We start from the raw sequence: 144,179 nt of genomic DNA on the forward strand, positions 1-144,179 counted from the left end.
GGAGGTTTATAGCACTCTCAAGTTGAAAACCCAAATGGTAGGGTCAGCAATATGACCAAATGTCATATACTTCAGTGCTGAGGATGAGTATGATATTAGTGTCTCTCCAGATTTAAAAACTCCTTGTGATGAGTTTTATAAAAGTTTTTAAAAGGAAGCTATCAGTTCAATAAATTTGAAGCTATCAGCTTCAAATTTGAAGCTATTGCTTCAAATTAAGACATTTCTTTGAAATAAACAATAGAAAAACATGGACATGCTGCAGCAAGACCAATGAAGAGCCATCAGTATGGTTGGGAGCTGGTACAAAGACAGGATGAGAAACCTGAATTTGTTCTACCTGCAGGAAGAAGGCTCAGTGGAGAATCGTACTGCTGTCTTCAGCTACCTGACAGAAGAGTACTGAGAAGATGGAGTCACTCTCTTCTCAGAGGTGCACAGTGATGCAAGCAGAGGCAACAGACACAAGCTGAAATGTGCAAATTTTCTATTAAAGATTAGAAAAATCTCTTTCACTGCAAGGGCGGTCAAGCAGTGGACCAGGGCGCCCTGAGAAGTTATGGATCCTCTGTATTTGGAGCTATTCAAAATTTAAGTGTATATGGCTCTAAGTCATTTGATCTAATTAGACCTGATGTCCACAAACTAATCTATTTTGAGCCTGCTGACACTGTGTATACAGACTTCTGTAGTAGCTAAATCCCTGCCTTTGAAGTAAAAAGAGTATTGTTTCGTGTTTAAACCAGTCCCCTACTGGCTTCACCAAGCTCCCTCTATAACTAATATCAAGAATTTTTTTCTAAAGCCATTCTGTATTCAGCTTATCCAATATCTCCACAATTTGCAAAAGTTGAGTCACACTGCAACCCCAGCCTTCCTGTCTCCTGTATGAAGTGTATCAGCCTTTATAGTTTCTCCTCATAAGGAAACTGCTCCATCCTCTTAATCATCTTGTCTGTCTTTGTACCTTCTCCACACTGTCCTTCATATGCAGAGACCAAAATGGCATTCAGAATCCCCTGACTTATTCTGGATATCCTTTCTGATGATTTCCAACCTTCTGTCAGCCATGTTTGTTGCTTCACATCAATAAGAAATTCTATTTGGTTTAGTGATTAAATTAAAAATTATTAATCCCAGCATGCCATGCATTAGTTTTTCTGAGCTACACTGCAAGCTAATTCATTTACCCCAGCCTCAGTCATAAAATCATAGGATGGTTTGGATTGGAAAGGACCTTAAAGATCTCCTAGTTCCAACATTTCTGCCATGGGCAGGGACACCTTCCACGAGACCAGGTTACTCAGAGCTCCATCCAGCCTGGCCTTGAACACCTCCAGGGATGGGGCATCCACAGCTTCTCTGGGCAACCTGTTCCACTGCCACCCTACCCTTGCAGTAAAGAATTTCTTCCTAATACCTAATGTAAGACTACCTTCTTTCAATTTTGGTACCCTTACATAGTGTCACGTTTTGATAAGTTTACAGGTTTCTCATAACAATGAGCATGTCTTCTATTTTATTGTGATGTGCCCATAATACTCCTGAGCATCCTGAAGGCCTGATAGGCAGGAATGAGAATAGTAGGTATAGTGTTAAATGTGAATTACTGCACTTTGGGGCTAATAACAACAAATTTTGCTACCAGCTGATTTACCAAAACCCAGAGATTTAAAAAAAAAAAAAAAAAAAAAAAAGTTTTTTTAACTGATTATATGGTTGATCCCAAGCAAAGATATCAACACTGGAGGTGATTTTAGCATGACAAATCATGCAATTTAGGATTAACTGGGTAATGAAAAAAAGAGGATTGTCATTACTGCCATTGGCAGTACTGTCAACAGTAAATTCTAATTTGGAATGCTGTTCATCAGCCTGGTGACCAGTTTCCACCAAAAAAAAAAAGGGGGGGAAATGCTGGAATGATCTCAAAGAACTATTAGGGGGGGTGGGGGCGTGGGCAGTGGGGCTGGAGGGAGGAGGTAGAGTCAAAGAGCTCAGGTTATTAACCCAGCAAAAGAAAGTCTCAGATGAGATACAATTTCTCTCTAGGAATATAAAAGGAGCAACATCAGGGCTGGAAAGAGCTATATAAATCAAAGCAAAACACCAACACAAATGGCCATGAATAAATTTACATGAGAAATTGAAGACCAGAACCAGAAGAATGAGGGCAGTGGGTTGCTACAGGAGGACTTAATGTTCAGTCAGTTATTAAAAATTGCTCAGTCTCTCCTAGATCGTGCAGACTTACTTGAATGGTTCCCAAGAGCAACCACCTTTTCCAGCCTAGCACCTTGTCCTTTTATCATAACAACCAAAACTTTACACTGTTTAGCAGCCAAACAAGTTTCTGCTGGAGGAACTGGTCTCCAAAAGAGGTCTCAGCAAATAATAAACCTCTAAAATCCCAGAAACTAGATAGTGAGTAGAAAAACTCTCCCATTAAAGATTACACAAAGACACAAAAGATTCAAAACAAGATGGATTTTTTTAGCTCTAGGGCTATAGAGCTATTCAACCTGCAAAGTTGCTGTTGTCTGTATCTCCCCCGAACTTGTTCCTCTCTTTCTGTCTGAGAAAGCAATGCTATGGAATGCTATTCAGCAACAGATCCGTTTGGTCTCAGCTGGAGAACTTTGTTTAACTGCTTTTTAATAGCTCTTGAGAGGGTTTAGAGAAAAGGCATGTGCACACACATGCAGAAACACAGTGTCAGGAAGTATCCTCTTGTGAAAGGATAGGAGCAGCGAGCCTGCCCACCCTGCGGGGAGCCTCTGACATCTGCTCACAGGTGCTGACAACCAGGATGCCATGAAGAGAGAAGCTCTCACGTGGTGATACAACTCAGGTTCTTCCTTCCGAGGAAATGAGACGGTGAACTGTAGACTATGCCTTCTCAAGAAGCTGAGAGGCCATTTACACAGGAAACATCAAAGATCTGGTTCTGGCAGCTCACAAACTAAAATAAAAGGTGAAGTTCTGCCTTCCTGTTATTTATTTTCATATTGCCTGCAAAGTTCATTTTTCATTCAAAAATTTCACAGGTCAAATATAGAGAGGAGCACAAAATGTGAACTATCCCTTCACTTGGGCCAAAGTTCTTATTCTGGAAACCAAGGAGGGTCTTCAAATGTAACGTTTGTTCTTACAGCTCCTGATGATGTTAGAAGAAGTAACACTCTGGCATTTATGGGAGAAACCAGCAATTTATTTGATTCATTTTGCTCTCCTTCTTGTTAACAATCGTTGCAGCAAAATAATTTCCTCTGCAAAAATGGCCTCGTAATTTTTTCGGCACTTGGCCTGGGTTATTAGTACAAACAACAGTCCTACAGAAAAGTGGGGAAGCAAATATTAGCCTAGCATACCAGCTAAAGTCTATGAAGTATGAACATAAATAGATCAATCCAGATTCAATAGTAGTATCCTCAAATTTTTGTTTATTCAGTATTGCTCCATTCATCCACTTCAACAAAAGATTCCAGACAGTATGACAAATCATGATTATAGACAGGCTAAGTGCTTCAACTGCCTCCTTCCCCACGGTCTGAGCAGGAAATGATGATCACTCTCCTATGAGATTTCACAACAATCTTTCTTATTGAGAAATAAAATGGGTTTTTGGAGAACGTGCAAATGTTCCTGTGAATCAGATAATTCTGCCCCTTGGCAACTTTTCAAAAAAAGAGTCAAAGAGAAAGTCAAAGAGTTATGAACTGGATGAGGGCAAGCCTTCCCAGGGAAAGAAGAGAAAAGCTCGAGGATGCATGTATGTGCCCTACAGGGAAGCTTTCAGATCAAGATCCTTTCTGACTCATTTCTGGTGTCAGCTCAGTGTAAGTTAATGATCACTTTGATTTTTCAAAAGAAGCCAAAATTTCTCTCAAATGATTACTAAAGCTGCACAGAGCATATTATTAACCACATAAAAACCTGATTCTGTCACTAGTAGCAACCAGGCTTGCTGCTCTACCTGCAACTCATAAAAGCTGTGGGGGCTTCTTGCAAATTTAAAACCCTGCTACAGGCATCTCAGAGGACCTGTGTGCCTCAGTAGCATGCCCAGTCTCCAGGAAGACAAGCTCAGGTGTGGGGGTCTCTGGTCACACCTTCTCACTGCTGCAAAACTGTGACTGACACCAATGATACACCAGAAACTCAATGAAAAGCAAAATGTCAGCTTTCAATTTCAAAGTTATCCTTCACCCTGTTGCCTTCAAAAGAGTTCCCAGGAGCTGGATGTATTTCCCTGCATGCTTTCCGCTGTAATTTCAACCATCAGCCTTCTTTTGCTACCCCGCATGCCTGCCCTGTACTTCACTCAGGTGATGCAAAGCCGGGAGCTGTCCATGAGGTCTTGAGTTCAATTTGTGCCAGCACAGACAACTTGTAACTAGTGAGAACAACATTCACAGGTGTGCCTCTCCTCTGGAAAATCATCCAGGCACAAAGCCAACGCTCAGAAGGTCCAACACTCTGAGGCTTAGCCAGGGGCCTTGAAGGAACCAAAAGGCCCCCACAAGCTGCTGACAAAGCTGGACACAGCTGGACAAGGCTCTCCTGCTGCATCCCTGGCCAGCTGGGGCTGCAGCTTTGCACCTAACAGCTTAATGAACCTTCTCACAAAGGTGGTGACTGATTGCGTACAGAGCAGAAGACAAAAAGGAGCATCAGGTGACTCCTTGACTGAAGGGCAAGTGGTGGAAGTTTCCCAGCCTTGCACAGGACATGGCTCACCAAGGACCAAGCTGCTTACTGGAACTCTTCAATGCCTCGAGAGCTCTACGTACAGCTAAGACTTAAACCTCTCTTTCCTATCCAAGCCCCTTGCTCCATTACAGCCCAACTCACAAGCCCTTCATTGAACCTTCTCATTGAAGTTGCTTTCCATCCACAAACACAGATATCTGTAAGTGATCATATAGCTGCAGTTTCAAAATAAAATTTTTAAAGTGTTCCCCCAACAAACCAAGTGAGGTGATGAAACAGGCAGTTTAATTTAGTTTAATTTAGTTTAATTCAAAACCTGACTAAAAATATCCTACTTCAGACAGCCCAAGGTTGACAGAAAAGAAAATCCTGTTTAGTTCTGTTTGCATTTTCTCTAGAAGTGTAGAACCAGTGCAACAAGTGTAACTTACTATAATTTAATTATTCAGGTAAGTGTCCTGTCTATTTTTATTTGCTGTTACCCTGAAATAAGATATTGAACTTTTAGAAGGAAAAATAAGAACTTGTGAAAAGAGATGCTAAAAGCCCCACCCAATTGATTAAACCAGTATCAGCTCTTCTAAAATATAAGGAATAATACTTCACTTTAAAGAAAATATTATAAAAATACAGTTATTTTTAGCATATAATTCAATTTCCTGTTAAGTATGCACTCCTATTACTATGAAATAAAAGGTTAAATTAACAATAAATGGTAAAATGTCATTATTTAATTATATTTAACATTTGTAATACAGTTCATTCTGTTTTGGTTTTCTAATAATTTCTTAGACCTCTTTGCATATAAAACCAAAATAAATTTAATTGAAGTTCACCTGTAGCACAATCAGTCTTCAGCAAATTTTTGCAAACTCTGCCAAGTATGTTTGCACCAGGAATGTATCCTCCTGCTGCCATACTGGAGATAAGAAGGGACTTTCTAACTTCCAAAACAAGACCAAACACTCAACTGAATCCCTCAGACATGCTAGTTTTCCAACCATGCTTCTAATTTACTAAATTACCAGCATTTTTTTCACCATCACTTGCCATTTTTCTCCTCTTTTTCCATGAAGCATGCTTTATGTACAAATGCCTATGGCCAAAATTTGTCACAAGCTTTTTGTGGTAACTCACCATTCAATTAACAAATTATGTTTTAAGCTTGAGCACACACAAACCCAAACTGTTTTAATTTTAAAAGTGTATCCATAGAAATCTTCTAGCACATTGTAAACTGTCACGGGAAATATCTCCGTGTTTTCTATATTTTCATTTTCCTGGTAGAATATAAAATTGCAGTTGTGCGGTTCATACCTAACAGTAATTTATATGAGATAAAGAACATTTCAAGTTTCTTTCAAATGAATAATATAGAATTAACCACCTTGTGGGTACATGCTTCATTATTTTCTCATCTTCAAGGATGACAACATTAAATCTCCCTTGTAATTTTTAAACTCTTTGACAGACAGGATGCAGTGTCTACACACAACCTCAAGAAGAAATAATAACATAGCTATTACATTTATTTATGTATTATTATGTAATTGTATAGTTCCTTAGTTGAAAACAAATAACTTTTCCATTTTTCATTGAGTTGTATACACTCTCCTTCAGCATTATCTGTTACAAATGATACAATATCATGATGATGCATTACCAAAGTTCAAAGCTGGAGTCTCTTAGAGCTGGAGACACTTGTAATGGGGTGTTATTAATGTCTTGAAAATTATCATGCATATGGTGGGTGATTCTGCTTCAAACTGCGTAGCTAAAAACAATTATGGGAAATATTTTAATATTTCCATTATTTGAATCCAAAATAAACACATGCCCATTTCAAAGGTCTTCATTTTCTCAAATGAAAAAAGGATATAATATATTGTTAACAGATGCAATATCTTCTGCCATTTTATCAAAGAGAACCTTAGAAAACAACACTAATTTGTCATTGTTCTTACTCAAGCCTTGGAGGTGCATCAATTCTATTGTGCATTTTTTGTTCACTCTTAAAGAGTTTTATTTTTATAGATGTTAGAACAAATTTCTCTGTTTTATTTGAAGCCATGCTGAAACTTTTCAGACCTGCTTTTGCTTTGCATCTGGCAATCCATTATGATTAACTGCAAAATTTCTGCATAAACTACAGCAAGTTTGGAGAGGCACATTCCATTATTGTTTTCACTGAACCAACCATCCCATTTCTCCTCTCCACCTGGTGTTAAGGGTTGAACATTCAGTATCACAGAAATAAGGTGACTTCCCAAAGTGCTCCCTAGCTGGCAGCTGTGAGCCAGGATGACAAACTCCAGGGGAAGAACATGACCTCGAGGTGGCCAGGCCCAGTCAAAACAGCCCCTGGCACTACATTTCCAAGCCTTGTGGCAAGCACTAGATGAACCTCTGCAGAGAACATCCCTATTCACAAAGCCATTAGCACACCTTTCCAGGGGTATTCTTGAGTACCAGGGTCTGATCTAAGCTTAAAACTGCAGAGAGGACAGGGTTAATGCAATTTTTTAAAGGACAAGAATGATCAATGATTTAGCTTTTTTCTGTGTGAACTTTATTGCAACCTTGGCTAGAGACACCAGGAAAATATTTTATGAAATTATTTTTAGGGTATGGCATTTTCTTCTTAGCTTTGAGTTTAGGTTTTGCCAAAAGATTTAGTTTCCTTGGTCTGCCTTGATCTCTGAAAGAAAGTCTAAGCAACAGTTGCCCGGCTTAATGCTAGTTCTCAAATCAACTTTTACCTTACTCATATAACAAACCAGAGACTGTTATACTGAAGAAGCTGTAGAAAAAGTGTAGCATGAATTCTTCATCCAATATCACCATCTCTAGGAGAATTTGAAATGAAAACTGGTAGACCATTTAAAATATTTTCAATGTAATTAAGAAAAAAAATCTCCATTTCCAATTCTTTTTTATTTCAATTACTTTTGATTGGATTTCAAGGGTTTATTTTTACGTGTGTGTGTGTGTGTGTACGTGAAATTTCAGCATGTACTGGGATGAGTTTATTGCAGTTCATGTTATTGTACAGACTGCCTCCACAGTGAAATATTGGATTAATTTTTTAGGAAATTCAAAGCAGCAACAAAGGCTTATTTTGCTTATTTCACTGCTGTCAGTCTGAGGTGGTTTGGAGTTTTTTATAGGCTTGTAAAGGTGGTCATGCTTATTAAAGTAAAAGGACCAAATTCCTGCTTTTTGTCAGTTTTGTGCAAAAAACTGGGAACTGTTCATAACCGTTTCTCTGTGGAAAATTAAGCCATCTCATGTGCAAAGAAGGGAGCCTGTTGCAGGGAGCTCCAGGTGAGCTGCCCTGTGCACAGCTCACTGCTATGCAGAGACACCAGCTCACATCCATCAGCCCTCAGCCAGCAGACACTGCGCCTGCACGGCTCTCAGAGCCAGCACCAACCTCCCCACCCCTTGCTGCACCTCCAGCTCCAAGGGCAGCACACAGCCCTGCTGTCTCTTGTGCCCACAGCATATTTATGCCTATGATATAGGGTAAGATATATACTAAGAAGGTATTGACAGCTCTAAGCTAAGTCTCAACTTTTTTTTATCTCAGTGCTTAACTTCCTGATCACTTTGTGTTTGAGCTTGTGCCTGTCAAGCTGGCTTACTTGTCTTTTTCTGTATCAAAATGAAAGCATGGCCAGTTTAAAAGGGCTGACAACAAAATCCTCTAGTCTAAATGAAAGAAAGCAAAACAAAACAAAAACCCTACCTCAGCATAATCATCTCTCTACAGCATGAGAAAGAAAAAAGTGGCAGCAATCTGCAGATTTTTTAATTCTTTTTATTGATTCTCATTGATGTCCTTGCTGAAATGTGAACAAAAGATTAAGTCATTTACTGAAGTCTACTCAAGACTTTTCTGATAGCTTAACCAATAATAGCTGTATAAAAAACTCAGCTGGGTGGAGGCAGAGATCCTAAAGGGTATCTTTATAATAAGGGAAGAGTTCACAGAGCTGTCACAGAGCAGTAGTCTCACCCTTGAACGCACCAGCAGCATTTCTGCACAGAGGTTGAAGGGCAGAGTACCAGCATGGGCATCGACTCTGCTGGCTCTGCCCAGCTATGGTGTATTTGGTTTGCACAGGGACCTACAGAGGCAGCTTCTGTGAGAAGCTGCTAAAAGCTTCCTCTTTGTCCGTCAGAGCCAATCCCTGGTAGCTCCAAAGATGAATGTGCCACTGGCCAAGGCTGGGCCAATTAGAAATGGTGGTAACACCTCTGCAATAACATGTTTAAGAAGAAAAAAATCCCAAGTTATTGCGCAGTTGTAATTGAGGCCAGAGAAGAGCAGGGTGAGAACGTGTAAGAGGAACAACTCTGCAGACACCAAGGTCAGTGAAGACGAAGTGGGAGGAGATGCTTGAGGCACTGGAGATGGGATTCCCCTGCAGCCCATGGGGAAGACCATGGTGAAGCTGTGCCCTGCAGCCCATGGAGGTCCATGGGGGTGCAGACATCCACCTGCAATCCATGGAGAAGACCCACACCAGAGAGGGTGGAAGCCTGGAGGAGGCTGTGACCCTGTGGGAGCGTGAAGAGAAAAGCCTACACTGGAGCAGCCTGCCCTTGAAGGACTGCACCCCGTGGGAGAGTGACCCACACTGCAGCAGTTTGAGGGGGACTGCTGCCCATGGGATGGACTCACATTGCAGCACCTTGCAGAGACCTGTTGTTGGAGCCACATCAGAGAAGTTCATGGAGAACTGTCTCCATGGGAGGGACCCCACAGCAGAGCACGGAAACAGCTCCTTTAGCTGAGTAGCATGAGAAACCACAGGTGATGAACTGACCATAAACCCCATTCCCTGTCTCCCTGCACTGCTGTGAGGAGGAGACAGAGCTGGTAAAGAGGGAGGAGATGAGGAGAAGGTGTTTTCAAGGTCTTATTTTACTTCCCATTATGCTTCTCTGATTTTTTTAGTAATAAATTCAGTTAATATCTCTAATTCAAGCCTGTTTTGCCTATGTAGATATTTGGTGAGGGATCTCTTCCAGTCCTTATCTCAGCTCATGAATCCTTCATTATATTTTCTCTCCCCTGTCCAGCTGTGGAGGGGAGGGATAGAGAGGCTTTGGTGGGTGCCTGGAGTCTGGCCAGCATCAACCCACTACATAAGGGAAAGGCAGATATGGAAATTTATTAGGTTTAGTAGTAAGTTATGATTTGACTCGCACAAGGAACTTATTTGTTGAATTATCTTTAAATCATCACATTTCAGAGTAGAACCACACTTTAAATATGGGAAATGTTATTTGCTGTATATGTATTATGTTATTAAGCATAATTAAAGTTGAAAGCCATGAACCACACTCAAAGCTACTGTAAGGCTATAGAGCATTTCTGTGGCCAACAAAATAAAGTACCATATGCTGGAGAAGTCAGCGGGCAAGAAGTAATACACTTAGTAGCCTAAACTACAGTATGCTGTAGGCCAGTATCTGTGCAAGTATTTCAGAAATGAGTAATGAATTCTGAGAAACAAGTATGTGACTGCTAACATCATCATTTCTAGATATGCAAACTGCCAAAAACTAAACCTCAACTTTGGAGAACAAACCCTCTCTTTTTATGGCTGCAAAATTCTACAGCACCCTGTTTGAGGTATCTCAAAGATATCGTATCTAGCTAAAGTATTTCACCTCTTGACTTTTCTAGAAGCCTTGCTGTGATTTTTTCAGCCACTAAGTCACACAGAATATTCTATGTTTCCTTTGTACTCTCAGAAGTAGACAACAAAAGCTTTTTTTCCTTTATGCTATGTTTTATTCATAACCATTGAAAAGAAAAATTGAAACTCTGGTGTGAGTCACTTTTTAGATTTTTCTATTAGAAAATTGAATCAGAACTGTAAATGGTTTCAGACACAGATATCCAGGACCAGCACTGGAAACAGAGCAAAAACTAATGCAGACCTGGAAAAGGCAGTTCCAGTGCAACATTTTAAAATGCAACTGAAAAGAGAAAAAAAATGCTGTTTTGCACCAGGATTGCCACCAGAATCATTCATTAGTGAAAGAACTAAGGGCTGTCTCTGAGACAAAAAATAACAGCTGCAGGCTTCACTGGACTCCAGAAGAGAAGAGTTTTACCACACGCATCCTCCTGCCACAGCCCTGGACTCTGAGCACCCTTGAAGGAACCAACTCTCCCCAGAAAGGTCACCAGTGGCAAGAGTGGAGCAAACACAATCCACGGTGGTTCTCCCTCAACCAGAGTCATCCACTAATGCCCTGGGAGGTTTCCCAGCTGAAAGAGAGTTTCTCCATCTCTACTGGAACAATCCCCTTTCTTGACCTGCACAGCACTGAAATGAGGACAGCCAGAACCTGATTCTGTTACACTGCTATTTCTGATATCTGATACTTGGTAAAAATGCCCTCTAGCCTAGAGGACATACAACCCATGTTCCCAGCCAACAACACTGAGTTTGCATTAGCAGAATGTACTGTACTGTGGCTGCCTTCAGTCTTCTACATTCATAGTTAGTCATGAGGAGTAAATCACACTTTAGAGAAGCCTGACAATTTCATCAGCTTATATATCTGGAGCCAGGTTGTCCCGCAGGTACGGGGAGTGCAAAACTTCAGCTCATTCTAAGCAAAGAGCCAAAGAGATAAAGAGTCAAAACAGGCTCTCTAAAGAAGTTGCTATCTGACCTGTTCCCATTCTTCTAGCTCTGCACAAATTCAACTAATGAAATTTTGAAAAGGAACTGTGTATTTTTTCTGGGAAAAAAAAAAAAAAAAAAAAAAAAGGAAGAGGAAGGGATCCTGGGGGCTACAAAATTAGAACAGCTTCTGTGCAGATAGATCACTGAGATGTTTAGTCAATTCATCACCATTTAGATTACACTACGTTGGTATAATCTTTTGTGAACATACCAGGGCAGTGATAAGGAGGGCTATAGAAAAACGTATGCTATGTAGACCTATGTAAATAAAAGTGAAATGCATTTAAAATCAATCTTTTACTTACAATATTTCTTTCTTTCTTTTGAATGTATGAAGCAATACTTGTGAATTTACCAGTGATGGGTTTTTTTCCAAAAGAAAGGTCACTCCCCCACTGTTCTCTACCATGTGTGGACAGAGGAAAGAATTCATTCACATTCCTTTAAATACCACAAAACAAAATAGATAAAAAAACCCCGATGAGCTCATATTTATATAAATGCTATTACATTTGTGTCATGCACTTTTTATACCCGATGATCTGTAGCCTTAGAATGTTAATAAAAACCATAATGTTTGCATCCATAGTTCATAGCTTAAAAAACTCACAAGTGATAACAGGGATCCAATGCATTTTATGCACACTATTTATCCACTGAAAAAGTGGGGGTGGGAAGAAAGTGAGGAAAGCACCAGGGGCCTGACCCTACAAAGACAGTCAGAAGTTTTCCTATTGACTGCAAGATGCTGGATGGTGCCTTTGGTTTTGCTGGCAGAACTGTATGTGACTTTTTGTTTCTCTTGTGGCTAAAACACAGTCATTTGCTGCCCTCTAGAAGCAGACTGACACCTACACTTTAGTTTACTTCAATACAGGCTTTGCTGTAATTTTAAATATGCACCTAACAACAATGACGAGCAATGTCAAAGGACTAGAGGGATGTGAGGAACTAGGAGGTACTGAGAATTTTGAAGTGTTCTCAAATTCAGTTATTTGATAACATCACTGGTTATTCCATGTTTGAAACATGGAACAGTGTCACGTATTGCTCCTGGGATTATCAAACTTTCAAGAAGAAATTAATTCAGATTATTGCTTTATTCTGCTTAATAAAACTGAAATTTAACAGAATAGAATCATGAGTGCTTTATTTAAAGCCCAACCCTCACCACACTGACACAGGACACTGAGACAAATGAGAGATTCATCAGGTTAGGATGAGCACTACAAAATAATTCTGTGAGTTTCAATTGATAGTTAAATCTTTCATTGCCTCCAAAAGTAGTAGCAAGCTCACCTACTAAAATTATTATTTATTAAGTGTATAGAAATTTTTTCAATTTTATTTTGGTTTTATTAGTAGGGGGAAAAAAAGGCTAAAATACACTGGAAAGTGCTTGATTTCCACAAACTCCCCAGTGAATGAAAATTAGGAATGAAATTTATTTTAAATTGAAAAAAAAAAAAGAGAGATAACCCCCAAACCTTCTAACTTCAGCTCCAAGAGGTTAAAGAACCTAAGCATGAAAGCAAATAATGAATAGCACTCAAATGTCAAACTACCATTAAATTACAATTGTGTAATGCAATTAGATTACAAGTTACAAATATACAGTTTTCTTAGATTTTTATTTATTAATTTATTTATTACTTCACATCCATCACAAGTGGATTTTATGTGTGAAAAATGTAAAAGTAGAAATACTGTTCTAGTACCAGTTCACAAACAGCCAAATGCCATTAATTTATACCTCACACCATGCTTATTGCTATACTGTATTCTCTGAAGTGACAAAGGACTTGCAGACCAAGTCTTGAATAGCTGAAAACTTCTTGATTCTCCTTACACCTGACTATCAGAAAAACTGCCCACATAAGGATATATGCACTAATTAACCAAAAATCAATTTATAATCAGCAGCCATTTAAAAAAAAAAACTGTCTCGGAATCACCAAACTGTTTACATTGGAAAAGACTTTTCCAACCTGTCAAGTCCGACCATTTATCCTGTGTTTGCTTCTCTTCTCTTCTCAGTACTTTGACAATAAATACAAGCAGGACAGGCTTGCAACTTTAAATCTGAAGTTAGGTACTCGTAAGATTCAAACTGAATGAGACTGTTGTGCTATATGCCATTTCAGAGACAGACAAAGACCTTCAAATTAAGATTTTGGCAGGTGAAATATATTTCTGGTGTCTCACTGAAATGCAAAAATTTAGGTAAAGTGAATCTGTAGTTGCTTATATCTGCTGATAAACATTCTTTAGTAATGCCAATGTTTCACGCTTTCCAGAATGAGTCTGAATATTTTTCCTTTGAAGTGTAAATCCAAGATTGAAGAAGTCTTTCTAAGTACACTCTCCCCTTAACCAGATCTATGCTATTTTTGCTTCTAAATGACTTGTCTAAAATCAAACATTGTTTTAAACAGGTAAGGTAAGCAGCAAGGTCAAGACCAAGGATCCAAGAGCTTAAGCATGTTTCCTGTGAATAAAAAATACTTGAACAGTCTTCCAAAGAAGGGCAGTGAGATAAGAGTTTAATCACTTTGATTATTTGACTCAACTGCAAAGACAATAAATGTGCATACTCCCACACTAAAATACAAACAGAAAGTGGGTCATGCATATCAGGCCCTGACCAGTGTAAGGTTAAGTATTTTAAACACTCTTAAGGAGTGAATGTCAAGCCAGGTACTCCCTAAATTTTCTCAGATTGCTGGCTGTGGAGTTTTCAGCTAAATAAAGTATGGTGTGGATGCCACCAAGTGGTAGCTGTTATCACATAGCAGTGTCTTCAGCATGGCTTCACTCTAGGCTAACATTTCTGTTGCAGAAAATATTTCTGGTACAGGCGTTTGCCAGGAATAGAACATTGCTACTGCAAAAAGAGGAAATGTATTCTCTTAGAAAAAAATTTGATTCTTACTGCTAATGACAGAACGGTCACGGACTTAAATGAAACCAATACCAACTTCCTTTTGAAATCTTATAAAATACTTATAATCTTCTGAGAGCAAATTCAAGGTTGATCAAAAGACCAGATCTGCAGTTCAGCCCTGCAGAGAGATCCCAGGTGTACCTGGAAGAGACCCTATGTGCAACTGATTTTTTGGGTATATGGTTCTTTGTTACTGTTAAATGTCATAGCACCATGAGACAAATCCTAGCATTGCTTAATTGTCTTATCACTACCCTATTTTTGTCAGTTGCAAATTGTTCTCTCTCAGACAAAGTATAAGCACAGTGCTGGGAATCATTTCCCCCAGGGAATGATCACAAAAGCCAGTTAGCTGGAACTGCTCTGGGTTTGCCATGCCCATTTGCTCTGCAATTAACTCCCTGCGTTCTCCACCATCCTTCAACATTATTGCAGCATGGTTTGCAAATATCTCATAAACCACATCTCAGGACATATACAGCCTCAGTTCCATGCCATAAGAGCACTCATGAGGGCTATTTCATGCCTTTGCATTACTCCAGCCACAGTGGCTCGCAAGTGGCCCACAGGATCCATCCAGACACACAGCACAAGGGTGGGCAGTCTCTACCACTACTGAGCCAGGAATTACAGCAAGGGTGTAAGACAATCCCTGCCACTTGTTGGGATTTCTGGGAAGAAGTTTCTTATGTGAGAAGCAATTTAGAAACACGCCCTGTCTATGATCTCATTCTTGGAGAGCATTATAGACATCCTGCAGGAATTCTGCCATGACTACCAGCATAAGTCTGCACAGAAGACATGAAGCACCTTCCATCAAAGGCATTGCACCGGGTACATGTTGGAGATTCCTGGTTCAAATACACGAGCTCCATCCATATCATCACCAATCTCACTCACTTCAGTTGTGAAGGACCTAGGAGAAATTCCCTGACTGCTGAATGGGGCAATCAAAGAACTCTGTACTCTGTGCTTTACTTTTCAGGCAGCCAAGTAACTTGCCACCAGTTTTGTAGTTTAATAAATACCAAATTGAAAGTGAGTAACTCTGACTTGCTTGTTCCTGTTGACTCATACTCATTTCAACAATAAAGCATGTCTGGAAAAAAAAAAAGTTTTACTAATTAAAATTATGTACTATGTTAATAATAACAGTGTCTGTTTAATTAATGTGTTTATTAACACAGTTATCTGAAAGCAAAAGGCAGATTAGATTGCTTCTGGCACTAGCCTGAGGGAAATGGCAAAGCAGCCTGGCTCCACTGCGCACCTTCATCAATCAGAACCCTGGCAAGCTGAGCAGGCTGTGACAGTGCCCCTGCCACTGGAGAAAGGAGAGACACTACTGCAGAAAGAATAACAGACCTGCTATCCAAAACTGCTTTTCCTCACCATCTATACACTAAGTTCAAATAAATTGCTTTTTATTAAAGATTTCCATGGAGATGTGTAGTAATAGTGTCTTTCCAAAAGTCTCCTCTGTCCTTTCCAAGAACAGTAGATTGGCAGAGGCCCTTTGTCCTCAGCAATGTTCACAATGTGCCCACACAGCTCAGGAACCATGAGCAGTCTTCAGGTGAAGCATTCTGACAGCCTAATCTTGGATTTCTACAGTGCAACTAATGAAAATCAGAGCACCATTTACTGATACTAATGAATAAGAACATTCAGAATGATGTAGACAGTAAATCCAAGAAACAGATGTTTTCCAATTCCTTCCCTGGAATATGAATCAGCACTCACCAAACATTAGAGATCATGGTCTGAATCACAACAAATATGATTACCTGAAGTAGAGTATCAAACATCACAAACCAGTGTCAACAAAGAACATTTTCATCTGTCCATACTTGAGCAGTAAGCCTTAATGATAAATCAGAAACAACGTGGATTAGTCAGGCTGGGGAAGCAAGCCAAGGACTCAGGATCCTACTACATAAATAAGAGTTTGGGAGAAACAAGTCTGAAATTTTACATGGTAGAAAAAAGTGGCACTAACACTGAACAAAACCTTACTGCCTGACAAATCACTGAAAGCGAGACACAAAAAAAAAACTTGTAGAGCAGCATGTTCCAGACATATTTTGCATTTCACCTTTGAACTTAGTTTGCATAAAGAGAAGCACAGGAGCAGAAATACTTACACAGAAGTAAACAAGGAACTCAAGTAAACAAAGGACTCCTCTTTGTTTATAAAAAAACAACACCTTCAAAACATGCGTGCCTGTGCTGAACAAAGACCCTGCTAGCCCAGCATCCTGCCTCTGACAGTGGCTAAAGCTCAATTGCAGAAGTAAGAAAACAGCAGGCAAATGCACAAACCATCAAGAGGTTGCTATGCTTTCACCAACACTGACAAAATGGATGACAGAAGGTTATACCGGCCTGCGGGTATTAGCCTGAGGAAACAATGTTTTACTGCTATTCTAATTATGTTGACAACTTTTTCTCTAACAAATTAACTGATTTTTAATTAAGATCTCTGAAACTTGGTATTGGAAGCTTGTACATCAGAGAAGGATATTTCCCAAAAGCTGCCTCTTGTTCCTGAGAAAACACAGAGCTAGGAATAAGAGGTGCTCTAGTTCCTGCATTAAGTAAGGGAGCTGCAGGCCCAAAGAAGTGAAATAGCACAAAGAGGAAAATGGTTACAGAAGGAGAAAACACTTAAATTATTAAATCTATATAATGCCAAATCCACTAGGAGCTAAAAATAATGTTGTTTGATATTCAAGGTCTATAGTGATTCATTACATTTTCATTACATATAATAAGAATTGATAGCATAGGTGAACAGGAAATGGAATGTAAAAAGTTTAATGATTGCAAAAAAATATTTTAAAGTTATGAACGCACTGTGAGAAAAGAAGCAGTAACATGAATATATAGGCAGCTCATCAATACATACAGACTTAATCAACCACAGTGCACAGATGAGCCTCTGGACCTGTATGGATCACTCTGGAATTACTATACCGTATAAATTAACATCAGTAAGCCAAAACAAAAGTTGACTGAACATTCTGTTGGTATTTCACATATATCTAGAACACACTCATTGATTAAATTCCAAACCAGAAATACGGCTTTCATTGATTAAATTCCAAACCAGCAAAATGGCTTTACCTTACTAATGGCTAAAGCATTCCCTAAATATGGTGGAAGAAATTCTATCCCAATTAATGTTTCTGAAGTTTCCACAGAGTTCTGCATGCACTGTTTTTTTTACGCAGTAATGACAGGCAATTCTTCACTGCTGCTGAACTGCTGGAGTTACATAGTGTTGTTCAATAAACCAGTACAGAGAATTTACTCAAGCTGATTTAAGTCAGGAGGAGTCTGTTGCTTATCCTCTGGAGGAATATTGGAAAACACTGTCAACTGGATATTTCAGAGCTTTCTTATCTGCAGAATTTGTCATTTATAAGATGTCATCATCTTTAGTATGTTATTCTCGAAACTTACTTAGAGGTAATGAGCAGGAAATTTGGCATTACTTTCAACATAATTCTCCATAATTATTTCTAAATCATCGTACAAAAATATTTTTCCACTCCATGATTTATGCAGCTTGTGCTCTTGTACACTCTGATGACTCAAAATTTCAACAGGCCCTCATGAAATTATTTTCAACTTTCTATGTGCAGCTGGGGCTGGTGGGCCATATATTCCAGGACTATCTACAGCATCATATTAAGAACTATTAAGTCAAACCATGTGTGAAATCAGCATATATAAATTAAGTTTTTTAATGTCTATGCCAAGTACTATGATTCAGGACTGAAGCAGAATTTGCTTGCAATACTGAAGATGAGCTGTGATTCCTCTTTCATGTCTTACTCCAATGACAAGTACTTCTTGAACTTTAATCAAAAGTAACTTTTCCTTATTTTCACTCTTTTAGCCTCTCATTAAGTGGCAGTTTCTGTTTCTCATTGACCCATAATTTGAAGCAAATAGAGTCGTACTTCTTTTTACTGCTTGTATAGTACCTCATATAGCACCATTCTGCTGTTTATTAAGATTTTCTGGGTATTCTGGAACTTGCTTTGCTTGACCGTTCCTGGCTGATGAAGTCCAAACATGTCCTAAGTAGTAGAATGGATGTTTTCAACTTTCAGTGCTCTTCAGAGTGGGAGGTCCTTGTGAAAAGACAAGACTACCTCAGGAGACCAGGAGATTGTCCAAAGAACATCTCAAGTGCAATGAGTTCTAATTAAGCACTTGAGAGCAGGATGCTTTCTGAGCACAAAAATAGTGAGGGAAAAAATAAATTAAGAGGATAAGCCTTGCTCTGGTATGTCAATTTTCTGCATATAGGATAAAGTACTTAGATGTAAATGGAGTTATGTGAAGGAAGGAATAAAATGGAATAGTATGTCTCACAAAGTGTGCCATATAAACAACATGCAGACAGCAGAAACTACATAACTGAAGGAGAATTTGGGGAAAAGTCTTCCTCAAAAAATCCCTCCAGAGATGGACTGTACTGCACCTTAATAACAAGCAGTGTGGCACAGTCAAGAGAGAGGTGATAGAGCTGTAATTCAGTGGTAGCTGTGTGTAATGAATAAGATCCAAGAGTGATAAACTCTGATCCTGCTGCAGTGTGGGGAACTACAGGATTGCACAGTAATAATAATGATATCATTATTTGGTAGGTCATTTAGCTGATTTATTAGATTATTAATAGTGGGTAGATTCAACAGTAAACACTGAAGCCTCTCCTCTCAGGCCTGCAGTTGAGAAATTCAGACTTCCAGGTAACAGCTATCCTCTCACCCTTATATCCTCTGAAAGACGTTTCCCATTTAGACATATTAGCCTACCAAGTCTTTAAAGGCTGCAAACATTTGGAGTGAGTTTTACCACTGGTTTCACAAACTTGCCTTAAGAAAAATTGGCAACATTTTGTTTAGCTTAAGTCGGTCAAAACCACTAATTAAATCCTCATTATTTGAGGAATATTTTGCTTTATGTGAATTAAAGTTTTCATTGAAGTGATCTGAATTATCTACTTTCAAGAGAAAAACCAAGATGAAAAGTTAAAAACCAAAGGTTAACTAAATCAGTTTCTACCCACATGCTCATGCAAGCCGATAAAGTTTTTTTTCATATATATGTGGTAGTAGCACTCACCTTCTCCCTGGCTGACACATGGGGACAACCAACCTTTCAGGACCCAAGGTGGGATTGGGAAGAGGCAGAACCCCTTGGTCCACAGACAGGGTCCCCAGCCAACATGGCAGAGACACTTCTGCACCATGACCTCCATCCAAGGAGACTTCCCTGGTCTGAGTGGCCTTCACCACTCTCTCCCACAGCAGTGACTATTTTTGGACTGGATATCCCTGAGTGATCCTTTGACCCTTAGATCTTCTGGGTACCCTTGACTGAGAGGCCTCTTTGTGTCTGTATTTCTGTGTGTGCACATGTACAATTTTGTGTAGTAACATAATGCCAACACCAAACCTGTAACCTGCTAAATGCCTGGAAGCATCACCATTACCCGCCTTGTTCATTACTTTTGGCCATTGATTTTACTTGGAAATTAAAGTTTGTTATCTGCATGAAGTTGTTGCCATGTACCTCTGTGCCAGCATGCTGCCTGTTGTCCGAGTCCTTTGCTCTCATGGACCACTGTAATAATATCAGAGGGGTTTGTGTTGGACAAAGCACAACTGCCACTCTCCTCCTTTAAGAGTCTTTTCTGCATTAATCTCATACAGCATGTGCAGGAACTCTGAGAGGATCATGGCCACACAATCCTGAAGCCACATTCCCAATACGTTACCACTACAGAGAGGGGGTTAGGGGTTTTTTATGTTTTTTGTTTCATTTGGTTTTGTTTTGTTGTTCTTTTTTTAAGATCTCTTCTAGTGCTCCATGGGATTTTTCCCATGGCTGCCCAACCTCAAGAGCTTTCCCTTAGGTGAAGACAAGTTGGCCTTTTTGAATTTTTTTTTTTTTTCGGTAATGGGAGAGGCTTGAGCTTTCTGGCTTTCTGCTCCTGTACTAGCCCAGTCCTTGATACAGCACTTGTCCTTGAACAGACCCTGCCCCTGCCTTTGTGTGGGCTCATGTGTGGGGAGCAGGAGTCACTGCTTGTGTCCCCCAGGGATCAGTGCTGGTCCCAGTCCTAGTCAGCATCTTTAATGATGACCTGGATGAGGGAATCAAATGCACCCTTAATAAATTTGCAGATGACAGCAAGTTGGGCAGGAGTGTTGAAAGGATCTGCAGAGGGACCTGGACAGACGGGATCAATGGGCCAAAACTGCCTGTATGAGGTTCAAAAAGGTAAAATGCCAGGTCCTGTACTTGGGTCACAACAACGCCCTGCAATGCTCCAGGCTGGGGGAAGAGGGGCTGAAAAGCTGCCCATGGGAATGGACCTGGGTTGCTGGTTGCCAGTGGCTGAACATGAACCAGTGTTTGCCCAGGTGGCCAAGAAAGCCAATGGCATCCTGGCCTGTGTCAGCAATAGTGTGGCCAGCAGGAGCAGGGCAGGGATTGTCCCCCGGGACTCGGCAATGGTGAGGCCACATCTCAAGTACTGCATCCAGTTCTGGGCCCCTCAGTACAAGAAAGACATTGAGGGGCTGGAGTGTGTCCAGAGAAAGACAGCAGAGCTGGAGAAGGGTCTGGAGTACAAGTCCTGTGAGGAGAGGCTGAGGGAGCTGGAGGCGTTTATCCTGGAGAAAAGGAGCTCACGGGGACCTTATCGCTCTGGACAGCTCCCTGAAAGGAGCCAGGCAAAGGTCGGCCTCTTCTACCGGGTAACAAGTGATAGGACAAGAAGACATAGTCTTAAGCTGCTCCAGAGGAGGTTTATGTTGGACATAAGGAGGAATTTCTTCACAGAAGGGGTGATTAGGCCCTGGAACAGGCTGCCCAGGGAGGTGGTGGAGTCACCGTCCCTGGAGGTGTTTAAGGAAAGACCGGGCGCGGCACGCAGTGCCATGTTCCGGCTCACACGGTGGTGTTCCGTCACAGGTTGGACTGGCTGATCTCAGCGCTCCTTTCCAACCGCACTGATTCTGCTTTTCGGGGACTGTGCGCTCGCCCCACAGTTCCTCCCGGCCGCGGCCCGTCCCGCAGGCCGAGGGGCGGTGCCGGGCCGGGTGTCCATGGAAACGGAGCGCACGCGGAGCGCCGCCCTCCTTCCCTGCTTCCCGCCGGCCGCCGCCGCAATCGCCACCATGATGCTGCTGGGCCGCGGGCTGGACGCCAGGTACGGGGCCGCGGAGGGCCGGGGAGCCCCGGGCTGCTGCGGGGGAGGAGGCCCCGCTGCCCGCAGCGTGCCCGGGGGGAGCGCGGGGGTCGGGGAGCGATGCGGGCCCGGTCCTTGTCAGCGCATCTGCCTCCCTGGGAGATGGGGCCGCCTCTGCCTTCCTCCGGTAAAGGCCGCAAAACTTTTCCAGGCCTAGTGTGCTATGCAGAGATGGAGTAAAAATGTGCTGCCGATGTTTATTTGGACCTCTCGCGAATAATTTTGTGGAGAGTTCTAAGCGGTCGCGATAATTAGGGGGGAATAAAAACTTTTGCACCCCCACATACGAACACGTAGTGTTTTGCTTCCCAACATGAAATACTAGATGCATGAATGTAGTGTAAGATCGGAATTGTAAAGTGGGTGGTTACGTCTTCCTCCTGGAGGGAAACACTTTCTGATATGAAGATCTTCCAAGAAAATAGGAAATACATACCTTTTACTGAAGGTCTTGTCAGGTAATATAATTTTGAAAAAGAGCTTTATTATTACTTAATGAAATTCTTACTTGCCTACTCACCCACCAGGTGAAACCGTCCCTATTCAAGTGGTTCTGTGCTCCAGCATGTCCTGGAGGACTGAATAACTTCCTTGGGTTTTTTTAACCTTAACGGAATCTGTTTTGCACAGTCTTCCAGAAAGCTTGCCGTGAAGCAACCCAACTGGGTTTTTGCCTAAGGCAGAACTTTGGCGTGAAATGCTTTTCCTGAAGTAAAGGTGTTTCTCATTTGAATTGATTGTATTGTTGTTTAGTCTCAAAGTACCACATTTCTTCCAGTTTTTCTGATCATCATATATCCTGATACAAAGTTAGCATTTAAATATTGGTCAGCAGTATTGGGATATCTTACGGATATGAAGGAAGTTTTTGTTTCTGTCCCTTGCCAAGATAATGGTAGGAGTGAATTTTCTTGCAGAGAATTCTGTCACTTGGCATCAGTAACTTTGTGTTGGATTGTAGAGACTTCTGAGGACCCAGTATCTGGCAGGCACTGTTAGCTGAATTGTCTTACAGCTGATTCACTCAGATCAACAATGGGCATGAGTTCACATGACCATCAAATAATATAGCAATATGAAGGCAAAATACAAAGTGAAATCTGTGAGTTACTGGAATGACTTATCTAATTCATTAATAATGAAACATACAGGCATTGGATCAAATAATTTGATTTGATTTATGTAGTTTTAAAGAAAGCAATTTATTAGTGTGATGGATGTCTTTTCAGTGGTATTACAGTTTTCAACTCTTATATCCATTCACCTTTCTTCTTTAATTCTTGGTGGTATTTATCTTCTGTAGTGCAGTTTAGTAATTGCAATTTAAAGAACATTTAACACCTTTAGCAGTTTGTCCTCTACTGCCTGATTTCTCCAGACATTGCCTTGCCTGCTTAGATTGCAGGCTGTAGGAGGAAGGTGGTCTTGCAGAAGTCTTGTTTGAGACTGTAGGTGTTACCACTGTGTTAGTAACTAATGCCATTAGTAATAGTGAGCTTTTGCTTAAGTGCAGGAGGAAAACTTCCTGTGATTTGGGTTTTCTATTGGATCTTTAAGTGTAAATCTGCTTTTTTGTTTGTTTGTTATTCATTCATAAATAAGCAGATATTACATCAGTTACAACATTCTCTTTTTCAGAATAAATTTTTGCTTTGCACTGAGATATCTAAATTATTAATAGTATAATTATATAGTTTTTCTTCTGTATGTGTTGTAAACATTTCTGCCTTTCTTATTTTTCACTTATTTTTCTTTGGTATCCAGGGATAATCAGACTAGACAAATGCAAGATGCTGTTTCAAATGTGGAAAAACATTTCGGTGAATTGTGCCAAATATTTGCTGGATATGTACGTAAAACTGCCAGACTACGAGACAAAGCAGATCTTCTAGTAAATGAAATATATGCATATGCAGCTACAGAGACACCAAACTTAAAAGTTGGACTGAAAAACTTTGCAGATGAATTCTCCAGACTTCAAGATTATCGCCAGGCAGAGGTACAAAATTAAAGCTGTACATGTTGTGTTTGCCATCTGAACTTTTCAGTTACTTATCTGTGATTAAAAGGGAAATCATATATTCTGCAATCAGAAGAGAAACAGGAGAAAACACGTCTATATATTAATGTCTGGGTAGGCTGCCAAAGCATTCATCATTTACACTCCTAATCACTTCAGGGAAAACTGCCTAAAATCAGGCATCAAGTCAGTTAACAGTTTCCCTGTATGCTGACAGAGTGGGCAAGAGAAAATTAGCTTGTAAGGATTATCAATTTCTGGTCTTTAGCTGCAATGCTAGATATATAAATAGTGAGGTGTGAGGTACCACAACACGTGGTAGGGTAAGTAAGTAACATGGCCAGGTTATTTGGTTCTTCTGTAATAAGTGTTGTTGAGAGCCTTACTGGCTTATTCCTTTCTATTCTATTGGCAGTTCAAGTGAAATTGTTTGACAGTGCAGTAGTAGATGGTATTCAGGAGAAATGTTTGCTCAGCTGGCATAGATTTTGGCTGACTGGTGACTGTCAGTATAGGGGGAACTGTCCCTTCCCAGTAGAGGTATTCACCTTGTCCTAATGTGGATGTAGCAGCGATGGGCCACAGGACTCACTCATGGTCCATAAGTCATTGGCAGATTATGCTGGAGCCACTCAGACAGTTTTGTCAGATTTGAGAAGCAGGTCTTATCCTATTGCCTGTCTGACCATATGTAGCTGTTTTTCTGACTAGGAGAACTGAAACAAAAATTCAGAACCACTCATCTGTGAGAGCATTTGTGCATTTTAGATACCCTGTTATTGGTATTTTTAGTGCACTCAGTGATGCTGTTTCCATTATTTTTAAGAAGAGTTCCATTTTGCACAGTGTATTTGATAGCAAAGATTGCTTAGTCTATAACCTTATCAGTGGGTGTAGAGCAAATACACTGATCTTTATATAGAAAGCTACAGAACTCCAAGATGCAATGCTGCATGTATTTAGTACTCACTTTGATGTATTCATAATTTTCCATGTTTCATTTATCCTGATCTAATTCAGAAAAAAGGAATTCCACTGGAAATCAGCTTGAGCTCTTCAGAAAGCAAATTCTTTCTTGGTTAGTGTACTTGACTGTGGTTTTTCCAAAATTTTTAAAAACGCTTATCCTAATTTTTTTTCACCATATATGGATTTAATTTGTAATAAGATGAGTCACTATTAAAGTAATTGTTTCCCATTTCTGCACACCATGGATATGGAAGGTTTTAGCAACCTTGTGATTTCTTTTTGTAGGTTGACAGGCTGGAAGCCAAGGTTGTCGAACCTCTGAAATGTTATGGGACCATAGTGAAACTTAAAAGGGTAGGTTAAACATGTGTTTTCTCACAAGGTACATTTCCGTGTCCTGGCCACTCAGTTGAAAACTTTTTGTTTATGGGGGAAATGGTTCTGATTTCATATTTCAGTAATCAGTTTAACTTAATTATATAGTTAGACATCTGAACTGAAGCTATATATATGTTGGAGGAAAGAGCTTTGATGTGAAGACTAGGATATTCAGGCTCTGAGCACAAACAAATGCTCAGAAAAGGCATTAGTATGACATTTCCTGGATAGTGTAAATAGTGTAAATTCAGGACTTTTTATTTATAAATAATGTCATTTATTATTGTGTGATTTTGATGATGATGGTGATGATATTATTATTACTGCTTTGGCTCTTAGTCATCAAGCCTTTAACAGCTTTTCTAACTCAGAATTATGTTCTACATTAAAGTTTATAACTTGGAAAACACATTTGAACCTCATAAGTAGGTAGTGCCTAAATCCCTCTCCATTAAATCATCATGATGACCTGAAGATACACAAAAATCTGAGGTCTCTTCATTCACTATTTTTCGAAACAATGTTTATAGGGGTTTGAAATATTCCCTTGAAATACCTGTAAGTTTCTTTCCTCCAGGAAAGATAAACTTGAGCAAGGAGGTTTTAATAAGCAGATACTAAAAGTAGATCCTATTAATACCTGTATCTTATACAAAGAATACTTTAATCCTGCAAACTCAAATCTGTAATTGATATGTGTGTACCATAATCTAGTAGTAGTAGTAGTAGTAGTAGTATCTGATGGTATTTTACAAAAATACCAAAACAAAAATCTTGCAGTGTGTTCATCATGATTAATTGGAAGAGACTGGCACTGCATCTCAAGCAAGCAGTTTTCCTATGGGTTTTTTTGTGGTTTTTTTTCCATATGGTGAAGAACCAAGTACTGTTTGAGACTTACTGCACAGTTACCTCACTTGGTGGTTAGAAAAACGATTGTGAAGGAAATGCATTCTACACTTGAGTAGGACTACCCCCGGTAGTCCTTAGCAGAGCTGTAGACTGTAGTGCCTAAAACCTGGTATCGTAATGGTCACCAGTTTGTGAGATCTAGAACTGGGTACTTTGTAGGGTGTAAATGCTGGGGATGGAAGACAAGTTTCATGTGTTTGTGGCAGTGGGGTTGCTGAGGAAACACAAAACATTTCAGCAATGCCTGGGGCTTCCAAAGCATTGAAGAGACTGTCTTGAGCTGCACTGCCACTGATAGCCAGTAATACTAAGGACAGAAGCAACTGAATCCAAGTCATTGCTTGCAACAGTGAATTGAATTTCCTGTGGTCTTTGCCTTTCAGAATGTCAGAAAGTGTTGCATAATGTTTATTTTAGCTACAGTGAGGAGTACAAGAGCATTTTTAAAACGTAGATGAGGTCAATTATTTTACCAGTTTACCTTTGAACTAAGATAGGGTTCACTAAAAATGTAGGGCATTAAATGGTTATTTTTTTCCCATTGCACATTGACCATAAACCTTGGTTAAAACTTCAACTACCTGGTCTTCAGTTATCATCTGTAATCACTGGGACATATTTAGTGACAAAGGAAATTTTGTCACTCATGTAAATCTAGCACAAGCTGCTAGCTCCAGGACTGCTTTAGCTGTAACTACATCAGCTGACTAAGTAAAATCAGGCAGAGTATGTCATTATAGCTTCTTTCTCTAAAGGGGATGTTCTCACTGCTGCTTACTTACTGGATCTGTCCCAGGAAGTACACAGCAGTATTTCTGTGCTTTATCTAAAAACAGCTTGCTTTTTCTGTGGTATAAGACATCAATGTCCTGTGCTACTAAATGCTTTAAAGAGGCCTAGGTCAATAAGAGTAGTGTTGTCCTTTATATGTTAATGCAGTAAAATTGTTTCATTCACTTGTTCTGGTTTACATTGCTGAATAGCTTCAGTGGAAGCTAAAACAATATTCTTGTCCTGTAACACACCTTAAATATAGGATATGAGGATTTCTTTCTGTTTCATTGTTCTGTATATCAATCTTCACTTTTCTGCTTTTTGGCAACTCTGTTCCTGGTTCCTTTCCTTCATGTAAAACAGGACATCATAAAACCAAAGTGATCCACGTGCAGAAGAAAGGATTGATTTGCTTTAATAACTTCAGTGACTAAAGCAGGTAACAGTACAGTGATGAGGCTCTGCCAGCTCATTGTCTGGTGGATGAACTATAGCTGTACTTTTGTATGCTTTGAAAATAGATGGGTGACGAGAGTTCTTACGTGTGACTTGAATTCATAGTTAAAACCTAGAGGAACTGTGAATAATTTGATATTCTTTGTACCTTTTATCTCATTGCCTAATCCATTCCACTTTTCCTAGAGTGTAACTAAAGCATATTTTTCAAAAACACGTCAAAGCTTGGTCTAAAGACACTGGAGGTGAATGTAGGACTGTTGGTGGTAGTTAGTGGTTAGTTGATGTTTGTGGTGTTTTGTTTTAAATGAAAGATTTCACCTAATCTTCGGTTCTTGTTACATGCTCCACTGAGATGAAAGAGCTCTGTAATGCTCTGGGTTTTTTTCTGGATGAAGGTATTTAGATGCTAGTAAAACAAATTTTTCTTTTTTTTTTTCCTGTTAGGTAATGTACACCTTGATTCGTTCACCATAAATTACATTTTCCCCAGCTTTTTAATATTTTTATTGGTTTTTTTCTGCACCCTTTTCTTGGACAAAATATGTATGTGCCCTACTTTTGTACATCCAAAACTTGTACAGAGCTTCACCACTACGGCCATGGTAGCACTAATTCTTTGTCACACTTCGGCTAGAAGAGAAGTATGTTTTGTTGTGTCTGTTGCTACAGAAAACAGAGGTAGAGAACAGGTCAGTTCCTGTAGGTATTTCCAAAGTCACTACATGCTAGACAGAAAATACTGAATTTAATAATGGTAACTCTAGAACTTTGCATCCTCAAGTACAGTTCGTGTGAAAGTCAGCACCCTTTCAAGCCACAGTGTTAAATCTGATTGGCTGTTTTAAATGGGCCTAGAAGGTCAGTGCTATTAATGCATCAGTCATTAAGTAGCACTAAACATGCAGCTGTGACCATTAGATGGAAAACTTTGTTGTTTCAAAACAACAAAAAATATGTTATTTTCTCTTTCTCTACCTTTAAAATTTAAAACTGGAAAAAACAATTTAAAATTTTCTTTTATTGCTTTTCTTATAGCCACATGGTTCTCATAAAAGCAAAAGGCCTTTTCAGTAGTCTTTGACCTTAGAGGTTGTGTAAATTCTGAAAGAACAGCAGTAAAACCAGCATTGATGGGCTGAAGATGAAGTAGTTTTTATTATCAGAAGCCAACTCTGTGTCCCTGGAGATGAAGCAAAATGACAGTTACATACAAGGACATACAGACAGTAAGGATAGAAACAAGGAAGAAACTGGATGTTTTGACCCTGTCCTCATGTGCAGCCTTGTTATTGAAGGAACACACAGCACTGTGAAACTTGGCAATCTTATGCTTGTCACTGAGTAGTAATCTGGTCACAGGACCACAAAACTTACTGAAAGACATATTCTTAGTTGCATGCCTTCTGTCACAGCGACATACAAGCCTTAAAATTGTGAAATCCAAGGAAGGAGCACAGACAATTTCCCAGTATAATAGTTTCTAATAGCTCTAACTGCTTTCTGGAGTAGTAAATAAAAGTGGAAGTGATATTTTAGAATAAAAGGTCATTTGAAATGCATGCCCAATCCTACCTCAGATTTTGTTAAACTTTAGACTATATTTCTACTTGTTCTAAACTACTGCTCCTTTAAACTGGAACCATCAAAATTAATGACCTTTTCCATACCAGCATCAGTGGAATGATAAATACTTGACTGATAATCCTACATTCCGTTAATGTCAAACAGTTTGCAAAACAGTTTTATAACATGAACAAAAATTTGAGAAAACTGGTAGATGAACATTCTTAAATTGTCACAGGTCTTCCTAGAAGTACATACTACTTCTCTTTTGGAAATGGAGCAGAAGCAGTTGTCAACAGTTTCTGCCCTTTCTAGATCAGTTAAGTTTTATCTTCAGCTCCATCATTACTTGGATGTATTTTGTTTGAAATGGTTTTAAACACTTTACTAAATGCATATATATATATAAATATGCACTTTAACCCTTTCAATTCCTATGGTACCTTGTGGCACAGAATTGTTTAGGTTGAAAAAGACTTCTGTGATCATTGAGTCCAACCATTAGCCCAGCACCACCATGTTCACCAGTAAACTGTCCCTGAGTGCCCTATCTACACCTTTTTTGAACACTTCCAGAGTGGTGATTCCATCATTTCCCTGGGCAGCCTATTCCAATGCCTGACCACCCTTCCTGTGGAAAAAAATTACTTAATGTTTCATTTAAACCTCCCCTGGTGCAGTTTATTATGTCCTCATCCTGTCACTGCTTGCGTGGGAGAAGAAACTGACCTGCATCTGGCTACAGCCTTCTTTCAGGGAGCTGTAGAGAGCGATAAGGTTTCCCCTGAGCCTTCTCCAGGCTACACACTCCCAGCTCCCTCAGCCTCTCCTCATCAGACTTCAACTCCAGCCCCTTCAGCAGCTCCACTGTCAGCAGTGACAGCAGTTGGCAGTGGACAGGTGACAACAGCTATATTTCCTTCATAACTTCTTGGTACTGACTGCTGCCTGCCTTTTTTTTTTTTTCTTTAATGATGCCACTTAATATTTGATTTTTATTTCTAAGTACCACATTTATTTTATTGCTAAGACAGGAATGAGTCTGCCTTCTTAGCGCTCTGGGGATCTCAGCTTGTGACCATCTGCTATACTTTTCATGTAAAGCTGTGAATATCTTTTTCTTTCCTTCCCCACATTTTCAATCATAACATGTGCTATAGGGAGTTGCACAAGGTGCTAAACTCTCTCAGTCCCCACTGACTTCTCTTTCATAGGATCAATTAACAGATCACTAAAATCTGTTTTTATTTGAAGCAGAAGTTTTGTCCATGTTTTCTAGGCAATGCATGTATGAAGGAGAGCATATTTTGTATTATCCTAGATGTATTTCAAACATGTCTAAAACATTTTATTTCCAGGATGATCTTAGAGCAACTTTAACAGCAAAGAACCGAGAAGCCAAGCAATTATCTCAACTGGAAAAGACACGTCAGCGGAATCCATCAGATCTACACGTTATCGTATCCTGCATTTCTAGTCACTAGGAAAAAGATTTTTAGAATTTTCTTGGGAATTAAATTGTTATGTTTAGGAAGTAGTAATAACAATAACGCTCCTTAGAGGAGCTGTTTCCAGTGCTGAATCTTTTCTTAAACTTCATTGCAGTTGCTACAGAGCAGTAGTTAATCACTTTTGAATTGAAAAGAAACTATGAGTTACTTGATATGTTTATGCAAGAGAGGTAGGCATAGATTACATCCAGGAATTTGGAAGTTTTTAAAAGTAAGTGTAATCAGACAATTTATTTTTTATTTCTGTGGATTTATTGTTTTTCTCCCTGCCATTTTTGTTATATTATGCTTCCTGGTACCTAGATGGGATATAAGTTTCCTCCAGCTGTATGAAAGGATAAGTTGCTATTTTGCTAGTAGAATACTCAACTAGACTGCTCTTCTTTTCCAAAGACCAGTCACCCTCCCCAGTGTAATATTCTGTATCACAGTGGGAAAATTAAGCCTCCATCAAACTGAATTAGAATTTCCATTAAAATCTCATTGACGTTTCAAATTTTGAAGCAATCAGAATCTAGGGAATGCCAGAATAAATGGGATCAAGGCAATTCTACTTCAGTCCCTTTATGGGTTATGTATTATGATACAGGATCTAGGTTCATGATGTGCTGTTTACTTTTTATTACATTTTAGTGTTGGACTTGGGAGTTAAGCAGTCCTATTCATTGTTGGATTTTACCAACTCTGTTTCAGAATCTTCAGGATCTTTGTAGTGATTGGGGCATGAGACTGTAGAAAGAGTGAAAATGACTGTGTTGGTCAAACTGAACACAGGAGAATTACATTTTATTTTTGTCTTTGCCAGAGAATTTCCATTTAATATTAATCAAATCAGTTAAGTCATGACTAATTAGAATTCCTTGTGTAATAAAGACAGATGTTTGTCAGCCACAGGGTTAGAACTTGAGCTGTGTTGCAAAGTTCTTTTGTTGGAATTAAGGGAGTAAATTATAACAATAAGCTGTTTTTTCCCAAAGGGAGACTGGTCCCATTTTTCTCCCTTGAGCTAATTCCCATTTCAATTCATGGGTATGTCACTGGCACCTAGTTCATTTCTTTTTGTTTCTTTTCTAAGCTTCTCCCAAATATTCTTCTGTGGCTTAGTTTCTTGTAACACCTGTTTTCTACACTTAAAGCTTTGCCTCAGAGTTATAAAATCTCAGTACAGTCTGATTCTGCACATGGCAAAAGCACCAAATGCTGCCTATTAGCATTTTAAAGTGATTGACACTTAAAAAGGTCAGATTGACACTTAAAACACTTAAAAAGGCATTAGGAGCAGGAATGTGTTCATTTGCTTTTCAGGATGTGTGTAGTTCAGCTTTCAGGTCTGAGAGAGGCTTTGCCACATTAGAGCAAAGCAGCTGGGCTCCTGCAGGGGTTCTCTTATTCTTGAGCAACTGTGATGTTGCAGCAGTGAACAACTTTGGCCACAGACAGTAAAGAATCTGTACTCACTCGCATCTTACAAATGATGTGTTAGCACAGCTTTGAAAGGAAAACATTACCAGATTTTTAGAAATACACTTCTGTAAATAAAAATAGATTTTTTTTTCCCCTAAAGAAGTCTGCTAAACTGTAGGCTGCCTGCTTTTTATTATTTTAAAAATAAATAACCAAGCCCTCAGTCCAAAACAGACAGCTGTACTGAAATGTTTTGGCCTGGATACTTGAATTCTAGCAAAGCTCTACCAAACTTTACATCTTACAGCCAGAGGCTTCAGACAACATAACAGCACTAAATACATAGATGTTTTGAAATAACTAAGGTAAATAGTTCACAGTATATTAAAAGTAGAATATTGATTGTTACATGTCCATGAATATTGATTGTTACATTGCCATTTTTTTCCTTTACTAATATTTCCAGTCACAGGTGAGTGTTCAAAAAATACCAAACTGCTGTTGTCCAAACTATGCAGGCTCTGCAACTTGAGACACTTCACTCTAAAACAACCAGAATTCCTCTCCCAAAGCATATGTGACAAATTATGTCCAATCTAAGATGTATTGAGGAGGTGTATTTGATTATCACAGAAATAACATACTGTATTTGTATGCATAAGGGCTGCATATGCATAATAGCTGCCATCACTTGCAGAGTGACTGATGGAAGTAATTGAAAATACACAAAATGTCTTTTCTTCCCTCCTGTGGTTTGGGCAAAATTAAGAGAGATGAACATGTGACCTTATGTACTACTAAAGATCATTATTAATTTTGTTTGCCCCATAATGGCAGGATTGTGTCTATGATGTTAGGCTGGTTTTGAAAGGAGATTGTTTCAAATTGCTAATCCTGTAAAATAAGTTTAGCAGATTACAATCAAAGAAGTGAACAGAGCATGCCTTATTCCTTAGGTTTCTATATAGGTAACACTAAAAGCTGTATCACAGGAACTGGACCTGTGGTGTCTTTTTCCATTAAAAAAAATCCTCTTAAGTTGCAGTTTTGTAGAAATGGGAAGAACCTTACAACTTGATCATAGGATACAGTACTTGATCCATGTACTATTTTCAAATCTAATGACAAAACAGATTTGTGATGATACTTACTGACTGAACCTGTAAGTATCACTAGTGTGTGATGTTTGACCAATAATGTGTGGAAAATAACAGAAGTTTAGACCCAAATCTTGTAGATTTCAAGTGCAAGCTCTTACAACTGTACATTGTTAAACTGTAATAGTATACAGTTCTCAGACTTGACTTAATCAGAATAGTTTCAGTATCTTTCCTTAAATGGTAGTGATCTTTCTATAAAGTTTATAATTATATCTAATTAAAATAGCTATCTAAAATGCTTTTTGTAGTAACAAATATGTGTATTTATGTGTTAGGAATTGGCTGATGTGTCCCCTTCCCAGTGCCCTGCTGAAAATGTTTTTAATAAGATATTTTAATAATGCAAAAGTATTAAAAACATAAAATACCTGAAATGCATTTGAATCTAAAAATTACAATAACTCTAGCCTGCAAGATTGAGATATTTACAGGATAAGTACATGAGTTCCAGCTGCTGCTATAATTGCTTATTTAAATAATTTGTAAAAATTTACTAAGATAAGGTTCAGCACACTGCACTGGAAAAGAAACTTCCTGGACCAGCAGGTTGATCTGCAGTAGAAAATAAGGCGTGACCTTTCCTGCTCACCCACCACTATGGCCTGTGCTGGGTTAAGTACCTAAACCCAGTCACTGGGTTGTCAGTGGGATGTCAGGACTGGCTCAGTAAAACTATCTCATGATTATTACAGAAAATGAATCAAGGCAGAGGCACTTTCCTGACTGGCTGCAGCTGGTCATTCTCATGTTTCACATCAAAGTCACAACAGTGTAGAAGGCATCTTTATATGTTCATTAAGCTACAGATTTAAAATATTGTAACACACATATGTATTGTTTTGCAAACTCAGACTTAAATAATGGCAATTACAGCAAATAACTTTGTATCAAATGCAAGACTAATTTCACCTTTGTGTTACTTTACCAGGCTGAAAATGAACTGCATAGAGCAACACTGGATGCCACTCGAACAACTCGGCACTTAGAGGAAACCATTGATAATTTTGAGAAACAGAAGATAAGGGACATCAAAGTATGTGTGCACACATTTCATCTTACATAATAAAATTAATACTAAAATTAGTCAGGAGCAAGATCAGCAACATTCTAGTATTCACTGAAATGCAAATCTCATGGTATTCATTAATATTTCACAGATTTGTAAATCACAGATATAGAATCTACAGATAACTTATCCTCAACCTGCTATAAAAGACAGTCTTCAAAATAACAAAACTTCTGACTGGCAATGTCTTAGGAATACATACTGGAGATTATCAAATGGCTTTTCAGGAAGACATGTTATTCCTAATAAATTTTCTCTTTACTTTTGAAGTATTTATTTAGAATTTATTATTAAATAATAAATGCATAAGTGATAGCCCAGCCAGAATTTATGCTTAATGTCTAAAATTAATTTAGATTCATCCAATCTGACTATTTAAAAGTACTAAGTATCATGCAGTTATTTATATCATATAAATACCAAATACAGAGGACAGTAATTTTTTGAAGTGAAAATATACTGCATTAAGAAAACCTTTCTTTTCATTTGCTTTCAGAATATATTTTCTGAATTTATAACTATTGAAATGTTGTTCCATGGGAAAGCTTTAGAGATATATACAGCTGCCTATCAGAATATCCAAAATATTGATGAAAATGAAGATTTGGAGGTAAGAGTGATTGAAATTTGCTTTTCTGTTTACTTCCTGTATAAAAACAGTTTTCACAATCAGGCTACACATGTCCCACACAGAAAAATGCAACAAATATTTCAGGTTCCCAGAAGAAACTCATGTATACCAAGCTTTTTTTTTTTTTTGCACTTCTTCAGCAAGAGCATGCAGGTTTGTAATCTCAGAGAACACAGAGAGCAACTGCAGTGGCAATCTAATCTTTCCCACAAAACACAGAAAGGAGACTCACAAAATTACCTGCCACTCCAAGCTCAGCTAAACATAAAACAGTTTTTAAAGAACACTTCTGCAGTGTCTTGCTCTGAAGATGCACTTAGAAAAAATCTTATACTGCTGTGATAAGATCATGTAAAGACTAACTACTACATTAAAGATCTCCCTCTAACCTGAATTTTGTTTGTTTGTTTTCATCTTTTAATCATTTTTATTGACTGTTACAGAATTAAGAGTCATTTGTTATTTACTACATTGGGGTTTTTGCCTTGTGGCAGTAACCAGCTTCAAGTCACCCTTTCTTTTCTTTCTGAATTATAGTCTCTCTTTCCCAAGATGGGCTTTTCAGACCTTTATTCATTCTTGCAGTTCTTCTGGATGTTGGGTCTTTAAACTTAATATCGTGGAAGTGTGTGTTGTGTATGTATGTTTGGTTTGTCAAAAAAGTTGGATCGTTTTCAGTCTTCTTTTGTAAATCCTACCAGTCATAATTTTATTCTGTCTATGACATGGCTCAGAACCAAGTTAGTGCAAGACTTAAAACCATGAGTCTTCAGTGAGTCATATTTGAGACTGCTTGGTAATTTTACTTCATTTAAACTATGCTATGGCAATTTTGTACTATTTTAGTTTCACAATTATAATGGCACATGGCACCAATTCAGAAATCTCCTTAAAGTCAGTACTTTGTCTTTCACAACCAAATTTTTAATCTCATTTTAAATTTTCTGTTAATTGGACAATTATTTACTTTTCTTAAAAATACTGAGCATAATATACCATCTTCTTGACTTAAAGTCTTGCACAAATAGCTGTATTGGTTATTGAAATAACTTGAAAATATAATGGATGTCATGGTCTCCCGTGTATTCTAAGAGGTTTCCCAAATTTTTCTTGAGTTGTACATCTTCTGTACAGTTCAAGTAACATTTTTCTGATGCAGTTGTATTTGACAGCAGGGATTTGCTTGTGAAGGGGTTGAGTTCATCTCTGCAAGAAATGGTGAGCCTGAAGGAGTTGCTGGGGTTCACACTTCTAGCTTAGCCTGAAACTCAGCTACATATCTTGGTGGGAAGCCATTGCAGCTTTCCCTGTGTAAATGCCCCCAAAGCTCTGAAGAATGTTTACCTTGACCACATAAGTATGTTGCCGTGCCTCAGGTTAAGCAAGGACATTATTTCAGCTAAAAGTGATCAGTCCAAACTACAGTCAATGCACATCTCTAGATCAAGTTTCATTCTCCAGTGCTGCGTTTCTGCAAGCTTCAGTCTTGGTGATTCTTAGCTTGCAAGCATCTAAGTCACAGCTTTCTCCATTTGATTAGGTTTTTCGGAGCTCACTTTATCCACCAGACTATCAGTCTCGCTTAGACATAGTTCGTGCAAATTCCAAGTCCCCCTTGCAAAGAACTGGCTCCTCAAAATCTTCACTGAGAACAGCACAGGTAAGAAAAAATTACATACTAAAGCACTATATTAAAACTCTACTTAGCTAATGCACATGGATTCACTGTCTTTAAGTTCAGGACCATCAGAAATGTAAAGAAACTTTCAATGGCATCAGTATCATAATAGGCTCTTGATAATGCAGCTTTATCATTGAAGGAAAAAAGCCCTCAGCTTTTAAAGCTGTGTTGCTTTTGACAAATGCCATTTCCAGCAAGACTTTGTCTTCCATCAACAAACTGGCATCTTGCACAGAAGAGATCTAGGAGCTTATTTGAAAGAGTAATGACATTCTTAGAATACTTCATATTCTTAGTATTTGGATTCTAGAGTGTGACCTCTCTACCAGATCCTAATCCAGACTAGTGATACCTTCTAGCAGCAGAGCAAACTCATGACCTACAGACTTCTCCATTTATACTCTGAAAATTCACAGCAGGTGAGGAAAAGGATGATAAAAATGAGTGAAACAGTTGAAGACACTGCCATTCTTTTTGGACCAGCTACCTTGCAAACATCTTTGCCACTTGTTTACAGCAGTAAACTTGCAGACATTGCAAAATGGCTAAATTATTTTTAATTCATTGCAACTGTAGTCCTGTAACTACAATGATTCTTACCAGTGTTTCAGTTAAAGACAAAGCCACATTTAAAATGCATGTATCTTACCTTTCTTCTTTGAATAGAATCATGCATTGATATTGTAGTAAGGAATACTTTTCTTGACTTTGTACACACTTTACACCTTCTCTGCTCTCAACACAGAACAGCATCAATTATTACAGTTGAGCTGTTCTGTTGAAAGTGTGAATTGTGTCATCTGATGAGATACAACCTAGTGATTCAGTGCATGAAGTACTGCCTTGACTGAGTAACTTTACAGTCCTCTCTATCACTCAAGCAAATTTCATATTCAAGATTCAGAAGCTTGAATTCACTTCAAGCTGTGAATTCACTTGTGAATTCACAAGCATATTCACTTCAGAAAATGTAAGAGAGAAAAAACACAAAACAAGAAAATTGAGAGTATGTACATTGTGATTTCTCCCAGAGGTGGAGTGGAACTCCATTTTGACTAACTTGCAGGTTAACCTTTCTCATTTCCTAGACTGCTCTTAATTATAACTTTGGGTGTTAAGTGTTCTCATAACCTCTAACTTACCTGAAAAGAACAGGAAATCATCTAGACCTAGAGGAAAACTGCAATGCAATTCAAAATAAGGTCATCTTACTTGGCTGTGCAGTGTGTCTGCAGAGGAGGATCATATGGCAGAAAAAAGGGGTGGAACACCCTACTAATGCAGTCACCATAGGGCAGTGAAGAAAGGGCAGCCCTTTCTGATTCTGTAAATAGCATGGTGCTGAGTTACACTAAGGCCTCTAATCTTTGGAACCACCAAACATCTCTTGAGAAAAAAAAAAAAATGCTGTATTCAGAAAAACCTTCAGGTGACTTGTTTTCTTTTCTGTGGATCTTTCACTCTGAAATTTTTGACACATTTCCTGCTGCACAGTAATCCTTTACTGTCTGTGATGTAGTACTTTGCTATTTCCAGTGTAAAGCAGTATAAATGATGTGGGAAGCAGTTCACAGAATCACACAATCCAAGTCTGTGGGGCAGGGGAGGACACACACACAAACACTAGCCTGTACATGGGGGACAGCGTGGGAAGTCACTGCATACCAGATGAAATAAAGTGTGCCAGTAACACAATTCAGGTCTTTTCAGAGGATTTAACACATACCATCCTTGAATTTATTTCTGCCTCTGTGGACTAACTTTCTGTATTATTTGTATGTTAAAAATCTAAAGTACTCCTTGAGCTTGATTAATTTTCTCACAAAGAACTATGTCCTTCGTTTTACAACACTTCACTTGGCAATTTATCCTCAACATTTTGGTTTACCAATTCAGGTTGGTATAGCTTATATTTTGGAACTATAGCAAAACAGAATGACCTTTTCCAGATATTTTAAATCAAATTCAACTACAAAGTTTTACCTACATCCATTAAATATAACAAACTTCTGTACTGACACTCTGTAGGACAGCAAAGTATCATTTTAACCATTATTGAAAATGACTGCATCCAATGCTCCAGCACTAAGACGTGGAGAGAATTGCCATGTATCTGAAGTAGCATCTGCAGTGAAAGATGGAGCTGAACTTAAACAAGGACTGTCATCACCTGCATGCAACTCATTAATTTTTATGTTAAATGATTTATGGTCAAAAAATTATCATGTTTTTCTTTTTTTGCATTAAGTTATGACAAATTAAATTTTTATACTGGTATGTTTTAGTTCTGTGGCACAATAACTTGGGTTTAAATTGCATAATTTATTTTCTCACCTTCCTTCCTTGATCCAGTTAGGTTCTTAGGGATAGCCATCTTACCACCACCAGTGATAATATTTAATACACTATTTAGTTAATTGCTGCATGGTCAGAGACATTTGAATAGTGAGCAGAAAAAAAGCCATAAAGCCAAAACAATTCTTATTTCAGGAAAGGGAGAGGGGAGCTTTTCTTCAGAAATATGATGCAAGTTCTGCTGAAGAATTTCAGATACTCTGAACTAGGAAAAAAACTTAGAAAATTAGTCTGTCCCAGTGAAATTCATTTCTCCTCAACAGGCTCAATCTGCAGCATTCCTTAAACTCCAATTATAAATCACTGCCATTGTCTTTTTTTTTCTTTCACTGAATGAGAGTCTGCTGTTTTAGACATTTCAACTGAAGTTAACCCAGCTTCACCCAATGATTAACTCCATTTCCTGTTGTGTTCAGAAATTTGTAAGCAACTGTTTGCTTTGAGCTAAATTGTGTACTTGGTGACCGTGAACAAGACTTAAGGATTTTTCTTCTTTCAGAAGTTCAATGACTACAGTTTGCTTTATGCACACACATAATCTTACATTTCATACATGGCTGTATGAATCATAACATGTCAGAAGTCCATTTAATAATGAGCATTTAAGGACCTTTAAAATAGAAGGCTGCTTAAAAGAAAAGGCAAGCTCTGTCTTCAGTACAGAAGTTTTTATTATATCACTGTATTTGAGAAGACACAGAAAATATAACAAAAATTAGAGCTGCAGATGCCCTTAGAGAACTACTGAACTTGAAATTTTTCAAAAGCATTCCAGATTACTTGGATAAGTGTCTTCAATGTTCTCTTTCTTACAGGGAAAGGAAAAAAAAACATGTATCCTTCTTTAAATTGTAAATGTTGCATTGTCTGTGAAGAATCTATCTTAAACAGGAATTAGATTGAGCCCTCATTAAAAAAAAAACTACGGGCTGCAGAATCTGTCAAATGAGATGAAAGCCTGGCAGCTGGCACTTGTTTTTAATGTTTGATGAACTAAAAAAGGAGTCACTCTAAAGGCAAGCTCTGATGGGCAGGGAAAGAACTTTGTCTATGATTCAAGACTCTTAAGTTTGTCTAATTAATTCTAGGGGGGAAAAAAAAGGTAAAAAGCTTAGAGCAGCATTGTTTTGAGCTTTCAGCTGACAAGGTCTGATGTCTTCAAGGTAAGATTAGGCCCTAATACTCCTCTTCAGCCTGCTGCTTCAGCAGCCAACCCAGGAAAAAACTGAATTGCATCTTGTTGATTTTTAGCATGAATTTGGTAAAAAATACCATTTTACCTATCCTATAATAATTCTGAGGGACTACATGCATTTTTTTTTTTTTGCTTTTAAAAATCATTAGAATATTTTTATTCTGTGTCATGTATCTTTCCATTTGTGTGCATGTTATGAAGAGTTAATAAATAAACAACTTACTCCTTACCCCCAAATGAAGACCCTGCATTTCGGCTGAAAATTTCAATGGAGAATTATTTTTTGTTTGCAGGAAACAAAACAATTGATACCCTTTGGTTGGATTTTTGTTTTATCAGATTTCCCGCAGAATGCTAAGAAAAGATGAAGAAGAGGATGAGGAGGAAGATGAAGATGATGAAGAGGATGATGAGGAGGATGAATTTGATGCTACTAAGGAAGTGAGATAACAAAGCTGTTCTAAGAGGGGATTTTTATTAAGGGGGAAAAACCCCCTTTACCTAAAGGCTTTTGTACGTTGGATCTAAAATTTCACTGGGGCGTATATTTAGAATTCTAGCAGGAGCAAGAATCAGCACTGATTTTAGAGTGCCAGACAATAAATAACCACTTTCAAAGAATGGTAAAAAATCCACTGAAAGTGGGCAATTTCAGTAGCTAGAAAATGAAATCTTTAAATAGATGCCTGTATTATATTTGCATAGATGTTATATTGTAATCACATTTGCTTAAACTTACATGATGAACAGTGTCCAAAAACTGCACTAAGCTTTCGAGCAGTTATGAACATTGTTTTCTCATTACATTGCCAATATATTACCTCTCTGGCTATACACCTCTTGAATTTTTTAAGTACTCTAGCTGTAACTATAAGTGGGTTTATACATCCTAAAGTAACTGTGGTAATTAAGAAACTGTTTGCAGCAACAACCTGTTAAGATTTCATTTTGCTATCCACTCTGGGTGGCAGAAGGCATGGTGAGGTGTACTTTTTTTTTTTTTTGTTTCATTTTTCTCAGGCTTTCACCAGGTTCAGATGACTTTTGATTCCTTTACACATAGAGAATGAACAGTCACAAATAAGGACCTGGCCCAGTATCTTATTTTCAATGCTGCTTTGCTTTTAAATAAAAGTGCCTTCATGATAAAACTAGTGGATATTTTATGTAGATGATGTTTATTATATTAGTTGACATGCTATACATGGCTCAAATTTCACATGTTTAGCTACATTATTCAGTTAGTGGTTCCATCAAACATACAAGAAATCACACATTTTGAGTGTAACTTCTTATCCTGTTTGGAGATAGAGGTTATATGTATTCATTTTTTAACAGTGCATGTTTGTCTGCCAGAAAGTTGCTACCACACTGTTCACCTCCAGCTTTAGTATCTGCTAAAGAACAAATGCAGAAGAATTTAAACTTGTGACTGGGAAAGCAACTTTAAGTTATAATAAAATCTTCCTTTCAGTTGCAGAAAAAAAACCAGGAAGTGCATTTATAATATTGATACTACATTTGTCCACTGATGCAAAGTATGCAATGCATACCTGTTTTAACATGTGAAAAAAACAGGTTTTGTCAGAAGTCAGTGAGATGAAAATAAATTACAAGTTCACAATATAGGGTTATTTTAAACCCAAAAAATAATTTTACACCAGCATTACATACCACTGACATTGAATTACTCCTGGCAAGGAGTAAATACCAATGAGCAAAACTTAAAATTATCTATGTAATTAATTCCCATCTATTTCAGCAACTAAGGCACTTCAATAAATAGTAATATCACATCAGAATTCTGGTGATCACCACTTTACTATTTCATACACAATGAAGCAGTCCATCTCCAAAACAGATGGCTAACTTCATAACAATTTCAGGTTTTCCTATAATATACACAGATACAAACAGCAAATATTTGTGTACTATGCCTTGAGAAAGCAATTTTGAAAAAAAGGCAGTTTTGTTTAGATTAATTGCCCTCTAAAAGATTATGCAGTTCACAAGCATAAAATTCATTCTCCCTGCATCACAGAAGAAGTCAACTCCAGGAATCACAGAAAAACTTCCAGAAAAGTACAGTGTTGAGCAACTTCGTCCTGCATGTGTGATGTCTTAACTTTGCATGACGCACAGAAATTGTGACCTCAAAACTACAGATGAAAGGTCCCTGACTAAAATACTTCACCAGAAGCCGAAGCCAGAATAACAATTTAGGATGTTAGTAAAGAATTAAATATCACATAAAGATGCTTTTTCAGATTTTAGGCAAAGAATTTTCTCATGGTACAAGTGCATACTGTAAGACTGACTTGCAGTTACTCCATTCACTCATTTGTATTTTTTATTACTGGCACCTAGATGATGCTAACTTGGATCCATTCTTGCCTAGACTGTTTTACCTCTCTGTTGAACACACTGGCACATTCCTTAGGGATTAAGGGTCTCAGACTGTCCTGTTAGACCTTCCCTAAATGCCTCAAGCTGCTTTCGTAGGTGATCACTATTTCTAGTTTTTGACAACAGAAACTGTTCTCTTTTACACCAGAAATTTTGGACAATGGTAGCAAAAGCAACTTCAGAGAAGACATAATGAAGGAAATTGCCCATGTTTTCTATAAGCATCACCAACTGTATCATTTCATTTGTTACTCCTTATGATATGGATGGTACTTAAAAAGGAAGCACAGGACTTCAAGCCATGTAATTATAGGCAGTCTCTGGTTTGTCCTTTGTACTGGAAATATAGTGCCTCCAAACACTAAACATCTGATGTTATAAAACCCAGTTATCAGGAAATGCTGTCCTCACACCACACACCTGTACCATCTATTGAGGCAGAATCAGAACATAATGCCCAGTCTGGAGAGGCAGGGGGAACAGAGGCTGACAGACACACAGACCCAAAACACCAACCAGATAACAGCTGTAAACTAAGCACCAGCTGTCCTGTGAACCTTTTTATTTAAGTGATGTACTGGCTTCCCTTCCCAGGTTTCCTACGCTTCGGTGCATCTGTACATACTTTGAGATGCAGACTGTGAAAAAGTAATTTTTTTTTGGTCTTTCAATCAGACCTAAGTAGTCAGATTAACCTAAAGTAGTCATAAACTCTAATCTTGCTTTAAATTAAATTAAATACCCATCAGCTGCAGGGCAAACAAAAGACTATGTTGTAATGCCTTAATTATGACCTCTGCCATAATAAGCTTTATAATACTTTTTTATATGTTCATGCAGTCGAGGGGGTGGGGGGGAGTTTACCATCTGAAAAACTAATGGTATCTTATCAGCAATTACTCTTAACCTGTTCTGAAAACAGATTTTTTTTTTAAAAAAGATATTCTGATACTTTACTGGTAAAGCAACCTACTAAACTCTCTTACCTTTCCAACCTCCAAGTTTGAAATCTACTGGGTAATAACAAGAAGCACTTTAAAATCAACAAGTCATCTAAAAGTGATTAACTGGAGAAGTTAATGGTATTCACATTTTCAACACAGCTTAGTAGCAAAGATGCTGGCTTACAGGAACAGTCACACTGAAGTTTTCAACATGATGGTCAGGAAAGTTTGAGAATTCTCATGTCTTTATTTTTCCTGCAACATCTTCTGGCTCCTTGATCTCTTTTAAAGTAGCTATTAAATAAAGCACAAAATTGTTGGGTTTTAATTCCTTCTAGTTCAGAGGAGGATTCAGCACTCTGTGATTCTGAAGCTAATTCCTACCAGAAAGCAAAAACCAGAATGCGTTCAGATTTGAAAACTTGGCCATTACGTTTCTTTGCTCAGAGGAATCTGTTACATATACAAACCTTGCATTATCATTCAAAAAGCTGTCTTTTTGGCAGTTAAAATACAGAATAATGTGCAGAAGAATAAAGCTACACTAACCTTTTAAATATTACAGAACAAAAAATTTCATTTGTTTTCTTGTACCAAACAGTTGGCATGGAAGTTCTCCAACCACAAGGATGACTTCACATAAAGTAATAAAGATTTGACCACCAGTGAGGGGGGACCATTCTGCAGAAAGGCTGCCTGGACAGCTCTGTCCTTAAAGCTATTATAGAGGCAATAGACAAGGCCCTGAGTAGCCCATTTGAGCCAAAACCTGCTTTGAGGAGGGAACTGGAATAGAGACTTCCCTTCTCCATGAATTTAGGAATTCTGGTTATTGAACAAGCAAAGGTTAGAAGTTTTCACTGCCAGGCTGCAACTTTCTTGTCTCAGTTTGAGGGGACTGAGACTTAATCCTTTAGTACTACAGATACTGTATTGCACAGTTGTAATGTCAATAAAAGTCCTTGCCCACACAGTAAGTTTCCTACTAAGCCTTAATTTTGAAGACACAGCTTTTCCAAGCTTTTATTTCTTCCTAAAATTTAAACATGCTGGTAATAAACCAATGAAAACAACAAGTTATAAATGCTGACATAAGCATTTATTTTATTACGTAAGAAAACAACAGTTGTCAGCTTGGTTGCCAGTGACAGATGTCAGTTAAAACTAATCACAGATTGACCTGGAATACATCCAGGCATCATCAGCCAGTTAGTATTCATATTACACAGCATGTGAAGATAAAACAAAACCACTGAAGTCAGAATTCTTGATCTAATTCCAACATTGATTTTCTGCCTCAAGGTACTAGGTGAGAAAAAAGCCTAACTGATGAAAACAGCCCCTGCAATCTCTGTCAACTACCCATCCTTTGCTGTGTTGACAAACTACCAGTTCACTCTTTCCAGATGAAGCAGCCAGCATCATTCTCACCAAGACCCAGATCTACAGAGCATAATAACTGAGATCATTAACTATACAAGTTTTAAAGATAAGACACACATTTAAATGGCATTTTCCTTTTTATTTTAAAAAAGTTGCAAAGCCAGCTAATGAGAACAGCAAGCTCTTAAAACAGGAATGCCTGCAAACATATGAAACCGAATAAAACCTGAAAAGTTTACACAAAAGGAAACCAAAAAAAAAATCAGTAATTTCAAAATTTTATTAAGCTAACCTCAGTAAGAAGTGTCATTTACTAATGCAGGTAGCACTGAAAATCTTCTATTTGAACCGTTTGTGTGGTCAGCTAGTCAACCGTTTGTGCTGGTCAGCCAGCACTTATGTTTTTATTTGATGCAAAGACATAAGACTGGAATTAATCTTAAAAAAAAACCCAAAGCATTACAACTCCATCCTTTTATACCTTATGTATGACAGTCAATGTCCTACAGGTATTTCAACCAAGAGCTAAACAACTGAACTGGGTATTATTTACAACCGTTGATGGAAACTTTGTTTTGCATCTTCCAGTAATTAAAAGTTAAAATAACTGTCAATACTGGCAAACCTAGAATGTGTTATTAGAGCATCTTTTCCTCCTTTACAGCAAACTTAACTTAACTTTCCGTGGACCAATGGGCCTATCATTCAGTTCGTTAATAGCAGCCATAGCTTCCTCATAGTTTGTCATAGCAACAATGGCATCACCAGAAGGTAATCCTTGTTCATTGTACTGCACAGAAACTGACTCCGGTATCACTCTATAGCCATAGAAAAAGTCCAGAATCTCATTAGGAGTAGCTTTAAAAGGTAAATTTTTCAACAGAATAGGAACAACACGTTCAGAACCACCACTGAAATTTGGATCTGGCATAAATCTTCCTTCAGGAAAATTTCCCATTTTATTATTCCCAAACTCCATTCTGCCAAAAGGTTCACTGTCACCACCAAAATCCATGAGGGGTGGTGGACCCCTAAAATCCTTAGGAGGGCACATGAAGTCCTCAGGGGGATGTCTAAATTCAGAATGATGCCTGAAGTTCCCAGGGGGACCAAAAGAATGCATGGGTGGCCCTTGCGGTGGCCCAGATGGTGAACCAACTGGACGGGAGAGGTCACCTCTGTCATACGGATGTGAATGACCATGCATTTCATTTGGTGCAGATAATGATGCAGCAACACCGAACTTCTGCATCTGATCTTGAGATATAAGTCTTATTAAGACTTCTGTTCCCAAAAATGTTTGACGGTTTAAATTTTCTGCTTTCATAGCTTGTTCTTCGGATTTAAACTTCACTAGTGCTTCTCCCAGTCCAACTCCTTTTTCATCATAGAGCAAGTAAATATCATCTTCATCAATATCAAATCTTGAAAAGAACTTCTGCACTTCAATTTTTGACACATCAAATGGAAAATTCCTTACATAAACACAATTCTTAGGGCTGGAATGACCTTCCCGGTAACTTTTTTCTGATATGGCCTGTCCAAAATGATCTCTGTCCGGTGATCTTTTCCTCTCACAAGAGTCAATTATTTTCAACATTGACTTTCTTGAAATTGGAAAAATGTACACAGGACGATTGAGAAGAACCTTTCTATGACATTCCAAAGCAGCCTGATATTCTCTCTCGCTCCTTAACACCACAAAGGCATCTCTAGTCCTTTTCTGATGCTTATCTGTTAGAATCTTAATCTGTTTGCTGTGTATATCCAGTTCAGGAAAAAAATCTCTCAAATCTCTCTTTTCCACATTAAAAGATAGATTTCTTAAGTGTATGTAATATTCCTGGCCAGGAGATGAACGAGAATGTGTTCTTTGTCTCCTTGGTGACCTTGAACGAGAATGCTTCCTTGAATGCATGTAGCCTGAACTTCTTGGAGAATGGTCTTCACACAAAAAGTGATCCATTTCATCTGGCACGTCTATCCGCCCACCGCATTCAATCCACCGTTCCTCTGTAGTGGGACTGATTTCTATAAACCTCTGACCCATGTACTGTCTATGACGTTTAAGTCCTTCTAAGGCATCACCAGGTGTAGCACATTTTACCAAGCAATCACCATTGTTTAAACCATTGCGGTGCTTTATCAGAATCACTCCATCCACACGTATCCCCGAAAGGAAAGCACGTACTTCAACTTCTGTTGCAGAGTAAGGTATACCACGTAGAAATAAGTAACGATCATCCGGGTTAAACAGGTGGGAATCCTTTCTTAACTGATAGTTTGACTTAGGTATACCCATATCACCGTATCTTGTGCCATTGGTGTGGAAACCAGCCTCCAGGCGATTTGGTGGTCCGTAACTAGGTTTTCTTATTCCTTTTGGAGAAGCTGTAACTAAATGTGGTATATCTCCAACACCTGATGTACTAGAACCATTAGTACCTGTTCTTCTAGAGCCAGACATAGTTTCTCGTCCCCCGCGGTCAAATCGTTTCCGGCTCATTTCTATGGTACTCTGCATCTCTGCCTTGCTGCTGAGAAAGAGCTCTATGCGCGAGTCCTTGATAAACCCTCCCGAACAGCTCATGGCACGCCGTGCATCTTCATCTGTTGCAAATATAATAAAAGCCTCCCCAATCTCTCCTCCAATAATATGCACACCTCCATCGGGAATATTCAATCCCAAGAAGAAACGACGAATATCTGGAGGACCCGCAACAACAGGAAGCCCCTGTAAACGGATGACTACAGCCATGCTGAGCTCAACCCACAGCAAAAATCACCTGCAGACAAAAAGGTACACATGATAGCACGTCTTTAGTACTCAGCTATTACAGTATCTTATCACTTAAGAAGCTAGAGCCTTTTTAATGAATGCCCTTGTCTCATCAAGAGAGAAGGTATCAAAAAACCCACAAGTTCACGAGAACAAGATTAAAACAATTCACTGAATGTTGATTAGTCAGAACAATTAGCTACTCCACCGGCACTCGTGCACAAATCTATCAATATTCCCTACCCTAAGGGCAACAAAATCCACCTAAGTCACTCCTCACCATCCACAATACCTAAAGAGCACCTCAAGTCTTTCACGGCATAGTTACTATGTAACTCTGCCCACTCCTAAGGAACAAAAAAAATCCAGTTTACTTTTGAACAGGACACTAATTGATAAAAGGAGAAAGGAAAAAGAATAACTATGTCACTGGAAAATGAAGTAACTCACAAACAGTGATGACTTTACTGCTTTGACAAGTTGCTCTACCCAGTGATCAGTTCTCTTCAATAATGTGTGTTTTCTCAGCATTCAAAAATGTTGTCTCTTTGGTGTAGTCAGAGTATTAACTGCAGTGGCCACAAGCATATCCTAGTTGCCAGCCACAAGTCTGTGAGGAAAAAAGGCTGTGTATGATCTTGTCACAATACTCAGTGAGAAGTGTTAAGCTTTTGACAGCTTACCTGTTTCTGCTTTGGAGACCTGATAAATTCTGTAAAATCAACTTAACTGTGGAAAGAAAACGAAACATAATTAATGGCTGATACCTGTACTTTGCTTTACACACTGTGCTACACTGCTGCAGCCTGTCCATAGCAGTGGCTAATACTAAAGCCAAGCATGTTATGAACCCATGTGAAGAACTCCTTCCGTGTTCCAAGATGCCATGCACCGCATCTTTCTCTTTCCATTTTAGAAGCAAAAGAAATTCAAAATTTAAGTTGACTTCTGGAAATGATGAAAATACGATGAGATTACTTGGTCATCGATTGTGCCACACGGAACTGATGCAATGAAACAGACTGACAGTGCATCGAGGGAACAGTTCTCAGCTGAGTTCTTGAAAGGTGCTTAGGTCCATCTGAGGATTACACGATGTCCATTCTTCTGAAATCCACCTGGTTTCAAACTTTCCAAGAGTATGCTACTCACCAGTCCAGCACTGCACTTAACATACACAGTGAAGCCCATCATGAAAGAGCAAAAATATCCAACAGAGAGAAACCTCAGAAAGTACCTGAATTTACAAAGCCAACTTCAGCATTTTCCCTAAATCCTTACTCTACTGCCTTTCAAACATAAGAACAAGAAAACCTTGAATACACTGACTTATCATACCCTGATTTTCAACATTTTCTAACATCACACAATAAATAGAACAATATTCTCAGAACAAACACAAGCCTCTGTAGCAAATGACAGCATTCCTTTAAAACACAACAGCCCAATGCTCCGAGCATCTGCAAACACTCCTTCAACAACCTTTGCTCTGTAAAGCACTAGATCCTGATGATGAGTTACCTACCAATAACCATTACTGTCACTCCACCTGAACAAGAGCAAAGCCCAAATTCTGTCACCAATGGACTCCATGTCACTTCTGCACCAGTACTCCATAAGCACAACAGAAAACAACTGCCCATTTAGAAACTTCCCTAAAGACCATCTGTTCTCTGTACTTTTGTGGTGAGTCGACCCCAGCCAGCAGCCAGGCACCCACGCAGCTGATTGTTCACTCCTCGTCCCCATCGGTGGGATGGGAAAGAACAAAGTCGAGAAAACTTGTGGGTCAAGATAAAGACAGTTTCATCAGTGGAAAGAAAAACACAAAACAAAGGAAATCACTCACCACGTCCCACAGGCTGACTGATGTCCAGCCTTCCTCCAAATAACAACTGCCTTGGGAGCCAAGAAAAAATCCTCCCAAAGAAACCAAAACCATTAAAATACTTCTTCCTCTACCTCAGTTTTTGTTGCCCAGCATGATGTTACATGTCAGAGAATATCCCTTTGGTGAGTTTGGGTCAGCTGTCCCAGGCATGTTCCCTCCCAGCTTCTCACCTACTCTGAGCACACTCACTGTAGGAACAGAGTAGGGGAAATTGATAAAGCCTTGATACTGCGCGAGTGCTGTTCGGCCACAGCCAAAACACCGATGTGTTGTCAGCATTCTTTTAGCCACAAATCCAAACTGAGCCGCATGGGCTGCTGTGAAGAACGTTAACTCCATCCCAGCCAGACCCAGAACACTTTACAACGTGTCTTCTCAACAGATGCAACGACAGTGCCAAAAAGCATGGAGAATTCAAGGGCAGAATTTTCATACAGCACCTTCACGTCTTGAAAAAGCAAATCCGCTGCCCTGCTACTTCACGATGTATTTAATCTGTAGTACTTCTGGATTCACAACTCCGCTTTCTTATCCCAATTTTTAAACATCATTCACAACAGCTCTCCTCCATAATTCTTTGGTGATAAACAGCAAGTTCTCCAGGATGCACCAGGGATACAATACACAACCTTCAGTGGTGAAAACCAGACCAGTGGTTCCAGAACATAACAGGATCTCTAAGAAGTCCATAAACAAATGCAAGTTCAAATAACAGCTCTTACTGTATAGTAAACCATCACACATGGGTAGAAAGCACAGACAAGCCATCCAAATTGAAAGTGCATAACCAAAAAGAGTTGACTTGTCATGAAAAGTAAGAGCAATTCATTAACTGAACAAGGACTTCAGAGAGCAAGGATTTGGAGAATAAACAACTTCATGCCACAGCTTAAAAGCACAGAAGTGTACAATTTTATGTTTATATATGAGCAAAATTGGCTAGAAAACAGTACAATACCTATTCTTCCAGTCTCAGGAAATTCCAAACATTAAAGCCATTAAAATAATCCACAACTTGTAAACGCGGTAGGAAACTAAGTCTGCACTAGACTAGGATTTTTGTCATAACACTGAAAGATTACACAGACTGCAAGCTAGAAAGAACACCCACAGAAACACCCCGTCTACGAAAATGAACCAGTATAGAATAAAAATCAGCCTTAACAGAGGAAGCAGGCTGCTGCGAACAGCACTTTGCACAGTGCTGAAGGAAAACATGAGTGAGCTCTGGAGCTGGACCCGCTACACGGTCGAATGTAGCACGGCACCGCTTCCGAGCACGTCGCCCCGCCGGCCCCAGCGCTGCTGGAGAGCCCCGCCGCGGGCGGCAGGGCAGGGGACGGGGCGAGGGGAGGCTGCCCCGCGCCATGCGCCGCGGCCCGCCAGAGCCGCCGCTGCTGCGCCCCCACGAAGAAGCCCGTCTGCTTCCCGACACCGGGACAGGGCTGAGGGAAGCACCGGGAGCGGGGAAGCGGGGTGGGAAGCCCAGGGACGCGAGAAGGCCGGGGCACACGGAGCGGCCGCGCAGCGGTTCCGCGAGGGTCGGGTAACCGAGAACCGGCAGACTCCGCGCCGCCCTCGGCCACGCGCCGCACCCCGGAGAGGCGAGCCGGGTCCCTCACGCCATCCATCCACGCACCCACCGGACACGCCGCTCGGACGAGCGCCGCAGCTCCCGGCACGGCTCCGCCAAGATGGCGCCGCCTCCACTGCCCCCCCCAACGCTGAGGGGAAGCTGCGCTGCGCGAGCGCGGACCTGCGCGCGCACCCTCCCGGCGGGTCGACTCCGCCCCCCACCCTCCGCTGCAGCGAGCGTGCGCAGACCGCGAGCCCCATCGGCGCGCGCGTGAAAGCCTCGCTGCAGGCAGTGCGCATGCGCTTTCTGCCCTGGAGGCGCGTGTGCGGTCTCCGTCAGAGTAGACCTGAGGGAGCTGTGCCGTGACAGATCGGTGTGACTGTGGCTCTGTACTGATGGATCTGTGCAGTGACAGGTCGCTGTGACTGGCTGTGTACTGATGGGCCTGTCCCGTGGCACAGCTGTGTACCGGGATCGCTCGCTCGGCGGCCGGGCGCCGCTGCCGCGCCGTGCGCCGTGCTCAGGCTCGCTGCCGTCGGTGCCAAGCCTCAGGCGCCGCTCCGCGCTGCGCGTCCCATAACCCTGGCACGGTTTGTAACGCGGCTCAGGCTGCCTCCAGCCTGCGGTGTGACGGGAAGGGAAGGCAGGGATGGAGCGATGGAGAAGAAGGAAGCGTTCAAGATGAAGTAAAGGGAAGGGCAGAGGGGAAGTACTTTGGTTGTGCAAGCGAGATATATTTATCCTAATGTTTATCCTACCTGCCTTGTGCAGTACTTCTCCATTTTAGGCAGGAAAAAAACCCCTGCACTATTACGGTAAATTCACCTAGCAATGTTGCCGACTTTAGGAGCTCTCTCAACACAGATAGAGTCTTGTTTAGAAAAAAGGCACTGTTTATTCTGTGCGGGGTGCAAGGTGGAGGTTTCCACAAACCAAGCACACCGGTAAAAAGTTGCATCTTTACACGGTCGAATTTACATGAACGTGAGCCTGGAGACAGGTAATTCGACTTGAAAACATAAAGGAAACCTTTTAACAGTTGTTGAGCCAACCAAATAAATCCAATAAGAAATAAAACATGCTAATGTCGAAAATCATAATAGTTAGGCAATTAGCATGCAGGAGAGGGACAATGAGAAATAACTAAAGTCCAGGACACAGTGTCTTGCAAAGTTTTGGTAACATCTGAGGGAGTGAGACAAAAGGCAGCAGGCAGAAACATGCACAGAAGGTTCCACCTGAGCATGAAGAACTTTCCTGTGCAGGTGCACTGGAGCAGGCTGCTCAGAGAGGCTGTGGAGTCTCCCTCACTGGAGATATTCAAGAACTCTGGTGGCAGTGCTGTGCCATGTGCTCTGGGATGGCGCTGCTTGAGCAGGGAGGTTGCACCAGGTGGCCCTCTGTGGTCCTTTCCAGCCGGACTCATTCCGTGCTTCTGTGGGATGTGAACAAGAGTTGTGACAAAGGTGTAAAAGGTACGGGGAGTAACACTGGCTGAGCATCCATTGCTCTAGGCATTTTGTGTTTTCACCTAGTTACCACTTCAATTACAAGCACGTGTTCCATTGGGATGATACACTGTGCACTAATTCTAGAGACGAGGCACCGGAGAGTGCAAACCAGGCCTCGCTGTCCCCTCGTTTCTCGCTCCTGGTCTCGCACAAGACGAACAAAACTCTCATTAGACCAAGCACATGAACTCGGGCTTCCGCGCCCTCCCTCGCCGCGCCCCGCGGACGCTTCGCGTGTTGCGGCGGCGGGCCCCCGGCGCTCGCCGTACGCGCTGCTCTGGCCAATCGGCGCGCGCGGGCGGGCGCGCGGTGGCCATGGCGACGCGGAGCCCCGGGGCCATGGCCGCCGCCGCGCTGCTCATGGCGGTGTCGGCGGCGCTGCCCGTCGCCCGCGGCTTCTCCCTCCCGCTCCAGCGCCCCGCCGACTGCGGCGCCGACCACTACTTCGACAGCTCCCGCCTGGCCTGCGCGCCCTGCGGGGCCCACCAGCGGCAGAGCGCCGGCGGTGAGCGATGGGGAGGCGGGGCTCGGGCGGCTCCGCGCTGAATCCGCCGCCAGCAGCGGGAGCTGCGCAGTCGGGGCTCGGGCTGTGGCGGTAAAACAGCCGCAGCCTGAAACAGGTCTGGGAAAGCCGCGAAAAGGCCAGGATCCCTGAGAGGCCCCAGCACAGCTGTGATGTATCTGAGATACAGCTCAGAGAAATGACGTTCAGCCTTTTTCTAATAACCTTTTTTACCTCAAGCATTATATTGTATTTGCATTGTTCATCTGTAAAATTCTACAGGACCCTGAATTTATGTTCTCGAACACTTCTGTAACTAGAAACTCCTAGTCAGACCTGAATGTGTGAGATACCAAGTGTCAGATCCTCAGGCTGTGCCTGTGCTAGTCCAGGTCCCACACAGGAACTTGCAGCAGATACAGCACAGCCTGACAGTGCTAAATGGAAAATACAGACCGTTGGCTGCTTTCTTTAGGGCATAAAGAGTTATTAAAGGATTCATCTTTCATAAAATACACAGTCCAACAAGAGTGGGAGTTCTCTGGTGTGTGTGATTTGAGACTAAGACCCAAGAACATCTCTCTCCAGAGCTGGTACTGCAGTGGGAAGCAGAGATGTGCAGGGCTCCGTCCACAGTTGCTGAGTGAAAGCTGCTCACCTTCACCACCACCGTGCTGCCCTAAAGACTAATCCCACAGTTCACTTACTGCAAAAAAATACACTATTTGTTTTCAGATCTCCTGATAATGTGGGTGTCTAGATCCACAGCTCCTTTTTAGGCTGAATCTTCCTCTAAATGAAGGGCTTCAAGGAGAGGAAAATTCCAAGGGGAGGTCAAGGGTTTATTTTTTCCTGCAGATCTGACTGGAGCAGTGTAGGTAGGTGCTGCTCAGTGCTGTTTGCATCTTGGCTGAATTCCACTTGTGATTGCCTATACATTCCACGGCTAGCTCATCAGCCTGGATTTTGCTTTCAGGTGGCGTGCCTAAAAATCCAGGTATTGTCACTGTGAGTGTCACAACTCAAACTTTTAATTGATCTAATCATGTGGGCTTTTTCTTCTTTAGAATTAAGTAGAAATGTTTGATCACTTTGACAAACGTTTCTGTACAGTTGGTCTCGTTAGAATGTACTTTAAAGTTATAAAACTTTCTACAGAATTTGACATTATTTTTGCCTGCATAGGTAAATAAGCTTAAACGATAAAAACAGTTTATCAGTAGATGTAATCAATTTCAGTTTGTGGTATGTGTTTAAAAGTAGAGAGAGAAATTCATGACACTGAGACAGGAAAAGTTTCTAAAAAAAATAGTTGTTGAGCACTAGCAGGTGGGCGTTATACTATGCCATAAAAATAGTGTTTAATTTCGTACGAAATGTTAAGTGTATTGTGTTCACTCACTGAAAACCATTCAATATAAACCTTGATCCCCATGCACAATTTTTAAAGCCTTGAGTTTAAAACAACTTTTCATACAACAGTTATATTTTGAAAAACCTTTTCATAGGAACACATTTTGGTTTTAGGACTGACTGACTTCAAATTGAAAAAATAAAAACTGTATACAAACATTTAATACTGGTGTTGTAGAGAGGAAAGGCTGTGGCAAGATTTAGATGGAGAGATTATATCTATTACAGACCAACAGGTAAAATTTGGTTTAATTGAAAACCCCACAAAATACAAGCTCTGTGTCTCTGTTCCACCCTGGTAGGTCAGCCTTGTAACATTGTCCTAAAACATCTGTGTGCAAACTGTAGCATGGGCATTCTTTAAAAAGATTATTTTCATTCACCTCTCACTCAAGTGTTTTATGTGTCTATCTAATAATCCATCTTGATCTCTTGAGAACAATAGTAATTGTTCTTAGTATTCTGTTACAATCAGTCAGTTCTATATGGATTAAAAATGCATTTGGTTTTTTTTCTTCAGGCAGTTCCTGTGAATGTGAGCCAGGATACAGGATGGTTTCTAGTAATGGTGGGTTCTCTGTTACTTGTGAAAAATGCCCAGAAAATATGGTAAGTACTTAATGTTTCATGTTTGCCACAATAATAGAATACTAATCATAACAATTATGGGTTTTCCAATTTTAAATTTTATCCTGACTGCAAGTTACTTTTCATTAATTTAAAATATTTTTGTGTAATAGTCTTTGATTGGTAATTTTAAGACCCTGCTTACATGCAGTATTTTTTTACAATTTAGAGTTGTCTATTTCTATTATTTTGCTTTTTTCTTTACAAATTTGACCCCACAGACAAAATAAGAATTTTTTAAGTGTTTAAGTTCCTTCCACTACTTATCTTCTCTGCTTTGACCTTGTCCAGAGAGCACAACTGTACAATGCTGAAGATGCTTTTCAGCTCAAAGATATCTTAATTTATATATTAATTATTTATGGAAATACTATTATTGTAATATTCAGGCTGTGTCTTCAAAATCCACAATATTTCATCTTCTTGCTTCAAAATGAGCTGCTCCTACTACGTTACTTTAATTATATTTATAGTTTGATCAGTTCTTCTGACCTTCCTTGACAAACTAAATTACAATTTTGTGTCACAATCTCACCAGGCTAAACCAGCAAAGCTGTAGCAAGCAAAAAAATGTATTTTTCCATCAAATCAACTCTTGAGAGTGAAGCCTTCCTGAATACTTCTTTCTCTTCAATAGCTATAGAAAAACTCTCAAGAGAGCAGCTTACTTGCCTGAGTTAAGTGTTCAGTGGCTAATGGGCTTAGTAGGTAATTTTCCTTTTCTTTCCATCTTCTTGCTCTGTTAGACAAAGACTTTGGCACATACCCTTTCATGTTGTGATCTTTTGCTGGTTTTTCCTCTTTCCTGCAATGGTGGCATTTGCCTTTGATCTACTGCCAAGGCTTTTGCAAAGGTAAAATGATCATAGTGGAGAAGGGAGTAACATCAGTAGTACTTGAGGATGAGAGTTCATCCTTCAACTTCCTCCGTGGTTTTTATCTGTAATGCATTTACTTCATAGTGAAAAATAAGATGTGAACTGTCTGGGTAGGTACAAAATTCCAAACAATTATAAAAGCTGCTTCACTTTAGAACTCTTCCATTTCCATTACTTCTGTGTATTTATATGCATTTGCAATATTCAGTTTATATGCAAAATGTCTGTTTATGCATTATTATGTTTATTCAATGTACCTCTTTTTAAACATTTTACTTTCCATTTTTCCTGAAGGATGTAAGCTGACAGGTTTGGAAGGGCTTAACTTTTTTTGTGTGTCTGCTAGAAATTGCTTTTGCCAGATTGTTTAGCCTTTTTTTATCTTTAAAAGCTTCATGAATGTTATTGATGTTTTATCTGAACACATTTTCTAGTAACTCAAAGCTGGATAAGGCATTCTTCACAGATACTGGGTGATCTCTATACTTTTGAAAATTCTAATAATTTTATATTTTATTTTAGAGTGGAGTTACTCAAGATGGATGGAATTGTATTACTTGCCCCAAAGGCCTGACTTCAAAAGGAAATTGCAAATGCCCCAGTAATGAAATATTAGGTAAAAAACGTATGCCAATTATGAGATTATAACACTTGGTTTAGCTATTTGAGTTTACTAAGATATGCTCTTCTGTTCAGTAAGAAAGAAAATTTTACATGTTTTCTTATCTAATGTAAAAATTCAACATTGATCTTGATCTTAATTGTCATGAAAGACAACAGATAAATCTGTACCATTGCTCATTGCAATAAAAACTATTATGCAAACATTCTATAAATGAATACTGGTGTATCACTTCCTTCAAGCTCTTTGGCAATGGATGGAGTAATTAAAGTTGGAATAAAAACAATATCAATATAGACTATAAAAACATTACAATGTTTTGAAGTATAAAGAGCAGTAAAGGAATTACACCTGCATGAGTAGGTGGAAGAGAACAGGCTGAGCAAATCAAGCAATTGGCTGTGCATTAGTGTCAGTGGATTTCATGCCTCCCTGAGACACTTGTACCTGTGGCTTTCTGAGATGTGCTTCCCTATACCTGTGCTTCTTACCTGATGCTCTCTAGTAGTTGCAGATGACTTTCAGTAGATAGAAAAATAATGTTAAATTTAGTGTTTAAGGTAAATGGATTTTTGCTTATTTTGTGTGGTAGAAACATAAGAGCAAAGTACAGTTTTCATCAGTGGTGTAAAACATAAAAGCTCTTGGAACCTCTAGGTTTCCTTATTTTCAGAGATGTGGAATGCCTGTAATTCTCTGAATAAGTATTACAAATGTCCACTTTGGTTGTATTTCTAACAGAGTATATTGGAGAATCACTGTTTTCCAGCTCAATAATTTTAAATTTTCCTAGGAATCTGGAAAACACTGGATACCACTCTTCTACTTTAAACTTTATCAGAGTTAAAAAATACATTCCAGGCCTTTATGGTAAAATATTGAGAGCAAAGCTGATTCTGTAATTTGACATGCAGGAAGAACATTAGTACTGTATGTTTTTTATTCTCTTTGGATTTTTTTAATAATTAGGTTTGAAATCTCTTGCCAGGTTATATAGTTGGTGGAAGATGCAGTTTTGAAACTTGGAAATTGTGACATTTCCGTGAATCATTTCAGATGAAATGTAATTTTTTCCCCCAGTAATTTGCAAACTTGTTGTTTTGAATTTTTGCTTTGCAGTGAGGCCTTTGTTTGTTTTCAGAATAAATAAAAGAGGAACAGCCAAATTAGACAGGAAATGTTGCATTTCACATTTAAAACTAAACTGCATGTGCACAGCTATAAGCAGTGCACACATACATACATGCATGAATGTGCATTTATAGTGGATGTTATTTGCATGTTGTGGTCTTGATTTTTTCAAAATAAACTCTTTGAATTTATTTTAGATCTGCACAGATGCTGCATTTTTTCTCATTTATCTTGAACTGTGTGACACTGCATCAGGCAGTTTTATCAGAGTTGCTTTTCTTTTCTGCTTAGTGGAAAGAAGCATCGATGGTGTTTTGCTTGATGAAGCATTGTGCATACATTGTAATGGAAGTGAGCAGTCCTTCTCTGCCTCAGATGCATCAGGAAGCAGGTGGGTGCTCTTTGCCTTTTTTGATGATAAATTTGGACATGTCACGCTGGTTGAAATGGAATATTCCTGAGGCACAGACTGTGTCTTTGGGATCACAGTTTTGAAGGCAGGGAATTGGAAACCCTGTATCAAACCCACCGTGTTTTGAGCTCACTGAAGTCCTTATATGGCCAGCAGCTTGGTTTTTTTGTCTTGCTTTAGTGTGACTAAAAAGAAGGCTTTGGCTTGGAAGCAGAAGAGAATTCTTACTCTGATAAACTATTATTTGATTTATTTTCTACTTCACTGATAGTAGAAACAAATCAGTAATCACTTTTGAATTTCAGTTCAAACTAGTGAAGTTGCTGATGCTGTTCCTGGGCATGCTATGTAATCAGCTTTCTCTGAGGACTAAATATCATACTTGATTACATTTTAAGTGCATTCTTGATGTTTGTGATCCACAGGTGTGCAAGATGTGAAAAGACATTCATCCAAGTAAGCAAGTCTTGTGACTGCAACAGCCCAAACATTCTAGTAAGTAGAAGAATGGTTATTGTATTGAAGTTCAGAAAAAGAAAAGTTATTTTGACAAGTGTATCAATATCTTATTAATATTTTTTTATTCTTTTATTTCTTTCAGACTGGGGGGTTGTGTTTCTTGGCTCGTGAAGGCTTACCCCCAAAGGGAGTTGCAGCTGTTCGTTTTGCACAGCTAGTAAGTGTATTTATTCTAAAACACTTTTAAGCTTTCTCATTACTTACTTTCAGTAAATATTTCAAATTCCCTTTTGTTTTGTCTGATCCCAGTGATGGCAAGGTCATTTGCATCACGATAGAGTGCAGGTATGGACACTAAGCAAGCATTGTTATAATGGAGTAAGCTTTTAAAAATTCTTGCCATTTTGGAAACTGAAAAAGGGAAGTAATTTACATTACTTTAGTATCAAAACTAGTAGCACGTGGCCTTTTGTATTAATTGTGTGCATTTACAGCTTACTCTTGTATCACAAAAACATGCTGAAGAGACCATGAGTGCCTCTGGACTTTTTTACTATATAAAATTTGTATTTGTGTAAAACATGTGAAAAAAAATACAAGGTTTGGGTTTACTGCTTGATCTTAGAGCTTACAGAACAAAATGGGCACCTATAAAGTTTGAGATTGTCTACGAAATTGCTGAACTCCTTGAATTGGCTAATGAATGAGAATATGGTCTACTGACAAGCTTGAAGCTTTTCATTGTTTTAGCTAATGAACTTTCGTTAACTGTGAAATCTGATCAAAGTTAGGACCATTTTCCAGGTAGTTCTGAATTCACGATATGCTGTGTGGCTAAGAAATGCATTTTGCTCCTAAATGAGTTGATGTTAAAAGCTACCACTTGAAAGAAAGTGAAAAGCAGTCTTCAGTTTTTCGGATATCAAACATTCATTTGCTTCCTGAAAATGCCATCTTCTAAGTAATATTTTATTGAAAATGTCTTTTCAGTTGTTTACAGTATGTATAAAGGCTATGTATAGTCCCAATGTAGTAGTTATAAAAAGGAGATTATAAAAAGGAGGAACTAATTAATTTGGCAAATTTGGTCCTGAGTTAGATTTTTCATCAAGTCAACATCTTACCCTTGAATTTGTTAGTACTTCCCTTGTGTGATAAAGAAAACTTCTGCATCACAGAATCCATATTCAAAGCTTAAATATTTCAGCTCTTTTCCTGTAATATTTTGTCCAATTTAGTGAAGTGAAAGAAATTATTGCATTATGGTTGTGTTTTGAACTGATATTGTTAGACTGAGATATTTACAAATGACAGAACAGTCTTAGAAAAAAATAAGTAGCATCTTGTAGCTGACATAGTTTTCCAGACTGTTACGTTATGTAGGAGTTGTTGTGAACAAAGACAGTGAACAAGTTCCTTATTTACAGGGTATAACACTGGCATCAGCATGGTTTCTGAAAAACCTTCAGTCCTCAGCCTTTGCCTGTTGGGTGAGTTTCATTAATGTTTACAGTTTGCATTTTTATACAGGATGGTACTCTGTAAAAGTATGTCACTTTTATATTTGGAACTTACCTTGCTTATTTTTAAATAATTTTATTTTGAGATGAGAATAGAAAAGAAATAACTATATATACAGAATGCATAGAAATATTGAGGGCTAATCAATATTAATGCAAGTCTATAGTGTTGGAATTTTCACAAGGTGAATGGTGTTAAAGAAAAAATCCTTAAATATTCGGTCTTATGTGACCTGCTATCCATATTTTTGGATATAAATGAGCATATCCAGTATTTACTGGCACCTGCTCTTTACCTCTTAGTTGATTTTCAGTTATTCATAACCATGGAACCACACTTTTTAGCTTTACTTTGCTTTCTGTATGCAAGTGTTATTTACCATTTTGTTGCTCTGGGCGACAGTAACCATGAGTGAAAGAGTGGCTACGGCAACAGTCACAGACACTTGTGAAGGGCATGTGCCTCTGCCTCCCTTTTACCAATTCTGTTATCACACATTCTCATTTTCCTTCTGTATTGCTCTCCTGAAGATCAGATTTTAACTTCTCAGGTTCTACTATCTGTCACAACCCAAAGGATTACCTGGTCAAGAAATCTCTAAAGATCACAGTAAGGATTTGCAGGATTCCATAGTGCACGAGCACATGGAGTCTTATTTCCTACTTTTTTTTTTTTATTAGAGATTACTGCAAGTTACTACTGGTAAAGTGAGCAGAGTTATGATTAGTGAAGCAAGTGTATATATGTACTGCAGTGGTAGCAGCAGTCAATTGTAGCAGCAGGCATGCATTTCAGTATTACAGGCTGCTACAAAATGATCACTAGGAAAGCAGCAAAGGTGCTTATGATGAATTAGCCATATGTGTGTATTATTCCAAATAGTACCAATATAGTACTCAAGAAACCACTCTGAGGAGTGGGGCCTCAAAACTGATGACAGATGAAGTTTCACTTCAAAGATGATCATCAACATTGCAGAATTTGGAGGCAGTCAGGCATCCCTAGCCACAGTCTGGTAACTTGCCTAGGAGAGCTCATAGAAAAGTTGGTGTAGGGGACTCCCTCTGTGTGTAGGGATTGAGAGAGAGATGAGAGGCAGGGACAGATTCACTCTCCATTTTGGGTAAAAAGTAGCTTTTATATCAGAGACGCATGAGGTGGTGTAGGGCAGCACCACCTGGAGCAGCCAATAGATGACATTTTATATCTCAGGCTAGTCTTTGTTTTTTCCAGACTGTTCTTCTACTTTATCATGTACAACCATCAATAGCAGTTGCCTATTCCTACTCTTTTGGCATGTTTTCCCTCTTCTAAACCCTAACCCTCGTCTAGACTCTTTTTCATCTTTCCAGATGATAGGTTGCTGTTACAATTCCTTGGATTTGTGCTTATTGATGGTATCTCAGGAGGTCTCTGAAGGTACCCAGCTGTACTTCTCAAGGATGTTTCAGACTCCCAGGCCATGTTCCCAGGCTGGCAGGTGTTCTCTCAGTATTTCAGTAGACTTTTGTTCAGAATTTTCCCAGATCACCTTTGCAGCTGCTCCTGTCACCATCTCATACACACAGCTCTGAGATGTATTCTTCCACTGGTCCCATTCTTTATCACTGGCATCAGTTTATCCTGTTTGTCTGCCTCACCCTGCTCAGCCATTCAGAGGTGCTGCCTGCATGAGATGAGCAGCTGCTGGTCTGACCCACACAAATGGGGGTAAGGAGGTGTCAAGGTAATACCAGTGCAGTGACCCCTGCCCACAGATGCCAGGTGTCACCTCTGCTTACCACTTGGCACTGGTGTGTTTACCAAAATAAACAAGGTACATGAAACTGAAGATGTATGTAAAATACTTACACTACATGCATCTATAGTTGTCAGTCTGAGGTTTTTGAAGGAGTAATCTTTGCCATACAGTCTAGTAGTATTAAACATTTTGATTCTTACTTTGTTTTCCAAGTGCAGATTTTGACATTTCTTTCACTTTTTTACCATCTAGCAGATGCAACTAAAATAAGCTGAAAAAGTGAGAGTGTTGATTTCATGCTGCCATCTGCAGATCTATAAAAATATGGTGCCTGAATACATGGAAGAAAATAGTAGGTGTTGACAAAATGAAATTACTTTCAAGTGAACACAAAGGCTTAGGAGTGGCTTCTTAAAAATAACTTTAATTTTATAACTGCCTCACAAAAGGGAGGAGTAATTAAATACTTTTTTTCTGTGTTCTTGTGTTTCTCCACTGCAGTTGTACTCTAATCTAACAGCATGCCAAGCTCTTGGAAATATGTGTGTGATGAATATGAACTCATTGAGTTCTTCAAGTACTGATGCCTGTGGTTTGTTTCAGTATATTTTTGTCAGTACAGCAAGGGTAGGCGTCATTCATTCAGTACCCTACTGGTAAGTTGCCTTTTCCATAACTTTTGGTCTCTAATAGCTTTGTATGGAAATTATTATTCTACATGTTATTTGATGAAAAATATTATGTTTCTTTAGAGAAAACGTTGTAATTCTTTTCAGGAGGCATAATCTTCCATGGCTGTATTATGGTGACCAACCAGGATTAGCATCCCAAGTGCTTGAGAAAAATCATTTTCCTACAACTTTCACTTTTAAGGGAACAGATAAGGTAGGTGTTGGGTGGTAGACATAGGGAAGCATCTATTAGGAAGAGGACATAATCACATAAAATGTTTAGATTTATTATAGATGTGACTGTACTAAAGGTAAATTTTAGGCAGTTAGTGTAACAAAACTCAGTGTGAGACCTTAGGGAAGAGGAAGGTGATATTTACCTAAAATAATGCCTGGTCTCTTCCTTTGCTTACACTCCTCTTACCCACATTCTCATAAGGCCAAGATGTGCTTGACTGTGTGGTCTGACCAGGCCACAAGGAACAAAGGATGCCAGCTTTTAAGTGTTCATTGTGTCCCCAAGGGTCTGGATTGGCAGTGGTAAAATTGGACAAACCTTTTAGACACCTTAGGAGTTCATAGTTGTTTTGACAGTCTTTTGCTTCAGAGTCTTGTGTACTTCCATCTTCATAAATCTGAGGCAGAGTTGATCTTTGCCTTTTTTTAAAATATGTACACCCTTTTGTCAGATTTCATGGTGAGCTCATGTGAAAAAGAGAGGTAAATGTCATGTGCTGTATCTTTACTGCCACCCTCCTGATGTGCCAGAGTGCTGGGTCTTTTGCTGACAAGTTGTCTGTGCCAGGTTTTATCACAACCCATTTATCTGCTCTGTAGCTGAGAACAGTGTTCTCCATCACTGTTATGCGGTGTTTAACACTTTCTGATGCTTACACACACATTCCTCCCCCTACTCAGTTTATTTGTAATATTTCTGTTACAAATCTCTACAAGCTGATTTTATCAGAGGTGGATTCCATGTATTATTCCAGCCTTTTCCTCTTACTGCAGTGAATTATGAAAAAAAAAAGAGGTGAGCAAAATAATGTTAACAAAGCCAGATATCCATCCCTGGAAGGGATGAGCTGCTTAAGTAGTTTGTTAATTGGCACATTTTTATGAAGAAATCAGATAGTAAATCAAACAGTGAAGTGATTTATTTTTCCAAATTAGTTGTAAAATAAAATAACTGAAATAGGTTATTTGAGTTCAGCTAATCACAGAAAATAGTACTAGTGATAACCTGTTTGTCAGTTATATGGCCAGATTTATCTAGAGTTTTCTTATTGACTCAAAAATAAAATTATTATGCCTTTTTCAGCCATATTCTACAAGGCTATGTTTTAAAATAAACAGTTGCAATGTAGCAGTTGTTTTGATAACTAAAATACTTGTTGTTCCTCCTAACACAGAAGGGTCCTGGAAGCCCTCTAGATTCCGGCATTGTATACATTAGAAATCTGCTTAGATTCCTGATTAGGTTAGGGCATATCTACATATGTAGAAGTTCCTTTGGAATTTTTTCCATGTCACCACTGAAGCTGTAGAAGAAAGGTATGTTTTTATAAAAAAGTAAACTACCAAACCCAAAATTAAAAACAAAATCAAAAGGGCAAAAAAATTAAAGATTGTGCTGAAAGTTTTAGGAAACATCAATTAGACAGCAGTCTCTAAAAAGTGTATGTTCACTTCAGGGAAGTTTCATTGGTTTTTGTCTTTTTTTTCATCAACAGGATGTAAAGCTGAAATTTATTGCAGCCTCATTTGATGCAGCAGGAAACTTTCTTAAGTGGCAGAGTTTGGAAGGAGGTCTCTTACAGGTATGTTTGATTATAGTTATCTTCTCTTGCTAACACAATGTTCCGAGTACCTTTAGCCAAATTAAGACAAAAGCCTATAGAGTTCGGTTATTACACTAATGACAGTTCATAACTGTAGCACTAGGTTAGGGAAGACAGCTCTTTATTCTTGCTCACAATTGTCTCTACAAGATCAGAAGTATAAATTCATCAACACTGCCTTCATCCTTTGGACCAGTATAAATTTGGCATATTGGAAAGCTCTGAAAAATCGTGTTAATCATTTAGAGCCTGCTATCTCTGTCTTCCATTCAGCATAGTTGCTCATGTGTAGTTTGTTATTAAACCTCTTTTTCTTGTTGAGAAAAGTGTATTCTTTAGCTCTGTGTCCACATGTGTTTATAGATGATGCTATGAGTATGTCCCCATTAGATGCTGTCAGCTATTTGCACACATCATAGGGGTGACGGTCAAATCAGTGGTTATGTCACTGTCAAGGGAGGTAGGAAAGCTGATCTACATCATTTTCTTTGCATTGTCTTGGGATTTTTTTGCTTGCTTATTTCTTTATGTTTTAAATATAAAATGTACACTGTGACCAGCATGTGCCTTTTTCATAGCAGAAAGTTATAAATACGTGGTGGGAGACTTTACATAGAAAGGGGGAGTATGGCTGGAAGTACCCTTGGCCACTACACCCTCAGATTTCAGGGACACAGACATTCTACTTCAGCAGTACCACACTGCGTAGTTAGGCTGTGAAAAATGCAAGTAAGCAGCAATTAGAAAGTGCAGTAGTAATTAGCCTATCAGAGAGAACAAAGGGCAGCTGCAGCATGTTACAGAATAGAATTTGTTTAGCAGTCCAGTGGTGATGTAGGCACTCTCACTATTTCCCTAGACAGACAACAATAGGAACACTAGCAAGAACAATTGGGAATTGTTGGTTCCTTTTCTTTTGGAGCACATCACTTCAAACATTTCAGTGTCTGTAGAAGAACAGCTGACATTCAGGATTTACTTTGTTATTGCCTCAGGATGAGCCATCTTGTGTCTGTGTCTCCAGTTTTAAGGAAAACTAGTGTTTAAGAGAACAGGTTACTCAGACAGGTACTATGCATAGAAACTTACATATTCTGACATCAAAGTTTAGGTTTATTGGGACACATTTATTGGGCAAAGTTTTTAACAGCTATCAAGAGCCAATGGGAAAGGAATAGCTTTTCTATTCAAAGCCTCCTTTAATGTAATAGATTGTGCATGATGATAAGACATCACAGTGCTAAAGTGGTCTCAGTGCATAATTGTAGCAATTCCCAGAATTTCTGTTTCACACTAATGGAAGGAATTGTGTTTTATGCAAATTTAGACTTCATTCCCATTTTGGGAAAATGGCTCTGGCCTCCACATTAGATTTTGGACCATTTTTTTCTGGATTCAGCTGAATCGGCTGTTCTTTGTTGAAAATAAAAGTGTTGTATTAAATATTTTTTAAAAATCTATTATTTGCTATAGCTTTGATTCTCTGAGTATGCCAGCTTAAGAGAAACAAGGCTGTGTGAATGAGGACTTCTTTTCTTATGGGATTCCTGAATTTAGCAGAAGCCTCTGATTGAGCTTGAGGCAATACAGTGCACTGAACATTCAGTCCACAGAAAGATTATTCTTGCCTGCTTGGATGCTGCTGTCCACAGATTTCAGTAATGGAACTGAAAAATACTATACAAGCATTTTAAGCACATCAGTGTTAGTGAAATAAATAATTGTGTTGACCCCAAAATAAATAGCTCTGTTATTAAAAAAATTTTAAAAATATCTTTTGTGAGAACTCTTAATACATAAGTGCTTTTAAGTATTTTTCACATGAGAAGACAATGCCTTTGAATTAACCTAATTATAATTATATTTTATTCAGCTTTGTCCTGATACCCAGACTAAATTGAATGCAGCTTATGTTTTTGGAACAACTTACCAACAAAATGTAAGTAAGATATAAAATGCTATTTTCAGTTTTGAATTAAGCTGCCTTATATGTCATTAGTCACTCAGTGCATCTTGAAGAACCTTTGGAGTTTAGGCATAAGCTGCAACACGGCGTTCTTTCTTGGGAAATTGAATGAAATTAGTGTGTGTTTTTTTAAATTATTTAACTACATCACAAAACTTGTTTACTACATAGCATAATCACAATAAATTAAACTGGCATTTGTTTTTGGTAGGTTGCTGAGGTTGCAGTGGAAGAACACATTGCCTGAATTATGACAGCCATATGCTTTGTATCATATCTCTTAATTTTCCTAGCACCATCTTTGGCCAGTTTTCATATGGAATGAAGGCAAATCCAGTCATGCCATGCCTAAATATTGTTCCCATTTACTCTTTATGGTATGCCCTGATTTTAGTGAATTCTATGAAGAGATTGAAAATCTATTTTAATTGAACAGATGACTCATCAGAGGAAAGAGATTCTTTAGCTGTCTTAACTATGAAAAAACACTGTTGGGGTTTTCACACTTTACTAAACACCAGGAAAGGAAGAGGGAATAGAACACTAAATTATGTGAGCTGCAGAAATGGTTCTGCCAGTGATAAAGCATCATTAATTTTTTCATTTAATATGTTAGATGGGAAGGTGGTAATCTATTTGGCAATGGAGTGGAGAAAGAAACTTCTTTATAAAACTCCCTATATGTGCACAGCATCTCATACCTATATATTAATATTGTTTTTTAACTCATCGAACATTGAAGACCATTCCCCACATTATGTGTTGAAGTGTGAAAATACAAAACTCTGGCTGCTATTTAGGTGGTGTGAAAGTCTTGGAAAGCAATAGCTGTTAAAGCTTACTCTGGAAATTTAAAGTGTTTACCAAATAACACTGACAAATCTTTGTTAAATATTTTTATTTATCAAAATATTTAACAATATCTTTCATATTATTTAACGTTGTTTAATCCATATTGCAGTATTTTAGACAGAATGAAAACATGTTATATTTAGGATCATTGAACTAGTTGAGTATGGGGCCTTTTCTCTTTAAAATCTTGAGTATTTGATATTGATTCTGTATTACCTGTATTAATAACAGTTAATATTGTTGGGTTTGAATAGATACATTGGTAACTTACTGAGTATTTTTTTAATATCATTTTTGTCCATTGTATGCATTACTTTTTTGGGTTTTTTTAACATGTGGTAACTTACTGAGTATTTTTTAATATCATTTTTGTCCATTGTATGGATTACTTTTTTTTTTTTTTTAACATATGGCTTTGGAGAAAACATGGTTGACAAATTATATGAGTATTTAAAATGCATGGTTGTTCACATTTGCAAAAAGTTACCTGCTTTCACATCTAACTTCTTCACACAATCACAGAGTGGTTGAGGTACTCAGGGACCTCAGGAGGCTGTCTTGTCCACAAGACGGGCAGGGCCATGCAGGGCAGGTTGCCAAGGACCATATCCACATGGGTTTTTAATCTTCAGGGAGTGAGACTCCACAGCCGCCCTGGGCAACCTGTGTCAGTAAAAACCTGTCTTCTGATGCTCAGAGGGAGCCTCCTGTTTCAGTTTATGCCCATTGCCTCTGGTCTTGTCACGGGGCACTGCTGAAAAGAGCCTGGCTCTGTCTCATACACCCTCCCTTGTACAATATTCATACACATTGATAAGATCCCCTGAGCCTTCTTACCTCCAGGCAAAAGAGTCTCAGCTCTTCTTCGTAGCAGAGATGCTTCAGTCTCTTCCTCACCATATTGGCCTGTGCTGGACTGTATCAAGTAGTCTAATTTCTCTCTTGTACTGGTGGGCCCAGAACCAGATTTCATTACTGCAGCATTTATGTTTCTTGACTTTAATGTTTGTGCTGTTTCAAATTTTATGTCTGTGAGGTTTGCTAGGATATTTTTTCCAAATCTGTTGAAAAATTTTAAGAGCTTCTTTCTCCACATTAGCCATTCTAGTTAATTGCAGTAATTTCCAAGTTTGCATAAAATCATTAGTAGTTTGTAGTTGCTTGAAGATAGCTGAAAACCTTGTCTATCAGTACTTCAGTAAAGCATTTGGCTCCATTTCCCACAGCATTCTCAAGAAACTCTCTGCTCATGGCTTGGACAGGTGCACTCTTCACGGGGTGAAAAAGTGGCTGGATGTCTGGCCCAGAGAGTGGTGGATGCAACTAAATCCAGCTGGTCACTTGTGGTGTTCTCCAGGGCTCAGTACTGTCCTGATCCTGTTTAACATCTTTATCAATCATCTCAACAAGGGGTCAAGAGCACCCCTCAGCACGTTTGCAGTTTGTCAAATCTGACACAGACTGGGTGGGAGTGTTGATCTGCTGGAGGGCAGGCAGGCTCTGGAGGGATCTGGACAGGCAGGATCGATGGGCCGAGGCCAGTGGTGTGAGGTAACAAGGCCAAGTGCCAGGTCCTGCACTTGGGTCACAACCACTTCATGCAGCGCTCGGACGTGGGGAAAAGTGGCTGGAAAGCTGCCCAGCAGAAGACCTGGGATTGCTGGTCAACAGCCAGCTGGTCAGACATGAGCCAGCATGTGCCCAGGTGGCCAAGAAGGCCAGTGGCATCCTGGCCTGTACCAGGATTGTGTGGCCAGCAGGATTGGGGCAGTGACTGCCCGCTGTACTTGGCACTGGTTAGGCCAAACCTTGAGTGCTGTGTCCAGTTTAGGGCCCCTCATTTAAAAAGGAAATTGAGGTGCTGGGCATGGAGAGAGGGGCAACAGAGCTGGTGAAGGGTCTGGATCACAAGTCCTATGGGGAGCAGCTGAGGGAGCTGAGGGTTTAGCCTGGAGAAATGGAGGCTCATGCAGGACCTTGATGATTCTGTGATTCTTTCTTTTGTGAAGAGGTGGGACAGATTCCCACAATAATTTTGTAGGGAAGGAATCCACAGCTTGACTAACTAAATGGTTAAAGTGATCCTTTAATTTTCATTTTTTTTTCTTGTAGTGCAAAATTTCAGTTTCTAAGATTTTACTGGATTTTGCTAATCCAGTTTTTTATGACCTGTTCCTTGAATATAATGGTGGCAATGGACAGCAACATCTTTGGGCCGTGCCAGTTTTAAATTTGAATCTTCAATACAATGAAAAGTTTGTTAATCAAGGTAAGATGGTGATAGTAACATTTCTGTGAATTTAAACAATCTGAAAACTTCAAATAGAAATAATCTATGTTAACTTCTGTTACTGTGTTGTGTTTAAAGATACCACAACACACCATAACATGTTTCCATTTTAAAAATGTAGTATTTGTGGGCAAGTTCTGATAGTTTAAGTGCAAGCATTCCAGTCATTCCATGCACAAATAAAATCTGATCTCCTTATATATTTGTATGAGTTGAAAATAAAGAATTGTATATCCTCAGTAATTACTCTGTATTATACAATTATATCTGTTGTTTCTAATACATTTCATTCTTTTTGTGTGTTGAATAATGTGTGTGTGAAACTGTCATGTTTTCTCCTAGGCAGTAATATGAACAACTGGCTTTTGACTCGTCGATTTTTTTTGGTGGATGCACTTAGTGGAAAAGAGAATGACTTGGGAAAACCAGCAAGGGTAATTCGGATTGCTAGCAAAATAACAATAAGGTGATTAACTCATATAATATATAGTACATAGAAATAAATCCAATGTTGTACAGTCTGCATTTTATTGTCTTAAAGTTGTTTTGTTATGTATTTTCTAATATATAAGATGTGCTGCTTTTTCCATTGCATATTTGGGAATGGAATGAATTTCCCTAGGTTGTTCTGATGAGTGAAGGAAAACAACCTTGACTTGTGGGAATTAAAATCACCATGATTCCCTTCCAGGTACAAGGATCAGACCATGTTTGCATAATGCAAGTTAGCAGGTATTCAGTCACCTCTTAGAAGCAGGTGTTGTCTGGAAAGACCGAAAGACTCCTCTGTTAGTTCTTTTTCAATGTGTGTGTTGCTGACTATACAAGGATCTTATTTCATGCTCCATATTCTTTTTTACAGTATTTTTTCCAACCCATTGCCAATTCTGTTATACAGTCCAGAATAGGCTTGTAGTCATTTAACTAAAATTGTGAGACTGCCTGTTAGGGTCATTACTGATTGCTCATCTCAGCTGGAATACATTATGGAAGAAACTTTTTTTCTCTTTCTTTATGTGATGTCCTCCTATAAGATGCAGACAGGTGAAGATTGATTCAGGTATTTTCTTACAAATAAACAATCTTTCCTATGACTTTTTAAATATATTTCTGTACATGCCTTTGTACACTCCAGTTGTACATTTAAAATGTGAAATGCCATGTTATTGAGTTAGAAATTCACATTTTATTGATCAGGCTGTTCTGTTCATTTAGTATTTTCTTATAAGTTTCAGTGATTGCTTCCCAAGCGCTAATCCAGTTGTTTTTTTATTAATAATCATACTCTGTATTTCTGCAGTATCCAGCTGGTATCCCATACACAGAGAGGAACCATCTACCCTCCTCTAATTACTGTTGCTTACACAGATGTGCTTATCCAAAACCCTGAAACCCAGAGTGTGATGGTGAGATCTTTGTGCCACCTTAATTATACTATTAGTTCTGTTGGAATTCCAGTTTGTGGTAGTGAGTTATCAAAATATAATAAGCAGTTTCTAGTTCTGATCAGTTTTGAAGTTACAAGTTTTCACTAAAACCTTTTAAAACAAATGAGTTAAAAGTATTCTCTTTTCAGTTTATCTTCAGTCTTTTTTAACTTAAAACACTTGGAATTTGAAATTGGTTTTATAATGCTAAATTAGGCTACAGTTCAAATAAAATTATACACACTTAAAATAACAGATAAGGGACTCTCTGCAGCACTGCAAGCAATTTATGCAAGGAATTAGTATTTTAATTTAGAACAATGCCTTTAGAGGAGATTGTTCTGACACAAACACTTCAGGTCACCTGTAGTTTAAGTTAAAATATTAGTAATGTATTTAAAACATCCTTTAGTGTTTCATCTTTCTGTTCTGAAAACCACCAAATTCTGCTATAGCACATGCAGAAGGGACATCTCCTACTTGCCCTTTTGCCTGCCTTCATGGGCAGCAGATGTCCCATTCTTCTCTCTTGTTGTTATGTTAGATCACACTGCTTTAAAAAGTAAAAATACTGATCTTAGGATGGTAGAACAAAAAAGATTTATATTAGCATTTTCTGCTTGTCAGCCTTCAACTGTTCAGACTTCCAGTACAAATATATATCTGGCTAGAAGAAATTTGTGGGCCTAGAAGCATTCCTTGAGTTCCATATTAGTTGTATGAAAGCAAGAGAATTAGAAAGATAGAAAAATCAAGATATTTCTTTCCTGTCTAAGTGATGTTAACTGTTCCTTAACTGTTGGAACAGCACTGTATCTAGAAAGTAATTAATTCAGATACTGATGATAGGAACAATTGTTGTCAGTTCCTCAATTTTCTGTCATATTATTTCATCCTTACATCTAGGTCTGTGAAGATCTATTTGGGTACTGCCAATTTTGGATGTCTTGTTGCATTTAACAAATTTTATGCAACTAAAAAGATACATTGAATTTTGTTTTCAGTTTCTGTAAGCACTGAGCTTGTAGTAACTTAGGATATTTAGACTTAAGTCCAAGTGCAGTGATAGAAGGAACAGATGTTTGGGGAACACAAGATGTCAGGAAGGAGGGATAGGTTTTGGGGGCAGGGGTGATGCTTCTTTTAAACTTAATTAGAAATACTATTTATTAGTATGCTTGTGTTAATTTTAGCTGTACAGTGACAAAGACTCAGGCCAGAATATTACAAAACCAAGACAAAGATTTTCTCTTCTATGTACAAATTTTTCAGACCAAAGTCAAAAGAGGTCTTAGGTTAAATTTAAGCTAGAGGGAACAATTTTCATGCTGCATGACAATTTCTATTTCATTCAAACTGAAAAAAACCCTAGTATCTGAGCTGTGCAAGCTTACCATGATTTTGCACGTTGGTCTAATTACATCAAGGTTACATTTAATCAGTGATAAAAGGGAAAGTATCAAGAATTCAGTGGCTCTTTTCAGGAGGAAAAAAAATTATGCACATTTGAAAGAATTACAAATAGTTGACTTGCAGATGGCAGGCACCCATCCCCAGCATTACTGCTGGTAAAATGGGCAGTAGAGAGTTGCACAGTACATGCTGGTACTGGGCCTGGCAACAGAGCACACCAGGTCATAAAAAGTAAAAAAAAGATGTATGTGGTACTTGTATAGTAGCCCTAGATGGGAATTCCCACCAATTAAAACTGAAAGTTACCACTGTCTGTAATGGTTGTAGCACTTCAGAATTACTATGCATATTTACTTTTTGTATTTTAATATTCAGGTTTCTTTCACAGTCAGCTATGAGATGAATCAGAGAGAGGCTCAGATTCAGACTGATGTAAGTTGTAACTCCCTTTAATTTTTTGATATAAGGATTTGCTTCTATATTTTGTGTTTAAAAAATATCTGCAAATCATTTTTTGTTATTTTCAGATCGCACTGGGTGTGTTGGGTGGTCTGGCAGTGTTATGGTCTCTTCTCAAGACTGCAGGCTGGAAGAGGCGGACAGGAAGCTCTATAATTGACTTGCAGGTATGAACAGCTGCCAAACTGAAATGGGACATCTCTTCCTCTCATTAAGGGCACCTTTGCTGTCATTCCCTGTGATTATAACAATTTGTTTTCTTAAGGTAACTGAAATAATTTCTAGCTGCACAGAACTGTGCCCCAGAGTTAGGCTCACTTGAGGAAGTAGTTGTTTTGCATTCTTTTTGATTCTGATTGTCATTCAGGAAATGCTGCTCTAAAAATAAAGGTATTTACAGGGCTATTCTGATCAGTTGAATGGACTTGGTTTTCAGATTAATTCTTCCTTGAACAACAACCAGCGTGTAGGAGTTTCAGCTAGTGAAAATACCATAAATATATAACCACAGTGGAAAGCTTTTGTTAGGGCTACTTTTCAGTACTAGAAAATGTATGTGAGCTACATAACATTTTATATTAATGCATTATGAACATTTGCATTACTTAATTAGTTTTACAGATGTCTACAGCATGTTTTTATAATTGCAGACTGTTTTCAAGTTCTTACTGTTCTATGCTGGAGATCTTGCCAACGTTTTCTTTATCATCACAGTGGGCACAGGGATTTATTGGCTTGTATTCTTCAAAGTAAGTGTTCTTCCAGTTTTGGATGTATGAAAACCTAGTAATATTAAATATATTTTTACATGGACATTAATTTTCTTTTTTCTTCTTTTTTTTTTCTTGTCAGACTATTAAGGCAAGTTCTATATAACATTCTGGTTTGTGTGCTTAAATTTTGTGTTCACCTGTTTCTTTTCCTTAGGATTTGTTGTACTTGCAGTCTGCTTAATAGTCACTTATCTTTTTCTGGAAAAGTTTATTCACACTTAAACATTTTTAATTATGTTGTCACATATGCCATGTGTACTGTTTCACTGTAACTTTTCAATTATAGGCTCAGCAGTTTGTATCTGTCCTTTTACCTCTTCCATCTCAAGAAGAAGATTTTGTTACATACATAGCATGTGCATTTAGTTTAAAGGTAAATAATTTTTTCCTCACCATAAAATACATGTCACCATGCTTCTATGTATGTATCCCATTTTCAGTAGCCTTGTTTTTAAATATCTTTTACAGTTATTAGTGTGTGGATGTTATGTCCTAATAGTTATGTTCTTCTGAGAATTAAGTAATTTTTCCATAGAAATTTATTTTGTGGAGTCTTTATAGGAGAATAAATGTCTCAAGAAGGTCACAAAAGAAAGACTGAAAAATCATTCTTTCAAGGATAAAGTTATAAAGAAACACAAATAAAACAGAATCATATCAAGAAAGCAAGTACTCCCATTTAAAGCAGAATGTAAGTGCTGTGAGTTCCTGATTAGAAAGAAGACAGATCCAAATAATTACATACAAACATGTAGAATTCTCAGATCACTGCTTTGTCTTCATGGTACAAACAAATATTGTATCAGTTGTGGGTATTATAGTGAGTTCATAGTCCAGGTTAGTATGTTATGCAGAAATAGTCAGGGTTTTTTTATTTGTTACTTTGCTGTATTTTCTTCATAATTTTGGACTTAACATTATTCCAAGATTTAAACAAACAAAAGATTATCAAAAGTTGGTAATAAAGCTGCAGTCTCATGTATAATCAAGATATTGCTTGTTATTTTGAATGAATAATCCATACAATAATTATTCCTCCACCTTTGTGTATATGTTGTTTCTGTCCTTACTTTTCTTTCTTAGGCTCTGCAATTTTTACACTTGCTGGTTTCACAGCTTGCTATTGATATTTTCTTTATTGACTGGGAAAGACCTAAGGGCAAAGTTCTTAAAGCAGTTGAAGGTAATTCAAGCTGTGCTTGTTTGTATAAGCAGCTTTGGTGAAATTCAGATATTATTCTCAGATATTAAATTTTAGAGCTTTACTGTATGTACTCTTTTTAGGTGAAGGTGTTACTAAAAGTGTTGCTGCACCTGTGAGCATATGGAGGACATACTTTATAGCAAATGAGTGGAATGAAATTCAGACAGTGAGGAAAATAAATCCTCTCTTCCAAGTGCTTGCAGTTCTTTTTTTTCTGGAGGTAACATTACTATTATCATTTACAATTCACAATCAGAGTGTAACATAAGGGTCTAATGTTTAATTCTTGCATTCTGTGTGGTAATTGTGAATCACCTTTAAATTTCCTTGAAATCATGTAACTTAGTAATTATGTTAATGCATTTTTTTTTTTTTTTAGTTTATATGTATGTATAGGTCATTGCAATATTTAAATAAGGAAGATATAAAAAAATCCAACCTTTAATTACCTTAGAGACCTTTGTTAGATTTGTTTGGGGTATTTTTAAGATAATGAGTTACCTTAAAGGGCTTAAGAGACTGATAAATCTGTGTACACCCTCAATTCTTTATTTGCCTACTAGCACCCTCCTGCCACAGTCTACAGCTTTATTTCCGATTTAATATTTGTCTGAACTGAGCTTCCTTCCTGCTAATTTGCTGCAGTACCCTTTTATTATGCAGGAAATAAAATACGCCAGTTCTGTTCCTGATGCTAGTATGCCTTCAGTTACAGCTTCAGGATATGTGAGAAACTATGCTTTAGCTTTTAAAAAGTGTTTGGGCTTGTTTCTTTTGTGTAGCATATAGTTGTTTTTGTGAGGTTCTTATACATATTTTAACACTTATATTCAATGTTATAGCTTTAGCTTTTAAAAAGTGTTTGGGCTTGTTTCTTTTGTATTTTAATAATTTTTTCTATCTTGGGAAGTATTATTAAAATGTGTAGCATATAGTTGTTTTTGTGAGGTTCTTATACATATTTTAACACTTAGATTCAATGTTAATTTGAAAATTTTTCCTTTAAATTAAATAATGAAAGTCCTGAAACTTTCTTTATTCACTATGTGAGCATTTTGGCCAGGACCAGCTTAGGTGGAATGTTGCAAGAGAGGGAGAAAAGAGAGCAGCTATTCTTACTCCACTCTGCATCTACCTGAAAGGAAGGTGTAGTGAGGTGGGTGTCTCTCCTCCCAAGTAAAAAGCACTAGGATATGAGGAAATGGTCAACCCACCACAAGTGTATTTTGGCGCAACTTCTGTTATGAAAGATTTTCACTAATTTTTCATCTCTTAAGTATTTCAGCACATAGTATTACTCTCATCTTTTTTATTCTGGAACTTTTTCTAGATTTTTTTTGTTTAAAATAGATTCAACCATGCAGATGGTGGAGGAAAATATATTTCTATACAATAAAAACAAAATAAATCAGTCTTTTAAGAGTTGCAAAGCACATGAAAAATTGCTTTAACACTGGAACATAAAGTATCAAAGAGCTGAAATTTGGCAGAATTTATATCCCTATGCAGAACAGCAGTAGAATCTTTTGCAGTTTTTCAGTAGAACCACATACTGACTTTTGGATCACACAGTTGAGCTCCATCATAGTAAGCAAGCTACTGTTCCCAGGTCCATTTTTTCATTATTTTTTCTTACTTCCTGTTAGGATGTAAACAGCAGGATCCTAATTAATACTATTCATTCTCACCTGTTGTTATATTGACCTTCTTATCTCTTCAGGTGGTGGGATTTTCAAACCTGGCTTTAATGGATGCTTCTTCCAGTCTTACAAGAAGCAGTGAGAGCTATGTAGCTCCTTGGAGCCGCATTTTAAGATTTGGTGTGTCAGCTGCACTCTGGGTAGCCATTGCCATCCTACAAGTATGTGAAACACATGACATCCTGAATTATCATTTTCAGGCTGGTTCTTGGAAGCTAGAATAAATCTCTAGACTGTCCGAACTGCTTATCATAGTATGGGGCATGTTCTTAACTGTTATGTGTAGTTGTTTTAGCATAGTACACCTTTGGGACGCAAAATGAATCTTCTGAGATATGACACATCTGACTTTGGATCAGAATTTCAATCCTCTCAAAGATGTGAATTTATACACATACTTTGTTTTATTTTAAACAAGTTTGAAGCATCTGACAAGTTCAAAATAAAAAGCAGGTTCTTACTACAACTTTACTTCTTAAAGGAATTAGTATGTCAATCCCTTTTCATTAAGTCCAATGCAATGGTGGCCACTGCAGAAGTCTGTTGTTTGTGGGTGTTAAGTGGTGAAATTAATTGCTTAATAACATCAAATCTGATGAACTAATGAAAGAAAATTTGGTTGATTTATTTCAGGTTATATTTTTTGCTGTGATTTATGAAAGATTTGTTGAAGATAAAATAAGCCAATTTGTTGATTTGTGTTGCGTGAGCAATGTAAGTATTTCTGTGTCTCATTTGGGGCATTTTAAATAGAACAGTACATAAGATAGTATTTAACAATCTTAAATAATATTTATTCATTTAATTTAGATTACTAGCTAACAGCCAAAGCAGATATTTCCTTCAGCTCATTTTATTGGTGAACTCTGCAAGATTTCAGTTAAACTTTAATTGGAAAATTATTTCAGAAGCATAGGTATCCATATGTTCTTTTAAACTTCTGATTTTTAGGTTTTTTGGTTTTTTTGTTTTTTTTTTTTTTTCTTAGTTTAAATTGGTTACATGTGCTGATACAGAATTCAAAAATAACAAGTTGTAACAGAAATTAGGTGTGGAACTATTTACTGCCATTCTGTGTGCTGGTTTGTGTTTTAGTCCTTCTGACTTGCAAGTTGTCTTGGTTTTATTTAATACATATATGTCCAAGTTTTGCTCCTATCTTGTACTTGTCCCTCAGCTGCTGAATTTCATTTTGTCCCTCTTAACAGTTATCACCTTTTGCATGCTTTTCTCTTACTCACATCTGAACTTTCTCTTCTTTACATGTGGGTTTTGAAGCTTTGTACTGCAGGAATTCCCTTTTATCCAAAGAGTGCAGTCAGAACAAACTGGATTACCTCATTTGTCCAGAACTTCTTAAAAATACTGATTTACCTCTTTTATCAATCTTTCCAGCCATGATTATTCCTCTTATGTGAAACACCTATGTAGTACCTGGATTGTAGAAAATAATTAATTTTGGAGTTTATGTGATATTTAAGCATTGTGTCATACTGAATGAAGTTGTGTTAAATAGTCTTTTAGGAGTTCAGCTGAATCATGCATATGTATTACACAGCACATAAATAACCTTTGAATAATAAAAAAAATCTAATAGCTTTAACTTGTTGGCTCAATGGAATTAAGCAGCAGCAGATCCCTGCTGTTGATAAACTAAACTTGAAGCTGGTATGTGTTTCTAGTTACATATAGATAAAACTAATTAATAAAGGAGTTGCTAAATATTTTTCTCCCATATTTTTTTCAGTACCTGCCTACTTTGTATTTGTAGCAGAACTGGTTGGTTTGACTGATCTTCACTATGAATTCAGAAGATCAAAAATAAAATTATAATTGTGGATTAAAGTGTTCTCTCTTCTCCCATCTCTTAGATTTCAGTGTTTCTCTTGTCACACAACTGCTTTGGTCATTATATCCATGGTCGCTCAGTGCATGGACATGCAGATACCAATATGGAAGAAATGAATATGAACCTGAAGAGAGAAGCAGTAAGTAAAAGTATTCACATTTATATCTGCTCAATTATTTATTTTATATAAAGACCACACACCTTTGCATTATGGATCTGCAGTTGTGCACTACTTGAACCATGTTACTTAAAGATAGCAGCTGTTAGTATGTAAATATATGACTAAATAGTTCTTTCAACTAGCTCTTCATCTTTTTTTTCCCTTCACTATTTCATCTTGTTACTTCTTCACATTTCAAAGATATAAAATTCCTGTTTCTCTACAAAGTTTTTTTTTTGTGGAGTTAAGAACCTTCTTTTCAATATTTAAGGTCACCTTTTCAATATTTAAGGACCTTTTCATAAGGTCACAGCCACATTCAAAAAGGTGCATACCAAAAAGCTTTCATAAAGATACAGATCTGAAACACTAATACAGAAACTTGTAATCTGCCAATCAATTCCTTTATTCGATCTCTTCTACTATGGTGATACAACCCATTCTTTACAGAAATTAATTTGCATAAGTATTTTTGCGAGCTTGTCATATGTTGTATCTTCGCTACAAGATCAGGCAAATATAAAATGTCTCATACGAGATCAGGGGCTGCATTAAATTTCGTGACATCTTGTATCTTTTTAGGGACAAGTGCGAAAGTACCTTAAATAAGGATATTGCTATTTCAATGCTGAGTGGACAGAAAAAAATATAACTATGTGAACATTAAACCTCAAACTCTGAAATACAGAGGAATCTTATTAATAATGATTTTGATTTAGGTATTCCTACAATTTTTTTCCTAATTGCTTATTTTAATGTAATTTTGGGAAAAGCAGGGGGTTTTCCCCATGAAGGTGTCGAACTTTATTTTCTTGCGATTTCTGAGATTTATTAAATGTGATCTGAAGAAGACACAGAAAAAGTAAGGAATCCAAACAAAGAAACAAAAAAAGTGAGACAAGTATAGAAGAGATGATAGACCTAAAAGAAAGATCTTCAGAAAAAATATCAGAATATGTATTATTAGAAGGTAATGAACCGAACACAGGTGAAAAGAGAAATATGATGTTGTGACAGCAGGGGTCAGGATTTCATGTGCTAAGAAAATCTTGCTGCAGTAGAACAAGAGTGCAGTGATTTCAAATATTTAGAGATATTAACTATTACCTATACATGAGAGGAAATTAAAAGCTTTTGACTGTTTGGGGTCTATGAATGACATTAATAATGTTAATTTACAATTGCTTTAACTGTATAGGAAAATCTGTGTAGTCAGAGAGGTTTGTTACCAAACACAGATGGCCAGACATTTCAGATTTCCATTTCAAGAAAAATGCGACTAAACTATGACTGGATTCATGAAACCTTAACAAGAGTAAGTGAGATTCTGGTATCCTTTAAATGTTATTTAAAATATGAAATTTCTCTGTTAAAGTCTTGGTCTTGTTGTATTTCAGAAACGTGGTCCTGCCAGGCTTTTGGACTCATCTGCAAATACTTTTGAACAAAGCACAAGGGCCTACAACGCCATGAACAAATTTCTCAGTTCTTTCATTGATCACGTGTGTATATTGACATTACTATATTAAGGAAAATATACTTAAGGTACAGACTAAAAATTGTAAATCTAAAGGACTGCAATTCTTCTTTAAGCATATGTACTTTAAGATTTGTTGCTAAAGATTTTATGGCATCCAGAACAGTACTTCATTCAAAAACAAAAAACAATCAGAGTGCTGTCCAGCAGTGCAGACTGCACTTAAAAATGACAAATCCTTTCTTGTTGTGTACTTGTTTTTGTCTTGGAATAGACCAATGGGTTTCGTTTCATTCATAAAGGTCTAAGTAGCTGTACTTCACTTTGTAGCAGGTTTGAAATCATAAAATAAGAAGCGTTGTTTTTCTTTTTCTTACAGGTTCATAAAGAAATGGATTATATTGTCAAAGATAAGTTGCTGCTTGAACGAATTCTTGGCATGGAGTTCATGGAACCAATAGAGAAAAGTATTTTTTATAATGGTAAAAAGATGTGTGGTATTTGTACTATTTTAAGTATTCTGGTTTCTGTGTAGATTTCTTTCCCAGGATTTACAATCTAAAATGGACTTCACTGCAGGGGAGATCACTGAATGACTACTTGTGAGGGAGGTAGTTAAAAGAAGTTCTTTAGAAACTATAGAAATCCTTTTTATAATTTGTTATTTGACTGTGATGTTTTTTATTTAAGGTAGCTGAAAGTTACAGATGTGGTGCACATGTTTATGAAATTCATAATCATAAGCATTGATAGAAATACACTGTTTGATAATCTAGACTGCTATGGTCCCAGAAGTTTAGATATAAATCAGGATTTCATGGCACTGAAATACACAATTTATAATGAAAATACATTGTTTCAAATCAAACTTCTGTTGGACATTTTTTGAAAAAGTAGGAAAAGGGAAAAGCATATGTTTTCTGTAATTGTTTGTATATTCTTTTCTCTTATAGAAGTGGGGTTTTTTGATAAAATAAAGAGGTAGATAAATGGGCTAGAGTACTTTGGCTGTGAAGAAGGTATTTTCACCTTAAAATACCCATTTTCTGCTGAACCATTAAACAAAAATAATTCAAACCTCTGAACCTCCTCCTAAATAAGCCATTTAGCAAATGTTTTTATGATTTTGTTGAGTTGAGGCCAGAGCTAACAGTTACTAAAAATTTCAGTGACAAGGAACCTATATCTTCTTCTTGATTTAAAATAACTTTTTAAAATAATCTGATTGCAATTTCAGGGGTAAATAGAATTGTGTTTGACACATGGGTTACCTATTGTGTTCGTCAGTATGATGCCATTTTATAAGTGAAAAGTTTGTATTATTTTTAGTAGAATGACAGTAGTATCTCTTGTTGCCATAGAATGTCATAAATTGCTCTATCTCTGCTCTATCTCTGTTTTCTTACCAGCTTCCTTAGCATGGACTGATGAGTTCCACAAACCTGCAACTCACAGAAATACTAATTTTTTTTTTAAATGTTCTCTTTCCATAGATGAAGGACACTCTTTCACTGATGTTCTCTATTATGGCAATGAAACAACACTGCTCATCTTTGATATCCTGTTTTTCTCAGTGGTGGATTTAGCTTCCCAAAGTTTTGTTTTAGCAGCTATTCTAACATATTTGCAACAAGAGGTAAATTTCAATTTAAGAACAAAGTAATGTTTTTAAATGGGAGTCAGTATGGCAGTTTAAATAGTTAACTAGATAATAAATGCAGTGAGTTAACAGTGTGCAGTCAGAGAAGATGATACTGAAACCTTAGGAAATGGGTTTTTTATTTATTTTGTCAAATGGACTTGTGAGAAATTCATTCTGTGATTCACATGGTGATCCTGAATGAAGAGGTTACAAATAATTTTCAACAGAAAACAAGAATATCTGTTAAAATTGATCTCACATAATTCTATCATAATTTAGAGTGAAAAGGTAGTGGGAAATGTTTTAAAAATACTAAAGGAAATTAAGCACCTAATTAATATTATTTGCGATTTAAAGATGATCTGAAGTTACTATTTATGTTAGATACTGAAGCATACTAGTGTAAGTATTTCTTCATTAATACGTGTTTTCCAAAATGTTCTTAGATATTTAGGTTTATTCGTAATACACTTGGGCAGAAGAATTTGGCATCCAAAACCTTGGTGGATCAAAGATTTCTCATTTAATTGAGAAGATGAAAAACTGTTAAGGATTTAATAATGGAAAATATGAACATGATCAAAGCGTCTCTGACCTGCAGATTAATTGCAGTGCACTTTTCAACAATAACAATGTAATGGGTTTGAAACTTGTCATTTTTTATATTGTGTGCTATTAAGCTTTATTTTTCTGTATTTATAGGGTTTTCTTTTTTAATTTGTGAGCACTAAGCCATGGGTCTTTGAAAGGAAAGGTACATGCAAATAAGACAGAAGTAAACTTACTGGTTTTATTATTAGAATAAGATAAAAATTATTTTATGGATTTTGATAAGATATGGACCACTGACTTTGAGGCAACAATTAGAGCATCTGATTGACAGGAGGGATTGCCAACTCTGAAATTCTCTGAAAATACCTTAAATATTCATTCTTTTTTTAAAGTTATTTTGAGGTGTAATGTTTAGCAAATATATGTCGAATTTTACACAGCACAGGATTTGTTTTGAATTAAGTAATTATTTCAGGAGGAATTTTTAAATATCACTTATTTGCAGCAACTACCACTTGATATTTTAATGTTTCTGTCTTGTGTCATACAGTATTGTGTAATTCTGTCTCTTCTCTTGGAGTTTTTCATTGTTTTTCTTGGGTGTGGCCTACACATGACATCCCAAACATGCATTTGAGGTACAGTTGTGTTACAGTGCTGTAGAAAAAGAGGCTATGATAGAGCAGAGGAGATGGCCTTCAGCATTTGGGATTTGTTCTTGATCTTCTGTCTTCTGATGCAAGATGTTCAGAGAAACAACAGTAATTATTCTGTTCACTTTTTCCACACAAGTGAAATGGAAGCAAATAATTAATTTCTTTTTAGAATTGTTTTCACAGGTGCTCAGGGTCTCTTAATTTTCTGATTTTATTATCTTTATATATAACAGAGACATAATAATTTTACTGTCATTGTATTTTTGGAATTTAGACAGATTAATAATTACTCAAGTGCCCAGGGAGATTGTGAATGGCCTTCAAATCACCTTAAACTGAGGTGTCTACCTCCCATTTTTGTCACTAAAAAGTCTCCCTATCTTTTTATACTTAATGTTTTTTCAGCAAATGGTTAAACATGAATAGTGTTTGCTGGGTTTATGGCTGTTACTTGTCTTTAGATGACTCAACAAGGGACTTACAGGAGCAAAAATATCAGTCATCTCACGTTTATTCTGAAACAGACTGAGGACATGACTAGTTGAACTTAGCAGATTTCCAGTGCAGATATGCTTATCTGAGTTGAAGCAGCATTGCATTTCAGATGTTTTTTGGCTTCATAAAGGGGACCATGTTCTCATGTTGGTACCATGTCATATCATACTAAACTGAGAGTAACATGGACATAAATGTCACAGTCGCTATTGCTCCACTGCATTTGCTTTTGGTGTTGCAAAGCCTGTCTCTTGCTAGCCCAATGTGTAGTTGTATTGAGTGAGAGAACGTGCCTGCCAGTAAGGCTGTGATCAGAGAGATAACTGAAAAGCTGATTTGCAGTGGGACATCCATTTATTGATGTGCAGTTTAGCATGGGCATTTCCATTTCATGATTTCCTTGCATCTGTCTACTTATGGACACAATTCTTAGTTTGTTGGTATACACTATGCCTCAGAAAAGGTGGTTTCTAATGGAATGAAGTATTCAGGATAAATAAAATTGAGATTGTTGCATTTATGGTGAATGTAGTAATTAAAATATCTGTTAGGTTTTGCATCTGTTTAAACAGCCAAAAATCATATTTCCACTGAGAGCCATGACTGTATGACCACATTAGTTGTGAGGTTTCTTGTCAGTGATCTACTGAGAGCCAAAAGTGTAAATTAAGCTAAGGAGCCATCTGACAAAGCGTCTGCAGGACATTCACAAGGCAAAGTTAGCCTCAGCTGGTGTCCCATGTATTTCTTTGGTGGATATCTTTGCATAGCTTAACTAAACTTAAGTCCTTACAAGGCCCTGCAAAGTCAGTTTATGAGAGGAAATAAAATCTTTGTCATTGTGACCATGTTTACTCAAGCTAACAGATGTGACTAAAGGGGTGTAGGGAGTTGCTGTGGTCCATTAAAGAGCGAGGGTGACCCTGGTGCAGTGCCCTAATACTGATCTTCAGGCCAGGAGAACTGTGAATAGAACTGCACATTGCTGTCAGTGGTCACAGGCACAGGCTTGTTCTCTCTGAATTCTGGTGATGTGTTCATGGTCATGAAGTGTTTCTAGTACCACACCTCAACCTTACCTTCGCCAGAGTGGTCAGATTCATGACCAACTCCAATCAGAGTAACTAAACTAACTAGACTTGGGTGAATCAGAGAATGTCTGAAAGCAGAACAAAGATGTGGTTGTGCCATCTGTAGGTGTGTGGTTTCAATTCGGTTTTCATCAGTTCAGTACTTGCAGAAATGGAGACGTTTCAGCATGGGGGCTCTCACTCTGTACCCTGTTCTCAATGCTTGTGCTAACCAGCTACACTTCTCCATACAAAACTCCTGCTTTGAGTTTGCTTTAATTATGCTATGTCTTTAATTATCTGCTGCACAGTAGGGCACGTGAAAGCTTTAATGGCCTTGCATTTTGCAAGAAATACTGCTAAAAGCAACTCTTCTTAACAGATAAATGATAAATTAATCTAAAAACATCCTGTCAAAACAGTTCAGTCACTTGGCCCTCTCTTTCTCCTCAGTGTACACGCTACTCTATTTTGTTTTATTTTTCCAGATCATTTGTCTAAAATGTTAATTTTCCTAGCATAGGCACTCTACATGATTTAGGAAATAATTACAGGAGTCAAAAGCTCCAGGAATTCAAAGAAGCTTTTCTTTACTGTTGCTGTCCAGTGAACACTTGGAACAGGTTGGCTGAGCTTTGTTCCCCTATTCCTTGATATTTGTTCAGGAAATATCAAACTTGATATTTGTTCAAGAAATATCCCTTGTGGTTGTACTTCCAGCTTAATGGTTTTTATTTTTTAAACATTAATATGGATCTACAATGTATTGTTCATGTGATGAGTGTCTTTCAGGTTTCTAAATGTTCTGTTTGCCCACCTGGCATTTCAGTCTCTCCTGTCTGTTTCTCTGAGCAATAAAAAAATGTCAAAGATTTGAGACAGGTTTTTTTCCATTTGTTAATTGAGTTGACCCAAACCTATAACGTTTCTTCTTCCATGCACATGAGATTAGGGCCAGAGGCTGCTGCTGGCTCTGCAGTCCAGAGAAGCTCTGTCAGAACAAATGTGAGAAAGGGGCTTTGCAGTTTGTGCAACAATGGAGTTCGTTTAGTTAGTATCCAAACCAATTAGTTTTGTATAGCCAAAAGTAATAGAATGAGATGGTTGTTTTTTGCCAAGTTAGATACCAAACAAGTTATTTCTACCAATAATTAAAATTTGTATGTACAGACAAAGTACAGTAACTTCGGAAATACGTTAACATTTACAGGTTTCATTTACTGGCAAGGACTAGCCATTTTACTACAACATTCATTTGAATGGTAGGGGTGGGTGTGTGACTGAGCTAAAGCCCACCAGAGGTGAGAATTGGTGCCGGCAGCATGCTCAGCTTCCACCTTCCATCAGCTGCTGCAGCACAGCCTAGCCCAGCTCGAGGGCTGTTGGTTTGTTTTCAGGCTCAGCAGGAGTGTTTGAGCAGTGGATGAAAGGGACAGTGAGACTGTGACACACTTCTAAGAAAATCACAAGTAAGTAGATGGTGGAAGGAAGTAACTACCTAACCTCTCAAAACTGGTCTCCCTCAGCATACCTACTTTGCCCTAACTTTTTTTCTCTACCCAGTATCATGCCCATTTCTCCTTACCTTTGCACTAATTAAAAGCACTGTTGAACTCTCCTGTGCCCCAAGCCACTGCCTCTGTCACCTCATCACTGTCAGCTGAGAGGCAGATCCTGCCCCTCTCTTCCTACAGGTCTGGCAGCCAGGCTCTGCCAGGGCAGATGTTGCCTTTCTCCACTTCCATGGGCAAATGAGGAGAGATGTGACCTCAGCAGGAGAATGCTGCCAAGCTGAGCAGCACTGTGTGCCAAGGTGTGCCTCAGGGTTGCAGCACAGGTTCTTTGGTGAGAATGAAAATCCAAACATAGCCTTAAAAGTCAGTTTAAAAGCATGACATCCCAACTTCCTTGTATGTCTAAAAGAACTAATAAAACCAAGATGCCTCAAAAAAACCCTGATCTTTGAGCACTGGCTTCCTCCAGCTTTGCTTCTTCTTTTGCCTACATACCATCTCCATCCCAGAACCCTCCCTCCCTCGCTGTTACCATGACACAGCAGACAGATGAGCCCTGTAAGAAAGTCACAGCCTTGCTGGCCGACCACTGGCTGCCAAAGGGAGCAAGGCTGTGGGTGGTGTCCTGCACAGTTACATTTTACCTTGGTAGAGCTTCAGTGAGCTGTGATGGTCTAAAGGCCTGACCAGCTGTATCCCACTCTGTTCCAACCTACTGATCCTCCTTGAGACTTGTCACCCCTTTGGTTTTCCCCTGTGACTTCAGTCACAGCAGGAGTAGCTCCAAGCCTGGGAGCTGAGAGAGGTAAGACGGCCCTTGGGGCTAATGAGGGAATATTTGATGTTCAAAGCTCATCTGTGGAATAGCTCTGCAGAGGTCAGGAGGCAGCAGTGGATTAGCTGACATGGAGAATTTCCCTTTGAATGTTCAGAATTGTTCTTTTGTTAATCTGTGAAAGCTGAGCCCACACCTGTCAATCTTCTCACAACCTGTGGTGTTCATGGAATCTAACCAGAGGCTGAATCTGAGCAGAGAGAAGGAAATGTACTTGCCATAGCATGAAAGCAGTTATTCCTAGAAAACCTGCAGGAATTGAGACAGATCTAGATGATTTATTTCAGTGGTTGGGTTTTTTACATAAGTGCTTTTTATTATGGAGTTATCAAATTTCCATTTTACAGGTGTCAGGGTGGCAGAAAGGTTCGTGCAGTATGGAGGAAACAGGAATGGATAAAATGACCTGTAACCCCATGGCCACCATAATCTTCTCACCCTGGTTTGCAGTTGCAGGAAAATAATCCCCTTCAAATCATACAAGAAATAAGTCTCCAGTTCTTCCTGCAAATGCTGAATTGTGTTATTTGCTTTTGGCTTTGCCTGATCTCTGGGACAAGAAGAGTGGCACCAAGTGACCTCCCAAGCAAACAGCTCAGTACCTCCCAGAGCCTGATTCCCCTTCCCATCCATGCCCTGCCACTGGCAGCCATCCTGGGATGAATAAATTTTGCACTTTCACATGCTACAGTTCCCCCTGAATTCTGTACACACTCCATGGAGCTGATGGGGCAGCATCCCTCCTATGCAGCCTCTTGGAGGATGGATTTGGGCACTGGCTTTGGGGCACATCCCCAGGCTGCTGCCCCACCTGCACCAGCCCTTCTCCTTTTCAGGCTCTTCCTTTTCAGGCTCACCTGGACCAGCAGAGAGCCAAGCCCCAGAAACATTGTCAAGGGGACTGCAGGAGTTAAGCTGAAATCTTCGTGTTTAATAACAGCTGTGCTGGAAACTTGGTATTTATTGCACTATCCTGGAAGGTCAGAGCAGCAGTGACATCAGGAGAGGGACCCCTCAGGTGTTCATTTCTCCTAAAAGCATACAGTCAGAAACCAGTTTCTGTTTTTTCAACAGTTTGAGATAGGAAAGGAAAAGGCTGCATTTCCTATTTGCAATGTTTTCTTTTTTTACAATTACAATGCAGTGAGTATTGTGACATGAGGCACCCAAAAGCTCAGTGGAGAAACTTGATGAGACACTGGGTTCTCCCTACATCATCCTAAATCCACAGGGACAGGGAGGAACACCTTTTCATAAGGATGGAGGCAAAGCCTGACAAATTAATCTGTGTAGACATGGTTATAGTTCTAAAAAAAAAAAAAAAAAAAAGATAATATGATAATATGGCTGCCTGGCTTGCACAGGCAGCTGCAGCTCAGTGGTGGCTAACACTGATCTTACTGCATATAATTTCTCTTAGGTGACACCCTGTCATTGCATCTGCAGAAACCCCAGCACTGTGCCCTTTGGAAGGCAACACAACTGAATTCCTCTGAAGGCTGCAGATGCTGTGATGGCTCCCAGGGATTTGTGAGCATGGTGAGGGAAAGTGCTGGGTCTGAGACCTGTGGATCAGGACCATCTGGTCTGGCAACAGGAAGAGTAGGATCCTACAGCAATGCTGTCTGGTTTGCAGCTGCAGCTGTGCAGCTGTGACACCCCTGTTATACAGGTTGTAAGGAAAGGTTGGCTGCTCTCAGTGAGGAGGTTTTGCGTCCTCACCCCAAATACTGTGAGCAAACCACAATTTCCTCAATCTCTCTAGCTGTTTAGAGCTACTATTGCTCTCCAGTGGTTTATTTCTGACAGCCTGAATAAATGCAGAGTAATGCTTTGATGACACACTTTGTAATAATAATATTCATTGCGCATGCTCAGCAGACACGAAGCCAGAAGAGACCATGAGGTAATGGAACCTCCCTTGGTGGCCACTCAGGGCTCTTAGCTCCTCTGGCACAGTCACACTGATTCCCCATCCCTTGTCATCAAGGGGATCGCTGCCTTCTCAGCAACCATTGCCAGGGAAGGGCTGGGATTCTTTACAATGCAATTAAGTAGTAGACATTTAAATGTATCTAGATGGGAGAACAGAAAGGAGTTTATCTGCTCTGGGGAATGACTTCTATCTCCTGCTTTACCTGGGAGAGCTTGAAATAGATGTAGTGGGTAAGGGCAAAATTTAGAGAATTAAAAACTCCCACCAGTGCTTGCCATGCCATCCATAGTTATAAAAGATGTACTAGAAACCACAGTGTATAATTAGAGGAGGTGGATGTTTTCACATTCTCTGCCTGTGTGTATGCGGGAGAGTAAAAGCCCGGCTGCTCTTCACAGCCCTTGTCAATCTCTTGGCTCAAGGATGGCATCATAGACATCTGCAAGGAGCACAGGCCAGGTCTGCAGATGCTTGTGCTTGGAAATAAACACCTCTAGAACTCAGCTCACAGCTGGGAATCAGCCTCAGTGCCTGATATTACCTGTGCAGTGGCACTGAAATGGATCTAGCTGGGCAAGTGGCTCAGAGGGCTGTTGGTGAGAAAAGAACCCTGGCAGGGTCTGCTGTCCTGCAGGGCTAGGATGATGCTGGTGGCACCAGGTGAGGAGAGGAAAAAGTGGAAGAGCCAGGCCTGGGCAGAGGTGCCCGGGTCAGCAGGCCTCAGTTTTGCCCAGAGACACCAGAGCAAAGCACAGCACCAGCCCAGGACCATGAGCTCTTTCAGCTGTTTCTGGCACTGCACAAGAACAAGGCAGCCCATTCCTGTGCTCCTCTGCAGCCCCTTTGCCGCAAGGAGAGCGTGCAGTCCACGTGAATGCTGAGCACACGGCACCGCCCCGTCCCTGGCTGCCCAACCCGCACACCCAACCACCCAACAGGGGTGAGCTGGGACTGCAGTGAGGGGCCTGAGCCAGGGCAGCAGAGACAATCACCCAGTGATGACACCTTCTCGTGTGGTTATGTATTCAGACCTTAGCCAAGAATTGCCAGAGTCTCTTGTCCCAGCAAATGAATGAGAAAGGCATTTCTTGAGAAAAGTGCCTACAGTCCAGGAAGTTGCCATCTTCCAGCTTTTCCATATGACAAAGGCACAGGAGATCCATGGTACAGAAGGCTATATGCACCAAATTAAACTCTGTGGGAGGATTGGAGCCATCAGCAAGGTGGGGAGTAGAGAGCAACGTCTTGTAAGGTCTGGGTAACCTCAGAGTGCACTTTCTTCCTGCAAACCACCTCTGCAAACAAACCCGATGGTTCCCAGCAGGGTGGCCCACGCTGGCAGGTTAAAGGCACCTGGCCTCCATGTGTTTGCACCATTACCCCAGGAGTCAGTAGGGACCAGTGACCTTCCTGGCCCCAAGTCATTGCTTAAGAGTTTAAAGGAGGGCTGTAAGCAATGATAAAATGCTCCAAAGGTCATATCCCTCTCCAGACTCTGGGGACGCTGCAGGTCTGTGTCTCCTTTGTTGCCAAGGAGTGATTTAGCTAAAGGAAAGGGAAAATTGCCCCATTTGCTTTATCTGGAAATGCTTCTTCAAAGAAACCCACCAAGCACATGCTGAAACTCCACTGGTGGCCTGTTCACCCTTGCTGTGTCATAGCACAGGCTCTTGCACAGTTTGCTCCCAAGATAATTACTTTTAGGGTTAATTTCTGAAGAGGAGAAGGTATTCATGCTCCCAACAAACTACACTGTTAAACAATTTTCCTCTGGGTTTACACGCACATAAAAAGGTTTTACTCAAGTCAAACCTGGAATAGAAATGTTTCAGACAACCTCCTTGTTGTTTGCTCAGTCCCAGAGCAGTGCTGATTTAAGAATATTGTCTTGATGGTAACCTGTTGGAAAAGTTTAAAATCCTTTCACAACCTGAGAGAAAAGGAGGCCGCTCGGTGAAGGTTCTTTCTGGCAGTGGCAGGGGCAGTGGCAGTGGTTAGCACTCCCCAGGCAACCATCTGTGCTCATTCATTCTGCTGGAAGGCTGCACTGGCCCATCATAGGGAAAAAAAGAGGGTTCTAGAAAGGCACAAATTAAAGTAGCTGGCAATTCCCCTTCTGCCTGTACCTGAGCATGAAGGTTTAAATGAGATACAGCTTTACAGCAATGATTTTGGAAGGTTGTGCCAGTGCTGGAGCCTTGCTAGGGTTAGGCTGGCTCCTGGGTCAGGGGGGTGCACTCCAAAAATGCAGAAGAGAGCTGAAAGGGGTGATGTGTGCAGGGCCACCTTTGGGAGCGCGTAAAGCTGCGGGACAAAAGGCACACTTGTGCAAGCCGTGGAAGCTGAAGGAGGAAGGGCGTTTTCTGGCATGCCTTCCTCCCTCCAGCCGCTGCTCCCAGCGCAGCCGCAGCAGCGCTGGCTCAGCCCCGCGCCTCCCGCCCGCCGCCCGAAGCGCCGCTCTGGCCGGGCAGCGGCGCCTCAGGGCCGCGGGCAGTGCGCAGCGGGAGCGGCTCTGCCGCCAGGCCCAGCTCTGCTCAGCAGGAACTTCTCGCAGCTGCTGGACGAGGAGCCGCAGAGGCTCTGGGCAGCTGGCCCGGCCCCCGAGGGACAAGGAGCAGTTGTCGCGCTGGTCCTGGACACGCTGCTGGGAGTTGCTTGGCTGTCGCCCCAAACTCCTGTTCACTTCCAAGCTCACAAGTCCACTCGTTCATCCTCTCTAAGGACACTTCCTCACCTAATGCACCTGCGTATTCCAAACACCACATCTCTGACTACCAGCACACTGCAACGCTCCAAGTGTCCCCCTGCCCTTGTGTCGCACAGCAGCAGTGCCACCCGCCTTGCAGTCTCTTCAGGGCTCAGGGCTGACCTCTGGGCAGCTCTGCTCCCACCATCTTGTCCACTTACACTCAGTTGCTGACAGAAGTCAGGCCAGACAAAGCCAAGCTTTTTCTTGGACAGAAAGGAACTACAGGACCACACTTGGCCCAGGGAAATTCTCCATCCAGGAACAATACAGAACATTATTTTGTTTCCTGGGATAGAAAGAACTGAGCCAAAGAGGGTAAAAACATATGGGAACATAGGAGAAATGCCTTTTGATGAAATTAGCTGTTGTTTTCAAAAAATACCTGGGTTGAATACTGAACATTTGATGTGGCAATTTAATTTATGTGATGCAACTGCAGCACAGAGAGTTGGGGATACCCACAGAGAATGGTGATTGAAACACTCCAGAATACTCCCAAATAGTTTGCAAAATATTGTATGACCTCTTTGCCATCAAATATCTGCCAAGCAGTTGGATATCCCTGGCCCAGGCCCGCTCTGTGCAGCCTGCTCTTGTACAAGGACAAGTCCTAGCCTAAACACTGCCTTCCCAACAGCGATCCCAGTGCTGCCAGCAGGGTTTTAATGCTGAGGATTCTTCAAAGTGAACAAAACTGTGACCTCCCCTGACCACCCATCCATCGGCTGTGTGTCAGACTCTTTCTGCTGGCTGCCACGGGACCAAAGCCAAAGGAACAGCCTTCCACTTCTGCTTGTGACAATCTCCCCACTGAACCAGTCCAGTTATTTAAGTGCCCAACAAAAGCATAAAATGTATCAAAACAGCACAGGAATAGGATCTCAATAAGGGAGAGGCACAAATGTGAAAGTAGTCTTAATTAAAGTAATCTCTCTGCAATTATCTCAAATTAATGGTCATATTGTAATGTGGTGCCTACAATAATCTGAGTTAACGTTCTTTTATGTATACATTATATATATTGTTATATGGAACCACATGCAAATCACTTCACGGTTATCAGCTTGTCGTCATGCCTATATATATCTTACGGCTTTTATTCAGAACGTATGAATTGAGGCAAAATAGCTACACCTTACCAAAGCCCCAGTTATTTTAGATCAATTGTGATCAGAAATACATTTCCATGAAAATATGGGCCACCTGCATACATGTACATTTCCTGGTCAAGAACTCAGTCAATTCAGGGGTTAAAACGACATTTCTTCTCATCCTCAGCATAGCAAAATATAAATAGACCACTTGTTTTGCTGCTCTGCTCTGTATCAGCCACAGAGGGTCCAGAAGTTAGTGCTTAGCTGGCAATTTTGGTGATAATGAGGGAGGCAGAGCAGCCTGTTCATTTACAGCCACATCACCTCTGCTGACAGAAGTAAAAATGGGCTTTTGTCAACATCAATAAACAAATTAGAAACTGCTCTGGAGAGACAGAGCTCTGGTAGCCACATTGCGTCAACAGAGAAAGGAGGGGAGGGCCAGGCCCTTCCAGACACCGGCTGCAGGGGATGTGAGGGACCTGGCTGCCTGTAACGCTGCTCCTCCCTCCCTGCTGCTGCCCTGGGCTGCCTGTAATGCTGCTCCTCTCTCCCTGCTGCTGCCCTGGGCTGCCTCTAACGCTGCTCCTCTCTCCCTGCTGCTGCCCTGGCGAGAAGGCAGCCCAGGGACCCGGCCAGGCACAGAATGAGCAGGCTCCCTGGACAGGGTGGCTCAGAGTGTGCTGGCCTGGCTCCCACTGGTCACTGCTGCTCCACCAGGGAATAATGGATGTCCTACAGCTGGTGGGAATTTTTGTCACAACAACAGGCTTTTATCAGAAAATGCCAGTTCATCAAATTCAGCAGGCTTTGAACCAGCAGAGCAGTTTCTAATGAACTTCTGGGGAAAAAAAAAAAAAAAAAAAACAGATTATTTTCAGGACCTGCCTCATTCCTTTCAGATGTCTTGAGCTGCACAGTTGCCAAGAACTCACACATCCACACCTTCACAGGGCTGCTAATATTTCAGACTTTTTATTTTCCAGGGATGAGAAGACTGGAAAGGCCTAGCACAAAGAGGGCTTATAGGTTCCTTCAGAACAGGACAGAGCCTGGCATCCTGGAGGACATCCTGTCCCACCAAGGACATAAAGGCTCCAATGCCCAGGGAACAAGGAGCCTGGACACATTGACAAAGACTTCGATAACACAGAATGAAATTCCTGAACTAAAGGAAGTTTATAGGAACACCAAACCCTAAACCAATTAAAACTCCAGGATCTCCATTCAGGTTTCATACTATCAAAACTTCATTTTGAAATGGAACATTTCCTTTGTTGTCTGTGAGGAACAGACCCACCACCTGTCCTCCACCCCTGAGAAAGGAGAATGCTTGTGCTTTCTAAGTCTTCATCCTTTCCTCTCACTTCTTGGGGTATCTGCTGGTTTTCCTGAATATTTCTTATGGGAAAATACATTTCCCTCAGTGCTGCCTTCATGGTATTGAGGGCACAGAATTTGTTGTTTTATCCAAGTGCTTATCTCCCCTCTGTTTGATGTTTATAAGGGCTATTTCCAATGATTTCCAAGGTGTTTTAATAACAGGTGTTGCTTCCTTTGTGTATGACAGAGTGAAATTGCCTGTATGAGATCCAGAGATAGGGCAAATAAGAGATGCACTGCTCTGGCTATGATAGTCTCTTCTGGATAAATGTTTCTTTCCACCACCAGGGTGAGACTGGATGTCCAGTTGGGTGGGTCATTTAATGCTGCTGGAGGGAGCAAAGGCTACTCTGTGCAGTCCAAGGGCTTTTCATACAAGGTGACAAGTCCACAGTCCTCACTGTCTTACCCGTGCAGAGCTGTGTGGATGTCTTTCCAACCCTTGGCTCAGAGAAAACTGGTCCCCAGAGCTCACACTAAAGGTGACATTCAGGGCATTTTGTACACATGCAGGTGCCTAGCTCTGACAGACACACTTCCCACACCCCAAAGGCACAAGGCACACACTTATAACCTCCCTCACAACTTGAAATGCTTCCATTGCTGTTTCTGGATTGCTACCTGTGGCTAACCATCTGCTTAGTTATAAGGACCAGCTTGAAGTCCTCATTAATAACCATGTCAGATACCCACACATTCCTCCAGTGCTCTGGTTCAGCCTCACATGGTCCTGGTGGGCTAAGGAAGCACCAGCTGCAAAGGGTGCCAGACCCAAGCTGAGAGCAGAGAAGGTGTCCCATAGTTCCATAAGGTTTTGAGGAAAATCACTAAATGCATCTTGTTTCTTTTGCTTGAGGGAAGTAAAAGCAGTGAGTGACATAGGGAACAACAAGAGAACAGAACATGAGGAAGGATGATGGGGAGAGAAAAGGTTTCCCCATTGTCACCACCAAGGCTTTATACCTACAGCAGGGATTATGAGATCATAATGTCAAATATTCTAATGTCAAATAAATCATAGCCTCATGCATCACCCTATTTTTCTTACAATTACTTGATTACCAGATCACCTTGTGCATTAAAAGCACCTGCCTCAGGTTGTAGTATTGCATCTTCAGCAGAAACAAGCAGAAATCCTCACCATGCTCAGCATGGTGCTTTTTCTTGGTCAAAAAAACATCAGAACCACAGGCAGCTCAGATAACAATGCTGCCCTCTGAAACCAGGTGGCCACCCCTTAGAACAAATGTAAAAAATAAAATGTTAAGAAGAGGTTAGGATTCAATAAATGGAGAGACAAACACTTTGATTTGAGGACTGGCCTGTCCTTTCCCCATGCAGATGGCATAGGTTTATTGAACTCAGAGACAAAAGACTGCTCAGTCCTTCACCGCTTTCTCTTTGGTTGTCTGCTTTTGCTGTGTTTGCTGCTGGCAGAGCAAGTTCTGCACTCAGTCACTCACATCCAGTTGTCATGAGAGCTGATCAAAACCTTGCACAGAGACCTGTGCACAGAACACGCCTTTACTGACTGACCTCCATCTCCAGCACTACTTCACTCTGGGCCTCGCCAGATTTCCACCACACGAAAATTCGAAAATTTGGTGCTTTGATTTTGATTAAAAACATAGCTTTAATTCTACTCATAATTTTGAAGAACTATGATAATTTTAACAGAGCTTTTTAAAAAACCAAAACACATGATTTTTCGTCTTCTAATTACTGCATCAAAGCTTGAAAAATTATAATTTGCTACAGTCCATGTTTCAGATGAGGAGGGCTCAATGCCAGTTTGCCATTGGGGACTAAAGATAAAGCAAAGATGAAAGAGAGTAAATGCAGTCTTGTGTGTTCAGCACCAGAAACCAGCCATACTGTTTCAAGACATGTTTCAGACACAGCCACGTGACTGTTTTGGAAAGGAAAACTCAGCTGCAGTTTGAGAGAATTCAATGCTAACTGGAGCAGTATCACTCGCGCTCTTAATGGAACTTTATCAGAAAAACAAAACCATCCTTAATATTCCTAGCACAAACCAGGCATGAATTCAGAAATATTTTACCTCTGAGTAACTGTGGAAATGAGCCTTTTCCACCGTGCATTCTACTGCAGTGACTCACCAAGGAGCTCAGCCCCCAGTGTAAGGCATCCTTGCACAGTGATCCATCAGGAGCAATGCTCAGCCAAGCATATGGCATCACAATCACAGGTAGCAAGCAAACTGAAGATTTATTTCACTATGGGTATGAAACGCATATTTCATTATGTCCACTATGCAGATGAGCTGGGCATATAACTTCAGAGAGCTCAATTACAATAGGAAAGCATGGTGAATGCTGTTTTTTCTTAAAGTTCTACCAGTATTGTATCAAATATTGAAAACAAAACTCTGTTCATGTCAGTTCGTGGTGGCTTGTGCCAAATGACCAGGGGATCCTGACTGTAAGGCACATACATGCATAATCCTGTCTGGGAAAAAATTACAGGAAAATATTCACAGGACAAAAGTTGGCCTTACCCCATCTTGTACTGTGAGTGTTCCCTCCCACCCACCATCTTGGGAGAATAAAGCATATTTATTCTCACACTGTATTGAAGAGGAGATGCTGATTGTTTAACAAATCCTATGATAACACATACCTTTAAGCTCAAAAGGCACAGCTGGATGATGGAAAAGAGCCAAGACGACAAGCAGACCTGCTTTCCTTGCTCCCCTTTGCTTCAACCCAGGTCAATGGCTCTCCTTGTCCCAGCCCAGCCACCCCCCCTGCCTGCTCTATGAGCAGAATCAATTCACTGAACCAGCAGCACATAACGCAGGGGAGGGGGAAAAAATCGCTTTTTACAGCACAATTTCTAGCTTTGGAAGTTGTATTGTCCTGGCAAAGGGTCTGTGAAGCATGGCAGCCCACACAAGGAAGGGGGCTGGGCTGCAGGTGAGGATGCATTGTCGCTGCTGTGTCGCGGAGCTCCTGCCCCATCCTCGTGAGCAGGGGACGCGTCGCTGTCTCCGGTGGGCACTGGGCAGACCCAGATGTGCCAGCTCTGGAGTACCCACCTGCAGGGCGGTACGACCCAGCTCCCAGTCTGCTTTGTAATGACTCAGGAGCTGACAAAACGCCTGAATCATTGCCAGTTATTCATGTGTCATTTTTGATGTGTTGGAAAGCAGCTCATGCAGACAAGTTGTTCTGTCAGGAAGACATACCCTGTTGTTCCTCAGCTAGGGGAGAAGGCATTTGATTTTCAGCGGATATTACATGAAGTCATTGACAATTCCTGCTTACCAGCCACCATCCTGCAACCTATCCAAACCACACAGAAGTCAGTGTTAAGACCTGCCAGCTGCAGTCATGTTGGAATCTCTGTTTTTTGTCAAAATAAATGCCAACATAATGCAGGTCTTTAGATGGAATGTATCCTATATAAAAGGAAGCCGTTGGTGTACCTCTTTACTTGGTGGTGTATATTTTTGCAATGAATTAAAATGCCAAGCTGAATTTTAAGGACAAGGCTGAAGATATGCACAGAAGGCATTCAGGAAGTACCATGTTGCTCACTGGTTTTGGGGAAAACAAGACAATGGAAAATGTCCCTCATCTCACATTTCTCAAGCATTTGTAAGTGAAAGTGCAGGATCTTTCACACCACAGTTAATTACAGAGATGGAAATGTGTCTCTCACTGTACCAGAGCAAGAGAGGCAAGGTAAGAAACCAGAATTACAACACAATAGTGCCAGTTTCTGAACTCAGCTGTAACTATGGCAATCTTCATTCACAGTATTTAACTGAGACTGTAGAGTAATAGTGCACTTAGCAAGCTTGAATAAATCACTACCTCACCAGCTTACAAACATTTTAAAGACATGAACTTTAAAAAAAAAAACAAAAAAAAACCCCAAAACTTTATAAGAAATTTGTATTTGAAGAAATCATTTGACATTACATCTTCATTGCCTGTTCATGTTGACTACAGGGACTTGGTTTTTCAGAGTAGCCAAGCATTACGGGAGATACATTTAAAGAGAACGGGCAAAAAGAAAAAACCTACAAAATTAAGTATTAACATAAATTCTAATACAAAGTCCTGTTACTGTGCAATTACTGTCAAAAGCTGGTACTGTCAGCAACAGTATTTTAGTTTTCCTTGTATAAAGTCAAAAAGGGACACTGGGCCAAATTCTCTCACTTATGTGTGTGTTTTCCCCTCCCACCTTCACTGGCATCAGCAGCCTCAGCTTGCTGCATTGTCACAGTTCCCAGTGCTCCCCATATGTAAGCTCAAATAAAGGAGTAGTGTGGTATTAACAGAAAACAAAACAAAACAGAAGAAATGGATCAATATAGCCCATTTCCTCTCCACATCCAGCTCCCCTGATGTTCTGGGCTGTCAGGGAGTGTTTCACTCACCAGCTGCTCCCAGGTATGTGGTACAAGCCTGTTTATCTCTGCTTCATACAGCATTTTTCTCTATTCTTCTGGTGCAGAATGTAACTGACAGAAGATAAAGCAAAAGGATGAAAAAGAATAATTTTCAAACAAACCTTTCTCAATAGAGGTGTTTGGTTTGAGACAGCCAGTGAACAATTCTTTGCTTGCTATTTATTATGTCCAAGAGAATCCAGAAAATGCTCTGGATGCTGTATTTATTTTAATGTTCACTATACCAGTGCATCATGTAGAGCAACTGCACCATACACGTGTTTGACAAACACTTACGCTAATCCGTGGCCACACAAGTTTGGTTAGTGGTGCTTGGATGCAACAAAGAAGGCATTTCTAGTTCACAGGGATGGGCACATTTCTGGCAAGAGTCATCACTGAATCCCAGCAGGGTCAGGGACATCTGGCTTCCCAATATCACACTACATCTGATTTGGCCTTGGTAGCAAGACCAAACAGATTTGGCCACAGTAACAAAACAAAAGGTACAGGTGGCAAGGCATTGGCAGAATTACAATTGCAAGAAAACACGAAAATGTGATGGTCTGCACTGTGAGTGCTGTAAAGATGGCCTTAAGGAATAACCATGGAAAACGGTACAGTGTGGGAAGAGACTCAGTTATGCTATAATCCCTTTCCCCTTAAGCTTTCTTTGAAACCCTTTTTCATTTAATTATTTTTTTTTTTTTTTTAAGAAAGACCTATCAGCAAGGCAACATTTTAAAACTTTTCTTTATGACATGATTGGAATGTTTGGCTGTCGGCCTTGCTGCAGTATGTGTTACAGGCTGAACACTGTGCAGCAAGTCCCATGTCTTGGAGCACAAGCTGGGCACAGGGAGTGCACTTCTTGTGCACGTGGGAGCCCTGATTTTCGCTGTCTGGAAACAGTCCAGAGTTGTCAACGACGCAGATTTGCTAATCAAAACTCCACATGGCTGAAGGACACACACACACTGACCTTTACTACAGCCCTGGGAATGCTACAGCAGCCTGAAATGACTTTCTAGAGTTGCTCCCACTGTTTGAGTTCTTTGCAAATACTGGCAGCGATACTGTGCCTCCAAACAAAGCACCTTTTAAATATGTACTTTTCAGAGAGAAGGGAGGAATTATCTCTGATTCAACAGGGCTTTCAGATACCCTTTCCAGATTACTACAGTGGTTTCATTCAGTTATGCGGACTTCAAATTAAAAGTTAATGAAAACTAACACTCTTCTTATTTCTCCTGAGGCGCATTTGCTCTCCTATTCAGATAGCTGAGAAAAGTAAGTCAGAATAAAATGCCTCCTTGTCTGACAAAGGGTGCAGGGATTCTGTGAACTGCCTGGCAGCAAATTCCTGCATCAACACCGTTGCTGTAATTTTGAATCAGTTGTGCTCATTTTCCAAGTGTGCTTTATAGCCACCTCCCACGTGGCAACTCATGAGCAAGTAAAGTATCATTAGCTCTGATGGGCACCCTTTGTTTTCCCAGGAAATGACTAAATGCTACCCTCAAAAAGCTGACCATTGGAGAGAAACTACAGACTCATGTTTGGCACAGAGTGTGGTGTTCGCAGCTGTACTGACTGCCTGCCAGGAGCTGTCTGCCTACAGAACATGCTGTCTTCCAGCTGCTCGACCCAAGATAGTCCAAGAGGTTAAGAGCAGTGTTAGACAAGTGAACAGACTTTCTGTTTGCAATTTCTCTTGCTTGGTTTTATAGCTCTTTTCTGGAGAAAGTGAGCTTGTTTCCAGTCTTCACATGATGGCAGATTCAAGAAGTGTTTCCTGGATTAACCTAAGACACTGCTTTTTGACTCAGGGCAAGGTGTCCATTATTAACATGCAAGAAAAAAACCCCACCCTGTGACTCATATATTTTACCCACTGATATATGCGAATACAAACCAGAATTACTTGAATATGGGAAAATAATTGGAATGGTTTTTTTTTTTTGCTAACATCTTTAAATCCTCACACTTCATAGACCCTGTCCTCCCTTATTCCAGCTCTTCTTTTACCTGTTCCTAGCAATCACCTTGAGTTATGATGCTGGGTATGATGCAATGGACTCACATTACATGTGCAATGTACATGTACAATTCCTGTATTTAAAAAGTTCTTGTTTTTCTGAACACAGCAAAATGCGGACAAACAGCAAGAGCTCACCTGTGTTTACATTCAAGCCCTTTCCAGGAAGTCCTTTGCCCCAGTGTTCTCCTTCCTTTCAGTATCATGTCCCTGAACTCAGTTTACTGTGCTCTTTGCATTTCTAGCCCTTTTTTTTAATAGTTTTTTTTCCCCCTCTCCTACATGCACATGTATGACTCCACAATTTCTGGGTTAACCAGTTTCTGTCTGTATCATTTACCAGTACACTGCATTGCAAGCCTATATGGGGACACGCTATTACTTAATTTTGCTATATGGGTGCAATATTTGGGGGGGGGGGGGGGGGGGGTACTGGTTTGGGTTTCAGTAATCAGAGTAATTTAACTGCTTCCTCATGCCAAACCAATTTAATGTATTTTTTCTCTCAGCACATAGCTTTTTCTTACTATTTTCATCAAGAGTTGATGTGATCACAAGTTGATTACATTTTGGTGTATGAAAAGGGAAGTAAATTACAATTGCATACATGAATTTTGCAAATGGCCAAAATGATGCTGGGATAGCTCTACAGGCTGATGGAGAGAACAAAAATCACTCCCAGGGTGTGGGTTTCTATTCCCTCCTGCTCCTCTGGCCCGCTGCAATGCCCTTCCTTGCTGCCAGAGACTGCTGCCTGCCCTTCTCTGTATGCTGAGCAGTTGGTGGAGTCATGCCCTGAACTACTCTGTGAAATTATCCAAGTTGAAAAGTGCTTTTGGGAGAGTTCAGAGCACTTTCACGTTAAAGTATGGCTGGATACACTTTTATATGGGCGGTGACTTGGAGAACCTCAGAGGGGACATGAAATAGGAAGCTGTCTTTCTGTAAATGAGGGTACAGTTGGATGGCTTCAACCTGACAGTAGACAGAGTGAACAGAAACACAGTGATCTGCCCCAGAGACTCCAGGGTTATCTGTTCTTGTACCTTTAACCTGCATGGCATTGGTATGACTGAGTCAGTTTACACAAGGACACAGTGGCACATCACAATCCAGTTGTTCACTGGGTAGATCAAAGCCTTCTGTGCACTTTGAACATGAATCTTCCATTGGGATCAAATTGTAAGGGTGATTAATTGCTGTGAGCCCCGAAAATGAATGAGTGTGAAGATTGTGCCTATGATGACAATATTTGTGAATGCATTTGTTTTCTAGTATTGAAAGTAAATATTTTATTCATTATCTCATGGGAATGCATGATTATATCAGCAACACATTTAAAAGAAACAAAAATATTGTGTGCTACAGCAGTTTGCTAAGGAAACTGAAATAGTGAGTTAGGTGAATCAGTCCTTGATAACCCAAACTGTAATTTAAAACGCAAATGCCTTTCTGAGCTCATCTATTCTGAGCTGGATAGAGCCCAGCATGTTTCAGTTTTTAAATAACTCATTCCCATGACCTTTGCAATTCACTACCTTACACAACAGTGCAAAAAAGAGCCTCATACATATGACTCAGGCTGCCTTAGGGTTCCTGAAATTTAAGAAGGCAGCCTACATAACATGATCACAAGCAAAAGGAAAATAAAAGACAGCTTATATAACATCCAGACAAATTGAACAAACCTCTGCAGTTACACAAGGCTGCAGGCTGCAGAGATGCATCCAAAGCTCAAAGAAGTTTCAAAGAAACAGCCTCATGTAGCTGGTGTTTTCTCCTGTGTTTAAAGTCAACACTAATAGAAAAAATAATCCTTCTTCTAAAATACTGCTCTAAAACACTTAGCTTGCAATCTGGACTTGCTCCAGGGCATTTGAAACACATTGAATACAATGATCATGAGGAAGGAATAAGGTACCTGCACTGCTAACTTGAAAGCAAACCCCAAAGGTTTGCAGGAAACATGCGTCCTGAGCTCCTGAGAAGCAGCAGGGTAGCAGTCATCTTGTGCTTACTGAATGTCCTCCCAGCGCTCCTAGACCTTCATGGGGGTCCCTCAGAGGCACAGCCCATCTCTGGGGGAGCGTGTGATCTTGCGCCACCTCCCTGGCCTCTGCCACAGGGACGTCATTGACCTGTGCAACTGAATATGCAGGTTATTCAGACTTGCAAGCCAAATCCAGCCCTGGGCTGGAATCCAGATTCAAGGAAAGCACCCCAGTGCCAATGCAGGGCAAAATTAGAATGGGGATCTCTAAATGACCTTATAAAAATTCCCCAGAAGAAAGGCACCCCTAAAGCAGGCCTGCTGGAAATGATCACAGTCAGGCCTTCTCTTTTGATTAAAAGCCTGGCACAGGAGCACAGCTTTGCTCTGCTGAAATGACTAGGATCTCCGAGAGGGAGTTGGCTGCCTCCAGGTCCTGAATACCATAAACAAACTCCAGATCCACTTGTAAGACACAGTGTTACTCCTTCTGCTTGTTCCTATCTTACCATATAACAGCCTAAAGGCTAAAGCCTTTAACTGTAAAAGGCTGGTACAATTGTCACATTCATTCCACACTGCCTCTTTTTCCAGGGAGTCCTGTTACTGTCTGGCTGCAGGTCAGCTGAGGTGAGGGCAATGCCTTACCGTGCAGTGAGGACTGGTCACTCACACAGGAATCCACCACTCCTTGGCTCAGAGGCAGCAAATGAGACTCTGTAACCTTCTACTTGAGACACCTGCCTGGAAGAACAGAATACAGGATCTAGTCAGGGAAGGGAAGAGGTTAGAACAAATACATGTTTGGTTTGTTGTTAAAAATATAAATTAAACATATAGTATAAAGCAAATGGTAATATTTTTCTAGATGGGGTCACTTGAGACAATAAGTCGATTTATTAACTAAGGAAACCAGTAACCTAACTAACTCATCTTTTTTCTACAGAACAAAAAAAACCACAAATTTTTATTTTTTTGGTCAAATACAAAACCAAGGGGTACAAGGTCTTATTTTCCCAGCATTTAAGAAAGGCAAAGAGGAATGAGAAGGAGGTTGCTTCAGTATTCTTTCTAAACTTCCTTGTTACAAGTGATCTAACCCTGGGCCCCAAGACACCTAAGAAATCGATTCAGAGCCTACTCTTGGTTTTAAATTGAAATTTCTAATTATATCTTCCATAACTACTTTTCACTTCAAAGTACCCCCTCATGCTAAGACAATAACACCCGTACTTCTAGTAGTTGGCATTAGTTGCTCTTCCTAATTGCTTGAGAAATTACTAGTCTTTAACATTCACATTTGCATAGAAAGATCTCAACTCAAGCCAGCTGTTTCTACAGACCAACCATCAGCTTCCATCTCTTGACTCCAGTGACCTCAAGTAAAAAACAAAAGGCTGTATTCAATTACCAGCATCTGAGCAATCTTTTATTTCAGGGCATTATATCTGATAAAATGAACCCAGCATATCATTGTTCCAGCAGCATTAGGGAAACAATATTTCATCTGTTGAAAAGTGTAAGCTATTCTCTGCATGGAAAAATGCGAGCAGATTCCCCTCCCAATTTTAATCTCCACTATTTCCCCTGAAGTCTGTTGAATCTTTTGCATGACAGCCATTATAACTGCAAATGTAGTTGAAAATGACTGTAACAAAGAAATATGAAAAATGCACATGATGAACTACAGATGGAAAAGGGATCAGACCCTTCAGAAACAAAGTAATTGCTGGGTCAAACTTCCTGATATCCTGAAACTACTTCCTCATAGTCAGACACTGATAATGTCCTAAGTAGGATTCTTAGGAATTCTAAGTAGGAAGCTGGCAAAAAAAAAAAATTTCTACAGAATTTCCTTCACTTCATCAAGCTGTCAGAATGCTGTATTCCCCAAAATGGACACCAGACCCTGAAAAACCAGCCCAGGTGAAGAGTGCAAACTAGTGCACAACTACTACAAAATTAAAAAAATGCATTTAATTCTCTGCTAATGAGATGGGAATCAACATATAGGATGGTACAAAAAAGTCCTGAGGGGCAAGATGCAACAGATACAAACTTAACATGGAAGATTCTGATTACTAAAATTTAAAAATCTCTAAAATGTAAGTGGTGAAGTACTGGAGCTGGAGCCCAGGCAGACTGAAGAAGCTCAGTCCTCAAAGATGTCCGAAACAGGACTGACCAAGTCCCTGAGCAACTTGATCTAGCTTTGAAGGTGGCCCTGCTTTCAGCAGGTCCTGTCTGACCTCAATTACACTCTGAGTCTAGGAAGTTGGATCTGAACTGCTGAATGAGTCAGACCCGTTGCTTCATTTCAGAAAGGAATTAAGAGTGAAGATACAAAGGGCCTCCAGAGGAGACAATATAAATTAAACTACCCATGAATCCCACAGCGACAGCAAAATACCCACTGAAAGCAATCATCTGTGATTCGCCATTGGACTTGCCTTTAGAAAGGGCAGGGAAGAGAACAATCATGTGGCTCAGTGCTGCTGGCTTACTCTAAAGTTGATACTCTTAAGCATTCTTTAAAAATCACCTTCTGCAGGGCTCATTGTAAAACTTCAGAAACGCTGACTGTACTCAGGAAGCCAGCTGTGCTGAGGCAGGACAGATGCAGCAGCCACAGCAACCACTCCCTGAGAGGGCAGCGGAACACTTGCGTGTACAAGCAAACTCTCCCTTTGAAGCAGACTGAGGAGCACGGGCCACCCGCTGTTTGCAGGTACTCCATCTGCTCTGAGCTCTACTAACACATTTATTTTTGCCACATAATGCTCCTGATTTCTGCTAAAAATAAATTGCTGCTCTGTGGAACAGCAAACTTAGATTGCTGTCATTGCTTCTGTAATGCTCTCAGGAAAGGAAAGAACACAGTTCAGTCCTGTCCATTCCTTCCTGTTTATTCCATACCTGGCTTTTTTGTCTCCCTTATTTTCTCCCTTGTTAGGCTTTTCTTTCTGCTCCCAAAACTTATATGATTCTTCTGCCCTATTTTCCTGCTCCAGGTTGGTATGGCAGCCTGCCAAGTGGAAGTGTTTGATCCATGCACTTAGTTTTAAGACAGGTTTTATGAGCAACTGCTCTTTTCAACAAGCACAGGAGCAACAGGGCATTTCTGTAACATTGTGTGCAAGGGTATCACAAGAACGTTAAGCAGTCAAGGGATATAAAAACAGGTGAAATATTATCCTGTGCTCCTGAACTAGCTTCCAGTAAAAAATGAGTCAATAAAAATTAATCAATAAAATATTTATACATCAGGAACAAGAACCTATTTAAACTAGAAGGTTATTGCAAAGACTTGATTTCAAATGAAAATGGATTTTGACAATCTGTAACAGTGTCTCTGGAAATGTGTGTTAGGGTAAGTACTGCAGCACTTTAGCTGCAGTGATAATGCACAGCTGCCTGTTGGTTCTGCAGTGCAGAATTAGCCACGGCTGGCAACAGGCACATTAAAACAAGAACTGATGTCTCTTGTTACACTCTGTTGATAATTCTTTCATCCAGGGAAACAGGGAGACTTGGCATACCTTGAAGTAGTTACAAGTAATTGCTTTTCCATCACTCTCTGGTGTAAAATGTTAAACGTGGAACAATATGTTTTTATTCATTAGAATATTTTTTGTTCTTTAGGGCCACCAAAAATGGACTCAAAGTTGCTCAAAGTTGCACAAAAAAGTTTTGGCAACAGCATGATGAAGAGAAGGAAAATCTAACTTTCCAGTTAAATTGCAACATCCATCTTCTGGCAGCATACCAGCAAACTCACTAAGCTCAAGGAGCAAAATGTCAGCCAAATTTTAGCATTTTGTCTCTAATTGGTGGGATTTATATGTGGCTGCTAAGGCCACATATCTTTTCTCACTCAGTATTTTAAAATTCAAATTTTGTCTAATGTTCAGATATATCAATAGGATACTGTGAGAAAGAGAGCTACAAATTCCAAGACCAGCTCTAAAAGCAGCTCCTCTCCTGGCCTTAAATCAGGAAGAAAAGGATAATTAAATCAATAAACATGGAACTGTTTATCACTAACCTTTCAATTTCACAGCAAGTTACAGAGAATTGAACTAATGGGCACAAGATGTTCTGAAGACCAAAAGTGCTAAATGCTAACTATTTTGTGGATTTTTTTTCTAGGTAGCCAACTCTAGACAGCAACATTCTCTGTGAAAGTCATACATGAAGCCACTCTATAAACTCCTCACTTAGAGGAATATTGGGTGCTTGGTGGCTTCTTCCCAATCCGTTTCTGTGGATCTACTCCTAGAACAGTGACTCAGATTCACCCAGGCAGAGGTCTGTCTTCCCACAGCCTTCTTCCTTCTGCCAAGCCAAGAAGGTGGCTTGATAGTGCACCTTTACACAGTCTGTAAGAAAATTTCTAAACTTGGGGGCCTTACAGTCACTTTTGCTGCAAGTAGGAAATTATGTAAATGGTTGTTATTTCAGCACATGCTGGCAATCTATTTTTAACCATATGCTACCATTAAAAAGGAATGCAAATAATTTGTTTTCCATGCTGTTTTGTTTAATGAAGTTTTCAATGTATAATGGTGTCTGTCAGATACCTTTTTTTCCCCTTCTGAAATAAGCCTCAAAGAGAAGAATGTTTATCCAGAATGGCATACCATGTCTCAAAAGTCACCCAGAACACCAATAAATGAAAATTCTAATACTCTGTATTTTCAACTACTACTATGAAAGACCTGCATTTCTAAGGATGGCTTCATTTTATCTTTCTAGCTGATTTTCACACAGAGTGTCACAGGGCAGTACTTTCCATACTCTTACATTTCAAGTAGAGCTCTTGAGTCTTCTGGGCATTAAGTGCAGATTTTCCTTTGTTTCTTCTCCTGGTTTTGGTGCACAGCTGTACACATCCTACCAACTGAGTAAAGACCTAAGTATAGTCAAAAATCTGTGTTTTATTACAGCTGCTGAGGGAATGCTAATCGCAACACATCAAGGCTTGCTAACATCTGCTGCCAACAACACACGGCAAAGTGGGCATCCCAGACACCCTGAAAAATAGTAAGGCGTGAGAGCACAGGCATCTGTAAAGAGAGAGATGATCAAAGAAATAAAAATACTGTGGAACCTATATACTTTCCATATTCAGAAATGTACATGAAGAGTAAGTCTGGATCAGAGTACCTCAGAAGAACACGCAAAATTGAGTGTTGCCCTAGAGATGTGGAACAGGGACAGGACAGTAACTAAGAGAGGGGAGAGAAAGGAGGCTGCTGCTTCTGCACCCGCAGGAACACACATGTTGCCCTTCTGGGGAAGGGATGCTCCTTCTTCGTAGCCACTGCCCTCAAACCATTCCTCGCTGGTAGTGAGGGCAGCAATGTGGCGATGCCAGGGCAGACAGGACCCTTCTTCATTGCACAGCAGCCTGCTCCGCCTCGAGGGATTCTGGAGAAGACAAAACATCACGGGGCAAATTAATTAAACAAACAAAGGAGAAAAATAAAGAAAAAACAAAACAAAACACAAAAAAACCTCCCCAAACATAGCCCCCCCATGTTTCAGTACAAGCTTCAGTGGTCTCTTGTGGAGTTACCGAGCTTTGTGACTGCAAGTCAACTCGAACATTTCAAGGGGGGAAAAAACCCAAAAAGCACCACTCTTTAAAAGGAATTCAGAGTAAATGGCAATACACGCTACAAAATTTAGACATTTTCCCATACTGGGTCTCCATAACAGTCAGAAGTTGCGTGACTGACCCGTGACCAAAGAAGTGTGAGGGGCTTTCTCAGGGCAGAGAGGTCCCTGGTTTAGGGGACAGACTTTAGCAGTCTCTTGCGGAGCTAACGTGCCTCGTACCTGTTAAAGGCACTTCACGAACATGCCAGGGCAAAGACCCCCGGTCCCCTTTGCCGCTCCAAAAGCGCTGCGCGGGCTCTCCCCGCCCTCACGGACCCCTTGGGGGAGGCGACCGGACACAGCGCGCGCCGCGCGCCGCCGCCCTCCCGCCCCTGCGCGGTGCGCGCGCACGCACCGCCCCCTCCTTCTCCCTCTGCCCCGCCCCCCGCGCGCTCCCTCAGCCTCCGCGTCACGTGCCCGCCTTGCCCTCCTCAGCAGCCAATCGGCGGCGCGCCGCGCGCCGCAGGGCCCTTTATAAAGGCGCGGCGGCCGCGGGCGTGAGGCGGTGGCTGTCGGGGGGTTTGGGGGCGGTGGCGGCTGCGTTCGGGGCGCCGCGGTCCTGCCCTTCCACCCGCTTCCCTTCCTGTGCCGCACGGTCCTTCCACCCGTCTTCCTGAGCCGCCCGGGAAAGGCCCAGGTCTGTGCCCAGGACGGGCGGAGGGAGGAGGAGGTGGTCGTGCCGGAGGCGGGCGGGCGGCTGGGGAGGGGCGGCCATGTCGGGGCCGCGCAGCGCCTGAGCGTGCAGTGGTATCCGCCGCGGCGGCGCGCAGCGACAGCGGGCCCTGCCTGTCGCCCTGCCGGAAGGGAGAGCGGAGCCGGCGGGGCTCGGTGCCCGGGCCGCGGGTTCGGGCGGTCCCTGCGGAGCTGGCTCGGTCCCGTCGCTGGGCGAGCGGCAGCAGCGGCGCCGTGCGCCCGCAGAAGGGCTGTGTGTGCTTGTCTCCTCCTGTCTGCCGTTCCACCTCCGTGCCGGAGCTCTACGTCTTCTCTAACAAACTCTCTGCCTTGCTTCTCCCCCCGCCCCCCGGGCTTCTGCTTTGTGGATGTTGGCGGCTTCATGTTGTGACAGGAGAATGTGTGTATGTCCTGGGCCCAGGCGGATCGGTATGTATTTCCCTTCGTGGAGCGACGGGCTCGGGGGTCGGATGGGACCCGGGGAAGGGGCTGCGAGGCTGGGCTGTATGTGAGGGCTGAGGCCGGAGGGAAGGATTAACGGTGCTGCTTGTGTTGAATGCTTGAGTCTTCTCCAGCTGGCTCATTCAGGTCTGTCAGGTGTAGGAAAAGCACCTGAGTGAATGTTTTTACCTGAACCATGGGTGTCTTTGGCACAGTGTTTTGGAGGAGCTTTTCTGTGCAGTGTCAATAGCCCTAACAGTATGGCTATAATGAGCCTTTATTAAAGAAAGGTGGAACGTTTTTCTAATTTTTTTTTTAGTGTAGTACTACAAAACCCCTTTAGTTGACCATCTGACTTGTTATTGGTCATATTGTATTTACAGCTTGAAAAATAGTGCTTGTACCCTGCTCTGGGCTCGGAGAGGTATTTACGCTGGATTGACTGTAATATCTTGACAAATCTTGATTGAACTGTATGACTTCTTTTTCTTCTCTGCTGTCTTTTGATCAGCCATGATGATCTTGGGATCTTAATTATTTAAAGGGCAGCTGGAGTGTTTGGGGCAGCCCTGTTGTAGGGGTAAGTGGGAGAGACTTTAATTTCAGTTCAGGTTTGGACACTTGGAATTAGGCATTTACTTAATCAACTTGGAATTACTGAATCTGGTATGTGAAACAGAGTGATCTCTTAAGCTGGCATAGATCTACTGTAAATGATATGAGCCGTGGAAAATGTGAGGCCAACTTCTTACTACTTCCTCTTGGATTTCATTTGGTAAGATAATGATTAAAAATCATAAAAATGTCCTCTGGTGGCACTGCAGAACTGTTACAGCAGCAATACATTTGTATTTTTGCTTCATCATGAAGCAGAAAAACTGAGCAGTTGAGGCATCACTGTGGGTCAGCACTGAACTTAAATGCTGAGCAGTCAGGACAGCTTGATCCAGGTGGAGTCTGACGGGAGACCAGTGCTGAGGTGCTGCTGTGGGCTGGGCACATCCATAGAACCTGAAGCAAAATTGTTGTTACCAAAATAGCTCCTATATAATTAGAAGGCAGTGAATAGAATTTAAAATCTATATTTGGAGTTGCAGACTATTGCCGTGCAGACTATTGCTGTCATGCTGTGTGCATGTGAAGCCTGGACTGGAGAAGCAAATGGCTACCATAAATTCAGTATGCATCTGGAAGCTTCAGCCAATTCACTGCTCCTGGGTGTCTGGACTGCAGCCTGAGCTCTTCCTGGTACCTGCACAACAGAAAACTTCAATCTTCAGCTGTCAGTGGGAGACTCAGTAGAGTTTTTGTCAGTGTACAACAGTCACTTGTTAGTACTGGGGAATCAGTGGAGTGACAGGAACATGAACTCTACTGTGCTTTCAGCACTTAGATGTCATGTAACAGAGAAATGGGCTCTACTCTGGTTTATTTAAAAAGAGCAAGCAAGCTTGGAGGGAAAGTAAGGCTTGCTTCCCTTTCTTGAAACAAGGAGAATGGGATGAAGCTTCCTATGTTTCCAGACACTTCTCAGCTGGCCCAGGTGATCAGAATCATGGCTGAAGCTATGGAAAGCCAATAGAAATTGCAAAATGAAATTTCTCCTATATTGCATGATCCTTTAGACTGAGTGTTGGGGCTTGTTGCATATTTTATTGGGGCTGAGCCTCCTCTGAAATACTGGTATGCCTGCTTGGCTAAAAAAAAAATCCATTTACAGACTGAAGCACCTTGCATAACACAGCAATATCCATTTCTTCAGTAAAACAATTTGACATCTAGCAGTGCTGATTAGTGCTTACGACTGCAGTAAGCCTTCTAATGGCCTCTTCTGAGAAAAAGCTTTTGCGATGAAACTTGATCATAAAAGAGAAAATTGAATTTGCCTTAAATGTGTGTACTTCACACCAGGCACAGTTCGACTCCATCTCAACGCTGGAGTTCTCTCAAGTATTACATTGTAAAAGACTTCTGATAATGAGACATAGTGAATAAGGCATTTGAGAGGCACTCTCACTAATGTTGTGATTTGGTATGTAAATGGAGACAAGTCTTTCTTCAGGGAAATGAAAAATAAGGAAAGCTTTTAGATGTGGCAAGTAGCAGTAGAATATATGTTAGATATATAGTAGAATATATGTCAAGATAAACTGGTGGTTTATCTTGACAGTGAACTAGCTGTAGAGTATTGCGCAAGGTTCTGTTCTAGTCATGGAAGCAAACAATTTGCATATAGGCTTCAGTTGAGTCGATTTTCAAGGCATTTTATAATCTGAAAATGTACTGGGGTGGAATACCTCTTGGAAAGCTGTATTTCCTTTCTACCTCTTGTACATACATCTTAAACTAGAAAATTGCTGCATAGATTGCTGTGGCCGTGTTGTATACGTAACACAAGTTTGAAGTTTTACTTGTGAAAGGGGGGGAAAGAAGCAAAAACTGCTACTGACTTCTGATTGCATCACAAATCACCTACTTCTTGCTTCTGCTGTCTAAACAATCTTCATTGTATGTCATCTCTGAGTTTTTTCTTAAGTCTCCCTGTTGGATGCTTTCTCTTCTTCAGCCTTACAGAAAGGGTTTTCTTCCTTGTGTGCCACATCTGTCTCTGTCAGCTATGGAATCACCAGGAAAGCAAATAGCTGTAAAAGTCCTGTGACAATTCTGTAGAGTGCTCCTTGCTAACTATTGTGCTAATTTGTTTGAAGGTTCATTGACTGTCTGGGTGATGCTTTCGCTTCCTGCCTGCCTACTGAATGGGTTTAAGAGCTAAAATACCTGTGCTGAAGTATGGTTTAGGTTTTTTGTTACAGCCCAAGGTAGTGTCTGTAAATGAGCACCTTGCAGTGCCTTTCTTTATCAAGTCCTTTGAAGCTATGAGCTCCATATAATAAACAACTTGGTTAGGAGCTGTAAACATCTTAACACAGAATTCTGGGGAGAAAAAAATCTCTAAATCTCTTAGGTGTCCCGCTAAGCATAGTTGTTCTCTTGTCTTTCAGCAATTCCAGTCCGAAGCTCCAGGCTGCCATTGTTGTCTGATGCCATGCCAGCACCAGCTCATCTGTTCCCATTGATTCGTAACTGTGAGATTAGCAGAATAGGCAGTACTGCGTGTTACTGCCACCATAAACATCTGTGTTGTTTGTCATCTCATTTTGCTCACAGTCACTTCAGATATGCACCACAGAAGAAATTTGCGGCACTTTACAGGCCAAAGGAGCACTTTAATCACTTTATTCATGCAAGGGATTATGCTTCTACGCCACAGAGGTTTTACCTCACCCCTCCACAGGTCAACAGCATCCTGAAGGCAAATGAATACAGTTTCAAAGTCCCAGAATTTGATGGTAAAAACGTAAGTTCTGTTCTTGGCTTCGACAGCAACCAGTTGCCTGCTAATGCTCCGATAGAGGACCGGAGGAGTGCTGCCACTTGTTTACAGACAAGAGGGATGCTTTTGGGTGTGTTTGATGGCCATGCAGGCTGTGCTTGTGCTCAAGCTGTCAGTGAAAGACTGTTTTACTACATTGCTGTCTCTTTGTTACCTCATGAAACTTTACTTGAAATAGAAAATGCTGTGGAGAATGGCAGAGCTCTGTTGCCCATTTTACAGTGGCACAAGCATCCCAACGATTATTTTAGCAAAGAGGCTTCCAAGCTTTACTTCAACAGTCTAAGAACTTACTGGCAGGAGCTGATTGATCTCAACAGTGGAGAGACTACTGATGTGAGAGAAGCTTTAATTAATGCCTTTAAGAGGCTTGATAATGATATTTCATTGGAAGCTCAAGTAGGAGATCCAAATTCTTTTCTCAACTACCTAGTACTGCGAGTAGCATTTTCTGGCTCAACTGCCTGTGTAGCCCATGTGGATGGTGTCGACCTGCACGTTGCTAACACAGGTGACAGCAGAGCAATGCTCGGCGTTCAGGAAGAAGATGGATCTTGGTCTGCAGTTAATTTGTCCTATGACCACAATGCACAAAATGAACATGAAGTGGAACGTGTGAAAATGGAGCATCCAAAGTCCGAAGAGAAAAGTCTTGTGAAACAAGATCGTCTCTTGGGTCTCTTGATGCCTTTCAGAGCTTTTGGTGATGTGAAGTTTAAATGGAGTATTGAACTGCAGAAGAGAGTAGTGGAATCAGGCCCAGATCAGCTGAATGAGAATGAATATACAAAGTTTATTCCTCCAAACTATTACACTCCCCCATACCTCACAGCTGAGCCAGAAGTCATACATCACAAGTTACGGCCACAGGATAAATTCCTGGTTTTGGCCACGGATGGGCTGTGGGAGACAATGCACAGGCAAGATGTGGCCAGAATTGTGGGGGAGTATCTCACTGGTGTTCACCACCAACAGCCAATAGCTGTTGGTGGCTATAAGGTAACTTTGGGACAGATGCATGGTCTCTTAACAGAAAGGAGAGCAAGAATCTCTTCAGTATTCGAAGATCAGAATGCAGCAACTCACCTGATACGTCATGCTGTGGGTAACAATGAGTTTGGGACCGTGGATCATGAGCGACTGTCCAAGATGCTTAGTCTTCCAGAAGAGCTGGCTCGAATGTATAGAGATGACATTACAATTATTGTGGTGCAGTTCAATTCACATGTTATAGGTGCATATCAAAATGAGGAATTGTGAATTTAATGCAGTGAACTAGTTACTAGAGTTGTAATAAGGGCCAGTATGAGCAGCAAATTAAAAAATCCACCCAAAAATATTATTTAAAAAAGCCTTTGGCAAACAATTTTCATTTGTTAGATTCCGTATATCTATTGTTCCTGCCCTTCCCCAGAGATCTAAAAACATGGGAAGTGCTGTTGACCCAATACAAAACTTGAAGAGGATGTCCTAGCTTGGGAAAAGAGTTTTTTATAACAACTTTGCACTATTGATTTCATGCATGCTGCTAAAACAATGTCTTGAATTTGGCAAATTTGGATGAGGGAGGAAGTAGGATAAAGAATTAACTATCAAAGATCTGGCTGTTCAAGAAACAGCTTGCTTATAAAATATCTGCAAATATATACACTTAAGGAAAAGATAAGTAAAAAGCATTGTTGAATTTTTTACAGGGCTAATTCTTGTCATGGTTATCTGTGAATATATTGTCTATTGTTTTCTTCTAAGCAGAAAGTCACTTGAACCAAGTAAGTCTTCATTGTAACAAAGTTGTCTCACTTTCATATGGACAATGTCATTCACGTAAGGATATTTGTCTAAGTGTTGACTTTCAAGGCAGGTCTAAGCCATAATCAATACCTGAGATTCTGCTACAGTTTAATCATATCTTATGCACGGTAATTTCTAAATTTCTTGTGCATTAATACGTGGCTGTGGTTTTCTGCACAACTTGTAGGGCAATAACACATTACAGCATGCAGCAAGATAGCAGATAGCTTCATGGAGGACTTCAGTTTTCAGTATGAAGAAACTTTCAGACTTTCCAAAAAGTCAGTGTTGTTGGTTAAGGCTGTTTGCTTTCCTAAAGGTTATGTCCTTCATGGACTCCACCTCTCCCTGGCATTGCTTATCTACTAAATAATTTTTACCTGAAAAGATCAGGGAATCATTGCTAACTTCTTTGTAGCTTTGTAACTTGCACTCATTTTCACTTTGGATATTTCAAAAGGTCACAATACACGTCCTTCACTTGAACTCATATGTGTAAGTTGGGTGAAAAACTACAAATTACAAAAAATTTGAAGTATGGCTTGTAAATAGCATTTTAATTGGGAAGCTGACTGGCATGCATGTGTATGTTCAGTGGCTATTTCTAGCAACTTCTTTTAGTTTTGTGTTTCTGGGCAGCTGGTGTATGCATGTTTTTGCAGTCCAGAATAGTATTGCAGAGCAGTCTCTGAAATGGGTCTCTGACTTGGAATGGTTGAATTTGAACTTGGAATGGTTGAATTTGAACTTAAGATTGGCTGTACTTGTGTGCCAAAATTGTTGGGCTTGTAATGGTAAAAGTAGAGACTGACAAATAATTGGTCATCATTGCATCTATTTGAGATATGTTGCATTGTGTACAGATTTATTTTAACCTGCCCTTAAGTTAAAACCTGAAATGCCTGCTGAAATACTAGTCCTTGACGACTGGGAGGACACATCTAACTTTATTGCTGGGTTCTAGAGAACAATGATAGGTCAGCTTATTTCACTTTACCAAGGTGTTTCAGTTAAAATACCTCCCTAGCCCTCATCATAGCTAGTTAAATCAACACTTAAGTGAAATATGCTAAGTTTCTAAAGTGGCATTTTTTACTAAATATGTCTTGCCAATTAATGCTACTGTACTGTCCATAGGGTGCACTTAGTTTGAACAATGAACCCGTGCTATAGTAAACTTTGGCTCCTCAAACTCACAAATGCTGTGTGTACTCAGTGGCCTGCAGCTTTAGTATGTCTCTACCTGACCTTAATTATCAGCATCGATATTGCTGTAAGGTTAATGATGCCTAAGTTCACATTCAAGATGTACACAACCCTTCTTTATTTGAAGGGAAAAGGGAAACTCTGAAGTGCTTAGACAAGTACTGGCAGTTGACATTGCTTCTGTATGTTGTGTTTTGGTGACTGTGTCATTAACTAGGTCAATAGACTATGTTCTATCATTCAAATGCAGTATGTATCTCAGCTGTTGCAGTATTTAACTTTCTTACTTTTTTTTTACTGTTAAAACTCTATTAACATGCATTGATGTATTTAACCTACGGTTGTTGATACGGATTTGGTACAAGTCATAGCTAGAAGAAATGTACATTGGTCCCATGGATACAACTTGGAGAAGCTGCTTTTTGTAGTAAAGATACTTAAGTATGGGGTCAGACAATATTTATGTATTGCTTGGAGACTTGCTCAGTATGTATGCAGTAAACAGAAGCAGCATAACTGCCTGCTGAACAGGTGATCTGAACAAACATCTTTTAACAGATTCCAATAAAATGATCAATTATGCAGAAATCCATGTGTATTGAGTTGATGTAGAATGTGATATCTGTTCTACTAGGACTTTGTTCTTTTGTGTGATTCCTGTTATGAATACTCAGATGGCCAAGGAGAGCGAAGTATAAATGGAAAGAGAGAATTGAACTTCAGAGCGCTTCAATGCCGCTGTGCGGCTCAGTGTCACCCTGCATCAGGCATGCTGCTGCTGCCTCCCCCAGGCAGCAGTGCTCAGATCCTTCCGTCAGTATGGCTGTGTGTCTCAGTTCCCAACACCTCATGAGTACTTCAGGGGCAGTGCTGCTGAGGAAGCAGCAGCATTTTGGATCTTAAAGCTGGGTACTGTATTGTGTATCAAGCAATACAACATTTCATAAACAGTCTAAAGTATGTGTAGATTAAATTGGGGCAAGAATGAGCTGATGGTTAGCTAAACAGAAACTGCTCTTGTGCCACAGGCTGAGGACACATACGCCTTGTCTACCAGAATTGTTGCATTGTGGAAAGTACAGATATTGTGCATGTAAGGGTCATGCTGGGATTACTTTTTTGAATAAGGATTCCCCAGCTGCGGATATGTGGTTCAACCATGGAGGATTGCCGAATCTTGACAGTCAACACAAGATTTACCCTAATCTTCAAAACTGTTCCAGATGAATGTGTCAGTTCAACAGTAAAACTATAAAAAAGAGGAGTGGGAGATAGGTTATCTGTACTTCCAGCTTAAGGCTCTGTTAATTCTGTTCCCTTGTGTTCAGTGGTATGTGCATTGTATTGCATCCCATCCATTTGAATGCTGAAGCACAACCCATGTCAGTTGTACAAAGGGTGTTGTTTCTAACTGAAGCTTATGTAGATCTGTATTCAAAAGCTTCCTTGACAGGTTTCATTATTGCTCACACCACTGACATGGTGGTGGTTGTATTTGCAATGCAATAGATAAGCCTATTGTTACAATGTTGGTTACACCTGCTCTTTTATTTGCTGCTGTGAGTATTAATAATAAATTTCTGGGTAGGGGGAAAGGATAACCTGACTTTCATAACTGCATCACAGATTAAGTATAGGCTGGCAGGAGCATTGTGTGGCAAAATGAAAAGCAATCTGAGATGTGTAAATGATCTGTTCCTATCTGTTCTGCCAGGTCTGAAGGTAAAAAAAATCCCAAGTAACTTATCTCATGTATTGATAAGTAGTGCAAGTCTTCTGAAACTGCATTTCTTGGAGATGACCCATCTAATCAGTCATGACACTTTCCAGGATTACATGAAACTTAAGCATAAGAAAATACAGACACCATTCAGTATATACCATGATAAGCAGGTGCTTTGTTTTGTTTGTGGCAATTAATAAGAAATTAGATTTTTGATTTTTTAGAACATAAATAAAAGGAGTAGACTGAAAGTTCTCTAGCTGAATAAATAAGGACCACCCAGTACAAGATTGTTTTAGGATTGTTCTCTCTATATAGTATCTTTCTGTATTGAAGAAAAAAAAAAAAAGGAACTGCAAAGTATGTATGTGTTATGGTTCCTAGTCTGGATAAGTAAGATTACAGATTTTAGGGGATGTTTTATGCAGCAGGCTGTGGAACTGCAAAGTATGTATGTGTTATGGTTCCTAGTCTGGATAAGTAAGTAATCAGTCTTACAGATTTTAGGGGATGTTTTCTGCAGCAGGCTGATCACTATCCTCATGGTGAGTCTTTATCTGAATAGGAAAAATTGTGCTTCCTTTATAGACTTTTTCTATTAGATTTCCTAATAGAAAATTCTCTTTAATAGAACTTGTGAATACCAAACTATTTTATAGCATCATGAACAAACTGGTCAGTTTTAATATCCAAAATGTGTACTTAGGGTAGCCTTTAATGCATTGCCTCACATCTTAATTGCAAAAATAATTCAGTTAGGACTGGCTAATTTGCCATCACATTAACGTCACGCGATGCTGCAAGACAGAAAAAAATTCCCAATAAATAGGGAAATCATTGATCTTAACAGGAAAGCACCCATGAGCTGGCACACAGCTCTTCATTCAAAAGCTCTGTATTAGTGAAATGAGTCTGTTAAAATTACTATAAGCCTATAGTCATTAATTCTGTAACTTTTCCTGTTGCTCATCCCTAGTACTTCCTTGCCCACTGTGGTAGTGCAACAGCTGGGCTAATAACAGGAATATTATATTCCAGCATTTTGTGCAAGGTGATTTAAATAGCTAATAGTAATTAGTGTTCCCAGGTTTAGGCAGCTGGAAGAGGAATGAATGTTGCTTCCCTGGTAGCAGCCTCTTCTACGGGGGAAAAAGTAAATCATTCTCTTAACAAAACCTGGCTGCTGTACAGAAGACCTAGCCATAGCACAGCAGTGTTTAATAGGGATTTATTACTCCTGCTAAAAAAAGCAAAGTGTATTCATTTGTACAGCATGCTGCCTCTCTGAAAGTAGCTCAAATGTCCCTGCAAAACTTGGTGTATTCCTGTGTATGTACAAGTAGTGTTGCTTATGGGTGCATCCCTTACCAGCTTTTTCTTAAGACACCTGACTTGGGTACCTCTGTGTGTGCTGCATCATGAGTGTTGAAGCCCCTGTTAGAGGTGGTGGAGCTGTGTTCAGCACATGCTGTGGGGTCTCAGTAGCTATTCAGCCCGCACCATGCCTACATTCAACTCCACTGAGCCCAACAGAAGCTTAGTCACCTTGCCCCACATAGGTAGCTCCATTTAGGTGTTTTCTGGAGGCAAATCTTTTTTCCCATTTTCCCAGGTCCTCAAAGGTACGGTGGTCCTGAAGTTTTTGCATCTGCCACTTTTGCATAATTACTTTGGGATTTTTATTGTCTTGTACCTAATATTCCTGTAATTAACCCTATTCTAAGAGCTTGTTCTTGCTCTGATTGTTAGGGTACGTGGAAGTGCAGCTCAAGCTCCAGTGTAATTTTTTGTGTTGACCTACACAGAGGGCGTGTAGGATGTTACTGGTGTGCACTGCGAGGTGTTGCTGTTACACCAAGGACTCTCTTTATCTCCCCTGCTCCAGAGTCCTGCTAGTGTTCAACAATTAAGTGAGCAACATACAATTTCCTTGGCATAACCTCTGACGCCTGCACTTGGAACAGTGTTCAGCACTCATTCTTGTTTGCCTGAGTAGGACTCTGTAAAGCTTCCAGCGCAGCTAATCAGAGGAATCTGTGTTCTTCTACTCATTCTTTTACAAAGCTCAGTCCTCAGACCAGCTCTACAGAAAAGATGATCCAGGTCTTTACATAGTCCCCCTTTATATGAAAAAGAAGTAAAATATCCAAAACCGAGGAGACACTGTCCTTTTATCAAAAATAGTCCAGCTTGTAAAAGGCTGAAATATTAATAATTAAGGAAAAAACAGAGCCTGAACTTAGAGCTGATAGTACAGAAGGCAGAAAAGTCTTCTATCACGTGGCTTGGCAGCACTGTAGTGTGGCAATGCAAGGCAGTCCCGTGTCTGTCTTCTGAGGCTGATCTGGAAATGAACACTGAAGTACCATTCACTGCTTAGCAGACACTGACACTAAAGAGTCTGAGAAGCTGTCTAGCTCAATGTCAGAAAGACAAATAAGCATAAAATTCATGCAGGATTTTGACAGACATTTTGTATTTTTAGTATGTGAGGAATTTTTACATTTGGGCCATGTTATATAACTTCATGCCAAATCATGTTCAAACAGGTGAAAAGAATCTATATTCTATGGAATTAGTGTGTATGAGACACTTCTTACAGCTGAGGAAGGCTCCTTTCTACTCCTACTAAGTGAAGAATATGTGAGGAGCTGTTGTGAAAATCCAACTGACAGAAAAAGGCAATGAGAAGGTCACACAAGATTAGGGCCCAAAAATAACACAGGCTCTCCAGGTTGGTAGATGGCCAGCATTTAAGCTGGTGTACTGCATTTTAAAGCCACTGTATTATACAAAATTTTGGGAATTAAAATTGCCTGAGCTATGGCAAGGGTTCAGACAGTGATATTCAGTCATGTCATATGACTAAATTGGTAAAAGACAATTCTGATGTCTGCTGTATTTGCTAACCTGTATTAAAATAGAAATATTGTCGTGTTATGGGTCTTATTTTAATGCTGCAGCTTAAAGGAGCATTTGAAGCATATCACAGCAGTGATACTAAAAGCTCACTTCTGAAGTCAGTGAATCATAAAAGTCCCTTTGATATGAGATCAAGTGTTCCCAGGGTACCTGCAGGAAGAGTGCTTGGAAACTCACTTGCTGCAGCAGCTAACTCTTAAAAAAAAAAGTTACACAAGATCTGTCTAGCTAATGAAGAGACATAAAAAGCCCATTATAAGCTGTGAAGCAGTGACCAAAATGGGAATAGGAATTTAGGAGACAGATTTAGATAAGCAATAAAATCTGGAGTGTTTCAAAAGTACACAAATACAAGAGTGTGAATCCTAAAAAAAAAATCAAGATAAAGTAGGAAAATGCAAGGGACAAAAAACTTGTTATATAATGTCTTTAAAGCTGAAATTGTACACCTGAAAGAAAACATAGGTGTGTGTCATAAAATAATTGCAAAAGTAAACTACAATAATGTCAGAGATGGCTATGAAGAGAAAGGTCTTGCATCAGTTATGCTTGGTGAAATGGTCCTGCTCAGGAAAACAAACAGCAGATCAAGAGATCAGAAATTACTGAATGTCTAAGATGAAGATCACAACAAAACAAAAAACCAAAACAACAAAAGCTGAACAAAGAACAGCTGCTGTTGTTCTGATGTTTAAATGTTTACTGCTTCTGTGCAAATATGAAAAGAGAGACACAGTCAAATGTATGGGTGCAGGGAATTTTAAAATCCAAGGGCAGTGCACATTACAAAGCAGTACTTTCCTGATTTTTACATTGCAATGGCACCTCAGTACAGGAGACAGAAAGAAAGGTATGAGTGAGGATGAAAGAAAAGGTCAGAAAAAACTAAGTACAGGAAAAAAATCGAAGCTGAGGAGAACTTGTCACTTCATTTTTTTTTTTCTGTCACTCTTTTTCAGTCATTATAATTTGAATGATGCCTGTGTGGCTTTTTTCAGAGGTTTTTGAGCCCTGGAGATATCTTTGTAGACCATGAAAAGTTAAGTTTGGCTTAGAATGTAGTGACAACCAACTACATGGTGATATTTTCACAGTTGTTAAAATGCCAAAGTTTTGCTGTCCTGCATTCCACCAGTTTCTGCCCAAATGAATGCTAATGATTGTGACATTCCCTTGTTCAACAGGTTTTTCTTGTTCTCCATACCTCAAGTGAATGCTGCTATCCTGAAGACAGAGAGTTCATTTTGTCTGTCTTAAATCACCCTCCCCTAAGGGCAGTTCTGCAAGTATGCAAATAGTGTCCATGTGCATTCCTTAAATTGAAAGCATTTCTTCAAGGCATTTGGAGAGATCCTGCCAGTCCATCAGAGACAACTGGGTCAGCTCCTACCAGCAGGGGAGTAAATAATCAGATGACTGAATTGTTTGCAAAACTGGGAGGATCACATGATGCCTGGCAGCTTCATAGGCAGAGAACTAAAATTTTTATCATCGGATAAAAATCGGACTTTTGGGGGTGTTTCATTTCCAGAAACTTTCTCTGAGAAAAATTCAATAGCCAGAATATTCCACTGGTGAGAATTTAGTAGAACAGTGAATAATGTCTGTAGTGATAGTTTGGGCAGGACCTGCCAGGAACGTAACTGCAACATACATTTCGACTTTGCAATAGCAAATTGATCAATCATTGACTGAACTAAGCAAAAATTGCATTCTAGAGCATTTGACTATCAGGGATAGTAATGCATCCAAACCTGACAGCAAAACATAACAGGAAAACAAAACCCAAAGTAAAAAGAAAACTTTACTCAGATCTTAAGCTTAATAATTTAATGTGCAATCCTATGTATACCATGACAATAAAAGCATTATTGGTCTGGATGAAAGTTTGTAAAATATAAAGTAAAATATCCTGCTCCAGCTGAAAAAAAAACAAACAAAACCAACAAAAAGCCTAACACACCTAGAAGAAACAAATAATTTCCATTGTAAGTTCCAGGTTTTCTTGTAAAAGAAAGGTAAAAATCTGAAAAGCTGGTGGTAAATTATAAGGACAGAGATAATGTTTGAGCAAATTGATGCCAGTTGTGATCTACTCTTGATTTAAAAAAATCAATAGACCTACTCAAGAAACAGGTCTTTGCAGATGTAAGAAAAAACTAAGAAGCAGCATAAGTTACAATGGCTGCAAAAGACATCTTGGAGTCAAAATGTGTATTTTTCATATGCTTAAATACCAAGGATTTAAACCAATGAATTTGCTGAATTACTTTTCAAAGAAGCAGTGAAGAGCAATACTAAATATCCATTATTTGCTAGTTACCTTTTTTCTTAAAATTTCAGTTAAGCATTTTTTTTTTTTAAATAAAGAACTTGAATAAGACATTCTGTATCTCTAAGCTCCTCCCAAACATGTTGCACCAGCTCTACTTATCATTCCTTCACTCGAGTCAAAAAAAGAGAGGGTCAGAATAAGGAGAAATTTTGGTTTGAAATTGTCTTAAGTCAAAGAATTTTAAAAATGCTCTGTACATTTCTTAAACGGGAGGTAAATCCTAGATTAATTTCATTAGACTATTTTCACAGAATAGAGGGGGTTGCCAGAAACCTCTGGGCATCATCTAGCTCAACTCTCCTGTTTAACTTCCTGGTCAGTTAGCAAAATTGCTGTCGCAGCTAACCAATTTAAGTAAAGCTTCAGGCAGGTCAAGACAAATTTGGATAAAGCAAATTGGAAGACTCTATCCTGAGGCCTTGCAAATTCAGTGCAAAGCTTATGGCCCATTGCTAGCAATGCCTACCCTGTATTACAGGGCTCTGTGGAAGTCCACGCTGGCTGCTCCTAGTAACCCTATCCTTCAATTATTTGGAGGTGCTCTGCAGGAATACTTGCTCCATCACTTTCCAGAGGACAGAGATAAGGGGGATGAGCCTGTAGTTCCCTGTGTCCTGCTTGAAGACAGGAGTGACGTTCACTCTTTTCTACAGTTGAGGAACTTTTCCTGATCACCATAATCTTTCACAATAATTGAGAGTAGCCTCAACAACATCAGCCAGCGCTATCAGGAGACATGGACACATCCCATAAGGCCCCATGGACTTTAATATCCCTTTCTTTTTAATTAAATGTTTCTTAACTTCTTCCTCTTGCTCCAAACTTTCTCACGGGTTTGAGAGCATGAGGTTCCTGAACGCTGGCCTTACCAGCAAACACAGGTACCTCAGCTTTTTTGTTACCAGGTCCCCTACCCCATTCAGCAGCAGACCCACATTTTCCCTTGTCTTGCTTTTGCAGGTGATATACTTGTAGATGTCTTTGCTGCTGTTCACAATTCCTTACCAGGCTCAGCTCCAGATGGGTTTTGCCTTTTCTAACCCTGCCCCTGTGTGCTTGGACAGCATCTCTATTTCTGGTAGTTTACCCATCCTTGCTTCTACCTCTTGTAGAACACTTTCTATTTGAGCTTTGTCAGTCTCCTTGCTCACATTTGTAGCTGCCTCATGCCTTTGACTGATTTCCTGAACATCGAGATGGATCATTCTGAAGCTGGAGAAGGTGATACTTGAAACTCAGCTCACTCTTCTGGTCTCCTCTCCTCTCTATGGATGCGTTGCACAGGATTTCTCCAATCAGACACCTTAAGAGGCCACAACCTGCTCTCCTGAACTCCAGGGTCGATCCTGCTATTTTCCTTGTTTCCTTTTTGTGGGCTCCACCGCCATTTCATGGCCACTGCAGCAAAAGCTGCCTGTGACCTTCACATCCCTGATGAGTTCTTCCTTGGTTGTATTCCTTGGTTTTAAGTGTGGGGTCCAGCAGAATGTTTTGCCCCCATTAGATCTGTGATCATATTTGTTAGCAACTGCTCACTCCAGTAAACCCCAGATTGCTTGGGTCTTTCTGGATTGACCTTCCAGCCGGTATCATAGCAGGGCAGAGTTTTGTTAGAATGCATAGGTACAGCATTTAATCAATTTTATTAAAACAATCTGTTGAAGGTACTTGTTTCTGAATCATGCAGGAAAAAAAAATAATGAGATTTTTTTTCTGAAATCTTAACAGTTCAGGGGATTTTACTTTGCAAAATAGGTAACAAACTGAAAAGTAATCAAGATAGCAGACAGATAAAAAAGAGAGAAACTGCTTACCTTACTGTGACTTCTGGGTATGTAAAATAAATTACAAACAGGAAGGAAGAACCACACTGCTTTTAAAATGAGTGAGCTGAAAACTGAGCTAAAACCCACCTACATGAAAGAAATCTTGAATTAAATTCTTCCTCAAGTGAAATCAAGCTAAATCATTGTTTGTGCTTTTGCGGTATCTGGCAGCATTTTATTGATCTTTGACTGGTATGGATTTTGTTCCATATTCTACCAAGCATGACTCGGTAACTGTAGGCAAGTTGCTTAAGATGAAGTCTTTGAAACACAGTCAATTTGCAAACGTCAGAGTTTGGATTACAGTTTCAAAAGCCCAAGCAGGCTCAGAGTGTGCATTCACCCTTTTGGCTGCAAACTGCTTTCAGAAGGCTCAGGACACCTGAAAATCGAGCAAGGGAAGTCATAACTGCACCAATGTTTGCACATTTGCTCTTCTTACTCTTCTTCTCCAGATTGATGTAGCTGTAAGATAGTAATTGGGCTATTCACAAAGACAATGCTCAGTTAAACTAAGCTTTGTGGGTTATTCTGAAATAAGCACAGTAAATTCAAAATGAAAACTGCTGTTGCATGAAATCAATGGGCAGAAGATCTTTCTCCTTTGTAATGCCTTTATTAAAAAGAATCAGCTCAGGTGGGGAGAAATCAACATGTCACGCCCACGCCACAGTCACTCCCAGGAGTGGTACAGAGGAGGAGGATGACGATGCAGCTTTGTCTGCTGGTCTGCAAGCAGAGCTGGGGATTCCGTCCTCACGGGAGATCAGGAGATTCTATCTTTTCGGTCCAACACCTTGGGTCCTCTCTCTAGTCAACATCCTTTAGGTTAGGGTGAGAAGCAAAAAGGATCCTAGCAGGCTCTGGACTACACTCCCCATCCTTAGACATCACCTAAGCCCCCTAATTCTATGTTGGCTCGTTGTTTTTAGGGGTTTTCCTGGAAAACTACAAAATTTGGTGCAATGCAATCTCATCTGCATACTAGCTCTGATGCCACTCCCATTCTCCTGGTACCTGCAGGGTCCGGTGTTGCTCCCTGGCAAGCATCAGGGGGGCAATGGCTAATCACCAACCATTAACAGGTAATTGAAGAAGAACTCTTAACAATGAAGCTAACTTAACAGCAACTGGTTCAACTCTGCAACCTTAAAAAATAGATAACTTTATTCATAACATTGCACATTCATGCAGTAGCTTTATAGTGTAAATCTTTCTACTAATTTCTACTGTGTTTCTTTCTCCATCGTGCTGTAGTTCTCAGGGAAGCAGTTTCACTTAATCACACCTTCCTGCCTGGGCAAAACGTGCTTGGCATCGTAACTAGCCAAGTGTAAGGGAAAAAAAAAAATTGTCGGCTTTTTGTTGTAGGCAGCTGGTCTTTGATGTTCCTTCTCTTTGGGTTCATTCCAGTCACAAAACATCTGTTCTTGTAATTGGGAAAAGTTGTGATAATGTAATTAGGCAAACATCCCCTATCTGGCGAATCTTCCTTCTGATGGGAGTTTAGTTGAAAAGAACGCCACCGTTTCTTTTATCAGTGAGTGGTTCTTCGCTAATCTCTTTAGCCTGGTTATGGCCAAGGCAGAACTCTCGTATTTTCTATAAATGAATTATTTGTAAGTGGGGCTCCTCCTTGTGGGTGATGTTCATAGCACAGGGCTGGGCAGGGGCGGTCCTGCAGCTGCCTGGGTTTAGGCACAGCAAATCATTAAGTTTAATACGCAAAAAGCCTTTCAGTCTTCAGTGTGCCAGCACTTCACAGCGGAGGTTCGTGGGCAAGCCCGAGGGCTGGGAGGTGGTTACCAGCTCCGGAGGTGTTTTTGCAGAGCCAGGCCAAGGCGGTGTGAAGGAAGATGCTCTCCAGAGGAGCCCAGCCAGTCTTTTATTCACAGCAGCAGCTTATGTGCTGCAGGGTGCAATGGCTGATACCAGCAAATTTACCCACCACTCTTCAACTAATGTAAAATTAATTTTACATTAGCTGGAGCTGCTGCTGCCAACAGCATCAGGCTTGGCAAGGGCAAGGACCCTGAGAGGAAACACTTCCCTTTGTCCTGAGTGAATGCAAAATGGCCCTGACCTGATCTGCCTGCATTTTTATTTAGTGGTGATTTTTCAGTCAAATATTCTCTTACAATGTGCTGCATTGTCAACCTTAAAATATCATATCCTAAGATTATGTGAAAATGAAGGATCCTGTTGAAGTTGAAACTGTCCATTCAACTTTGAAAAATTAATATTTTACCTTAATAGAATTTATAGATAGCTCTTATATGCAATTTTTCTTTGATGTTTTATATTATATATATTTCCAATCACAAAATGTGTTCCCCGTCTAATTATGAAGAGTCAAAATAAAATTAGGTCCACCTGAAGTAAAAACTGAGATTTTTTCAATATAATCCTTTTGAATTTTCAGTAATTTAAAATTGGTTATTTGTGAAAGGCAAACTCTTAAAAGGAAACTGACATTCTTTACAGAAATTAGGGAAAAAGTCTCCCTTTCTTTTATATTAACTGCTTTTTTAATGGTGTCTTTAGGAAGCACTACTTCTCTTTGTACTTAGCATTGAGATTGCCTGGGCAGGAAAAGCAGTGAAGGATGATTCTGGTCCTGGTGGGGTGTTTGTGTAGCTCTCATCTTTGGCAAATGGCGAGTGCAACATCCACACTCACTTGGAAAAGAGGGGAGGAAAAAGCAGTCATTCAACTTTGCTTCACTTTAATACTGTTTTCTTTTCACTTCTAAGCTAGAAGAAGAAGAGGAAGCAAAATTGTATGTCTATGCATTGTCTTTATTCTCTAGCAAACATGTTCATCAGGGACTGGTTACAGAACTTCTATGGAAGCGACATGCAGGTGATTAGACAAGATCCAGTACAGGGAATAGCCTCCACAGTCCTCCTTTGCTTGGCTCTTGGTCAGATTTTCACTCTACACAAGACACAAGCAATGACATTTCTGTGTCTTTCAAAGTACAGCTGTGACCAGATGTGCATCTGTGCCTGGAAGTGTGAGCAGTCACAAGCGCTGGCTCTGAAGCTCCATGCACTGCAGCTTTGTCTGTACATTTGTCAGCCACTATGAGCTTCCTTGGCAGCAGGAACACAGCCCAGGGACACATCATGTCCCTTTCCTCATGCTGTAGCTTCACCCTGCTGAGTCCTGAAGTGCCACCAGAACAACCAGATAAGTCACCAAACCAGTAATTATAACAGTAGAAATACACTAACTGTGTAGATCCTTGGGACATGAAGATGAACACAGTGCTGTTATGATTTTCCATTTTGATTAGAGTTATAACAGTAGAAATACACTGTGAAAGTAATAATTAAAAAACCTAAGTGATCTGACTGAATCATTATCTACTATGCATGCTACTGAGTGAAGAAAAAAAAAATCCTATACAGATAGGTGAAGCTTTTTCTGTACAGGTATTTAAGAAAATAAGCCAATTTGTTTGCTTTTTGTAATATGGAAAGCATATATTGAAAGCCATGAAAGAAATAAAAATAGGAACTATAAAAGAAAGGGTTTCTTACAATCAACCTGTCAACAGTCTTGTTGAGAAGAAATGAATCCATTATCTTTGTGTCTGTGTCATTGTCACAGAGATAATGATATCATAAACAGCTGAAGTACTTGAAGGATTTTATAAATGCATTTGGAAATTAGAATGACTTCCATACCTTTAAAGGTGAAAGCTATTTTAAGCACCCTAGGAAGTACATTGTTTTAGTGACAAGTTATTTTTGACTGCAAACTTTAGATTTCCTGTAACTTTCTCAAAAAACTATTATGTTGGCTTTGGAGATGGTGTAGAAGATAGAGGATAATGGAATGTGAGAAGAATGATTTAGTAAATGTATAAATATGATGTGTGGATTTATTGGCAGTTGTATTCCAGGTCCAGTCAATAATCCAAACAAGCCTTTCCTGAAGACTCTAATGTCACTGTATTGTAATTAATGCAAATTTATCTTCTTGAAAGACTGGAAGAAAGACACCTTTTAAAATTCAATATGCATCCAGGTCCTCAAAGGAAGAATAAATTAGCTTGAACAGTTTCAGAAGAACTAACAAGATTGAAACATGCTTGAACTGACTGACAGGACTGATTTAGGAGACAAATTGGTATTTGAGTGGATAAGCATGAAATTATGACCTGATGACCTGCCTGCCCATCTCACCATATAGAAGATGAACAGCTGCTTCATAGCAAGGTGGGTTGTTTTTTGTTTGTTTGTTTAATTTTGTCCCTATGACTCCCTCCACAGTTTATTTTATACCCTTATATTTCATACAGCATTTATTCCCATGAATTACTGACTATATTCCTAACATTAGTCCTAAATTTTATGAGAACTTGATCCTGACATTTATGATATACTATTTCTATCATTGTTCTATACATAACAGAACTGTTAGTGCTAGAATTTGTCAGAGCTTCTGTAACCCAGATCTTAGCCTAGAAAGAAATACTACTCCCCTGTGATAGAAGCTGACTTTGGAAAGGATATTTATTGAGATGATTATAACTGGGTAGATCCTCTGGTAAATCACATTATCCTAGTGTTTTGCACTAAATGGAGTTCTGGCCTGAGCTATCAGGCCAGTGTTGTTAAATATGGTTACTGTGTTGCTAAATATAGTTAGCAAAACTCAGTCCTCCTCTTGGAACCTTATGGGAATCAGGTTCACTTGTAAGAAAACCAGATAATTTGTTTAATGTACTGATAGGGACGAAATGTAAGGCCAGAGAGGTACAACAGTGTATGAAGCACTTTGTTTTGGTTGTATCTGTGACCCTTCTGATTCCTAAACTTGACCTCTCAATGGCAACAAAACACCCCCCATCATTTGCTGAAACAAAAGCTGCATGATGTGTGCATGCCCTCCAGGTCCTTGGCTCCTGGAAGGAAGGGCAGAGCTGCTGAAGTCAGGGGGGAGTTGGAGCACCCACATTCTGCTTTGAATTTTGGAAAAATGTTTGCAATGTTTGAATTTACTCCCTGTGACTCCATGCTAGAAAGCACCATCTGAAGAGCATTGTGCTTGTTATTTCCTACATCTGTCACAATGCTTGTTGCAAGCCTGAGTGTGGATGTGCCCTGGCTGGCATAAGCCAAGTGACTCATGAGTCAGGAATGCCTCTCTCCAGATTCAGCTCAGCTTTGCTGATTGAGACTGCTTGGCCTTTGCTTTTCAGCTGACATCAAAGAGTGCAAAAATAGTTGGGGTTTTGTCTCCAGGCATCTTCCTTGGTTTCAACTGGAATTCTCAAATATTTCCATTTCACAGAGCAGCAAATAGAGCACTTTGTGCCCAGAGATTTTCCTCACAGGGCACAGCAGCCATGTCCTTCTCAAGTCCCTCCTTCCATTTTTTGGCCTTTGCTCTTATTAATTAAATGGATGATCTTAAAAAGATGAACGCTTAGTTATGTTTAAAAGCATCTTTTTACAGGGAATTATTGGAAACCTTATTACTTACTATTGAATATAAATATGGCCATTTTGCAAAGACACAGGAACCAAGGCTTGTGCCTTTAATGGGTGGGGCCTTAATTTTATTCTCATTTTCGACCTCCTAGCAGCTTAGAGACACAGCAGATTTCACAAGGGGCTGGCAGGTCTGATAGTTCTGATTAGTTCTTCCATTCTTCTTGCCACATGACAAATTCAAAACAAATTCTAAATTAATTTTTCATTTATAGTGGGGAGACCCTAATAAATATAGCAGCTAGAATGTTTTCTTTCTGTGTAGTTAAAGCAGTTCCAAGGGACAAAAAAATGTAGTGAAACAAAATAAACAATAAAAGAAAAACATAATCAATGAGAAAAAATAAAAGCAGAAGAAGGATGCAAGATATGCCAAAATGAAATTTGCAAGCTTTGAAGTAGAAAATTTGTTTCAAACAGGGCATTTTTATACCTCAAAAAACCCCATTTGCTTGGTACACTATTATGCCTGAGAGTCCTTTGGTGTGGCACCAATATAGCCTTAATAATTTTAAATTATCACTCATACAGGCAAGAGTCCTCTCAAGAATTCTTTTCTTCTGTTTTTAACAGTACACTTGGAATGGATGTTATATTGGAATCACACCTGTCTGCTGAAGCTACTGTTATCCTTCTTTGGTGTGCCACAACTTGGCTCAAACCCTGAGTAAGAGAAGTCAGTTCACCAGTGTAGCCTGGGTATTATTTTGAAACTTAGACATTATTAATTGTTACTGAAGTGGATGTCTGCAGATGCTGTTAGTGAGGATTCCCTCATTATTTAATAACCAGGAATATTTTCCTGTTGTTGTTTCAATCATCATTTGTTTCCAGAAGTTTAAGGATAATAGTATTAAAATGTTAAAAGGCCTGTTCCAGCATTGGCCTATTCCAGTGTGTTGACACTGTGTTTTGCTGGCATTTTCTGAAGCCCTGTATTTTACTGAATTTCATAAATTTACAATATTTCACATTTTAATGAATTTGGCCCATCCTTCCAACAGAATCTGTAATGGCTTGTTTTAAAGAGTCAGAATGAATCCTTTCTCACATTTCTCACATGGCTGCTGCCCCACAGGCTCTCAGCAGCACACAGGGATACTGAGCAGACTCTCCATGACCCTGGGAGTACTCTGGGCTTCAGATCATTTTCACAGTGCTCTTGTCACATCCCCTGACAGCATCTGAAAGCTGTGCTGGGTAGGACAAGGGGAACAGCCCTCATCTGCCAAACTCAGTAAAACTGTCACTTCCAGATTTCTCCTGGGACTCACCTCGTCTCCTGAAGTCTTGGAGAACAGTGTTCTTCATTCCTGTGTGAAGACCTATTTCATAGAAAAGTGCCAAAAAATTAGGGACCCAACATTTACTGGAATAAGTTGTACTTACTATTCATATCCTAATGGGCGTGTGGGCATATAAATCATAGAATCATAAGACAGTCCAGGATGGAAGGGACCTCAGAAGATCACCTAGTCCAACCTTTTATCGGAAAGGGAGTGTAGGTGAGATTAGCAACCACCCTGTTCAATCATGTCTTCAAAACCTCCAGTTACAGGGACTCTACCACAACCCCAGGAACATAGTTCAGTGAATGATTATTCTCACTGGAAAAAAATTCTTTATCTTTAGATGGAACCTAATGGGCACATCCAGGTGTGCACGTGGCACATCGCTGTGCCTGCCTGGGTCAGCAGTGCATGAGCAGTGAGGTGCAGTGGGTGACTCACCTGTCCTGTCAGCCACAGTAGGGTAAGCGTCACCAATACATCTTGGACAAAGCTGCCTACCCAGTCATTTTGGCAGAGATTTTACCTGGGTTCATTATCTAAACAGACTAAAATCATCAGCAGGACCGTTACCCTCAAGTCCTACTGGCAACATCTCATAGTGAAAGGCACAATGTGACAGTGGTAGAGTTGCTCAGAAGTTGACCAGCATAATGATTTTTCACTAGAAAGTGCTAATTTTTCAAACTCTGTATTGAAAAATGACAATTTCAATAAATTTAAAACCTCTTTTAAAATGCATAGAAGTTGTTCAAATATTCTACTTCAACTTTTCAGTTGGATTTTTTAAAAAAACTCATTTTAAAATTTAAGTTAAGTTTCAGTGAAATTAAAGCAAAATTGAAACAAGTGTTTTGATCATCAAAAGGAAAAATTATAGGTCCAATCTGAAGTGACTCTTTTGCAGGCTTTCATTGGTTAAGCATAGTTGAGATAATTATATATTTTCAGCTGAAGATAGCTGATAAGATCTTGACTCATGGGTGAAGGCAGTGACCCATAATGCCTGGCATTTTGATGGTGTCATAATTTTACCCTGTCTCTAAATAAAATGTTTTCCTACAGCTTTTAAACTATTCAGATGTCTTTATATGTCTATATAATTATACAGAGAAGTCATGTTCTCTGAGTTACTCTGAGATGTTTCTAGGTTTGTCAGTGCAATGGGAAAAATAAGTTTGAGAGAATTCTTGCCCTGCCATGGCAAGATGACAACAGCCCTTCCGAGCCACAATGTGATGCTTTTGTGCAGCTGTTTGCTCAGGAATCAGGGTCTGCTTTGGTACTTTCACATTTTTAACTTTTTGGCTGCATGGTTAGATGTTCCTCATTTTCTCTCCCATTATTGGACCCTCAGTTGCCTTCCTCTGGTCTAGAAATGGATGGCAAATCTCCCCAATCCTTAGAACTACTCATGTTTCTCTCCATTTCCCTTCTCCAATCCTCGGCTTTTGTCCACACAGAACCTGAAATTGCATTCTGGCAGAGATACCCAGGTATGCAAATCTGCATGTAAGGATGACCAAAGCTGGCAGCACTGTGGGTTCAAGTATCAACAATGTAGAGCTGCTTGTTGGCTTCCTCCTGTTCACTGCAGATAGCAGGTAAATTATACTCCATGCTTATTTGGCAATAAGTGACATTGAAAAGTCATGGCAGTCAGGTGAATTCCTTCGTAACAGAAAAAAGTGAAACACTGCACCCATTTTTATAAAGGGGAGAAAGGAGGGCTCTGTGGACTATGGACCTGTTACCTCTGTGCCTGGAAATATCATTAAACAGATCCTCCCAGAAGCTGTGCTAAGGCACAGGGAGGACAGGGAAGTGATTTGGGACAACCAGCACAACTTATCCACGTTTAAATCGTGCTTGACCAGAATAGTGGCCTTCTATGATGGGTTGACTACATCAGTGGATAAGGGAATGGCTATGGATGTCATCTGTCTGGATTTGTGTAAGATCTTTGACATGATCCCCCACAACATCCTTCTCTCTAAGTTGGAGAGAGCAGGATTTGATGGGTGGACTGTTAGGTGGATGGGGGATGAATTGTATGGTCACATCCAGAGGGTAGTGGTCAATGGCTCAGCGTTCCAATAGAGATCAGTGACAAGTGGTGTCCTTCAGGAGTCCACATTGGAAACAGTGTATTTTATGTCTTCATCGGTGATAAAGACAGCGGGATCAGTGCACCCTCAGCAAGTTTGCCACTGACACCAAGCTGAGTGGTGTAACTGGCATATGAAGGATGGGATACCATCCAGAGGGATCTGGAGAAGCTCAAGAAGTAGGCCCATGGAAATCTCACAATGGTCAACAAGCCCAAGTGCAAGGTACTGCACCTGGGTTGGAGCAACCCTCAGTACCAACAGTCTGGAGAGGAGGAGATTGCAAGCAGCCCTGCCAAGAAGGACTTGAGGGTGCTGGTGAATGAAAAACTGGACATAACCTGGCAATGTGTGCTTGTGGCTCAGAAAGCCAGCTGTGTCCTGGGCTGCATCCAAAGAGGTGTGTGCAGCAGCGTGAGGGAGGGATTCTGCCCCTCTACTCTGTGCTGGTGAGATCCCACCTGGAGTGCTGCATCCAGCTCTGGGGTCCAGCACAAGGAAGATGTGGAGGTGTTGGAGCAGGTCCACAGGAGTGTCACATGCATGATTAGAGGGCTGCCCACTATTTATGGGGTGCAATGATTCACTTACATTTGCAGAGCAGCAAGGCTTCTAGGACACCTTTCTGGATAGTCCTTGGCTCCCGTATCGGCATCTGTCCCTCCAAGTCCAGAACAAGCTGGATGCAGCCATCTCAACTCCCACTGGTGGTTATGGCTTAAGCGTGGGCGCAGAGAGGGGTGGGGGAATGTGCTGCTACACTGTCCAAATTCTGTCTACAGCATTTAATGTTCACTTTGACTGGGTTTTTTGGAAAAAGAAGCTCATTCCTTTTGGAATTTTAGCAGACCCTGGAAGGAAACCAGTGGGATTTGCAGTGTTGATTTTTATAGCTGGAAGGAGCAAAATAGCAAAGGAACTTTATTGCAGCTTATCTGCTTAGGTACAATTTCTCCAACAAGCTGCAGATTCCAGTTATAACAGGATGCTACAGACTTGGTTGTCATTCAAAACAGAAAATGCAAAAGCCCCAAAATCTAATAAAGTATGGTAAAGTGACTGTAGTGCAGGCCAAAATGATCTGAGATAATCTACCACTGTCTTATGACATGGATTTAAGCCCTTCCCCTTTTGAATGATGCTCAGCAATTTGGGCAACTGTTCAGTCAAAGTGACCTTCTGGAGCCTACAAAAATTATTTTCCCAGGGAAATAACTATTTTTTTTTTCCTGTCTTTTACCACTGTCTTGTTTTTGGACTTCCTCCTGTAGCATACCTGCTAATGTGGAGTGGAGATGTGATCATGGAGTGGCCAAGGGAACTGGGGTTGTTTATTCTGGAGAAACCTGAAGGGAGGTTGTAGACAGGCAAGGCTGGTCTCTTTTCCCAGGTAACACGCAGCAAACAGCCTCAAGTTGTACCTGGGGAGGTTTAGATTAGATATTGGGAAAAAATTATTCACTGAAAGGGTAGTTAGGCATTGCAACAGGCTGCTTTGGGGAAGTGATGGGATCACCAGCCCTGCAAGGATTCAAAAACATATGTAGACATGGTGGTTAGAGAAATGATGTGGTGGTGGACCGGGCAGCTCACGGTTGGACTTGATGTCCTTCCACGTCTTTTCCAACCTTAGCCCTTCTATGGTTCTATAATTCCACCCCAGGAGAGTGTGGAAAAGCTGCGAGCTGGGTCCTTGGGCTCAAGGTGAGCTGAGCGGGGCCGGGAGGCGAGAAGCCAGGCAGGGGGCAGCGGGAAGCCAGGCAGGGGGCAGTGGGAAGCCAGGCAGGGGGCAGCGGGAAGCCAGGCAGGGGGCAGCGGGAAGCCAGGCAGGGAGGGAAGCGGGAAGCCAGGCAGGGGGCAGTATCTGCTCACCCAGCGCCCCGGTCCGGCTCCCGCCGCGCTCCGGCCGCAGGGGCTGCGCCGCTCGGCAGGCTCGGCCAGAACAGGCAAAGAAAGAAGTCCTGAATCTCTTTGATGTGTTGCTGCAGATTCTGTGATAGCGGTGGATCGAAGTAGCGGCAGCGTCGTTGGTGGAGTTATTTATACGGATGTCAAATTTGGTGTAGCATTCGTGGCTAGAGAGCTGGGTACCAAGTGGGGACAGTAAATGGGGCATCTGACTGTGGACTTCTGTAGTACCTTGTTTTATCTGGAGCCCTGATTTCATCTGAAACAGATCAAAAAGTGAAAACTAATCCAGTTAACTGCTAATCTAGGAGTTACTTCTTCTTATAGATATATCTATATATAGGCCCCTTTTTTTCTTCGTGATAGGTTTGTTTACGTAGAGACACAAAAAAGCTGAATGTTGTGGTGGCAATTTGAATCACAGTTATTTTTTTTTCACAGATAACACTGGAAGCGATAGATTAGGGTATGAATTGCAAAATTAATAGAATAAGTTCCTGAGCCTCTTATAAAGGGTACAATACAAAAGGGAACAGTGACAGCTCCTTTTTAGACCATGTGTATGTAAAAATGAGCACCTAACAGTCAGTGTCACCAGTCCTAGGAACCTTTGTGGAGTTAAGCCTGTGCAAACCAATTAATGCCTGTCATAAGTAGTTTGTTCTTTCTTTCATCTTATTCCTATGAAAACTGTGTGCGCAGTGAAATGTTTGTGAGATATTTGGTCCTTGAGGATGTCAGGCTTTGACTGCCTCCATTCTCCAGACATGGCACTCTCTATCACTGGGCAGGTTCGGCTCCAAAGCCCCAGCTGTCTTTACTGGAGAGTTACAGGTGCTGGATATGTGTTCTGCAGCCTTTTTACCACGGTGAAGTTAAATGCTGGCTCTGCAAAAGTGCAGATACATGCATCTTACTGGCAGAGAGACCATGGCACGTCCAACACTGGTTGCAGACCCAATCTTGAACCCAGCCAGGTGAGTTCTCCACCAGCCCTCACCAGCCCCTGGGGCTTTGGATGCACCTGTATCATCTGAGTGCCAGGCATCGAGACACTTGGCAGATTGCTGCCTGCAGCATTAAAGCAATTGCCTCCTGCAGAATGGTGAACACCATGCCAAAACGAATAGGGTCAGCTGCAGTCTCCTTCTTTGTGTGGTGTGGGTCTGGATTGCACCATGGAGACATTCAGAAGGAGGTACGGGGGATTCCCAGGAAGCCGGGCTAGGCTGTTAGGCTGGTGTTGATGAGCTGCAGCAAGACAGGGCTGGTGCCCTCTGGCAGCTTGTTAAGATGATGGCCTTGTGCCCACTCGTCCTCCTCCCTGCGTTAGCACTGAGATTCATAATGCAGTATACAATTACTGCCCTGCTGATTCCTCAGCCAGACTTGTACAGCAGATACCATCGCTTCCACAGCCCACTGGAGTGCAGGGGAGGTTTGTCATTCTTAGAATTGGAACAGGATTTGTCCTTGAGGGCTATATTCAGAAATTAATTCAGTCAGACTGGATGGTTCTAGTCCAGAAGCAATTTTACTTTTCCTAGGTGTTTCCCTTGAGCTCTTATTCTGCCTGCTGAGATATTCTCAGTCCAGGTCAGCAGGTACAGGGCTTCCCTCACAGTCAGGTCAGATTAGCTAGAGGGGTGCACAGTTCCCTGAGAAGACACAGAGGATACATCTTTTTGGCAAAGTACATGACAGCAAAAAGTGCTGTCAGGGCTATGCCCTTCTCACTGCTGCAGAAATGTTTATGCCTCATATCTGTGACTTCTTAATATAAACTACAGTCTTAATCTCACAAGAGGGAGCCACAGTGTTCCCTTGTCTTTATCAAATGCCCTTATCCAAAACCAGTGCACTTTCTCTAAATCTTCTCAGTCCCTTTTTCTCTACAGTCCCAGATCTCTACCATAAGACCCTGAAATGGCATGCAGTTTTTACAGAAGAGCTTGTGTTCTTGTCTCTTCTTCCCTCCCCTGCTTTAGCAGTTATTGCAGTTATTTTGAGCTCTGATCTCTTGTTTTCCTAAGGAGTACTCATCACCAGTCAAAGAGGCAAAAAGTAGGTGCCACTTTGAAAGAAAACAGTTAATCTTACTCCATTCCTTGAAAGAAATTAGGTAGGTACCCTTAGTCTGAAGGATTCCTGGCTTTAGTTCCTGCAGGAGTGCAAGCACCCATCTGAATTAATCCCCTCAGATCCTCAGAGTTCCAGCTTCCTTCCTCCACCTAGTTTTTTATTTTAAAAAAAGTTAGATGTCTATACACTTCATGGGATGGTATCATATATGTTGAAAGAAATAGTCAGAAATAGTCAGAAGCCCCCCACTCAGAGATGCCTGACCCCATCCCATGGGGTGAATGGACATCCATCCATTTTGTAACAGGGAATGCTGTGCTCTACTCAACAAGTTCAGTGTTGCCTTAATGCCTTACTGGTTTCCCAGGGATATGGGTGTTTGTATTTAATTTTCCACAGGTTGTCTATTTTAAACTGTTTGCTGGTTTTAGATCCAGTCTGCGGCTGTTCTGAATATCTTACGGTGTGAAGCCAAGTGAAGCCAAAGGGTTTGTACCAGGAAGGCAATGACTCACTTTCTCTAGCCAACCCATCACCTATGTCCAGCTTTTTAGTGCCCTCCAGTTAGTCCATCCTTGTGTTCAAATAGACAGAAAAATGAATTGCATTAAAAAGAAATTTCTCTTTCAATTATTTTCCTTGCATAAATTTGGAAATATGCATACTAGCTCTGAGGGCAGGTGGAGTGGGGCCCTAAGTATTGCTAAGTCTTACTCAGGGCTGAAGTTTTTGCACATTAGATGCTTTTCTATTCCAGTAATGGACATATATTGAAATTCAGATTGAATTTCCTTCCAATGAGTTAACAAGCTACAGTACTTACAAGTGCTGTAAGGATTTGTGAGATCAAATACTTGTATCATTCCCTACAAAGTTAATTAAATTCAAGCAGCTTACTTTCATGATCGGGATCTTAAACTTCAACTGCATGTGCTTCATTTTTTCACATATGGGCCGGCCAGACTGACAAAATTCATAAATACACAGAATCATCCTAGAAAACTTCAAGCATATTTGTTTTCACATTCAATTTTAATTAGGACAAGACCACTGTGAATCATTTGAAAGGTTCTCGGGACCCATTTTAATGATATCCTTTCATCTGGTTTTTTTTTCATGCAAATTTTAGCTGGCATGCTCATGGGAAAGATCATTAACAATATACAAATATAGTCCTCAGAAATAAAACTTGTATTTGCTTCTTCTTAAAACAAACAAATAAACACTTGACTGATATTCAGGCATGACAATTTTCCAGCTAATAGGTAAGAAAGTGAGCAACTGAAGTGAAATGTTTGATATCTCTCTCTTTACAAGTTTTTACTCAGATGTGACATGGGGGTTTTGACAAAAAAAGACATGGAGGGCTCTTCCCCTGCTGGGAAAATGCCTGTTAGAAGACTGACACTTCCCACCTGCAGTTGCAAAAATGGAAGTAATGAGCCCAAGTTTGCTCTAGGGGTATCTCCATTGCTGCCCCTTGCCTGTCTGCCCAGAGAAATGTCATCAGTCATTGCCCAGCAAGTTCCAGAATTAGTCACACACATAATACACACTGGTGCTGTGCAGACAGAACAAAGAGTCCATGTCAGTGTGAGTGAAACTCTTCAGAAGGGACAGACTGCCTTCACCATGTTCACTGGTACTGTTGTTGACCTGTGCAGTGAAGTGAACTGCCAGATTATCTTTTGCTTCAATCCTTATGTGAATGTTTTATTGCCAGCCTAAGGCATTAATGTATGGCTCTTCTTGATCTTCTTTAAGAGAATTTACACTTTTTCTTAAGCATGTATCAGAAGATGTTCCAGACAAAGCACAGTCCTGCATCCTTCTACCTTGAACTCTTGATCTTTACTGATCAGTGCAAGAGTCTCCAGGATAATTCCTTGCTACCCTGATTGTTGTATCTTTTCCCAGTCCATTTACAAATTGGACTATTACCATAGTAAAAGTTAAACTCTTCATTGTAAACTGCTTCACCAGCACATCAGGGTTTTTTTTCTCAATTAATCTTGTGTGCAGGACTGTCCGGGTGGCTCTCCTTCCTTGGTTGCTGCTGACACACTGTACTGTTTTGTAAACTAACTCCTGTCACTAATACTGCCTGGGTTTTGTTTGGGGATTTTTTTTTTTTTTTTTTTTTTTTTTTAATGCCAGCATGATTTGCCAGAGTGCAGACTGTGCCAAAGTCTGCAAAAATTTCCATGTGGCTGAGGGATATCTGCAGGGAGGAGGAGGACATGTGAGAGAAGTCACCTTTCATTAGTGTGAATGTCTTGAGTGCAACATACAGAAAAAAGTGCAATAAGTGGCAGCTTCTATAATTTCTGGGTTTTCTGCAAGGACGAGCCCTTTGTCAAGGAGTCAAAGGGAGTTTCATGCAAATATACAAAAATGCTTAACTCTTAGAGTGCTAGGAATATTCTGTTAGATGCACCAAAAACTTACTCTTCTGAAGCTTTATATTTCAACAGGTGACCCCCTGTGTTACGTACATGTATGCCACACACCCAATACATCAGCCCTTATCTCCAGGCCTTTGAAGGGAGTTTGTGATGAGTGCATCTGCTCTGTGGTGCAAGCTGATCATCTGTGCAGGGTGGATCCTTTAAACTTGTTGTCAGTTGTATAAGAGCCTTAGTGGGATGGGTGGGAGTCCTCCTCTTAAGCCCACTGAAGTCAGAGGAAAGGCTCCTGTTAACTCTAACAGGCCTTGGATCAATGCCTTTGGGAAGCTATTTTATAAATCCCAGCTTGCCTTGAACAGTCTTCAGTTCTTTTAATTTACTAGGACATGTTTTGATACAAAGCCATTCTTTACTTCATTTCTTCTAGGATTGCTTGGAGTAATTGAGTCACTCTCTTGAGCTAAAATCTGGGGTCTTGGAGGTGAGGACAAAAAAAGTGGTGGTAGGGCCAGTATTTTCTTTGATGCAGTCCTGTTTATTTGTGAAGAATGTAAAAAGCTCCTTTTTCCCCCAGAGCACAGCTGGGATTATGAAGGTTACAACTCTCTTGCTTGTAGCACTAAAACCTTCTTGCAGAGTCATCTCTCCATCTTTCAGCAAATGCACTCTCATGCCTGTCCACAATGCAGTTATTGTAAGACCATGCAGCACTTTCTTGTGCAGTCTGCTTTTTTTTTTTTTTTTTTTTTTTTCCATTATAAATTGGATCCTCACTCACTGTTCCTCCTGTGAGAGACTATTTCCCTACTTATTCCTGTTTGGATCCCATTTATGCTGGATATTTATATTTTTCTAGATTTCATATTTTATATATTTATATTTACAGTGAAAGCTTCTGGGGGTAGTGACCATTTTTTGCTCCATGTTTATGCATCATTGGTCTCTTGGTCCACCTTGAGGATAACAACAATAATAATAAAAATGACAACATGGTGTTCTCAGTTCCTTGCTGCTCTGCCCAGCACTCCCTCCACCTATTACTGCTCTGGTAATCCTGTCTGAGGTAAATTTCCAGCTGCAAAAGAGCTTATAGGATGGCTGTTTCCAGCCCTATATATCCCAAAGGAGTGAGAGGTGCTGGAGGGATAAGGAAAGCAGACAACAGAAAGGGAATAACTTCAAATAGTGTGTCTGGCCATTTCTTTCCCAACTGAAACTCACAAAAGGCTGAGTCACCTGATTTAGGTCTGGGGACAGAAATTCAGAATTCCCAAGAGGCCAGAGGAAAAGGCCACAGCCAATATCTGCAGAGGGTTCCCTGTGCATGTGGGCAGCTTGTTTTCAACAGATGAGTGGTGTCTGAGAAAGACTGAGTTATTAATGTGAATAGATGAAAACAAATAGCTTGTCAAGCCTCCTGCTGACAGGATTTCCTATCTTAAAGCTTTGTAAGTGAGGGGGAAAGATTTTCTGGAAAAAAATTCTGTTCCTTGAAGAATCAGTTGGTATAAAGGAAAGAATTCACTGTGTTTCCATCCAATTTGGACACATTGCTGCTGCTTATCCTGCTTTAGCATGAGATTGATTTGTGAATGTTCAGTGTTTGCAGAGGGGAACGTGAGCCGGGCACATCCAGAGAGTTACAGTTTGTCAGAGTAGTTTCTCTAAAAGGAAGATTATATACAAGCATTTGTAATGTAGCTTGGGTGCCAACCCCATTCTGGGGGCTGCTGTGTTCATTATAATGGCACATTGCATTCCTTGCTGCTGGGAGATCATTTTATCACAGCATTTGAAATATAAACTGAAGTCAAAGTAAAAAACAGCTTTTTTATTGCTGTTGGGAAGGTCATAATATGCCCTGCTGAAAGAGTGCTGGGACACAGCAGAGGGCATCCTTCAACAGAGGTACCAGTCCAGCCCGCTGGCAGGGCTGTGCAGGCAGCAGCATTGAACTTCAGCTGGGCAATTGCACCAATGCTTTCCATGCAATCACTGTGCTCCCAGGGCTCCTGCTGCCCTTGTCTCTTCTCACAGAGGGATTATGTGGCACGGGGCTGTGCCATGCAGAGACACCAGCACTGAATGAGCTGCCTTGTCTTCCCTACCAGGAGCATTTATATCGTGCTGATGCAGCACTTGACCTTTCTGAGAAACCACATGCAGTTGTTCAAGATGCTCTGTGTTGACGTGCCTGTTTTGTTTATACCCTGGCACTACAATGAATATCTGCTGCTGAGCCATAGGAACAAACTCATGTGCTGGCTTTAGCCAAGCCATCCTCTATGGCCCTGTGTTCTGTGAAGGACAGTCAGTATAGAGTCTTGTAGATATAAATGAAAAATCATTCATCTTCTCTACTTCAGACACATTTGGTCTCCTGATATTTTGTCCCATATTCTTCTAACATATTTGAAACTCTGAATGGTGTAGGAAAAATTAAGGCTATGCTGAAAATACAGGCCACTGGAGAACAGCTGTGTTGTGCCTATCTATCATTAAATAAAGAATAGAGCTCTAAAAGTGTTTACAGATTATAAACAAAAGCAGATTGAATATGTTTTAAATTCTAGGAACTAACCTAAAATTTGCTATAAAACAAATATATGGCTTACAGCTGGAAACCTGTCAAAACATCCAAATGATTGCTCTGCATTGTCTGGAAAGAGTTTCTGTGCCCAAAGAACAGTTTCTGTGCTGTTTAGAACAGCAACAGATGTACTATTGCATAAGAGATACTCCCTGTTTTGAATTTCAGTTTATAGGACAGAGAGACATACAAGAGAAGTAAAGTTCTTTTCACCTTACCCAGATGCCTCTGCTTCCTCCTTAACATCTTGCTCCATGCAGTTCTCCTATGTTAAAGCGATTAGCAGAGATATAGAATGATGGGAACATACATCATTTTAAGAAGAGAAAAAGCCATCTGGCTCAGTGTTTGTGGCTGGCTCTTAATTCAACCATGTTGGGTTTTTTTCCATGCCCCTCAAGCCCCTCCCTTTCCAGAAACAATCTATGTGATCCCACATCTCTTCTTCAGTAACGCGTTCCAGATGGTCAGCTTTGTGTAGAACGGATTTGCCTTAGCTTCCCAGGTTTTTCCTAGGGGTTTTGGAAAATAGCCCCTCTTTTTTGGGCCCCCCCCCCCCCCCCCCAGATTGCTTCCCCTTTATTCAAAACCTCTTCACCCAATAATCTAGCTCTCCCTGGATCTTTTTTCTTAATTTTTGTAGTGTAATCAAAAGATATTTTTCTCACATGGGTATTTTTATCACACTCATTCCCTGCCACACAGCAATATTGAAGTTTTTCTTCTCTTTAAATGAAGGTATGGAGGAGAGGTTGTGGGAGACTGTGTAAGTAGGCAGTTTTATAGGGGGTGTTCAATTAATCAGTATGAATTTGGCATTTTTATTGAATATTTTATTCAGTGGATTAAATAACATTCCTAATAACAGTCAGCGGTATGGCCTTTTGCACTTTGGGATGGCATCTGCACTTCAAAGAGCTCATCTCTGCAGTTCTTATCTTTTTCCCTGCTCTCCAGCTACCCACATGGCACCAGTTTGCCCCAGCCCCTCTTTTGGTTGAACTGGTTCCCTGTGAACCACAGCGTGCATGTGGTTCTGGAGGTCTCTCCTCCCTCTTGAGACCCTCCTAGAGGATGAATTTGACTGCCTCCACTTTCACAGCCTGCTGGCAGTGTCCTGGCAGTGTCCTGGCAGTGTGCTAGCCCTGTTTAGTCTATTCACATCAGTGGGACTCAGGACATTGTATTTACAAGAAATTTTAGAAACTGGAAATAATTATGAAAACATCCTGAGGCCTCATGGGACTTCAATCATTCTGAAGATGGAAAAAGATGATCTTTTCTAACTGGAGTGTTATACCCTCAGTCCTCCCTGCAAGGAAGTAGCCAGTTTTCCTGGACAAAAAGTAAGACAAGCCTCATTAGGTTAGGAAGATTTCCCACATTTTCCATCTGTTGCTACAAATTTTTGAGGCAATGAATATGTGACATTTCACAAAGTCAAGAGACTCTCTCAATCTATAGCTGGGGGCTATTCCTGCTTAATGAAAGCTCAGCCTTTAATGTACAGATTTCTGGGAGAAAAGTGGTCTGTGGTGCCAGGACAGAACAGCTGGAGACACCAGGCACAGTCTCCAGCCTTGCCATGGCTTGGAGGTTTGCGTGGGAAGTCAGCTGGTCACCTACCCAAAGCCCTTCAGCCCAAACTCTTCTCTGAACTGCTGTTTCTCCCTGCCTGCAGCCACAAGAGTGCATTTATTAATTTTAGAGGCATGGTAAAATGCAAAATAGGAGAATTCCTTCTATAAATACACCTTAAAACAAAGAGACCTTTTTTTTTTTTTTTAACATGGAAAAATATTAACCAAAACAGTGGATATCTCACAGCTCTTATTGTTTAGAAACAGGGATTTTATTTTTCCAGTCTGCTCTTAATTTTTCCATTCTCTCTCAGTTTGGAGGGCAATGCAAATACAGCACAGCTACATTTCTGCTTTCTATCCTACACCTTGCAGATCACATTGACAACAATTTAAGCAAAAGGATTGCACGGAGTCACAAGGATTCTTTGATTTACAGAAACCTCTAGACTGGAAACACACCATGCTGTCCTGTAGGAGCCCAAAAAAGAATGTTGTGTGGATTACGTTGCATATTTTTATTAATATCTTTGTTGTCTCTCTGAGTTCATAGCAGTTAAGGAGAAAAACTTTCTGTGTCAAATCTCCCATATCAAATTTGATACAAAAGCTCAGTTCCACATGTTTAAGAGTGATGACAAGAAAATCAGTCAAATCAACCTATGTTTTTCCATATTCCCTGGTGGGAAAATCTTCTGAAAACTAGTTGTTTTATTTGTGTTCAGTGCAGGCTAATTAATAAAGCTAAAGAGCTGCCAGTGTG

General features: G+C 40.1%; 4 protein-coding genes across 8 annotated transcripts; 3 read left to right on the top strand and 1 right to left on the bottom strand.

The window, feature by feature from the left end:
• The first annotated feature begins 21,479 nt into the window (after positions 1 to 21,479).
• On the top strand, positions 21,480 to 40,875 carry CIBAR1 (CBY1 interacting BAR domain containing 1). 2 transcript variants are annotated; one of them, XM_041412559.1, is made up of 10 exons: positions 21,480 to 21,604; positions 23,408 to 23,642; positions 24,918 to 24,986; positions 30,077 to 30,178; positions 32,100 to 32,105; positions 33,722 to 33,826; positions 34,356 to 34,469; positions 36,031 to 36,150; positions 40,061 to 40,162; positions 40,742 to 40,875. In XM_041412559.1, exons 1-10 carry the CDS (start codon positions 21,501 to 21,503, stop codon positions 40,760 to 40,762), a joined length of 978 nt encoding a protein of 325 aa, XP_041268493.1. In that variant the 5' UTR covers positions 21,480 to 21,500; the 3' UTR covers positions 40,763 to 40,875. The 2 variants fall into 2 exon arrangements, with proteins under 2 accessions (XP_041268493.1, XP_041268494.1); XM_041412560.1 differs by lacking the exon at positions 36,031 to 36,150 and having other exon boundaries at positions 40,061 to 40,875.
• A 3,700-nt stretch (positions 40,876 to 44,575) lies between these two features.
• Positions 44,576 to 50,899, bottom strand: RBM12B (RNA binding motif protein 12B). 3 transcript variants are annotated; one of them, XM_041412556.1, is made up of 3 exons: positions 50,768 to 50,899; positions 47,917 to 47,962; positions 44,576 to 47,240 (listed from the first exon to the last, which is right to left on the bottom strand). In XM_041412556.1, exon 3 carries the CDS (start codon positions 47,210 to 47,212, stop codon positions 45,113 to 45,115), a length of 2,100 nt encoding a protein of 699 aa, XP_041268490.1. In that variant the 5' UTR covers positions 47,213 to 47,240; positions 47,917 to 47,962; positions 50,768 to 50,899; the 3' UTR covers positions 44,576 to 45,112. The 3 variants fall into 3 exon arrangements, with proteins under 3 accessions (XP_041268490.1, XP_041268492.1, XP_041268491.1); XM_041412558.1 differs by lacking the exon at positions 47,917 to 47,962 and having other exon boundaries at positions 50,768 to 50,829; XM_041412557.1 differs by lacking the exons at positions 47,917 to 47,962; positions 50,768 to 50,899 and adding an exon at positions 47,684 to 47,818.
• Positions 50,900 to 52,549: 1,650 nt separating this feature from the next.
• Positions 52,550 to 84,840, top strand: TMEM67 (transmembrane protein 67). Its single transcript, XM_041413045.1, has 28 exons — positions 52,550 to 52,716; positions 54,647 to 54,735; positions 56,154 to 56,247; positions 57,676 to 57,775; positions 58,222 to 58,291; positions 58,398 to 58,472; positions 59,683 to 59,745; positions 62,019 to 62,173; positions 62,294 to 62,402; positions 63,922 to 64,008; positions 65,903 to 65,968; positions 68,960 to 69,116; positions 69,480 to 69,603; positions 70,438 to 70,543; positions 72,353 to 72,409; positions 72,505 to 72,603; positions 73,087 to 73,185; positions 73,496 to 73,582; positions 74,293 to 74,392; positions 74,494 to 74,633; positions 76,134 to 76,274; positions 76,747 to 76,827; positions 77,985 to 78,101; positions 79,321 to 79,437; positions 79,520 to 79,624; positions 79,979 to 80,081; positions 81,093 to 81,235; positions 81,688 to 84,840. Exons 1-28 carry the CDS (start codon positions 52,551 to 52,553, stop codon positions 81,766 to 81,768), a joined length of 2,931 nt encoding a protein of 976 aa, XP_041268979.1. The 5' UTR covers position 52,550; the 3' UTR covers positions 81,769 to 84,840.
• A 23,289-nt stretch (positions 84,841 to 108,129) lies between these two features.
• On the top strand, positions 108,130 to 115,729 carry PDP1 (pyruvate dehydrogenase phosphatase catalytic subunit 1). 2 transcript variants are annotated; one of them, XM_041412665.1, is made up of 2 exons: positions 108,130 to 108,274; positions 111,753 to 115,729. In XM_041412665.1, exon 2 carries the CDS (start codon positions 111,797 to 111,799, stop codon positions 113,402 to 113,404), a length of 1,608 nt encoding a protein of 535 aa, XP_041268599.1. In that variant the 5' UTR covers positions 108,130 to 108,274; positions 111,753 to 111,796; the 3' UTR covers positions 113,405 to 115,729. The 2 variants fall into 2 exon arrangements, with proteins under 2 accessions (XP_041268599.1, XP_041268598.1); XM_041412664.1 differs by lacking the exon at positions 108,130 to 108,274 and adding an exon at positions 108,281 to 108,738.
• Positions 115,730 to 144,179: the final 28,450 nt, after the last annotated feature.

Source organism: Onychostruthus taczanowskii, unplaced genomic scaffold (assembly GCF_017590055.1).
Source record: "Onychostruthus taczanowskii isolate IOZ18803 unplaced genomic scaffold, ASM1759005v1 scaffold4, whole genome shotgun sequence".
Taxonomy (NCBI): Eukaryota; Metazoa; Chordata; class Aves; order Passeriformes; family Passeridae; genus Onychostruthus; species Onychostruthus taczanowskii.

Bases quoted from the DNA above. Each gene is read 5' to 3' on its own strand.
- CIBAR1 (XM_041412559.1), top strand. From the start codon at position 21,501: ATGGAAACGGAGCGCACGCGGAGCGCCGCCCTCCTTCCCTGCTTCCCG. The intron at 23,643-24,917 runs GTACAAAATTAA...TTCTTTTTGTAG, and splicing joins AAGATTATCGCCAGGCAGAG to GTTGACAGGCTGGAAGCCAA. The intron at 36,151-40,060 runs GTAAGAAAAAAT...TTGTTTTATCAG, and splicing joins CTTCACTGAGAACAGCACAG to ATTTCCCGCAGAATGCTAAG.
- RBM12B (XM_041412556.1), bottom strand. From the start codon at position 47,212: ATGGCTGTAGTCATCCGTTTACAGGGGCTTCCTGTTGTTGCGGGTCCT.
- TMEM67 (XM_041413045.1), top strand. From the start codon at position 52,551: ATGGCCGCCGCCGCGCTGCTCATGGCGGTGTCGGCGGCGCTGCCCGTC. The intron at 52,717-54,646 runs GTGAGCGATGGG...TTTTTTCTTCAG, and splicing joins CCAGCGGCAGAGCGCCGGCG to GCAGTTCCTGTGAATGTGAG. The intron at 59,746-62,018 runs GTGAGTTTCATT...TCTCCACTGCAG, and splicing joins CCTCAGCCTTTGCCTGTTGG to TTGTACTCTAATCTAACAGC.
- PDP1 (XM_041412664.1), top strand. From the start codon at position 108,678: ATGTTGGCGGCTTCATGTTGTGACAGGAGAATGTGTGTATGTCCTGGG. The intron at 108,739-111,752 runs GTATGTATTTCC...CTTGTCTTTCAG, and splicing joins TCCTGGGCCCAGGCGGATCG to CAATTCCAGTCCGAAGCTCC.